The sequence below is a fragment of the Oncorhynchus keta genome, chromosome 19, assembly GCF_023373465.1.
Source record: "Oncorhynchus keta strain PuntledgeMale-10-30-2019 chromosome 19, Oket_V2, whole genome shotgun sequence".
Taxonomy (NCBI): domain Eukaryota; kingdom Metazoa; phylum Chordata; class Actinopteri; order Salmoniformes; family Salmonidae; genus Oncorhynchus; species Oncorhynchus keta.
This window is the reverse complement of record NC_068439.1, coordinates 51,900,992-52,007,064: the sequence shown is the minus strand read 5'-3', so window position 1 is coordinate 52,007,064 and position 106,073 is coordinate 51,900,992. Positions and strand designations below refer to the sequence as shown.

Below are 106,073 nucleotides of genomic sequence, written 5' to 3'. Positions count from 1 at the left end.
GCTGACTCGGTTGAAAGAAATGAAATACGGGTCATGCTATACCATATATTGTGGATGTGTAGGCCTATAGTAAAAAAAGAAACACACAGTTGTGACTGACAATAAATCTGACATGTGCTTTTTTAATCATTTATTTAAAAACAGTTTCAGAAAATATTTATTTTCTAAAGAACAAAAATCATTGTGCTCATTTAGAAATCTGTTTAGGCAATAAAAAAATAGTGATAAATAAAAAATAAAAAATACATCTCTATGCTGACTTCTTTCACAATGGACAGCAAAGAAAAACGTACATTATTAGATTATGCTAAAAAACAAGAAGACTCGTGTATCAATACATCTTCCAGCACCCTATGGGCTATTATCAACATTGTAAAACATTTATAATCCTCTCTTACTCAAACAGTAAAGCTACAGACAATTCAATGTCTTGGTCCAGCTCAGGGAGAATGAGTGAGGAACAAGGGATCATTCCTGAGGACCTGCAGCTCAATAGCAGAGGATTCTTCTGTACAGAGAACAAAACAACACACGCATCAGACATGTCAGACCACTCATTCTACAGCAGACTGTGAAGATGTAATAGTTCATATGGGTTTAGAAGGACAACATGGTTGTCAAAGGACTCTTTCTGACTTCATTCCATTTCAATTTACAGATCTGAAGAATAGAATATGTGAGAGCAGATAGTTGTATGCTCCAACTGGCCTATGGATTGTGGAACTGTCTGTAATGTTTCGGTCCATTCAGTCCTTTGGGATCTGTGAACACTGAATGTGTGGATCCTGGGGGAGCTTGGAACCTAAATTGAACTGGGGTGCATTCAGTTCGATGAAATGTTTGCTACGTTGTGTGACGGTTTGTACTGAATGACAGGTTTCCCCGAATCTTTCTTGAACAGATCTTAAGTTACGTAGTCTCCATTTGATGCATGTGGCAGCGGCAATTTTGACAGCGTACCCTAACCTACAACCCAACCCCTCCCGTTTCTGTTTAATAGCACAAAGCACACCGTTTTTTTTCGCACTGAATACAGCCCTCGGCCAATGCCTGTGACACACCTCCTAGTGGTCGTCAAGCATTGGGTTGGTGGTTCCTCCAGGTTGTGTAAACAGTGACCATGGCAACCATGATTGTCAGTGCCACATGGAGCATGATGTGTCTAATGGGCAAGCCAGAGAAGTGCTACACCTGATGGAGAGAGAAATAGTTGCTTTATTCGGATATTTGTGATAACGACCTAAAAGAGGTGCAGAAGCACACCAGCACCCCATTTAATGTGTATTCCATGGCCAACCATCTCTCTAACTACCCCTTATTCCACACTGTAGCACTCACTTCGGTAATCATGAAGTGCTTTGAGAGGCTGGTTATGGCACACATTAACTCCACCATCCCAGCCACTCTAGACCCACTCCAATTTGCATACCGCCCCGACAGATCCATAGACGACGCAATCTCAATTGCTCTCCCTCGCCCACCTAGTTAAGAGGAATACCTATGTGAGAATGCTGTTCATTGACCACAGCTCAGCATTCAAGACCATTGTCCCCGCCAAGCTCGTCATCAAGCTTAGTACTCTGGGTCTGAATGCCTCCCTCTGCAACTGGATCCTGGACTCCCTGACATCACCTCCACCACGCTGACACAGGGGTGTGTGCTTAGTCCCCTCCTGTACTCACTGTTCACCCACGACTGCATGGCCATGCACGACCGAAGCACCATCAAGTTCGCTGACAACTCAACGGTGGAAGGCCTGACCAGGCCTAAAGGGGGGAGGTCTGTGACCTGGCAGTGTGGTGATGGAGCAACAATCTCTCCCTCAATGTCAGCAAGATCAAGGAGTTGATCGTGGACTACAGGAAACAGTGGGGGTGAGCACGCCCCCGTCCACATCGACGGGCGGCAGTGGAGCAGGTAGCTAATGCTACTCTCTGTTTATCATATACAGTGGGGCAAAAAAGTATTTAGTCAGCCACCAATTGTGCAAGTTCTCCCACTTAAAACGATAATAGAGGCCTGTAATTTTCATCATAGGTACACTTCAACTATGACAGACAAAATGAGAAAAAAAATCCAGAAAGTCACATTGTAGGATTATTAATGAATTTATTTGCAAATTATTGTGGAAAATAAGTATTTGGTCACCTACAAACAAGCAAGATTTCTGGCTCTCACAGACCTTCTTTAAGAGGCTCCTCTGTCCTCCACTCGTTACCTGTATTAATTGCACCTGTTTGAACTTGTTATCGGTATAAAAAACACCTGTCCACAACCTCAAACAGTCACACACCAAACTCCACTATGGCCAAGACCAAAGAACTGTCAAAGGACACCAGAAACAAAATTGTAGACCTGCACCAGGCTGGGAAGACTGAATCTGCAATAGGTAAGCAGCTTGGTTTGAAGAAATCAACTGTGGGAGCAATTATTAGGAAATGGAAGACATACAAGACCACTGATAATCTCCCTCGATCTGGGGCTCCACGCAAGATCTCACCCCGTGGGGTCAAAATGATCACAAGAACGGTGAGCAAAAATCCCAGAAACACACGGGGGGACCTAGTGAATGACCTGCAGAGAGCTGAGACCAAAGTAACAAAGCCTACCATCAGTAACACACTACGCCGCCAGGGACTCAAATCCTGCAGTGCCAGACGTGTCCCCCTGCTTAAGCCAGTACATGTCCATGCCCGTCTGAAGTTTGCTAGAGAGGATTTGGATTATCCAGAAGAAGATTGGGAGAATGTCATATGGTCAGATGAAACCAAAATATAACTTTTTGGTAAAAACTCAACTCGTCGTGTTTGGAGGACAATGAATGCTGAGTTGCATCCAAAGAACACCATACCTACTGTGAAGCATGGGGGTGGAAACATCATGCTTTGGGGCTGTTTTTCTGCAAAGGGACCAGGACGACTGATCCGTGTAAAGGAAAGAATGAATGAAAACCTACTTCCATCAGTAAGGGCATTGAACATGAAATGTGGCTGGGTCTTTCAGCATGACAATGATCCCAAACACACCGCCCGGGAAACAAAGGAGTGGCTTCGTAAGAAGCATTTCAAGGTCCTGGAGTGGCCTAGCCAGTCTCCAGATCTCAAACCCATAGAAAATCTTTGGAGGGATTTGAAAGTCCATGTTGCCCAGCAACAGCCCCAAAACATCACTGCTCTAGAGGAGATCTGCATGGAGGAATGGGCCAAAATAAATACCAGCAACAGTGTGTGAAAACCTTGTGAAGACTTACAGAAAACGTTTGACCTCTGTCATTGCCAACAAAGTTTTGAGATACACTTTTGTTATTGACCAAATACTTATTTTCCACCATAATCTGCAAATAAATTCATTTAAAATCCTACAATGTGATTTTCTGGAGAGAAAAAAAATCTCATTTTGTCTGTCATAGTTGAAGTGTACCTAATTATGAAAATTACAGGCCTCTCTCATCTTTTTAAGTGGGAGAACTTGCACAATTGGTGGCTGACTAAATACTTTTTTGCCCCACTGTATACATAGTCACTTTAGCCATATCTACATGTACATGCTACCTCAATCAGCCTGACTAACTGGTATGTATGTATCCTCGCTACTTTTCTAGCCTCGCTACTGTATATAGCCCCGCTACTGTATATAGCCCCGCTACTGTATATAGCCCCGCTACTGTTATTTTTCATTGTTTTTTACTGTTGTTTTTATTTCTTTACTTACCTATTGTTCACCTAACACCTTTTTGTTTGAAATTGCACTGTTGGTTGGAGCCTGTAAGTAAGCATTTCACTGTAATTTCTACACCTGTTGTATTCGGCGCACATGACAAATAAACTTTGATTTGATTTGAGATAGCTTCAAGTTCCTCTGCCTCCAAATCACTAAAGACTTAAAATGGTCCACACGCAACAGTCATGAAGAAAGCTCCCCCTTAGGAGGCTGAAAAGTTTTGGCATGGGCCCTCATATCCTCAAAAGGTTCTACAGCTGTACCATTGAGAGCATATTGAATGGCTGCATCAGTGCTTGGTATGGCAATAGCACCGCCCTTAATCGCATGGGGCTACAGAGCGGGAATGGCGCTACAGTGCAGACAGCCCAGTACATCACTGGGGCCGAGCTCTGCCATCCAGGACCTATATATCAGGCGCTGTGAAAAGAAGGCCCGGAAAATCGTTAAAGACCTTAACCACCCAAGCCATAGACGATTTTGTCTGCTGCCGCATGGCAAGAAGTACCGGTGCATCAAGTCTGACACCAACAGGCTCTAGAACAGCTTATTTCCCCAATCAATACGACTGATACAGTAAATAGCTACACAGACTATCTGAGTTAACCTTGTATGTTTATAGACCTTTTATTTCAGTTTTTGCACTGTCTCTATGCACACTCACAGGGCCCTACACACTCACACACACTGTGAATCAAGTGATCTGGATACCCTAATTGTGAAGAAGGTGGATTTTGTGGAATTTATAGCCACAGTGATTAATTGTACAGCACAAGTGTCTAAGAAGCTGAAGTCCAAGAAGCTGGATATCATTATATCTGCAGCCAAAAAGTTTTTGGGGCTCCAAGACTTCATGGTAGAAACACAAAAAGGACTATTGTCGCTGGGAAATGTTCTGCCCTCACAGGAGGCTTCTGAGCCTGATTAGAAGTAGATTTATTTTTTTACAGAAAATAAGGTTAATTTTGTTTTGTTAATACATTTTTTGGTAGTTTGTATCATATTTGATTTATTTTTACCCAAATGTTTTCCTTTTTGGGATCCTTATTATTCACCAGCACAGTAGGTGGCGGAATGCACATGTAATTGTTGCGAACGCCATTATACCATAGAAGAAGAAGAAGCAAAATTGTCTGGAAACGGAAATACGTAAATAAGCTGCGTCTGTCCGTGTTGTGTCGACGACCAAAGCTGTACGCATTTTTTGTTCTTAGAACATTTTGTACGGAAAATATACAACTATGGCTATGCAAGCAGCTAAACGAGCTAATGTAAGTTCACATTTGTCATGTTTTTTTGTGTTCAAATGATAGCTACAATCAACTGAGTCAGGTTTTCTGTCTAGAAATACAGAACTAGCGTGGTAGCTGGATTGGCTGACGACGCGTACTGTCAGCTAGCTCGCTAACGACGTTAGCAAGCCACGTTAACGTTAAGAAACTAAATACAGGCGGGTGGCTTCATCGATTAATTGGAATTTTATTAAGACATTAACTATAAAACACAACTAAATGTATTTTTTGAAGGTAAATAATAGCTTGCCTTTTTTACTGAATTCTCGAGCTAGAAAGCTAACTATGCGAGTGAGCTAGTAGTAGCTTGCTTTCAACTGCGTAACTAACGTTAGTAACGTTGACATTACTGTTTATAACTTGGCACAGTTGTTGCAATTTATTTTACTTGATTTTTTTATATTTTCTTTAAAGCCCCGTTTGCACCGGCACTTAAAATTAGGGCCAAATTAGAGTTGTCTCGAATGTAATTCGAGCTGGGTCGAGGGGAACTCAGGCCTGCGCAACTGGTGCCAGCTCAATTAGAATTCGGGCTGGTGCCGTCTTTATTATGCTACCATCAAGCTGATCACTGCTGGATGCGCCACAGCAGTCTAAGGCACTGCATCTCCGTGCTAGAATGGGTCACTACAGACCCTGGTTCGATTCCAGACAGTATCACAACTGGCCGTGATTGGGAGTCCCATAGGGCAGCGCACAATTGGCCCAGCATCGTCCGGGGTAGGCCGTCATTGTAAATTGTAGTTTGTTCTTAAGTAACTTAAGTAACCTAGTTAAATACATAAAAACTAGTTGTGCATGACACTGACCCTTGTGATTGGAGTCATAGGAGTCAACTCTGGCTCTACTCCCTAAGAGCGCTGAAACAATGTACACACAATACACCATCTCATTATGGAGTCCTACTAGGAAGACTCCATTTGCTTTCTAGTGGAATGACATGAGCATGATTTTGCCCATAAAGGGCCTATTTTTGTTTGAATATAGAAGGTGATGTGTGAACTAGAATATTAGTGATATTTCTGCTTTGTGAAGCCTTGATGGATCCCTTTGGATGATGTGTGCACTCTATGCTGATAAGCCTATTCTTTTCCATGTTATAGCCTTGTTCAGGCAGGCATTACCAGGGATGTTGGTTCTGTAATTATTATCCAAGCATGTGTGTTATTCCAGAGGATGATTCACGCAGGATTTGTTTTTCCAAAATGCCCCTTGTAAAGATTTTTCTTCAAATTGAATTGACCGACAGAAGCCTGGAGGTTATTGTCGGCGTGAAGATATTTCAAAGTCATGTCTAGATGATAATAGGCTACACTGATAGCTCGTGCTTGGCCTGCTAATGTATAGTTCTCCCATACTATTTACATTGATGAAGTGTGCTCATAATCATTTAGCAATCCATCCATGGTAGATGTCCTTCCTGATAACAATGCCCCCACATCCTGCTGATTTGAGCTGCTGAATCGCATTTGCGCTTGACTATGTTTATGGACGAGAAAGTGAACTTGCCATTTCCAACTAGTTTAGCGGGGATGCTGCTTTGTGATATATTGCCTAGGGCATTGCTCTCCAACCCTGTTTGTGGAGAGCTTCCATCCTGTAGGTTTTCACTCCAACTCTAATCTAGCGCATCTGATTCAACAATTAGCTGGTTGATAAACTGAATCAGGTTAGTTACAACTTGGGTTGGAGTGAACTTAAAGTAAGGTAACTCTCCAGGAACAGGATTGGTGAGCCCTGACCTAGGACATCAACAGCCATCCAGTCTTTCATTAAATAAGCTATAGGCACTACTTTTTATTGCACATTTAGGCCTAATTAAACTGATGCATGTGGCAATGTTCAACTTCAATTCACTGGCACTATGAAGAATAGCTTAGCCATTCTCATTGATAGCCTAATATATACTTTTGGTGAATTTCCGAAGCGTTGCTAAATACAGATGACCAAGATATTGTTTATGTGCACGGTTCTGACTTCCTGGCCTGATCCTCTCGCCCTCGCCTGCTCCGCTTTCTCTTTACTATGATGAACGCTAGTGTGTGTTTGATCTTAGGTCTTTTGCGTGTAGAATAGCTCAGCCTACTCATTGATAGCCCCTACTTTAGTGAACTTGCGCAAGGCATTGCAAGCCAAGAAATACAGCATTGCGATAGCCTACATCTTTTGATTACAGATCGACAGTTCTGTCTCTGGTGGCCGACAAGCCTGACTGTGTCCCTCCAATCTCTTTCCCTCGCTAGCCCGCTCTTTCGTTCTTTGCTGTCCTGGTGAGGGTGAATTAAATTCTCCAATATCTTGCTAGCTAGCAATATTAGGGAAGCCAATATGTGACTGCAGCTGGCTTGCAGCTGGCTATCTATCAACATAACATATTTTATTTCTGGAGGCAGTGGAAATGCAATTTGAGCCAGCCCAACCTGGGGTGATTTCTAAGTGCCAATGGAAACATGGCTTAAATGGAGCTTATCAGTTACGAATTCTGTTTTCTTTGCAGATTCGATTACCACCTGAAGTCAACAGAATACTCTACATTAGAAATCTACCATACAAGATCACAGCTGAGGAAATGTACGACATCTTTGGGAAATATGGACCAATACGACAGATTCGAACGTAAGTTGAAGATCGGCTCTGGGTGGGATCAGTCCAATTCTAGGTATAATCTTCTCGTGTGTAGTCTGCAGAACTGTGGCAGGTGTTCAACCACAAAGTCTCATCCTTGTCTTCTATGTCTGTCTTGTTGTGCCCTGTTTTCAGTGGAAACACACCGGAATCAAGAGGGACAGCTTACGTGGTCTACGAGGACATCTTTGATGCCAAGAACGCCTGCGATCACCTGTCTGGATTCAACGTCTGTAACAGATATCTTGTAGTTTTATACTACAATGCAAACAGGGTACGTAGATCTATGTATGATCTATTCTATCAAGGACTTGGCAAAGTCTCTTTCCATTGTTGATAAATAATCTCAAGGGGTATCTGGTAGGGATTAATACATTTCATCACTTTGTAGATAGAGAAATTATGCTGAACAAACAGTGTAGTCAATGCTGGTACATTACATTTGACCCTGTAGGTGTCTGGCAGAAGAGTCCAGCTCTGATAATTTTATTTAAACTGAGACAAAGCAATTTGATGTGCCACGAGCAACAGGATGAACCACAGATATCGCAGACAAGCGACGCAAGATGATGCACTCAGAGAGGATCTGCACTTCACTCTGCTGCAATGTGAAGCTGCGGTACCAATACATCGAAGTTTAGCCTCTCTCTTCGCACTTGTTATGACCAAAGTTACAGCGTACCATCTCCGTAACGTGAGCCGCAGTTTTAACAACTCGCGCCTATCTATGAGACATGATATACCGCACGCAAAAGTCAGCATGTCTGCGAACCAAAGCTAGTTTGAAGTAGTTTTGCCCTTTTAGTCTCTTTTCTTTTTTTCTTGGCAGCCAGAGCATTGCGAGATGTAGATTCACAGAAACACAATAGCAAATATAAATTCACAAATCTCTAATAGTACAACTAAATAGGAAAATGGCCGTTGGAAAATACCTTTTAGGGCGGAGCCTTGCCAGCGTCTCGTGGAGAGTGGGGTTGAGCGTGGTGTAATTGTATCTAATGTCCAATGAAATTGGGAGTATAGCAAGTGAAGTGATCAATAGAGCTAGCTAGATCATCCAATGTAGAATGCACTTTGTCTTGTTTTAAATACACGCCTAAAATGTTGAAAGGTTCAGTGTGCAGGCCAGGGTGAGTTGCCATTTTCCTACTAATACATATATTTTTAAACCAGGTTACTTACCTGTAAAAGTTTTGCTTTGAGAAAAGTTTAATGTTGACTGTCAACCAGAGAAAATCGCATCTATTGCGTCACTGACGTTTGTGGCCACATCTCGTCACGCTCCCAGCGCAGCACCCTGAAAACCACGTTGACGGGGGTATGACGGTACGCTCTCCTCACGCTGTTGTAGTTTCACTGCTCGTTGTTGTGGAATTTGGCCCGATATTGCGGTTTACTATGTACATCACTGACTCTACCATTAAGGCGCTAGGTAAATGTTTGCCGAACAAGTCTGCCTGTCTGATTTGTGGAAGAAAAAAAACAATGTATAGTTTTGCTCTTGAGCGTGTATAATTCATGGTTTCCATGTCACACTTTCTCTCTCAGGCGTTCCAGAAGATGGATACCAAGAAGAAAGAGGAGCAGCTGAAGCTTCTGAAGGAGAAATACGGCATCAACACAGATCCCCCAAAATAGACTCTCCTTTTTCCCCCTCTCCCCCAATTGTCCTTCCCTGGTACAGAATGTGCATTTCGACAAATGTGAGGTTGTTTGTCTCAAAATTTAGCACGCAGGTGTTTTCTACTTTTGTTATATTTCATTGCGTTTGGCAGGCCTGTTTATTTTTTTTACATGTATTTTTAACTTTGTTTCTGTGGTGCATATTGAACACATACATCTTTGAAAAATCTTCCACAAAATGTATGCATCAAATCTATTCATACAAATTCACTTTTAGATTTCAGATTCTGTCAAATAAATGTATCTTGGTAAAATTGTCCTTTTTTATTAAAGCTGCTGGCCATGCGTCTTGCGTGAATGCACATCTGTTATAGCACTCTTGGTGAAAAGGTAACGAGTTCCAGGTCAAAGTAGAGGTCACAATTGTTGCATACAGGCACACACGACTGCCTGCAGTTCTTTTGTATATTATATACACACACAGTCTTTCACACTATCCTGAACCGGGGATCTTTGCAGTCAGTATTTCACAGTATAACAGCCTGTTTTTATTTTGTCTCGGCTAACACCATATTTGTCATGGGGATAGTTCAGCTTGTATTTAGAGAACAGATGTTCTGGGAGTTGGTAAATCTATATCCAAGACATCAACAAGAGGACAATCTCTACCATTGGTTTGCCTGCGTATTCTGATATCGCTTAACACAAGCGACATCTGGTGGCTATATGCAGTACACATTCAGAAAACAGACCATAGTTATTTTATTAGTTTAAATCACAACACGAGTAGTGCAGCCATGTTATCAGGTACACAATACATGCTACATGTACAAAATAATCCTTCAATTGACACTGCCTTTGCTTACATTTGGTATCGGATTAATAATAGTTTTTAAGTACAAGCATTTCTGGGCGAAGATGTTCATGTGAAGTTTCAGATTTCCAGACGGTCAGCCTAATTTATTGAGGAATGATGGTGGACTTGGTCTTCCTATCGCAGTCAATTTGAAAATAAATTAATCAAATAACTCCTCCCAAATGTGCGGATGACATGTGAAACAAAATGGGTAGTTAGTTACAAATTGCAACTGGTGATTTATATAAGCAATGTCTGCAATCTTTCAACAAGGCAACAGTAAACATGTCCTCCCCCACCAATGATACAGCGCCCTCCCTTGGGCCGATTGGGGTCGTGTGACAAACACATTTCTGTTTATTACTATAGCGCCTGCCTTGGGCCAATCGCTGTAATTTAGTAAACGCTGGATCACAATGGCAAGACGCATTATTCACCCAAGTTTCGTCCAAATCGGGCCAGAGCTGCGTGTGACCATCGTACGGAGACAGATCCACAGTACCGGGACAACGACGGTGTACAGGTGAATTACTTAATATTTCCAGTAAAACTGGGGTCTAATAGGCTGCTGCCGAATCTGTTTGTGCTGTCTTGTCAACTCCTATGTCGCGCCGTGACAAAATGGCACAAACCGATCTGGGACCAGGCCAGGGGGTCTCGGGCTATTTCTAAGCAGTTGTCTTTATGGGAGGACAGGATACACTGCACCTGAAAAGGAGCTACTATACAGTGTGTATGCTTCAGTGAGGGGAATAAAAAAGTACAAAAAGTTGATCAATAAAGAGGAGCGTGTCGTTGGGTACACATTGGGCAAACTGTATAGCCTACCAAAACATGAAGTGTTTTTGTCCTCTTGGCTTGGTTCATAAAGAAATGGCATTCACTTTGATCTTTCAATGCATTGCTCCTTTTTTACACTCCTTTTTTAAACTGAAAGAGACAAACAATATGAGATAATATCAATCAATGTGTAACACAATTGTGCTCTGGCCTTAGATCATTTCCTCTTTATATCTATGAGTGGTATTAATAAACTCATGACAGGAACTTCATTGAATTCAGTACATTGATATGCAACCTGTATCTTCATTGAAGAGATGGTGTGATGACATAGACCAAAACTAAGTGGAACAATAATATGTAGGATGAAATGCACTTAAAACCCCTACATTGTTATTGGGCTGAGCTCATTTTCAGATAGATGTTACATTGCCTCTCATTAGTTATGCCTCATAAGCTATACTTCCTCCAACAATACTGATGAGGTGGTTTTATTTCAATGTATTTCATTTCTTTCGGTCCAATTCAGGCAAATATTTTTCTTGTATTCATACAGACTTTTGGTGTTGTCGTTAAATATGCCACATTCAATATCTCCTCATTCAAAATGGTTCTCATGAGATGGTAGATTTTAAATAGGGGTATGTTTACTATTATTATTATGAACTATTATTATCTACAAGGAACATGCTCCCACAAAAAATAATGTCTTGACAAATCACAAACAATACATCCCATTCATCAATACTTGTGACCTATACTGTCATATGCTTTTCAGATTTCAAATATTGGATGTTTAACTGTCGAACGGCATTTCGTTGACAAGCTTTTGTCTTTGTTATTCTTATAGGATGCAAAATAAGGAGATTTTAATTTTAAGGCAAAACCTAAAGGCATGCAAATGAACTCCATTTATATTCACCGACAGTACAAGCACATTTGGAAGGAAAACGTTTGTGATAAATAGGCTACTAATCCATCTCTTTATCTATCCAAATCGAATCTTTTAGAAGAATCGATACTTGGTTTGTCAGAAACAGTTACGTTACCATAGGAATTTGACTTGGTTGACATTGCTCAATATATGAAACACGTAGCTAGCGTCAGTAAACTCAGAATAATACATTGTAGCATAATTCAACATAAGCACATCACTGATGCTCAAGCTCCAGTGGAATGAGTGTATGGAAAATACTTTGCACACTTCACATTTTGGCAGTTGATTTTAAATCATTGAAATATAATATTTATATATCTGTATATTTGTGAGTATTGTGAATATGTAGTGAGTGTACAGTTTGTTTGTATCTTGTGGGGGGTGTGTAGCTCGTTATGTGTGTGTATATGTACGTATAAATTGTTTCTAGCAAATAACATTCTCATGCACACAAGTGTTTCAAACATCAAGAAGCGGATCCATTGAAAGGTAGTCCAAGCATATTTTTTTCCCAGTGGAAATAGCTGCAAACTGAATGGAACATGAATCTTCTGTGCAGTCTGTGGCGGTTCTCAAGCTCTCCTTCTCCTCTATTTCTGCAGGTCACACTGCAGGAGTAATACAATGGAAGGGTCGCTCTTTGCTGCCTCTTTGAACTCGTCCAGTGATATCTGGTCGTCGTTGTTCTTGTCCATCTTGCTGAAGATCTTGTCCACTCGCTGCTCGGGCGTCAGGCCGTCCTCGTTCATCTTCATCATGATCACAGTCCCCACCATCTTGTAGATGGCCTTCACAGAGGGGGAGAAATTGTAGTTCAATCATCAAGTAGAGGCATTTATAGGTCAAACACGTTCTCCGAAAAACCCAACCTGATTTGTATTCAAGGCACCTACTGTACAAGGGCATAAAGGGCAAAAGGAGGAAATGTAAAAATTCTGATTGTGAAGAGTCAAATCTAAAGTGCAGAACAAAAGGATTTTTTTGAGAAAGAACCCGTAACCATGACTAATATTTCAACACCTTAAACTCATATGACATGAATAGCTGAACCATAGAGATTTGGTTGCATCCTAAACGGTACCATATTCCCTATAGAGTGAACTACTTTTGACCAGAGCCCTATGAGCCCTGATTAAAAGTGGTGTACTACGTAGTGAATAAGATGCCATTTGGGACACAGATTATGATTCAAGCTTAATCTGTACGGGCTGAACTCTACCTCAATGATCTCCAGCATCTCCACTCGTGTGATCTTGCCATCTCCATCCAGGTCGTACATGTTGAAGGCCCAGTTGAGTTTCTGTTCGAAGCTGCCTCGAGACGTGATAGACAGGGCACAGATGAACTCTCTGAAATCGATGGTGCCGTCCCCGTTCTTATCAAAGGTCCTGAATGCATGCTGGGCAAACTTTGAAGCATCTCCGTAGGGGAAAAACTGAAAGCGAGAGAAAAAGAACGGAAGAGATCCCATTTGTATTAGTTAGAAGGGGAACCCCAGCCTCACAAGCAGGTTCATCAATCATTCAAGACGATACCACATGTAGCTGTCTATACCTTTGATATTAGTTCATGGCACATATAGTACTTTACAGTACATGATGTGCCTGATCGCCATCCTACTAAGCAGTGTGTGTGTGTGTGTGTGTGTGTGTGTGTGTGTGTGTGTGTGTGTGTGTGTGTGTGTGTGTGTGTGTGTGTGTGTGTGTGTGTGTGTGTGTGTGTGTGTGTGTGTGTGTGTGTGTGTGTGTGTGTGTGTGTGTGTGTGTGTGTGTGTGTGTGTGTGTATGCATGCATGGGACTCTGTGTAAGTGTATGTCTGACACTCAGCGTGTATGACACCACAGAACCCGCAGTAGGATGCAATGCGGACCTAAGCTTTATAGTCAGTCTGGGAGAGGAGAGATGCATAGAAAAAAGGAGGAAAGGAGCGAGAGAAGTGGATAGTGAACAGAGGGAGAGGAGAGAGCAGAACGCTCCCTCTGTTCACGAGATAGAAACATTGTGGCGCTTCGACATGATTAAGCTCTCAGAGTGCAGACTTGTCCAGCCACTGACTTTAACAGTGCCTGCCTGCCTACTTTAGAAGCTATGTTGTCTGCAGCTCAAATGGCTCCCCACTAGGTCTGGTCAAAAGTAGTGCACTTTTCATTGCACCCTGTTCCCCGTTAGGGTGGACCCTTCAGTGTTCCTCCGCCCAAACTCACAGCTGCAACAAATGCACCCAGTGATTAACAATACACTGTTGAGTGCAAACCCGAAAAGCTTGATAATATCATTTAGAATTCTACCTTAATCTTCCACTGCTACTTCCACTATAGTCCAATTACATTCATAATCACATCACAAGGACAGCATTAACAAATCATAAATATTTGTCATGTTTTTAAGGAGGATGATGTCCTTAAAAGCTAAAAAAAAATGAATCATTCTACACAGCTCATTTTCACTGAAGCTGTTTTTATTGAGTGTTAAATAAACACATATTAGGATTTTTTTCAGATATCCTGGTTGAAAGATTCTGGATTTCCTGCTTATCCCACACTGATTCTGGGAATATTCAAACTGGGATTCCTGTAACACATTTTTTTTAATTGGGAGAATTTTTGACACATCCATTTTCCTATTCCTGGACCTACTGTGGTTCAGACAGTGCCTCCGTGGACAATACACAGACGGACAGGGTAGAGGCTAATGGGCTGTAAAGAAACACCATGTAAGATATGATGAGTTTCTGTAGCTGTATTCTAGTTGGGAGGCTGTGGTTCAGTTGGGTTCTCCAGGGGGAAAAGGCAAATTCATTAGAGCAGACCTTCCACTTGCCCTCTCTGATAGCAGGAGTAGAGGTGTTGGAGAATATGAGCTCTGCTCCGCTCTCAAAACACATGCCTTACAATGAGATGTGCCACTGCCAAAGAAATCCCTACAGATCTAAATAGTTTTCAAAGTGTTGCCCTGGTATGTCCTGTAGCTGTTTCTCACACTAAAAACAACAAAAACACACTCCTTTGAATATAATGAATGTATGAAATGCATGAAGTTCTTATGAAGGTACCCTTCAAATGAAAGTTATCTAACACTCGCTGCCTGTCTTTGCATAATGACACTTCCAGAACCCACACCCTGTTTAAAATCTGGACACAGAGCCCAGAGCACAGGGCAGAGCCCTGAGCCCAGAGCACAGAGCCCAGGGCCCAGAGCCCAGAGCACAGAGCCCAGAGCACAGGGCCCAGAGCCCAGAGCACAGAGCACAGAGCACAGAGCCCAGAGCACAGGGCCCAGAGCACAGAGCCCAGAGCCCAGAGCACAGAGCACAGAGCACAGAGCACAGAGCACAGGGCCCAGAGCCCAGAGCACAGAGCCCAGAGCCCAGAGCACAGAGCACAGAGCCCAGAGCACAGAGCACAGATCACAGAGCACAGAGCCCAGAGCACAGGGCCCAGAGCCCAGAGCACAGGGCCCAGAGCACAGGGCAAGGCTATGAATTCTAATGGCAGCTAGCAGAAGGCAATAGTCCTGGGGAGTGAATTCTGCAAACTGTCCATCTGCAGAAATGTCCTCCCATAAAAAAAATCTGCCGCAGTGGCAAACTGATCAGACTGCAGTTGAAAGTTAAAGGAAAGAGAGAGGGAAGCGGAAGATGGAGGGAGAGGGAGAGAGAGGAAGATAGAGGGGTAGAGAGAGGGAGATGGCGAGAAGGGGGACGGAGAGATTGAGGGAGAAAGAGAGATGGAGGGATAGAGAGAAAGAGAGAAAATGACACAGAGTGAGTACAGTTACATGCACACAATAATACTATTATTGTAAATAGTCAGATTAATATAATTGTTTGATTTAACTTTTACATGCTTTGCAAGAATAACTATTTCCCTTATAATCCTGTTTAAATTGATACACCCGAAGTCAGGCTACCTGATGGGACTTTAGTAAATACAGAAAATCGTAATTCAAAATAAACGTTCTATATCACAGCGACCATGTTATTTTTGGGAAGCCTATTTGATTCTGGGTTTAGACATACTGAAAGTCTGTAAAGTCTGTATGTGACAACTATTTCTAAGATACATACTTATGCATACTTCAGTTATGACCTTATGCTGATGAAGATAACCCGAATAAAGTTGATGACTAATGTCATAATCGGCCTAGAGCCATAATCGGTTTAATATCGAATTATTACCGTGAATGCAGTCGTACTCAGTGAGAAACAGAGAGATAGCGAGAGAATGAACGTGAGAGAAGAGGGAGAGACAGAGATAGACAGAGTGAGCGAGCCGTGAGCAGTTGTGGGGTCAGCCTTTCAGTTCCCAGAGAGCCTGGGTGTTCTCTGGGTGTTGTGGGTGTACCAGAGCCTTGGGCCAGGCCTGTGTAACCCTGCCAGGATGTAAGGCACACTGTGATACAGCATGCACAAATGCAAATTGACTCCCTCACAGGGCTGGCCCTGCTGATCCATATGGCTTGGCACTGTCTGGCTGTTCCTGCTCAGTCAGGAGGGACTGGAGAGACAGGAAGGAAGAAACAAACCAAAGTAAAAGTCCTGCAGAAGAGGAGAGGGGTGGGAAGAGTGAGAGGGGGGTGGGGAGAGTGAGAGAGGGGGGGTGGGGAGAGTGAGAGGAGGGGGGTGGGGAGAGTGAGAGAGGGGGGGGAGAGAGAGGGGGTGGGAAGAGGAGGGGGGTGGGGAGAGTGAGAGAGGGGTGGGGAGAGTGAGAGGGGGTGGGGAGAGTGGGGAGAGTGAGAGAGGGGTGGGGAGAGTGAGAGAGGGGTGGGGAGAGTGAGAGAGGGGGGTGGGGAGAGTGGGGGGGTGGGGAGAGTGAGAGAGGGGTGGGGAGAGTGAGAGGGGGTGGGGAGAGTGAGAGAGGGGTGGGGAGAGAGGGGGGGTGGGGAGAGTGAGAGTGGGGGAGAGTGAGAGGGGTGGGGAGAGAGTGAGAGAGAGGGGGTGGGGAGAGTGGGGAGGAGAGAGGGGGGGGTGGGGGAGTGAGAGAGGGGTGGGGAGAGGGGGGTGGGGAGAGTGAGAGGGGGTGGGGAGAGTGAGAGGGGTGGGGCGGGGAGAGAGAGAGAGAGGGGTGGGGAGAAGAGAGAGAGTGGGGAGAGGGGAGGTGGGAGAGTGAGAGAGGGGTGGGGAGAAGAGAGAGGTGGGGGAGAGAGGGGGTGGGGAGTGAGAGAGAGAGAGAGAGGGGTGAGAAGAGAGAGAGTGGGGGAGAGGGGTGGGAGAGTGAGAGAGGGGTGAGAAGAGAGAGAGGGGGGGGAGAGGTGGAAGAGAGAGAGTCTGCTGCTGTTCTTCCTCTGTGAGAATCTGTTAGGTTATGAAACACTTAGTTATGTAAAAGCTCTGAAGAGGATGATAGGAGGCCAGGACGATAGGACTGACTGTGAAACTCTTTGAGCTTGATGTATCAGTTCCTTGATACATCAGAGTGATATTATACAGTTGAAGTCAAACATTTACATACATCTTAGCCAAATACATTTAAACTCAGTTTTTCACAATTCCTGACATTTAATCCTAGTAAACATTCCCTGTCTTAGGTCAGTTAGGATCACCACTTTATTTTAAGAATGTGAAAATGTCACAATAATAGTAGAGAGAAGGATTTCTTTCAGATTTGATTTCTTTCATCACATTCCCAGTGGGACAAGAAGTTCACATACACTCAATTAGTATTTGGTAACATTGCCTTTAAATTGTTTAACTTGGGTCAAACATTTCGGGTAGCCTTCCACAAGCTTCCCACAATAAGTAGGGCGAATTTAGGCCCATTCCGCCTGACAGAGTTGGTGTAACTGAGTCAGGTTTGTAGGCCTCCTTGCGAACATTCGCTTTTTCAGTCTTGTCCACAAATTTTCTATGGGATTGCAGTCAGGGCTTTGTGATGGCCACTCCAATTTGTTGTCCTTAAGCCATTTTGCCACAACTTTGGAAGTATGCCTGGGGTCATTGTCCATTTGGAAGACCCATTTGCAACCAAGCTTTAACTGATGTCTTGAGATGTTGCTTCAATATATCCACATAATTGTCCCTCCTCATAATGCCATCTATTTTATGAAGTGCACCAGTCCCTCCTACAGCAAAGCACCCCCACAACATGATGCTGCCACCCCCGTGCTTCACGGTTGGGATGGTGTTCTTCGGCTTGCAAGCGTCCCCTATTTTCCTCCAAACATAACGATGGTCATTATGGCCAAACAGTTCTATTTTTGTTTCATCAGACCAGAGGATATTTCTCCAAAAAGTACAATCTTTGCCCCCATATGTAGTTGCAAACCGTAATCTGGCTTTTTTTCTGGCGGTTTTTGAGCGGTGGCTTCTTCCTTGCTGAGCGACCTTTCTACTTCCTCTTCATATTCACAAGGTCCTTTGCTGTTGTTCTGGGATTGATTTACACTTTTCGCACCCAAGTACTTTCATCTCTAGGAGACAGAACGTGTCTCCTTCCTGAGTGGTATGACGGCTGTGTGGTCCCATGGTGTTTATACTTGCGTACTATTGTTGGTACAGATGAACGTGGTACCTTCAGACATTTGGAAATTGCTCCCAAGGATGAACCAGACTTGTGGAGGTCTACACAATGTTGGCTGATTTCTTTTGATTTTCCCATGATGTCAAGCAAAGAGGCGCTGAGTTTGAAGGTAGGCGTTGAAATACATCCATTACATCCACAGGTACACCTCCAATTGACTCAAATGTTGTCAATTAGCCAATCAGAAGCTTCTAAAGCCATGACATTTTCTGGAATTGTCCATGCTGTTTAAAGGCACAGTCAACTTGGTGCATGTAAACTTCTGACCCACAGAAATTGTGATACAGTGAATTATAAGTGAAATAATCTGTCTGTAAACAATTGTTGCAGAAATTACTTGTGTCATGCACAAAGTAGATGTCCTAACCGACTTGCCAAAACTATAGTTTGTTCACAAGAAATTTGTGGAGTGGTTGAAAAACGAGTTTTAATGTCTCCAACCTAAGTGTATGTAAACGTCCGACTTCAACTGTATTTGTGTGCTCATGAACGAGTGCTACAGCAACACTGGAACGCGCCCTCCACTCACCTTTTATGGTAACAAAAATGCCCTCATTTGGTGTATGATTTGAAAATGTTGGAACTAGACCATGTCCATTTCTAAACAAATGTGTAACAGCAAATTTGATCACATTTCTGTAGAGGTGTGGGCAGAATTTTAAAATCTTTTGTAATGACTTTTTCAAACACAAAATGCATACTGCCTTAGGGCCCAATTTAGTTGACTGGTCGATTGTTTGGTCGTGAGGCTGTTGTTCCACTGACATTGTTTTAGTCGAGCAGTAACAAATAAATATTTGCACCCATCTCTGTCAAGTAATCCATTCTGGAGGCCTGGACTAAAAGTATATTTATGCTTGATCCAAAATTGTGGTCGGAGGCTCCATGTGCAGGGTGTGATACAATTGCGGATCCTCCAGAGGCCAAAACGAACTCCGCACCGCATCGCCATGCACCTCCCAATTTTTTAACAATTCTGAGGGCTCTGTTTCGCTCCGCATTGACATGATTGGTTGACGGTAGGTGGGGCGGTACATCCTGTAGAAAACACAAACTCACCACCTTGATAACAGCTCGGCACTTGCTCCATGATGTGCAATAATTATGAAAACCCTGACGTCTGCTAAATCTGTATCACAATGCTGCATGGCCAATGCAGAAGTCGGATTGGTGATGCACCCAGATGCCCAATGCACTTCTCTCTCCAGAATGCGCTCTCTCCTGCCAATTTGAGCACATTCATTGTTTCATAACTTCATTGTGTGAATTGTTTGCGTTTGATTGTTAGTGTTCAACAATTCCCAATTACATACAGTGGGGCAAAAAATAATTTAGTCAGCCACCAATTGTGCATGTTCTCCCACTTAAAAAGATGAGAGAGGCCTGTAATTTTCATCATAGGTACACTTCAACTATGACAGACAAAATAAGAAGAAAAAAATCCAGAAAATCACATTGTAGGATTTTTAATGAATTTATTTGCAAATTATGGTGGAAAATAAGTATTTGGTCAATAACAAAAGTTTATCTCAATACGTTGTTATATACCCTTTGTTGGCAATGACAGAGGTCAAATGTTTTCTGTAAGTCTTCACAAGGTTTTCACACACTGTTGTTGGTATTTTGGCCCATTCCTCCATGCAGATCTCCTTTAGAGCAGTGATGTTTTGGGGCTGTTGCTGGGCAACACAGACTTTCAACTCCCTCCAAAGATTTTCTATGGGGTTGAGATCTGGAGACTGGCTAGGCCACTCCAGGACCTTGAAATGCTTCTTACGAAGCCACTCCTTCGTTGCCCCGGGCGGTGTGTTTGGGATCATTGTCATGCTGAAAGACCCAGCCACGTTTCATCTTCAATGCCCTTGCAGATGGAAGGAGGTTTTCACTCAAAATCTCACGATACATGGCCCAATTCATTGGGGGGGGACCATATTTAGGTAGCTTGTTTTGTGTTGGGTTTTGTGGGTGGTTGTCTTCTGTCTTTGTGTCTATGCACCAGATAGGACTGTTTCGTTTTTTTCACATTTGTTGTTTTGTATTTTGTAGTGTTCACGTTTATTGTCCTTATTAAACATGTTGAATACTAACCACGCTGCATTTTGGTCCTCCTCTCCTTCAACGGAAGAAAACTGTTACAACATATAAATGTGCCCATCTGGAGATCTGATAGTATTTCTGATTGGCTTAACGCACCACCACTAATGAATGACCTGTGGAGCTTCTCAAAGTCAGAAAATGATGTACTTTACTCCGTTCATTTTCACTGACACCCAACAGTACTCGTTACATGTTGAGTGCTTAGCAGGACAGGAACATGGTCCAATTCACACACTTGGTCATCCCTGGTTATCCCTATTGCCTCTGATCTGGGGGACTTACAAACACATGCTTCGCTTGCAAATTATGTCTGAGTTGGAGCTTGCCCCTGGCTGTCTGTAAATAAATAAAAAACAAGAAAATGTGACCATCTGCTTTGCTTAAGGAATTTGAAATGATTTATACTTGAAATGTGATGTTTCCTTCCATGAAGACCTGCAAAATTAACTGCTTTTCGTGTATGCATCAAAGCTCATAGCCAACAGCTGTTTTTCAATCTTTTTTATTTTTATACTCTTGATACTTAAGTACATTTTAGCATTTACATTTACTTTTGATACTTAAGTACATTTAAAACCAAATATTTTTAGACTTTTACTCAAGTAATATTTTACTGGGTGACTTTCACTTTTACTTGAGTCATTTTCTATTAAGATATCTTTACTTTATCAAGTATGGAAATTGGGTCCTTTTTCCATCACTGGTGTAGCCAATGTGATTTATAGGATTTGTTTTATTTTTAATTTGGATATTTTCTACCTGTAGGCTGCAATATTTTTACATAGTTGGCAATGACAATAGAAGTTAGGAAACTTTTTAGGTTAGTATCATTTTCATTTAGATTTGGATGGAATTTTGATTAACCACATGACAATGATTTTGAGATATGAAGACGTTATTATAAATGAAATGAAAATGTTTCACAAGAGTGTGCATATGAAAACCATAACTGGCACGCAGATCAGTAGAGATGGTAAGATAAATTGGCATTCCACATGGGAAATGGTTGCCGACTCCTTCACTCCTAATGTGGCATATTTACCGTCAACTTCAGGAGAATAATGGCAGAATCTGCGAAAGCCAGCAGGGGCGTGAGGAGAATAGTTGGGTCTGGTTATGTTTTTTTTTTCTTCTTTTGGTTATTTCGATCTCTGTCGCCATCTTCAGGCATTTGTCTTACTTCACCGAACAGAAAACTTTAAGCGTCAGACAAGCTCAATGCACATAGTTGCTTTTATTGAAACACATTGGGCGTGTCTATATATGGACAAATGCAGGTAAAAAAAAAATGGAACAATCAATTGGTTGAAAGAACAGACAACTTTCGGTCGACCAAGTTTTTTTTATTAGTCGGGGACAAGCCCTATGCTGCTTATAGCGCGTGCCAAACACTGGTTGCGCATTGTGCATAATTAATTGTCTATTAAAACCATTTAAATGTAAATGCTACAGCCAGCCCACATTATGCAAAAGACAAACTTTTGTCAATAGATGATTGTGTTTCTATCTCCTGTCTTGGAAGAGGCTCAGAGATTAGACAGGCTATAATGAGGCGCTCTTATCTGACAGCAATACTGCAGCTTCCCCATAATGTCTTGGCAACCGGTCTATTACTTTTGAGTTGGCTTGGCTGTTGAATGAGCAATGGACATGCTAACCTCTCACCATTACAATAACAGGGGAGGTTAGCATTTTTGGGGTATTTGTGCATCTGTAACTTTCTCACTCATCATTATCTGTAGTCATGGTAGCGTCCAACTTATTCTATACTTATTTACAATAAAAGTGACTCCAAAATGACACAATACATTATTTACCAGCCATTTCTGGATGAAAATACCCTCAAATAATTCAAGCTGACAGTCTGCACTTCCACCTCATAGTCATTGTATCATTTCAAATCCAAATAGCTGAAGTACAGAGCCAAAACAACAAAAACACGTTCAGTGCCCCAAAACTTGGGGCTCACTGTAATTCCGTTTATGAGGTCCAGAAGCTGCCCCACCAGGCAGCAGCCGCATCCTAGCAGGGAGGCTTTAGTGTGTGTGTGTGTGTGTGTGTGTGTGTGTGTGTGTGTGTGTGTGTGTGTGTGTGTGTGTGTGTGTGTGTGTGTGTGTGTGTGTGTGTGTGTGTGTGTGTGTGTGTGTCTGTGTGTGTCTGTGTGTGTCTGTGTGTGTGTGTGTGTTTGTGTGCGTGCGTGCGTACTTGGATGCGTGCATGCGTATGTGTGTGTGCATTCGTGTGCGTGCGTGCGCGTGTGTGTGTAGGCCCAGGCAGCCACAGCTGGCCTAATAAACGTTGATGTCTGTCGGGTAGAGAGAGGAATAGAGCAGTGATGACCAATGCTCCAAGCTTAGCCAAGAGCCCTCCAGACACAACCCAAATCACACAGCACTAAGTGGAACATAAAAGCCTTCATAATCAGAGTACAAGCTGTCACCTCCACTCTTTTCTGCTCTGTCCTCGCCCTATCTGAAAGAGAGTGGGAGAGAGAGAGGGATGGGGAAAGAGGGAGGGAGGTAGGGAGGGAGGGAGAGGAGTTGGATATAAGAGAGGGAGGGTGTTAGAGGAAGCGGTAAAAAGAGAGAGAAGTGGCGAGAGAGATGCAGGGACCTTGCTCGCCGTGGCCACATTAGCTATGCAGTCACACTCCCAACGGAGGCCATTTCACATTATCATAACAGCAGTGGCCATGATCAGGCTCTGGATGCAACAAGGCTTATGCAAGCAGAATGACAACAGCCCTGCCTGAGGCATATCACCCTACTCTCTGACACACACACTGTCTCATAACCACGATAAGAAGAGAACATTCTCAGAGTAAAAGCTTTTGCAAATGCTATTTTAATATATGCCATTTAGCCATTTATATGCCATTTATTTTAGTGGCATATTAAGTGGAAGAGGATCATACTGCCACAACCATTACTATATATATACTGTAACAACAACAATAACAACAAAACAACAAACTAACATTTATGGAGACTTCTTACTTGCTTCTGTACAGGCTCCTATGATGACTCAACTCTGGCTGGCACCCTGTCCCACATTCGTCTGTGTATTTTGACAACCGACAGGACAGGGCTTGACTGCGTATAAGCCCTGATCGAAAGTAATGCACTATATAGGGTACAATTTGGGACGCACACCTCGGTTGGGCTGCCCAAATGGATGACCTGCCCTCTTTCCAGTCTCTGCCCTAATGGCAAATAATGCCTGGGCTGGATGGGTACCATGGGTACCATGGCGACTCTGTCTCTGTCATACACAACATTTTCCATTGACAGTGTGTCACATGGAGACATGGAGAGGCAGAGCCTTCTAACGCTGCATGAATGGGTCAGTGATATACAGTGCTTTCGGAAAGTATTCAGATCCCTTGACTTTCTCCACATTTTGTTACGTTACAGCCTTACTCTCAAATTGATTAAATTATTTTTTTCCCTCATCAATCTACAGACAATACCTCATAATACCTCATAACGACAAAGTGAAAACAGGTTTTTAGAAAATGTTGCGAATTTGTTAACATTAAAAAACAGAAATACCTTATTGACATAAGTATTCAGACCCTTTGCTATGAGACTCTAAGTTGAGCTCAGGTGCATCCTGTTTCCATTGATCATGGAAATCCGTGGAGCTCCGAGACAGGATTGTGTCCAGACACAAATATGGGGAAGGGTACCAAAACATTCTGCAGCATTGAAGGTCCTCAAGAACAAAGTGGCCTCCAACAAACTTAAATGGAAGAAATGTGGAACCACTAAGACTCCACTAAGAAGGGCCCTGGTCCAGGAGCTGACAAAGAACCCGATGGTCACTCTGACAGAGCTAAAGAGTTCCTCTGTGGAGATGGGAGAACCTTCCAGAAGGACAACCAATCAGGCCTTTATGGTGGATTGGCCAGATGGAAGCCACTCCTCAGCAAAAGACACATGACAACCCGCTTAGAGTTTGCCAAAAGGCACCTAAAGGACTCAAATCATGAGAAACAAGAGCCTCTGGTCTGCATGCCAAGAGTCATGTCTGGAGGAAACCTGGCACCATCCCTACGGTGAAGCATGGTGCTGGCAGCATCATGCTTTGGGGATGTTTTTCAGAAACGGGCTGGGAGACTAGTCAGGATCGAGGGAAAAGATGAGCGGAGCAAAACACCGAGAGATCTTTGATGAAAACCTGCTCCAGAGCACTCAGGACCTCAGACTGGGGTGAAGGTTCACCTTCCAACAGTACAACGACCCTAAGCACACAGCCAAGACAACACAGGAGTCGCTTTGGGACAAGTCTCTGAATATCCTTGAGTGGCGCAGCCAGAGCCCGGACTTGAACCCGATCGAACATCTCAGGAGAGACCTGAAAATAGTTTTGCAGCAACACTCCCCATCCAACCTGACAGAGCTTAAGAGGATCTGCAGAGAAGAATGGGAGAAACTCCCCAAATACCGGTGTGCCAAGCTTGTAGCGTCATACCCAATAAGACCCGAGGCTGTAATCGCTGCCAATGGTCAGTGCTTCAACAAAGTACTGAGTAAAGGGTCTGAATACTTATGTGCATGTAATATTTCAATGTCTAAAAACCTGTTTTGCTTTGTCATTATTATTATTTTTTTCACCTTTATTTAACCAGGTAGTCTAGTTGAAAACAAGTTCTCATTTACAACTGCAACTTGGCCAAGATAAAGCATAGCAGTGTGAACAGACAACACAGAGTTACACATGGAGTAAACAATTAACAAGTCAATAACACAGTAGAAAAAAAGAGAGTCTATATACATTGTGTGCAAAAGGCATGAGGAGGTAGGGCGAATAATTACAGGTAGAGATACTGGTGTGCAAAAGAGCAGAAAAGTAAATAAATATAAACAGTATGGGGATGAGGTAGGTAAAATTGGGTGGGCTATTTACCGATAGACTATGTACAGCTGCAGCAATCGGTTAGCTGCTCAGATAGCAGATGTTTGAAGTTGGTGAGGGAGATAAAAGTCTCCAACTTCAGCGATTTTTGCAATTCGTTCCAGTCACAGGCAGCAGAGAACTGGAACGAAAGGCGGCCAAATGAGGTGTTGGCTTTAGGGATGATCAGTGAGATGCACGTGCTACGGGTGGGTGTTGCCATCATGACCAGTGAACTGAGATAAGGCGGAGCTTTACCTAGCATGGACTCTTAGATGACCTGGAGCCAGTGGGTCTGGCGACGAATATGTAGCGAGGGCCAGCCGACTAGAGCATACAGGTCGCAGTGGTGGGTGGTATAAGATGCTTTAGTAACAAAACGGATCGCACTGTGATAAACTGCATCCAGTTGGCTGAGTAGAGTATTGGAAGCTATTTTGTAGATGACATCGCCGAAGTCGAGGATCGGTAGGATAGTCAGTTTTACTAGGGTAAGTTTGGCGGCGTGAGTGAAGGAGGCTTTGTTGCGGAATAGAAAGCCGACTCTAGATTTGATTTTAGATTGGAGATGTTTGATATGAGTCTGGAAGGAGAGTTTAGAGTCTAGCCAGACACCTAGGTACTTATAGATGTCCACATATTCTAGGTCGGAACCATCCAGGGTGGTGATGCTAGTCGGGCGTTGCGGGTGCAGGCAGCGAACGGTTGAAAAGCATGCATTTGGTTTTACTAGCGTTTAAGAGCAGTTGGAGGCCACGGAAGGAGTGTTGTATGGCATTGAAGCTTGTTTGGAGGTTAGATAGCATAGTGTCCAAGGACGGGCCGGAAGTATACAGAATGGTGTCGTCTGCGTAGAGGTGGATCAGGGAATCGCCCGCAGCAGGAGCAACATCATTGATATATACAGAGAAAAGAGTCTGCCCGAGAATTGAACCCTGTGGCAGAGAATTGAACCCATAGAGACTGCCAGAGGACCGAACAGCATGCCCTCCGATTTGAGACACTGAACTCTGTCTGCAAAGTAGTTGGTGAACCAGGCAAGGCAGTCATTAGAAAAACCGAGGTTACTGAGTCTGCCGATAAGAATATGGTGATTGACAGAGTCGAAAACCTTGGCCAGGTCGATGAAGACGGCTGCACAGTACTGTCTTTTATCGATGGCGTTATGATATCGTTTAGTACCTTGAGCGTGGCTGAGATGCACCCGTGGACCGGCTCGGAAACCAGATTGCACAGCGGAGAAGGTACGGTGGGAATCGAGATGGTCAGTGACCTGTTTGTTGACTTGGCTTTCGAAGACCTTAGGCAGGGCAGGATGGATATAGGTCTGTAACAGTTTGGGTCCAGGGTGTCTCCCCCTTTGAAGAGGGGGATGACTGCAGCAGCTTTCCAATCCTTGGGGATCTCTGACGATATGAAAGATAGGTTGAACAGGCTGGTAATAGGGGTTGCGACAATGGCGGCAGATAGTTGCAGAAATAGAAGGTCCAGATTGTCAAGCCCAGCTGATTTGTACGGGTCCAGGTTTTGCAGCTCTTTCAGAACATCTGCTATTATGGGATATTGATGTGTAGATTGAGGAAAAACGATTTAATCAATTTTAGAATGAGTCTGTAACGTAACAAAATGTGGAAAAAGTCAAGGGTTCTGAATACTTTCCGAATAACATCAATCATACAGTATATAATTATCAAATAGTAAAATCGTAAACTAGCAAAACACTTAATATAATACATGTTAAAATATGCAATATATACAAGCCAACAATACCACAGCAAGGTTTGGGTGTCTGCTTTAGAAACTCCGTCTTTAGAGTTCTTAGGAAGGCCTTTCTAAGTCCCCTGGGCTATATGGTGTGTGCATTGATCAGTTTAGTGAAGTATGTAATAGGGTAGTTATGATAGCAGCCTGTGTGTGTCATGGGAGTTTTCAGTTTGTGGCTGTTCTGGGTTGCCCGTCCAGTAATCTGCTGTCTTCAGGGGAAGCCAGTCTGCAAACTGGGAATTCTGCAGGGATTTATTGATAATTTATTGATCAGTAACTGTCAAATAAAATCCTCACATTGAGACTACAGGGAAGAGTACGCAAGTCGAGATTGTCATGAAACAAAGCCTTGTGTTCAGAATAGATGAATACACAATATGTAAAAACCAGCTCCTCTCTCGCCAGGGACTGATCATCTCGAAAACTAAAGCAGATACAATGCTTCGGGCCTATCACCTAATCAAATCAAAATCACATTTTATTTGTCACAATACAACAGATGTAGCCCTTACAATGAAATGCTTACTTACAAGCCCTTAACCAACAATGCAATTATAAGAAAAATAGCTACAAAAATGAAAATAACAAATAGTTCAAGAGCAGCAGTAAAATAGCAGTAGTGAGGCTATATACATGGGGTACCGGTACAGAGTCAATGTGCGGGGGCACCGGTTAGTCGAGGTAATTGGGGTAATCTGTACATGTAGATAAGAGTAAAAAGAAAAATAGGCAAGCCAGTTAAGAACACATTTTTATTTACAATGCAAATAGTCTGAGTAGCCATTTGATTAGCTCATTTGATTAGTTCAGCAGTCTTATGGCTTGGGGGTAGAAGCTGTTAAGAAGCCTTTAGGACCTAGACTTGGTACTACGGTACCACTTGCCGTGCGGTAGAAGAGGGGGGAGTCTAGAACTAGGGTGGCTGGAGTCTTTGACAATTTTTTGGTCCTTCCTCTGACACCGCCTAGTATAGACGTCCTGAATGGCAGGAAGTTTGTACTCTGTAGTGTCTTGCGGTCGGAGGCCGAACAGTTGCCATACCAGGCAGTGATGCAACCAATCGGGATGCTTTCCAATGGTGCAGCTGTAGAACATTTTGAGGATATGAGGACCCATATATATATATATGAGAGAGAGAGAGAGAGAGAGAGAGAGAGAGAGAGAGAGAGAGAGAGAGAGAGAGAGAGAGAGAGAGAGAAGCCACCATGACTGTATCATGAGAAAAAAAAACAAGCTAATTATGACAGATTATACAAAAGGCTGTACACTACAGATATCCTCCAAAACAGCAGGGAGGATGGCAAGGAGAGGTTGGATTTGAAACCACATTATTGTGTCAACAAATTGACTAATGCTGAATCCCAAATGGCACGCTATTTCCTATACAGTTCCCTACTTTTCGCAGGTGCTCTGGCTCGGATTGGGGAACAAGATAGCTGATCATAGATCTCTACCTCGGGGAAACTTCACCCCGGAGCATCATCTTGCCACTATACTGTCAGTCTGTTTATCAACCAGCAGAGGGAGTCAGTGAGAGAGTACGCGGAGGGAGCAGGGCCAGCCTCCCTCTGACTCAGCTTTTAGTTGCTGCCAGGTAAGCCCGGGGACAGCCCTAGTCTCCCTTATCTGTTCAGGAGTGTTGATCTAGAATCAGGTCACCCCTGTCCATATCATCTTATTCAATATGATCTAAAAGGCTAAACTGATCCTAGATCAGCACTCCTATTCTGAAATGATTTATTCATGCGGGCCCTGGGGTTGCCCCTAGTCTACTAGCCTAGACTAAATGTGCTCAGGTCACCATTGCTCCTCCATATGCTGTGACCCTGTTCGCGCTGCACTACTCACCACAGTCCAGTCCTCCTCCTACAGTATACCAGAGCATGGACTCAAAATAACAGCGATGGGGATGTCTGTGCATGACTGTGCGTGTCTAAAGGCTACACTGCTCGCTTAGTGAGTACTGCTTCCCCCTGACTGAGCTTATACTGAGGCCCGGACTCAGGACCCTTGCCTCGCAAACACACCTGACCGACCTCCTGAAAATGCTTCTTCAATTGCACAAGGGGTGACACTTCAGGCTGAGTGAGTTTCACAGTTCCCCATCTGGTAGATGTATCTTTCAGTCATAATATAGACTTGACCTATAAGCCACAAATTATTCTGCTTGCCCCTGACAGAATAATGTAGAATAGTGTTGCTGGTTTGGTGCCCCCCCCATTGGGTTGTGCCGTGGCAGAGATCTTTGTGGGCTATACTCAGCCTTGTCTCAGGATGGTAAGTTGGTGGATATCCCTCTAGTGGTGTGGGGGCTGTGCTTTGGAAAAGTGGGTGGGGTTATATCCTGCCTGTTTGGCCCTGTCCGGGGGTATCATCGGACGGGGCCACAGTGTCTCCCGACCCCTCCTGTCTCAGCTGCCAGTATTTATGCTGCAGAAGTTTGTGTCTGTTATATCTGGACTATTTCCCCTGTCTTATCCGGTGTCCTGTGTGAATTTAAGTATGCTCTCTCTAATTCTTTCTCTCCCTCTCTCTCTCTCTCTCTCTCTCTCTCTCTCTCTCTCTCTCTCTCTCTCTCTCTCTCTCTCTCTCTCTCTCTCTCTCTCTCTCTCTCTCGGAGGACCTGAGCCCTAGGACCATGCCTCAGGACTACCTGGCATGGTGACTCCTTCTTGTACCCAGTCTACCTGGCCATGCTGCTGCTCCAGTTTCAACTGTTCTGCCTGTGGCTATGGAACCCTGACCTGTTCACTGTTATTACTATTATTGGATCATTTATGAACATTTGAACATCTTGGCCATGTTCTGTTATAATCTCCACCCGGCACAGTCAGAAGAGGACTGGCCACCCCTCATAGCCTGGTCCCTCTCTAGGTTTCTTCCTAGGTTTTGGCCTTTCTAGGGAGTTTCTCTTTGCCACCGTGCTTCTACACCTGCATTGCTTGCTGTTTGTGGTTTTAGGCTGGGTTTCTGTACAGCACTTTGATATATCAGACGATATAAGAAGAGCAATATAAATACATTTGATTGGATTTTTTTCTTCTTTCTTCTACTTTTCCATACGAGAACATGAAAAACGATACTAGATAAAAAAAATCAAAATAAACTTTCGGTACTTCTGTCAAACGTCTTTCACATCATATACGGATTGAGAGGATCGAGTCTGTCTAATACTTTGTCCGAATCTCCTCGAAGGGGCAGTAGTAAGCTAGCCAATCCGCTTGTGCTTGAGCATGCAGCTGAAACAGTGAAAGCAACTTTTGCGAAGCAAGCAAAGAGAGAGAGAGAGAAAATGCTGGGACAGCATGGCTTCTTCTTACGAAGGCATAATACTTCCATGCCCGCAGCTTGTTGGCAAAACTGTCTCCAGAAGGGAAATGTGGGAAAAGTTGCTTACAGAGCAGATGAGGGCCACGCCCACTGAAACAGCTATGCAAAAGAGCTTACAAAGCAGTGCAGTGCAGACATAGAAAACAATTTCACACATGGCATTTGCGTGGTAATAATATTCGACGAGCAACTCAATTCAAATTGTTTCTGAGTGACAATCACGTGAACATATATTCAGCATGACATTCATGGGAAGCATTACAATATGATCACAACGCAAAATGTCACGTGAAATGCACTCCTAACTTAGCCATGGCAGCAATATACTTAGATTATTTCGCATTTGTCTGGGCTTGCTTAGCAGTAGTCACTAGCCAGCCAGCAGCCCTGGGTGCGGAGTATTGCACCCTGGGAGTTGAAATGCACTCTGGGAATCGTATTATGCTGTGTAAAATCCATCATAACGGTGTGTAGACTATTGCAATATACACGCAGGGTCCAGTTTATTAGGTGCACCATCCGTTCACAATAATGGATCACTCCTCCAGACGGTGAGCCACATGGGCGTGGCTTGCTATATAAAGCAGGCAGACAGGCATCAAGGCATTCAGTTACTATTCGATTGAACCTTCGAATGGGCAAAACGAGTGACCTAAACGACTTTGAGCTTGGTATGATCATCGGTGCCAGGCACGTTGATTCCACTATCTTAGAAACAGCCGGGCCTCCTGGGCTTTTCACACGCAGCTGTGTCTAAAGTTTACGGAGAATGGTGCGACAAACAAAACACATCGAGTCTGTGGGCAGAAACAGCTCGTTGATGAGAAGTGGAAGGAGAATGGCAAGAATTGTGCAAGCTAACAAGCGGGCCAGTACAACAGTGGTGCGCAGAATTGCACGCGAAACGCACAACTCGAACAGGTCCTTGTCACAGATGGGCTATTGCAGCAGACGACCACACTGGGTTCGACTCCTATCAGCTAAATACACGAATAAGCAGCTCGAGTGGGGATGCAATCACCAAAACCGGAAAATTGAGGAGTGGAAAAACATTGCCTGGTCTGACGAATCCCAGTTCCTGTTGTGTCATGCTGATGGCAGAGGATTTGGCGTAAGCAGCATGAGTCGATGGTCCCATCCTGGGGCGATCCTGGTGTCTATGGTACATGCTGGTGGTGGTGGTGTAACGGTGTGGGGAATGTTTTCCTGGCCACGTTAGATCCTTTGACCTTGTTTATTTTAACCAAATGAGCAACCATGCCCCAAAGAATTCAGGCTTTTCTGGAGGCAAAAGAGGTCTAGATGGGTGTACCTAATAAACTGGCCACCGAGTGTAGAATCTTCAGAAATTAGCTTCAACGTGTTGGTTATGTCGTTTTGGAACTAAACTATTAGTTGTGATTAATAATTAATCATAGGTCTAGGGAATGTCATTTGACCCAATATTATGGCCATAGATGAACAAATGAACCCTGACATGTATCAAATTACATTTTTAAACAGTTATAGATGTAATTGTAATATGATTTTGTTTGCTGAGAGTCTCAGATAGGGTTTTGCATAAGGATAATTTAAGATATTCTTCTGTTATTTAATATATTGTTTTATTTTAGAAAGAAATTGAATATAGAATACATATTATTTGTTAATTTGGTTGTTCTACCAGTTATTTGTACATATTGTTCAATGTAAAAATAAAAATAAAAGTTATTCTGTGATTTTAGCTAATACGCGTAATTATTTTGTCGTCTTATCATTTTGGTATCGAGTATCGTTTTGGTGTCAAGTATTGTGATACTAAACCTGGTATCGGTATCAAAGCCAAAATTCTAGTATCTTGACAACACTAATGTAGTATAACACAGAATTTTTGTCTCCTTACATAACACTGTACCATGTCTCCTTACATCTCCTACCATTGCTAAAAACAGACCATAGGGAGCACTAATTAAGAGAACATTCACTTTGTTATGTAGTGAATTAAAAAGAAAGAGTTCAGTTCACACCATCATCCTATTTAGTGTAGCATCTCTCTCTCTATCTCTCACACATTCTCACTTTCCCATCCTCCCAACCTCCCTCCCTCCCTCCCCTCTCTCTCTCTCTCTCTCTCTCTCTCTCTCTCTCTCTCTTTTTTTCTCTCTCTCTCTCTCTCTTTTTTCTCTCTCTCCCCCACCCCCTTCTCTCCTTCTCTGCAGCCAGAGTCATTGGAGAAGTGGACGGGCATGTTGCCCTTTTTCTAGTGATTGAATTAGATGGGCAGTTGGCCTGGGGGATAACAGGGCTTGGCTGGCACAACACAACCCCCCTCTACTCTGCTGCTCTGCTACAGTCCCAGTCCAGCACACACACACTAGAGCTGGGACGATAAGATGAAAATGATCGACACAGACAATACCGATCACTTATCGGAGGCATTTGGCTGATATCATTCATTGCGATAAGTAGCCTATACTAGAGAAATTAGACGTTTGAAATGAAATAAGTTTGCTAATATGGGTGATTGTTAATGGGACAATTGATGGCTACAATCAAATAGTAGTTTAAAGAAGAATAAAAAATAAAAAAAACTGTGGTGCACATCAAAGTTATAAAGGAATCCTTCTATTTATCTTTATCGCATCAAGTTAGGCAAATTATCGCAATATGGATTTTTGTTTATATCGCCAAGCCCGAACATGCAAGCGCGCACACGCACACGCACACATACACACACAGTCCCAGACACGGTTAGACCTACAGTATATAAAAGCTTTTTAACACCTCTAAAGTGGCCGTAGCTGAACAAACTTTGGCAGGCAAAAGAAATGAATACTTTAATGATTTTCTAAAAATGTTATGGTCGGAAAATTCATTGATGATTCCTAGATCGTTAAAGCATATCGTTTTTAGATTCATTTCATTGATTTAAATGAAGTGCCAATGTTTGATCATGAACTCTCTGGCTTGATTTTTACTTGATTGTTACTCTCTATAACTGGGAGGGATGTATTATATATTGGGTCAATGAATGCAGCTAGTCACAATGCAGTCAGTCTAATAATAACACATTTCCTGCATTGGGGGATGAGTTTATGATTAACAACATGAACATAACCACAAGTTATTTTGCACAATTCAACAATGATAAGTTAATGCATTTTCTTAACGGCTCAAATCTAATAACGAGAATTATAAAGCCAAGTGAACCATGCAGTGAAGCAGTTGTATTGCTGCTATTCTGTGAGAAAATGACATCGCTTAGAAATCTAGGGTGGGGCTCTATCCCTATGTAGTCTCTGGTAAATGTGATGTTTCTCACAACGCAGGCTCTCAGCCCCAGCTTAGCTCCAGCCCTGTCCCTAGCTCCAGCTCCAGCCTCAGCCTTAGCTCCAGCCAGTTCCCCAGCCCCTAGCTCCAGCCCCTGACCCCAGGCCCTAGGTCCAGCCCCAGCCTTAGCTCCAGCCCTGTCCCTAGCTCCAGCTCCAGCCTCAGCTACAGCCCTGACCCCAGCCCCAAGCTCCAGCCCCAGCCTTAGCTCCAGCCATGTCCCTAGCTCCATCTCTAGCCCCAGCCTTAGCTCCAGCCAGTTCCCCAGCCCCTAGCTCCAGCCCCAGCCTTAGCTCCAGCCAGTTCCCAGCCCCTATCTCCAGCCCCAGCCTTAGCTCCAGCCAGTTCCCCAGCCCCTGGCTCTAGCCCCAGCCTTAGCTCCAGCCAGTTCCCCAGCCGCTGGCTCCAGCCCCAGCCTTAGCTCCAGCCAGTTCCCCAGCCCCTGGCTCCAGCCCCAGCCTTAGCTCCAGCCAGTTCCCCAGCCCCTGGCTCCAGCCCCAACTCCACTCTCATCCTCCATGTCCATTCCTGAGCCCCATCCCTAGACCCAGCACTCTCTCCCAACACCATCCTCCATCCCCAGCAGCAATAGATCACAGCCACTAGTGTTGGGATGGGGTGGACTGACAGGGCTGGTGGGAGACATGAGGGTGACAGTAAGAGTAGACCAGGGGAGGATGTGCCAACCGTAGTTTAAGTGGTGTAAGGTAAGCCTAAACTGGACTTCATCCCAAAATTGCCAACTGTAATTTAGAGAGGGAATCTGAGATTGGTACATCTATATTTCAACTTTTGACTTAATGACATGTAGCCATTGATTCTTGAAGACTATAAGACTATAAGATGAGATGAGGTCGAGCAATACGCTCGACCTCATCTTTACTAGATGCTGTTCTTCCACTAACCTCATTGCAACTCCCCTCCAAGTCTCCGACCACTACCTTGTATCCTTTTCCCTCTCGCTCTCATCCAACACTTCCCACACTGCCCCTACTCGGATGGTATTGCGCCGTCCCAACCTTCGCTCTCTCTCCCCCGCTACTCTCTCCTCTTCCATCCTATCATCTCTTCCCTCTGCTCAAAACTTCTCCAACCTATCTCCTGATTCTGCCTCCTCAACCCTCCTCTCCTCCCTTTCTGCATCCTTTGACTCTCTATGTCCCCTATCCTCCAGGCCGGCTCGGTCCTCCCCTCCCGCTCCGTGGCTCGACGACTCATTGTGAGCTCACAGAACAGGGCTCCGGGCAGCCGAGCGGAAATGGAGGAAAACTCGCCTCCCTGCGGACCTGGCATTCTTTCACTCCCTCCTCTCTACATTTTCCTCCTCTGTCTCTGCTGCTAAAGCCACTTTCTACCACTCTAAATTCCAAGCATCTGCCTCTAACCCTAGGAAGCTCTTTGCCACCTTCTCCTCCCTCCTGAATCCTCCTCCCCCCCTCCTCCCTCTCTGCAGATGACTTCGTCAACCATTTTGAAAAGAAGGTCGACGACATCCGATCCTCGTTTGCTAAGTCAAACGACACCGCTGGTTCTGCTCACACTGCCCTACCCTGTGCTCTGACCTCTTTCTCCCCTCTCTCTCCAGATGAAATCTTGCGTCTTGTGACGGCCGGCCGCCCAACAACCTGCCCGCTTGACCCTATCCCCTCCTCTCTTCTCCAGACCATTTCCGGAGACCTTCTCCCTTACCTCACCTCGCTCATCAACTCATCCCTGACCGCTGGCTACGTCCCTTCCGTCTTCAAGAGAGCGAGAGTTGCACCCCTTCTGAAAAAACCTACACTCGATCCCTCCGATGTCAACAACTACCGACCAGTATCCCTTCTTTCTTTTCTCTCCAAAACTCTTGAACGTGCCGTCCTTGGCCAGCTCTCCCGCTATCTCTCTCAGAATGACCTTCTTGATCCAAATCAGTCAGGTTTCAAGACTAGTCATTCAACTGAGACTGCTCTTCTCTGTATCACGGAGGCGCTCCGCACTGCTAAAGCTAACTCTCTCTCCTCTGCTCTCATCCTTCTAGACCTATCGGCTGCCTTCGATACTGTGAACCATCAGATCCTCCTCTCCACCCTCTCCGAGTTGGGCATCTCCGGCGCGGCCCACGCTTGGATTGCGTCCTACCTGACAGGTCGCTCCTACCAGGTGGCGTGGCGAGAATCTGTCTCCTCACCACACGCTCTCACCACTGGTGTCCCCCAGGGCTCTGTTCTAGGCCCTCTCCTATTCTCGCTATACACCAAGTCACTTGGCTCTGTCATAACCTCACATGGTCTCTCCTATCATTGCTATGCAGACGACACACAATTAATCTTCTCCTTTCCCCCTTCTGATGACCAGGTGGCGAATCGCATCTCTGCATGTCTGGCAGACATATCAGTGTGGATGACGGATCGCCACCTCAAGCTGAACCTCGGCAAGACGGAGCTGCTCTTCCTCCCGGGGAAGGACTGCCCGTTCCATGATCTCGCCATCACGGTTGACAACTCCATTGTGTCCTCCTCCCAGAGCGCTAAGAACCTTGGCGTGATCCTGGACAACACCCTGTCGTTCTCAACTAACATCAAGGCGGTGGCCCGTTCCTGTAGGTTCATGCTCTACAACATCCGCAGAGTACGACCCTGCCTCACACAGGAAGCGGCGCAGGTCCTAATCCAGGCACTTGTCATCTCCCGTCTGGATTACTGCAACTCGCTGTTGGCTGGGCTCCCTGCCTTTGCCATTAAACCCCTACAACTCATCCAGAATGCCGCAGCCCGTCTGGTGTTCAACCTTCCCAAGTTCTCTCACGTCACCCCGCTCCTCCGCTCTCTCCACTGGCTTCCAGTTGAAGCTCGCATCTGCTACAAGACCATGGTGCTTGCCTACGGAGCTGTGAGGGGAACGGCACCTCAGTACCTCCAGGCTCTGATCAGGCCCTACACCCAAACAAGGGCACTGCGTTCATCCACCTCTGGCCTGCTCGCCTCCCTACCACTGAGGAAGTACAGTTCCCGCTCAGCCCAGTCAAAACTGTTCGCTGCTCTGGCCCCCAATGGTGGAACAAACTCCCTCACGACGCCAGGACAGCGGAGTCAATCACCACCTTCCGGAGACACCTGAAACCCCACCTCTTTAAGGAATACCTAGGACAGGATAAAGTAATCCTTCTCACCCCCCTTAAAAGATTTAGATGCACTATTGTAAAGTGGCTGTTCCACTGGATGTCATAAGGTGAATGCACCAATTTGTAAGTCGCTCTGGATAAGAGCGTCTGCTAAATGACTTAAATGTAATGTAAATGTATAACTCTCCATGTCTTCATTCCAGCAAATGGGTTTCCTATTGATTAGGGAAGCAAGGCCAATTTATGTCTTTTAGAAAAAATTATAAAACCTTGTGTTGCTTTGACTTTCTGTCTTTACTCTGCAACGCATGCTGCAACAGCTATCATTTAACCAATAGATAGTTCAATTCAGTTAGGGAGCTCAGCTAAGCCACAGAGGTCAGGGAGGAAGTTCCCTTGCCAATAGGTTTAAATTAGGAATGATATACAGTATGTATCTAATCTGCTTTGCATTAGCTAATTAGGCATTAAAAGTCTAAACATGGATGCACCAATCCCATATTCCCCCTTTAAATTAAAGTTGGCCATTTTCTGTGGTCTACCCCTTCACCAAGACGCTTCCACTAGCTTCCATGGAAGCTTGTGTCCCACACTGATAAGCCAATATCAAGATACACTTCAATCTCATCTAATCATAACTGAAAGAAATATGTAACCTACCGATGTTACCTCTGCTGATGCTGCCTCTATATTTATGCAGCATCTCACGCAAACATTTCCACTGCTGTACGAAATACTGAGAAATGACTCCAGTTCAGACCAAACGAAGTGAACAATATACTACTGTTTTCAATTCTCCCTCTGTTGTGACAGTGATGAAGCATGGCGTGTGAGCGCTCCGAATGACAGCCGCTATTTTTAGACCACCATCACTACAGACATACTGAGGCAGAGAGACAGGGAGAGAGACAGAGGGAGAGAGAGAGAGACAGAGAGAGAGACAGAGAGAGAGAGAGAGAGAGAGAGAGAGAGAGAGAGAGAGAGAGAGAGAGAGAGAGAGAGAGGGACTCCAGGTTTGTTGTGGGGACAAGTATGAAGAATGTATGCACTCACTACTGTATGTCGCTCTGGATAAGGGTGTCTGCTAAATGAGACAATATATACAGCTCTTTTGGAAAGTATTCAGACCCCTTAACTTTTTCCACATTTTGTTACATTACAGCCTTATTCTAAAATTGATTTAATTGTTTTTTTGTCCCTCATCAATACCCCATAACCAAGCAAAAACAGGTCTTGCAAAAATGATTACAAATAGAAAACTGAAATATCACATTTACATAAGTATTCAGACCCTTTAATCAGTACTTTGCTGAAGCACCTTTGGTAGTGATTAAAGCTTTGAATCTTCTTCGGTATGATGCTACATGCTTGGCACACCTGTATTTGGGGAGTTTCTACCATTCTTCTCCACAGATCCTCTCAGGCTCTGTCAGGTTGGATAGGGAGCGTCGCTGCACAGCTATTTTCAGGTCTCGCCAGAGGTGTTAGATTGGGTTCAAGTCAGGCTCTGGCTGGGCCACTCAAGGACATTCAGACATTTGTCCCGAAGTAACTCCTGCCGTTGTTTTGGCTGTGTGCTTAGGTTTTTGTCCTGTTGGAAGGTGAACCTTTGCCCCAGTATGAAGTCCTGAGCGCTCTGGAGCAGGTTTTCATCAAGGATCTTTCTGTACTTTGCTCCGTTCAAATCCTCACAGCATGATGCTACCACCACCATGCTTCACTGTAGGGATGGTACCAGGTTTCCTCCAGATGTGACGCTTGGCATTCAGGCCAAAGAGTTCAATCTTGGTTTCATCAGACCAGAGAATCTCTCATGGTCTAAGCGTCTTTAGGTGCCTTTTGGCAAACTACAAGCGGGCTGTCGTGTGCCCTTTACTGAATAGTGGCTTCTGTCTGCCCACTCTACCATAAAGGCCTGATTGGTGGAGTGTTGAGAGATGGTTGTCCTTCTGGAAGGTTCTCCCATCTCCACAGAGGAACTCCGCAGCTCGGTCAGAGTGACCATCGGGTTCTTGGGCACCTCCTTGACTAAGGCCCTTCTCCCCCGATTGCTCAGTTTGGCCGGGCGGGCCAGCACTAGGTAGAGTCTTGGTGGTTCCAAATTTCTTCCATTTAAGAAAGATGGAGGCCACTGTGTTCTTGGGGACCTTCAATGCTGCAGACAGTTTTTGGTACCCTTCCCCAGATCTTTGCCTGGACACAATGCTGTCTCTGAGCTCTACAGACAATTCCTTCAGCCCCATTGCTTGGTTTTGGCTCTGACATGCATTGTTAACTGCGGGACCTTATATAAACATGTGTGTGCCTTTACAAATCATGTTCAATCAATTGTATTTACCACAGATGGACTCCAATCACGTTGTAGACATCTCAAGGATGATCAATGGAAACAGGATGCACCTGAGCTCAATTACGAGTCTCATGGCAAAGGGTCTGATTACTTATGTAAATAAGGTATTTCAGTTTTTTAATTTGGGTAAATTAGCATGCATTTCTAAAAACCTGTTTTCACTTTGTCATTATGGGGTATTGTGTGTAGATTGATGAGGAAATAAAACTATTGAATCAATGTTAGAGTAAGGCTATAACATAATAAAATGTGGAATAAGGGAAGGGGCTTGAATACTTTCTGAATGCACTGTATATTCTGGGGTAAGACAGTTATATTATACTAAGCACATTAGGTACTATGTTATATTCTTCAAGAATCAATGGGTATACATCATTAATTGAATATCAATAAATATTTCAGATTGCACTTCAAAGTGTCTACGCTCCATTTTCTTCTTCATTTTCTTCATTTATCAGACACTCGTATCCAGATCGACTTACAATTAGGTCATTCGTTTGAGCCCTTTGTATGTTTTTTATTTTTTGAACAGGTATTTTGATTAATTTCATCCAGAGCCACTTGTTATGAAAGTTGTCATTCATTCAAAGTGTTCTGTTTCTGTGGTACTCAGAGGCTGAGAGATGGATCATTGAGCTAATCTGATATACCGGTAGGACCTACTGTAAGATGGCCACCGATATGGGCGTAATAGGCGATATGGGCTCCGGTGCCATCAGGCGTTTGTTTATCTCTAACTTTGTATCTGAAAGGTGAGACTCTAAACTTGGTATGAAGACATTGACTGGAATGTATTTATATTTTTCAGTTATCTTTTGGTTATAGTGTCTGACACGCCCCCCATGGGCCAAATCTGGGGTGGGTCCATATCTCTATATTTTCAGTGTACATACAACTACCTTTGTGCTTTTATCACAATGTTTACTATTATGTCCACATTTTTCAATTTATTCGTAAACCACTAGTACACAAAAGAGAGATTATTTTATTTTCTCCATATTAACACAGAACCCTTGGGGTCAAAATTGACCCCTGTTGGGGCTTTTATGGTTAAGATATCTTGGTGAGAACCACATATCACAGTCTTAGTAAGTACATTTTCCCTCAGTGCTAGTAGGAAAAGACAAGTGCAGGTCATTTTTTGGGGACCGGGGGCTCCGTGTTTTTTTAAAGATACTGTACTCTTTGAAGAGGTATGGTTTCAGAAGATTTTTTGGAAGATGGGAAGGGACTCCTCTGTCCTGACGTTAGGGGGAAGCTTTTTCCGCCATTGAGTTGCCGGGACAGAGAAGAGCTTTGATTGGGCTGAGTGAGAGCTGCTTGTCATATTATTGATTGCTGCTGCCATCGTCTCTCTCTGTCACTGATCATATGACTCTTTCCATTTGTGGAAATAAAAGCACCGACAACGTCATTCATTCTAAACTTGTGACAGTAATACTCCGACTGTCTGGGAGGTGGGAGGTGGGGGGGGGTCACACACACACGCCCTCTGCATCAAACACCCTACAGCAATGGAAGTGAGAAGCGCCAAACCAGAACCTATCTATCCATCCCATCAATCCAGGTCAGCTTACTGTTCTGTCTCCTGGTGTGGTGCAGTGTGTGTGTGTGTGTGTGTGTGTGTGTGTGTGTGTGTGTGTGTGTGTGTGTGTGTGTGTGTGTGTGTGTGTGTGTGTGTGTGTGTGTGTGTGTGTGTGTGTGTGTGTGTGTGTGCGTGTGCATGTATGTTAGACTGAGTTGGATTGGGTTTTCATCAGCGTGTATGTGTGTGTGTGTGTGTGTGTGTGTTAGGCTGAGTTGGATTGGGTTTCGATCAGCGTGATCCCCTGCTGTGTAGAGAGACCAAGGTCCCGCAGACTACTGCATTGTGCTCTGTGGGGTGGCAGATGATGTCACTGCGAGCCTTTCATTAGAAACGAAGGCCGGTTGCCAATGCACATTGCCATTTATATCTTTTCAGTTACAGCATTGTGTATTGTATGCTAGTGATGGACCGAGTTTCAGATGTACTCATGTGTAAACTTTTTACACCGAAAAGATTGACAGTGTTGACCAAATCCTCATCTTCCTCTTCCTTCGTCCTCCACCCCCCTCCACCTACTACTCATCTTCCTCCTCCCCAGCAGCATACCACCATGCACCCCACTGCTGGCTTGCCTCTGAAGCTAAGCAGGGTTGGTTCTGGTTGGTCCTTGGATAGGAGACCAGATGCTGCTGGAAGTGGTGTTGGAGTGTCAGTAAGGAGGCACTCTTTCCTCTGGTCTGAAAAAAATATAACATCCCAGTGCCCCAGGGCAATGATTGGGGATATTGCCCTGTGTAGGATTCTGTCTTTCGGATGGGACGTTAAACAGGTGTCCTTACTCTCTGTGGTCACTAAAGATCCCATGGCACTTATTATAAGAGTAGCGGTGCTAACCCTGGTGTCCTGGCTAACTTCCCAATCTGGCCCTCGTACCATCATGGCCACTTAATTCTCCCTATGTTCAAATTGGCTCATTCATCTCCCTGTAACTATTCCCCAGGTTGTTGCTGTAAATGAGAATATGTTCTCAGTCAGCTTACCTGGTAAAATAAGGGTAAAATAAAAAATCCTCATCATTAGAATACAGCACATTTGCTCCCCCCTTCTCCCCCAGTGCATATGTTCCCCTTAGGCTAATTACAGTGTGAATGCTGTATTCAGCAGGAACCATACATTAACTTCATTACTCTGCTGTTCATCACTGATGACTCGGCAACATCTACATCATCACAACAAGACCAAACACACACTGGCAACCCAGTCACTTACCTGACACCACTGCCATTACCCCGGGACCTAGATAGAGTACCGCAGTATGAGTCAAAATACCCATAAAACCTAGTGGTCAAACAAGGAAATGGTTCCAATCGTATTTTTAGAAACACTTAAAATAAGGTCTGTGTTTCATGTAGGCTTACCCTGGTGTGACGTTTTGATAACCGTGTAAATCTCTCTTGGACAAGGTGACTTTTATCTATTTATTTAGCTAAAATGCTAAAATTGTGCACAACATGACTTGAACATATCTAGCTACAACCAGGCCTGCCCTGAGAATCGTCATGGTTTCCACTAATGCAATTCTTCATGCAGAGTGGGGGACAGAGAGACTAGCAACTAATGGAGGAAGTTATTTCTGATTTCTGCACGTAAAAATTAGCACGGGAAAGGAGTGGTTTTTATCAGGATCGGACAGAATAAATCCGGGGTTTGTAAAACTGAGGCGTTAGTCGGAAAATACGGATACGGAAAAAAATTTGACAGGACAAGACGGGACAGGAATGAATTATTACTCCTTGGTCAACCTCGGGTCAACAACGTGGTCAGAAAATGCATGACATATTCTGCTATTCTTTCAGGCGTGCAATGAAATGATGTCAGAGGGGGGAAAAACGGTGTTTGTTGTTTGCAGTAACTTTTTAGCTTTTGTAATATTGCAAACAAATGCAAGCTTCACGAATAAGGATTCCATCCTTAACATGTGATGACAATGCAACATAACAGAATAACAGGAATGACATTTACGGTCTTGTGTGGCCAGAAACAACTGTCTGAAAGCCACGCTCGGACTAAACCAGTAGATGGTATAGAGTACAGTATATACATATGAGATGAGTAATGTAGGGTATGTAAACATTATATTAAGTGACATTGTTTAAAGTGCATTACATCAATTTTTCCATTATTAAAGTGGCTGGAGTTGAGTCAGTGTGTTGGCAGCAGCCACTCAATGTTAGTGGTGACTGTTTAACAGTCTGATGGCCTTGAGATAGAAGCTGTTTTTCAGTCTCTCGGTCCCAGCTTTGATGCACCTGTACTGACCTCACCTTCTGGATGATAGTGGGGTGAACAGGCAGTGGCTCAGGTGGTTGTTGTCCTTGATGATCTAAGAAAACAACCCAACTAAGTGACCCAATGCCTGCAACCCAGCAGTTGGGTCATCCAAACAACCCAGCATTTTCGAGAGTGTAGGCTAGGTTGAAGCTACTGTAGTTGGCTAGCGATCTAAGCCAACAACTACTAATTATCATCATAAACAAATGTCATTAACATTACAAAAACTTTTCAGAATTAAAACAGGAGGCTACAGTAATATAATATTCTGTAGTTGGCTTGACAGCCAATATTGTATTATTCAACATTGCTATTAAAATACTGTGCATTCAGAAAGTATTCAGACTCCTTCTCTTTTTCCACATTTTGTTACGTTACAGCCTATTTCTAAAATGGATTAAATAAATAAAAATCCTCATCAATGTACACACAATACCTTATAATGACAAAGTATAAAAATGTTTTTTAGACATTTTTGCAAATGTATAAAGAAATAAAATAAAAAAAGAAATACCTTATTTACATAAGTATTCAGACCCTTTGCTATAAGGCTTGGAATTGAGCTCAGGTGCATTCTGTTTCCATTGATCATTCTTGAAATGTTTCTACATTTAGAAAGGCACACACCTGTCTATATAAGGTCCTACAGTTGACAGTGCATGTCAGAACAAAAACCAAGCCATGGGTGCGGAGGAATTATCTTGTGTCGACTCACAGATCTGGGGAAGGGTACCAAAAAATGTAGTTACCATTGAACATTCTCAAGACAGTGGCCTCCATCATTCTTCTTTTTACCACATTTTCTCCCCTATTTCATGGTATCCAATTGTTAGTAGTTACTATCTTGTCTCATCGCTACAACTCCCGTACGGGCTTGGGAGAGACGAAGGTCGAAAGCCATGCGTCCTCCGAAACACAACCCAACCAAGCCGCACTGCTTCTTAACACAGCGCACATCCAACCCGGAAGCCAGCCGCACCGATGTGTCGGAGGAAACACCTGGCGACCTGGTTAGCGTGCACTGCGCCCGGCCCGCCACAGGAGTTGCTAGTGCGCGATGAGACAAGGATATCCCTACCGGCCAAGCCCTCCCTAACCCGGACGACACTAGGCCAATTGTGCGTCACCCCACGGACCTCCCGGCCGCGGCCGGCTGCGACAGAGCGCGAACCCAGAGTCTCTGGTTGCTAGCTAGGGCTGCGATGCAATGCCCGAGACCACTGCGCCACCCGGGAGGCCCCTCTCCATCATTCTTAAATAGAAAAGTTTGGAACAACAAAGACTTTTCCTAGAGCTGGCCGCCCGGCCAAACTGAGCAATCGGGGAAGAAGGGCCTTGGTCAGGGAGGTGACAGAACCCAATGTTCCATCTGACAGAGCTCCAGAGTTCCTCGGGATAATCTTCCAGAAGGACAATCATCTCTGCAGTACTCCACCAATAAGGCCTTTATGGTAGAGTGGCCAGACGGAACCCGCTCCTCAGTAATGGGCACATGACAGCCCGCTTGGAGTTTGCCAAAAGGCACCTAAAGACTCTCAGACCATGAGAAACAAGATGCTCGGGTCTGATGAAACAAAGATGAACTCTTTGGCCTGAATGCCAAGCATCACGTCTGGAGGAAACCTGGCACCATCCCTACGGTGAAGCATGGTGGTGGCAGCATCATGCTGTGGTGAAGTATTTCAGCGGCAGGGATTGGGAGACTTGAAGGATTGAGGGAAAGATGAACAAAGGAAAGTACAGAGAGATCCTTGAAGGTTCACCTTCCAACAGGACACCTCCAAGACAACACAGAAATGGCTTCGGGACAAGTCTTTTGAATGTCCTTGAGTGGGCCAGCCAGAGCCCGGACTTGAATCTTATCGAATATCTCAGGAGAGACCTGAAAATAGCTGTGCAGCGACGCTCCACATCAACCTGACAGAGCTTGAAAGGATCTGCAGAGAAGAATAGGAGAAACTCCTCAAATACAAGTGTGCCGAGCTTGTAGCATCATACTCAAGAAGATTTGAGGCTGTACTCGCTGCCAAAGGTGCTTCAACAAAGTACTGAGTAAAGGGTCTGAATACTTATGTAAATGTGATATATGTTAAAAAAAAATAAAAAAATAAAAATAGGAAAAAGGAATAATTGCTAAAAAAAATCTAAAAACCTGTTTTTGTTTTGTCATTATGGGGTATTGTGTGTAGATTGATGAGGGAAAAAACAATTACATCCATTTTAGAATAAGGATGTAACGTAACAAAATGTGGAAAAAGCCACTAGCTTAAGTTGAAAACAAACATGCTAGCAGTTCAATGGTTTGGCTCCCCCCCCTTGGGTTGTGCCGTGGCGGAGAACTTTGTGGGCTATACTCGGCCTTGTCTCAGGATGGTAAGTTGGTGGTTGAAGATATCCCTCTAGTGGTGTGGGGGCTGTGCTTTGGCAAAGTGGGTGGGGTTATATCCTTCCTGTTTGGCCCCGGGGGTGTCCTCGGATGGAGCCACAGTGTCTCCTGACCCCTCCTGTCTCAGCCTCCAGTATTTATGCCGCAGTAGTTTATGTGACGGGGGGCTAGGGTCAGTTTGTTATATCTGGAGTACTTCTCCTGTCCTATCCTTTGTCCTGTGTGAATTTAAGTATGCTCTCTCTAATTCTCTCTTTCTCTATTTCTTTCTCTCTCTCGGAGGACCTGAGCCCTAGTACCATGCCTCAGGACTACCTGACATGATGACTCATTGCTGTCACCAGTCCACCTGGACGTGCTGCTGCTCCAGTTTCAACTGTTCTGCCTGTGATTATTATTATTTGACCATGCTGGTCATTTATGAACATTTGAACATCTTGGCCATGTTCTGTTACAATCTCCACCCGGCACAGCCAGAAGAGGACTGGCCACCCCACATAGCCTGGTTCCTCTCAAGGTTTCTTCCTAGGTTTTGGCCTTTCTAGGGAGTTTTTCCTAGCCACCGTGCTTCTACACCTGCATTGCTTACTGTTTGGGGTTTTAGGCTAGGTTTCTGTATAGCACTTTGAGATATCAGCAATGTACGAAGGGCTATATAAATACATTTGATTTGATTTGATTCATTGTGCTCACAATGACGCATCTCAATCTTTACAGCCGATCGATTTCTGAGTTCGGTCTGGAAAACTATTACTGGAAATCATTGGTACGCAGCTGCGCATGCAAACAGGGACAACAGAGAGGATCAAAATAGAATCTACCACCACAGAGGCAAAAAAAACAAACACCAAAGCTATGCCTTCAGCATGCACTGATATTTTGATTCTGATATTTTGCTCACCCCAAAAAAATGTTTACTTGATTCCTACAAAAGGATTGCCACTACAAATACAGTTGAAATTAAAAAGGAGTGATTTGAAAAGAAAGATTGAATGTAGTTTTAACTTAGCCTATTTGACACTGCGACTCCAGAGAGACACCTACACTGCGACTCCAGAGAGTTGACAATAGAAGTAGAGATACTTCAGTATTTAGCAGACAGAAATGGCATCTGGACAGTTGTCTCAGGTGGATGGTTTGTGAACCATTCAAAATCATTATGTCATGGCCGACTGCCCCTATCCCCCGTTCTCTCACCCCTCCTCTCCCCCTTCTCACGATCACTGAACATACACTCCCCTACATATTTAGTTGAACGGTGATGCTGAAATGTGTACATTTGGCTCTATACTTCAGCATTTCATGAGGCGACAGAAGAGAATGTCACCTTTTATTTTAGGTTATTTTCATACCTATAGTGTGGTCCAAAATTATTGGATCCCTTGATGAAGATGAGCAAAAAAGACTGTATGAAATAAATAACACAAATACTGTGGTATATTGTCTGCTCAAAATGTTTATTTTTTTACAATTATATTATTTTATACTATTACAATTGCTCAGAGAAAGAGTTGTCGTTTAACAAGTTATTTTTTATTTATTTATTGGATCCCCTGTTATCAATACACCAGCACCCTCCCCTTGTGAGGATAACGACATTGAGCCTTTTTCTAAAATGTTTTATGAGATCATATAACACATGGGAGGGATCTTATATCGTTCCCACTGGGCACAGACAGAATTCAACGTCTATTCCACATTGGTTCAACGTTGATTCAACCAGTCTGTGCCCAGTGAGCTATCGCATATAAAATATTTCCTGATCCTTGATATCCTTTGTCTGCGCTTATGGATGGCCCTCTTCAATGGGGTTCACGTCTGGAGACTGAGATGGCCATTGCAATATGTTGATTTTGAGGTCAATTAACCATTTCTTTGAGGATTTTGATGTGTGATTGGGGCTATTGTCTTGCTGGAAGATTCACTTGCAGCCAAGTTTGAGACCCCTGGCAGAGGCAAGCAGATTTTTGACTAAAATGGCCTTATGCTGTTCATGAAGCTGTTGACCTTAACAAGGGCTTCAGGACCAAAGGAAGAAAAATTGCCAAATAACATCAAAGAACCAGCACCATATTTTACAGTAGGGATGAGATATTTTCTGCATATGCATTGTTCCTTTGAAGGCCAAACCCACCGCTGTTGTGAGTGGCCAAAGGCCGCTATTTTCGTATCATATGATAATAATTATGCATAATCATGAAGAAATCGTGAATAATGAGGAGTGATAAAGTTACAGACGAACAAAGATCGTACCCTCCAAAAAATGCTAACCTCCCTTGTTATTGGTAATGGTGAAAGGTTAGAATGTTTTGGGGGCATGATCTTTGTGCATATGTAACATTAATGTGGAAGTGTTCAAAAAACATATTATATTATTAATTATTTTAATTTAATTTTACCTTTATTTAACTAGGCAAGTCAGTTAAGAAAAAATTATTATTTTCAATGACGGCCTAGGAACAGTGGGTTAACTGCCTGTTCAGGGGCAGAACGACAGATTTGTACCTTGTCAGCTCGGGGGTTTGAACTTGCAACCTTCCGGTTACTAGTCCAACGCTCTAACCGCTAGGCTAACCGCTCGGCTACCCACCCCTAAAAGTGACTCCAAAATGACACAATACATTATTTACCATTCATTTTTATTGGGCACAACATAATCAAAACACAACCAAAACTAAAAACAAATGCATCCAACAAGTTTGTTGCGTCACAAGCTAGATGTAGTCATTGTGTGCTAGGAATATGGGACCAAATAGATTCTTCCTACCTAGAGCTGGTCAGCCAGCCAAACTGTGCAATCGGGAGAGAAAGGCCTTGGTCAGAGAGGTGACCAAGAACCCTATGGTCACTCTGACAGAGCTCCAGAGTTACTCTGTGGAGATGGGAGAACCTTCCAGAAGGACAACCATCCCTGCAGCACTCCATCAATCAGGCCTTTAAGGTATAGTGGACAGACGGAAGCCACTCCTCAGTAAAAGGCACATGACAGCCTGCTATGAGTTTGCCAAAAGGCACCTAAAGACTCTCAGACCATGGGAACAAGATTTGCTGGTCGAATGACATCATGATTGAACTATTTGGCCTGAATTCCAAGCGTCACATCTCGAGGAAACCTGGCACCATCCCTACGGTGAAGCATGGTGGTGGCAACATCATGCTGTTGGGATGTTTTTCAGAAGCAGGGACTGGGAGACTAGTCAGGATCAAGGAAAAAATGAACGGAGCAAAGTACAAAGAGATCCTTGATGCAAACCTGCTCCAGAGCACTCAGGACCTCAGACTGGGGCGACCCTAAGCACACAGCCAAGAAAAGACAGGAGTGGCTTCGAGACAAGTCTCTGAATGTCCTTGTGGGGCCCAGCCCGGACTTGAACCCAATCAAACATCTCTGGAGAAACCTGAAAATAGCTGTGCAGCAACGCTCCCCATCCAACCTGACAGAGCCTGAGAGGATCTGCAGAAAAGAATGGGAGAAACTCCCCAAATACAGATGTGTAAAACTTGTAGCGTCATACCCAAGAGGACTCGAGACTGTAATCGCTGCCAAAGGTAATTCAACAAAGTACTGAGTAAAGGGTCTGAATACTTGTGTAAATGTTTTATTTCAGTTTTTAATTTTTTTCTAAATTAGCAAACATTTGTAGAAAACAGTTTTTGCTTTGTCATTATGGGGTATTGTGTGTACATTGATGAAGGGAAAAACAATGTAATTAATTTTAGAAAAAGGCTGTCACCAAACAAAATATGGAGAAAGTCAAGGGGTCTGTGTCACGGCTCCCGTCGTAATGAGGACCGGACCAAAGCGCAGCGTGGTACGTGTTCATGATTTTATTTCATCACAAAACACTCAATACGTAAGGGGAGGGTATGTAAGTCACATGGAACACACACACACACACACACACACACACACACACACACACACACACACACACACACACACACACACACACACACACACACACACACACACACACACACACACACACACACACACACACACACACACACACACACACACACACACGAGCGCTCCCACGCTTTTGCACAAACACACCGTTCACAGGAACAGTCTGTCCAGCTAACGTGACATCATCCATTTAATCACTATCTGAGCTTTTGGATTGAAATAAAACCTTAGCATTGATATCCTGTTGCCTGGGAACAAAATAGAATGCCACAATAAAAGGTTAACATGTCAACAGCCATCAGCCTTTAGAACCTCTGTGGAACGCCACTCTGTAGAATGTATGGTACATAATGTTCACCCACAGTGCACCCAATGTATTGATTGTGTATTACAGTAAAATGTTCTCCAAAGTGTCGGAGTACAAAACCCTCTCAGCCAGGCACACAGAACCCCAATTGGGGCTAAGAGGGTGTATATGTCGGCCGCCTGCATATACAGTCGAAGTCGGAAGTTTATATCCACTTAGGTTGGAGTCACTAAAACTCATTTTTCAACCACTCCACAAATTTCTTGTTAACAAACTATAGTTTTGTCAAGTCGGTTAGGACATCTACTTTATGCATGACACAAGTCATTTTTTCCAACAATTGTTTACAGACAGATTATTTCACATATAATTCACTGTATCACAATTCCAGTGGGTCAGAAGTTTACATACACTAAGTTGACTGTGCCTTTAAACAGCATGGAAAATTCCAGAAAATTTTGTCATGGCTTTAGAAGCTTCTGATAGGCTAATTGACATCATTTGAGTCAAATGTAGGTGTACCTGTGGATGTATTTCAAGGCCTACCTTCAAACTCAGTGCCTCTGCTTGACATCATGGGAAAATCAAAAGACATCAGCCAAGACCTCAGAAAAAAACGTGTTCTGTCTCCTAGAGATTAACGTAATTTGGTGTGAAAAGTGCAATTCAATCCCAAAACAACAGCAAAAGACATTGTGAAGATGCTGGAGGAAACAGGTATAAAAGTATCTATATTCACAGTAATACGAGTCCTATATCGTCATAACCTGAAAGGTCGCTCAGCAAGGAAGAAGCCACTGCTCAAAAACCGCCATAAAAAAGCCAGACCTCGGTTTGCAACTGCACATGGGGACCAAGATTGTACTTTTTGGAGAAATATCCTCTGTTCTGATGAAACAAAAATATAACTTTTTGGCCATAATGACCATTGTTATGTTTGGTGTAAAAATGGGGAGGCTTGCAAGCCGAAGAACACCATCCCAACCGTGAAGCACGGGGGTGGCAGCATCATGTTGTGGGGGTGCTTTGCTGCAGGAGGGACTGGTGCACTTCCCAAAACAGATGGCATCACGAGGAAGGACAATTATGTGGATATATTGAAGCAACATCTCAAGACATCAGTCAGGAAGTTACAGCTTGGTTGGAAATGGGTCTTCCAAATGGACAATGACCCCAATCACACTTCCAAAGTTGTGGCAAAATGGCTTAAGGACAACAAAGTCAAGGTATTGGAGTGGCCATCACAAAGCCCTGACCTCAATCCTATAGAAAATTTGTGGGCAGAACTGAAAAAGTGTGTGCGAGCAAGGAGGCCTACAAACCCGACTCAGTTACACCAGCTCTGTCAGGAGGAATGGGCCAAAATTCACCCAACTTATTGTGGGAAGCTTGTGGAAGGCTATCCGAAACGTTAAACAATTTAAAGGCAATGCTACGAAATACTAATTGAGTGTATGTAAACTTCTGACCCACTGGGAATGTGATGAAATAAATAAAAGCTGAAATAAATTATTCTCTCTATTATTATTCTGAAATGTCACATTCTTAAAATAAAGTGGTGATCCTAACTGACCTAAGACAGAGAATTTGTTCTAGGATTAAATGTCAGGAATTGTGAAAAACTGAGTTTAAATGTATTTGGCTAAGGTGTATGTAAACTTCCGACTTCAACTGTATATTTTAATGTGTGTTTATGCATATTAGCGTGTTCTAAAGCCTCAGGTAAGGCAGACTAGGCGTGCATCCCTATTCCCTTTATAGTGCACTACTTTAGACCTGGACCCATAGTGCTCTGGTTAAAAGTAGTGCACTATCTAGGGAATTGGGTGCCATTTCGGAAACAATCTAGAGCAGAGTTGGTATTTTGAGCCATGCCATTAGAACTCTGTAACATGGCTAATGTAATGGTCTTTCATTACGGGGCATTTCCTGAGAGGACTGACCAGGGTAATGATGTAAGTGACTATATATCCACTAATCAGAAATCTACCCTCATATGACACTGTACACATGGTCAATATTCATACAGCATAGGATACAAAGTGGTCTAAGGGAATAAGACCTTAATGTTCTTATTTCGATTCATTAAATAGAAGATTATAAAGATTGAACGTAGTTTTAATGAAATGTTAGCTATCTAATGTACTAAGAATTAAAACATTTATAATTCATGGGTTCTAATTGAATTGATTTCCTTTTTTGAAGACTTTTCCCCAGAGTAATAATATTTAAGGAGATTTTGATCAGTGCTCAGTTTCCTGCCCAGATACAAGAGGGAACGAATAACATAACAGATACAGCTGAGGGAACGAATAGGAGAGGAGTATGATATGGCGTACTGTAATGTTCTCGTTACTCATGACAGTGCTTTCAGTGAGCTTGCCATAGTATCATGTTGGTTCGATTGCTCTGCCACTGCGATGACATACACTTCTGTTATCCTCACAAACCACCAAAACCTTTGCATTTCTGCTAGTTCTCAAAATGTCTGTAGAGTATTGAGTTATATGGTTTTAGAAAATGTCTACTTGTGGGGAAATTGAAACCATGTAGCACTGTGCCTCTCTTCTCCACTCCTCTACTCAACTATATAGAGACATTGCTGATAAAAAAAAATGTTTGTGTCTATGCAGATGTTGGAAAAGTGACAGTGAGAGCCTGCATCCCAAATGGCACCCTTGTTCCCTATATAGTGCACTACCTTTGACCAGAGCCTGATGGGATCTTGTGAAAAGTTGTGCACTTTATAGGTAATAGGGTGCAGTCCGATGAGGGCAGTGACAGTGTTCTGTAGCTACCTTCACATAGAGTTGTTGGAACTCGTCTAGATTGAGCCGTCCACTGGGGCAGTCTTTCAGGAAGCCTTTGTACCACTGTTTCAGCTCGTGCTCGTTAAATTCCGTGCTCTTCACCAGATCCTCCATCACCTCCGGGGTCAGCTTGCTGTTTTTCGCTCCCATTTTGCCTGGGAAAAAATGTCAGAACAATTATTTTCGAATGTCAGCGGGGAAACAGTATGGGACGGTCACAGTGTTCTTTACGAATGTCTGGATGGAAAGAATGACGCTGAACTATTTTTTGCAAGGTCTGCAAAGAATGAATTCCAAATATTTTTCTTTACATTGCTTTTCTACCAGACCAGGTTAAATACCTGGGACAGTCTGGACAAACAATGACAGAAATCAGCAGAGTCATCAATCAGGCCTGCTTTGAACGAGGGAGAATACATTTTATTTTACACACCTACTCCACCTCTGTGGCTAGAAATGGCTGTAATGTGTCCACGACACCTGCAAAACTCAAATATCACCCTAATACATTATGTGATATTCAGCGTTGAACACTATGTGTGGATTTATATACCGTGTCTATATTTAGCTGCACCAGGGACAATAAAACACAGATGATCAATGGACCAAAGCATATTCTTGGATAGCTTCAATGATTGTCTTATTTTTAACCCAACAGGTTTGATACATTGGTAGAGTTTAGGCCTGCATACACTAGGGAGTAGCCTACCTACTAGTAGCTGGCTACTACATCAAAGCATACTGTATAATGCAAACAACAATGCAATCCATCACTTCTGCTCTGCCTAAGTACCTAAAAATCACTCAACAACACACACACACCAGGTCAGACCACTGGAGATTGGAGCAAATTAGTCTGTATCCAACAGGGATTATTAGGCTGAGTGGACCCGAGTCGCTCGTTTTAATGTGATGCCATAACTGTGACTTGATTCATATTTTTGTTGTGCCTAATTTCCCCATCGGCCCACGATGCTTAGCCTTAGCCCTATCTCCACAGCCTGCAGCTGTTTTCACCAAAGTCCCTGTATCAGCCCAGCTCACACTGCTTCACACACACACGCACACACACACACACACACATACACACACACACACACACACACGCGCACACACACGCACACAGCGCATCACACTGATTCTAATTCAGCCAGATGAGTTAATTAAGCACCATGTACTTATTTATGTACTTAGCATAATTAGCAAATACATTTGAAAGTAAAACATCCGTGTCTCAGCATCAGGGTTGGGCTCAATTTGAATTGAAGGCAATCACTTCAGGAAGTAATTTGAATGAAACATTCTGAAATCTTTAACTTTTGAAATAAATAGCTTTTCAGTTTATAGAGAAGTCATTGAAAATAAATGTCATTTTTTTCGATTATTGAAGTATAATCTTAGTTTACTTCCTGAATTGACTGCCTTCAATTTGAACATCAGCCCAACCCTGCTCGGCATCACTCTGTTAGCTTGGAAGTGCCCAGATGTAATGGTTGTGTAATTCTTAGCGAGCTAGATTAATGTTAAATGGGGAAAGTACTCAATGTCGGAATTGCATAAAACAATGAGAAATAATAGGATACCATCGGAAAGGCCATATCAGTTAATTAATTTCCTCCTGTAGCAAACAAAGAGCAGCGCTTTAAAGGATAAATTCTATTATTTCTGATTGAATTATCACAGATATGACAAAGAGTATTCTCTAGAAGATAACAAATAGGCAAATTCTGATTTAATTACATGCAGTATTTTAACATTGCCTCTGCTAAGGGGTAAACAACCATGTAAAAAGTGATTATTCATCCAACACCAACCAAATACTAATAACACAAGGAATTCAGAACAAAAAAAAAATATTATTTCATTTCATGGCTTAGAGGTGAAACCGAATGCATGACAAGCAGGACTCACAAACAAATTGCCATGTCAACAAACAATTAATAGGGATTGTGAGCTAGCCATAGAACAGAACTGAATAACAATGGCAAGACATCACCAAAAGAATACCTAACCTAGTGCAAGGTAAGGCCTCAGATTGCCTGATAAATGAACTGGATGTCAGCCTCTCTGATCTATGGGGTGAAGTGGATAGATGCTCTCTGTCCTTAGTGATTACCACAGAATGGCCTATTCCCCTGAGACATAGAGAGTACTATACACTCCCTATCATCTACGCCTTAGCTCACACTGCAGGCTAGGGCAAAACGACCCTGATGCCAAGTCAAGTCTCAAATCCTTTCATTGTACTGAGTGAGGTAGCTGTGGTACAAATACTAATGTCCCCATACTCTTTCATTGGACTGAGGTAGCAGCATGAGCCAACAAAGACTCCTTCTTGACTCAGAATGAGACAAAATGAGACAGCTGTTGATATACAGGGCCTTCGGAATGTACTCAGACCCCCGGAATGTACTCAGACCCCTTGACATTTTTTAATGACAAAGCAAAAGCATGTTTGTAGAAATTTGTGCTAAATTATGCAAAATAAAACAAATATTATTGAGTATTCAGACCCTTTACTCAGTACTTTGTTGAAACACCTTTGGCAACGATTACAGCATCTTCTTGGGTATGACGCTACAAGCTTGGCACACCTGTATTTGGGGAGTTTCTCCCATTCTTCTCTGCAGATCCCCTCACGCTCTGTCAGGCTGGATGGGGAACGTTGCTGCACAGCTATTTTCAGGTCTCTCCAGAGATGTTCAATGGGGTTCAAGTCCAGGCTCTGGCTGGGCTACTCAAGGACATTCAAAATACTTGTCCCGAAGCCATTTCTGTGTTGTCTTTGCTGTGTGCTTAGGGTCGTTGTCCTGTTGGAAGGTGAACCTTCACCCAAGTCGGAAGTCCTGAGAGCTCTGGAGCAGGTTTGCATCAAAGGTCTCTCTATACTTTGCTCCGTTCATCGTTGTCCCGATCCTGACCAATCTCCTAGTACCTGGTGCTGAAAAACATCCCCAAAGCATGATGCTGCCACCACCATGATTCCCCGTAGGGATAGTGCCAGGTTTCCTCCAGATGTGACGCTTGGCATTCAGAGCAGAGGATCTTCATCAGACCAGAGAATCTCGTTTCTCATGGTCTAAGAGTCCTTTAGCTGCCTTTTGGCAAACTCCGAACAGGCTGTCATGTGCCTTTTAATGAGGAATGGCTTCAGTCTGGCCACCCTACCATAAAGACCTGATTGGTGAAGGGCTGCAAAGATGGTTGTCCTTCTGGAAGTTTGGCCCGGTGGCCATCTCTAGGAACAGTCTTGGTGGTTCCTAACTTCTTCCATTTAAGAATGATGGAGGCCACTGTGTTCTTGGGGACCTTCAATACTGCAGACATTTTTTGGTACCCTTCCCCAGATCTGTGCCTCAACACAATCCTGGCTCAGACAATTCCTTCGACCTCATGGCTTGGTTTTTGCTCTGACATGCACCGTCATCTGTGGGACCTTATATAGACAGGTGTGTGCCTTTCCAAATCATGTTCAATCAATTGAATTTACCACAGGTGGAGTCCAATCAAATTGTAGAAATGTGTCAAGGATGATCAATGGAAACAGGATGCACCTGAGCTCAATTTTGAGTCTCATAGCAAAGGGGTCTGAATACTTATGTAAATAAGGTATTTCAGTTGTTGTTTTTTTAAGACATTTGCAAACAATTCTAAAAAACTGTTTTTGCTTTCTGAGGACGTTTTTTATATTCATTCCATTTTAGAATAAGGCTGTAACGAAAGCGTCAAGGGGTCTGAATACTTTGTGAAGTCACTGTAAAGTGAATGAATTATAAATATATTACATCTAACGCTGACCCAGGTGACTCTTAGTCTCAACAGAGAGGGCTTGAGTGAAGGCGACTGTTAGGCTACATCCAAGGAACATCAACAGGCCCCTTGCCACATTAATGTTACGGACACATTAGCAGTTCTGACAAGCACATGCTAATTGCCTTCCTCACAAAACAACTCTCATGTTATTCTTGGGGATCTTAGAACAACTGAAGATCACACTCCACTTAAACTATTTCCGGAACTTTCATGTCATGGCATGAAATGGAATTAGATTGTGCTCTAATTACAAATCATCAAAGGGAACATATTACTAAAGTGTTGGAGGTAGTTTGGAGAACATTGCTTACGTGACGAGTAGCCGTGGCTATGCTTTAGCTCAGTGGGCTATCAATCTGGCCATGGCACAGGCCTAGTAAAGACCATGATACTGTAACTATCTCCATACCTCTGATATTATTGTTGTTGGCTCCTTCTTAACTAAAGCGCAAGAGGACTGAACACAACCCACAAAAGGACCCTGCTATGAACCCCAAAAAAAGGGTAGTAGCCTGGCAGTGTATGAAACCAACATCAGACTATGGATCTCCTGACCCAGCAACGCAGCAACCAGTTTGGTAGCAAACTCCAGAAGAAGCTGTGTTGTTGTGAGCATACCCATATGACAAACATCAGGCGATGGATGGATGGGGCTGTATTGTCGACGCAAGCAGTACGTTCTGACACAAATTTAAGGGAGACTCCAATGAAGTAGACCCCAAAACAGCAGCAGCAGCAGACGACCGACCTGTCCAATTAGAGCAATGATGAGCATACATCGTCCACTACCGGGCTACTACCCATCCACTCTGAGAGGTGTGACACTTTAAAAGCTCCCCCATTCACACCCTGCGAGCACAGCAAGTCTGATAATGGGTACTTTCTTTGCAAAGCTCTCAAACACAGCACCGTTGCCAAGAGCCGTAGTCGGGAAACTAGGCTATCCGCTGATGACAAAACTGTACATATTTCCGAAAGTACAAGTTCAGTGCAGAGCATCAGCATCAGCTATCCACAGTGAGTGACTAGATGTGACATGCAGGGATGTGGTGCTGCCGTAGCACGGGGGAGTGGCGCTCCCTCACCCTTTTCAATTTGAGAATACATGGCAGTGGCGGTCGGTGAAGTTTAAGATGAGGGAGGACGATTATTTTTTTGATGAGCACTGCCAGGGCTGTGGCAGTCATGGCATTTTGTCAGCCGGTGATTGTCACGCAAATAACTGCCGGTCTCAAGGTAATTGACCGTTAATTAGCATGAACACGTTTAGCATCTCCTGGCTTCCACACATAGCCTACAAGCCACCGATACAGATCTTTTGCAGCATCTACATTTTAAAAAGTCTAATAAATCCATTTAATATAGACTACACCATCACAATAAATCCATTATTTTATTTTAGACAGGTCTAAAGAAGCATGATATGAAGAAAATGTTGTCTACTTCAGAAGAACAGAATAGCATACGCTGAGTTGTCCGTATGTTAGGCCCTGATCTGGCTATATATACCATAACATATGAATGTTGGCTACACTAGATCATTTAGCAGACAATATCTGCTTAGAATTCCGTGGAATTATTTTATATTCTTTTATAGTATGAAGAATGCAATAGCTGAATGAAATAGAAAGGATATTTTCTCCAAGTGATTTGAGGGAGTGTTCTGTGTTGAACGGTTAACAAAGAAACAAGTACTCCAAAACTCTTAATTTAGACTTATTTATGTAACTTCAGTTGTGATACAAACGTTGGGCTTCATGTTTTGATTTTTAATACATTCGAAGGGCTGAGTGATGCGACTCTAATGAGCTCTAAAGTCGCATGAAAGGCATGAGCTCTGCTTATTATTTTTTTTTGCGCAGGCTGTACACACTTCATCAGTCTTTCATTCACAATTTGACAAGCGCTTGATAATGCCTCTCATTTCCCGGCGGCATCCCCTTTGTGTGGCCCTACAAAAAAAAAAACAAGCCTTTTGCAGCTTTGTGGCCGTTGTGCCCTTGGGCTGAATATAATCATCATAATTCCCTTCTCTCAGCTGCATGCTCCAAGGCACTTCCCACTCACATGGCACTTGGTCGCCTGATCCAGTCGTTCTCACAGGCTACAGGTGAAGACAGACACATCGGCTTGTCCTTATCCAATTCTGAGGTGCATATTGAAGATATTGGAATAACTATCCACATTTACTTTTCGTCAGCCAACAAGATGAGTAGGCCTAACGAACAGCAAAAGCACTAGCCTATGTCAATGTACTATCCACCAGAGTACAAATGTTGACCTATTCTATTCTGTGCGAGAAATAAATATTCCAAACATAGTCTGGGACAGTTGTGGGATGCGATAGATCCCAAATTAATACAACCACTGGCATAAAAAAAAAGTTTTTTAAGTAATGAGGCTTACACAACAGATTAGAACATTTAGCTTAAAATGTTGATAAACGAACAGGCTATTTCTTCGCGTTATAAGCACAGCAATGCGCACACGGCTGTAGGCTACAAGCACAAATGTTCAATTAGCAGGAAAACACCAATCTCAAACATGACTGCAAATGCGATTATGCATGTATTGCTTTTATTAGAAAGGTGCATTTTTATGTTGAAAATTATATTCCACAAATTTAAAACTCAAGTGCTGTATGTGTTTGCCAGTTAGGCTCTACACCGTTTGTAATGTGGATTAATGTGCTTCATTTTAAGTTATTAATTTAAGTTATTTGGCCACTTTAGTCGTGATACAGACCTTATCAAACCATATAGGCCTATGGGCTAGGCTACATTAGGTGTGCGGCTATAATTTGAAAAAGTCGCAAAAAAAGCATACTCTGTTTCTTTCCTTAAGCTGGGCATCATTCAGAAGTGATAATGTATCATTCACAAGCGATGCACAAGTGATCAGACACACACATCAGACTATTCCTGATTTAATCTTGTCTTTACGTACACTAAATATTACATGTTTGTATTTAGAATGGACCATTATCATGCACCTGTCTCAAAACAGGGGCAGGGGAAAAAAGGGTGAATTGAGGATGCTATTCCCGCAATGTGCTTAAACTTAGGAAAGATGAGAAATTAATATAGTTGGCCTCGCCTATAGAAAGGTGATGAGAACCTCCTCCTTCTAATAGAGGCCATCACTTTGTTTTCTCACACAATTGCATAGCCTATAGAAATGTTGCTCAACATGAGCTCATGGGCTCTCGTGAAGTGTTTGATTTGATTTTTGATTGCATTTACATTGATGGCAGAGTGATTAGAGGGATAATAGAGCCCTGAGTACCAGGCAGTTATCAAGTTTGGTAGGCTACTAATGGCCATCAGCAGCATCAGAACTTGGACAAACCTAATTACCGTGACTAAACGGTCATGTGGAATTTGACTGCCGTTTCTAATACAAAATATTGAATGACAGTCATTCATATTTCATTCATGCAGCTCAATGTAACATTGATAGTCTTAGGCTACTACATGATACTCACATTTTCACGGTACCTATCATGAGGTTGCTACAACCTAGTCTATGAATTAAATTTTACAACGTAGATGCACAGGTCGAGAGAAATTTGAGTATTCAAGGTGGCAGACGGTGACACATTCAATAACGCCTTTTACAATCTTGCCTGCATCTAGCTGATCTAGGGTGTAACCATTAGTACAACAGTTGCAAACTAGTGTTTCTATTGGACATATTCAGTTATGTTTATCCCCGTTTTGCTCCATTTGCTTCGTTTTAAGATTTTACAAACACAGTTCACCTTCATAGCAGCCACATACAACCAGTGTGATCCCTTTGATCGTTAGATAATTTCTTCTCTCATCCACGCTCTCTCGTCCTTTCATCTTTTCCCTTCGCTTGTGGACTTCAGTGCACAACACATCAGCTGTCTGTGGCCAGTCGAAAAAACCTTCCAAAGCCAAACCTTTACATCATAACCGCTACACATAGCCTACATCGTTGTCACATATTCGCTAACGTCAAGTTAACATAGCTACAATAACTAATTTGCTAGTGAACCCGCTACAATCATACAGTACAGTGTATAGTTAAAAAGCAGTTTAGCAGTGGCACTACATTAATAAAACCAAAAGCTTACCTTGACTTGGAAGAATTCCATCATTGGATAGCCATAGCCAGATAGGTAACAAAGATCCCTCTCTGTTTGAGCTGGGTGTTTGAGTAGGCTAAACTAGCTAGCGGCATTGGCTAGCTAAGTAAGTGAAAATATTTGTATTTGTATATAGCTAGCTCTCTCTCTCTCTCTCTCTCTCTCTCTCTCTCTCGCTTCTCCTTCATTTTTTAAGAACATTTATTTTTTCATAACTGTTCAACAATTGTCTTTCTCTCTCTTTGAATCAACTACTCACCACATGTTATGCACTGCAGTGCTAGCTAGCTGTACCTTATGCTTTCAGTATCTAGATTAATTAGTTGTTCCTTTGAACAACATGTCAGTTCATGCTGCAAGCGCTTTGATAGGTTGGAGGACGTCCTCCGGAAGTTGTCATAATTACAGTGTAAGTCTATGGAAGGGGGTGAGAACCTAGGTTTGTATTGAAGTCAATGTATCCAGAGGACAGAAACCATCTGACCTCCAGCTACACCATGGTGTCACCCTACAGAGTGCTGTTGAGGCTACCTTAGACCTTTATTGCATAACAGTGTGTTTTAATCAATTATTTGGTGAAATGTGAATATATTTAGTAAAGTTTTATCTAAATAGTTTTCACTATTTTTATTTCTATGAAATTCTCTGAGGAGGATGCTCCTACCCTTCCTCCACCGAGGAGCCTCCGCTGATACACCTAGTCACTACAAAGATACAGATATCCTTCCTAACTCAGTTGCCGGAGAGGAAATAAACTGCTCAGGGATTTCATCATGAGGCCAAGGTAATACTGAAAAAAATATGGCAAAGAAATTAACCTTAAGTTCTGAATAAAAATAATTATCTTTGGGGCAAACACAACACATCACTGAGTACCATTCGACATATTTTTAAGCATGGTGGTGGCTGTATCATGTTATTGGTATGCTTGTCATTGGCAAGGACTATGAAGTTTTTTAGGATAAGAAGAAACGGAATAGAGCTAAGCACAGGCAAAATCCTAAAGGAAAAACTGGTTCAGTCTGCTTTCCAAAAGACACTGGGAGACAAATTCACCTTTCAGCAGAACAATAACCTGAAACACAAGGCCACATACACACTTGAGTTGCTTACCAAGACGACATTGAAAGTTCATGAGAGGCCTAATTACAGTTTTGACTTAAATTGGCTTGAAGATCTATGGCAAGACATGAAAAATGGCTGCCTAGCAATGATCAGCAACAAACTTGACAGAGCATGAAGGATAAAAAATATAATAATGTGCAAATATTGTACAATCCAGGTGTGCAGCCAAAGACAGAAAACTATACCAGGGGTTGCTAAAACGGCTTTCCTCAAAACATTTTGTGATGGACTTGGGGCTCATGTACGACGCACTTGAACTCGCTCTCCTGCCCGGGTACTTATTGCGATTTCAGACAAACTGATCCACCGCATGAACCTCATCGTCACTCCAACGAGGTCTAGGATCCAAATTCACAGCGTGTCTGCCTTAAATCACTTGGTTAGAGTGCTGTCCTTTCAGCACCACGATTCGAAGTGCGCTCAAATTGCTTAGAATAACCCTCATTAAGATCTGCTGCCAAACACCTAATAGTCATACTCATCACTTATTATTATCATTATTACAAATACAAGATTAGCACTTCTCACAGTGGTGCTTGTTTAGTAAAGTTAGATCAAAGCTGAATCAATGTCTTGCACGATCACATAATGATTCATTAGCATTTTACATAGCAGAACCAAATAATAGCATATACTGTAGCACAGTAGGCCTAAAAACACCAAAAACACCTCCTCAGCAGGGCCGATCTATGCTGTTCTGCCGCCCTAGTTGGTTCTGAATGAAAGTTGAAAATAAGTAATTTATAAACCTGTTTGGACCAAATCAAGGCTGGTCCAGACCGGACAAAATCTGAACCAAACATAGAAGTCTATGATTGGTTTAAATTTGGTCCGGACCGGACAAAAAAATCAATGTCCGTGGACGTTGAAATCAAGGCCTGTCTGGACCGCACCAAATCTGAACCAAACATGACATACAAAGGTTTGGACACACCTACTTATTCAAGGGGTTTTTCTTTATTTGTACTGTTTTCTACATTGTAGAATAATGTAGAAGTCATCAACACTATGGAATAACACATAAAGGCAAAGGGTGGCTACTTTGAAGAATCTAAATCTAAAATATATTTTGATTTGTTCAACACTTTTTGTTGGTTCCTACATTATTCCATATACTGTATGTTATTTCATAGTTTTGATGTCTTCACTATTATTCTACAATGTAGGAAATAGCAACAAGAAAAAAATAAAGAAAAACCCTTGAATGAGTAGGTGTGTCCAAACATTTGACTGGTACTGTATATGATTGGTTCAGAGATGGTCCGAACCAGACCAAATACCAATGTCCGTGGATGTGGAAACCAAGGTTCAGTCTGTACTGCACCAAAAAGTCCAAAAGGCGTCGCCGCCAGTCCGTGCTTACAGAGGTGTAGCCTACGGTGTTGCCTGAAATTGAACCTGACCTCGCTCAGGGCCACCAAAAGATTCGAGGTGGCACTGGAGGGAGGAGGAGAGACGTTTCAAACTGAACTTTCCAAACTGGAAGGCAGCTAACAAACATATTAGCCAATGCTTTAACTTCATCGTGACTTGTTCCAGTTTATCAAATCATTCCCTGAAATCATTTTCTGAATCTACTGCTGTAGCATTAGTCATGTTATTACAAAAGACCCAGATAGTGCAACTCTGCCACATGAGGTCTGTCTGCAGGTCATTGCAGAGAGAGAGAAGCATGTTGACTTATTAAAACCTATTGTCAGTACACTGAGGCAGTACCGAATTGCATACAGTGTGTTTCTAAGGATCTGGGGCCTATTCGTAAAAGAATAGTCACTGGTTGATTCTCTTACAGTATATGAACTAGCAGACCTCTCTGTACATTGGCCAGGCGCATTATGTAACAGCATGTCCCTATTCCATCATTTTCCAATAGGGAATGACCTTGAGTTAAAACCCAGGACAATACCAATAGCCATGTATACATGAATAAATGCTTAGTAGTTGTACTATAGGTCTACATAAAATCACTATCTATGACATGTGTCATATGCACTGCAGGTCTTGCAATCATGACCTCTTAGCACCACCACAAACAAGAGCATGGCTTCAAGAAAATATATCCGTTTCAGATAATAATATGATTTAAACACATTGTACAAAAAAAAACTGTCTTCATTGGCTGGATTGTTTCTATCGTTATTTCACCACACATGCTTTGTTTCTAAACTATTATCATCGGCCAAATAGTTCCCTGCGTGCAGCCCAGCAAGCGCATACCGACCTGCCAGTCGCAGGGCAGCATCTCCTAAACACATCAGAACCACAGTGGAGGAAAGCTGAGAGGAAAATGTCATATTACAGCTACATTTAAAAAATGTCATATATTGCATTTGACTTAAATGAATGAAAACGACAACGCGCACACCTCAAACTGGATACTATTGACATGTAGCCTTTTTCTTGTTGGACTCCTGATACTTTTGTTTTTGAAATATCCACCAGTGGACTAAGCTAACCCACTCCCTCCCCATACAGTATCAGGCTATTTGTTTGGGTCACTAGGTGCCCTAACTGACGTAACTGTTTTCTATAGCCTAAATGACAAAATTATGATTTGTAGTCGCACTGATGATCCATTATGATTTTGCATTTTCAGAAGATGGGGCATGCTTCCCCAATGTTAATGCTGCAAACGTCTTTATTTATTTCCAACTTTTAAAAAAAAGACAACTAACCTAATTGTTAAATACATTATACTACATACTATGCAGTTGAGTCTAGCAATGAATGGCGTATCTGAATTCCGTATACAAATCTTAATGGAATAGAGGGAGGGTTTCCCTAATGCATTTGACTATTATCCATAATAAAGAAAACATATTTACCTTGAAAGAGTGCGAAGTCAATGGGGCTTTGCGCTCTTCTTCAGAGGGGGTTATGTGCTGAGGTTTTCTTGGGAAGAAATGAGCCTAGTCGAAATTCACTGATGCAGTTCCGAGGATGCTACAAGCAAGCAGGACTGTCTACACACACTAATACACATTAATACACTCGCTGAGGATACAATGAAGCGCAGCGTCAAACCGTGTGCATCACGACTCTCTCTTTCCCTCTTTGTTTCTATCTCTCTTTGTTTCTCTCTCTCTCTCTCTCTCTCTCTCTCTCTCTCTCTCTCTCTCTGTCTGTCTCCCTCACACAGAGTGGTTGATAATTGCAGAAGACTACTGTTTTGGTGGGGTGCTTTTTGAGTTTGCGCAAGATGAGGAAAGAAACAAGCCTTCTGCTGCACCTATGTTATGCAGAACTATGAAGTAGAATGAGCAGGTGGATTTTGATGTGGATGTAAATGTACAGTCTTACAAGGGTCATTGTCAACAGATATAGGCTATGCTGTGAATATAAAATGCCTACGGCATGCAATCAATCTGCTAACATATAGTGATTATATATCTGCCAGCAATTGCTATCCAACCAGTCCTACTTTCTACAGAAACAACAGCAATTGATTGGAAAGGGAAAGGGGGATACCTAGTCAGTTGTACAACTGAATGCCTTCAACTGAAATGTGTCTTCTGCATTTAACCCAACCCCTCTGAATCTGAGAGGTGCGGGGAGCTGCCTCAATCGCCGTCCACGTCTTCGGCGCCACGGGAACAGTGGGTTGACTGTCTTGCCCAGGGGCAGAACGACAGATTTTTACCTTGGAACAAGTGATAATGTAACTAAGCATTTCTTTATGCTTTTCCTTTTTAAAGGCTACCAAAATTTGGGCTGCTTATCTATCCTGTTATCATGGCATATACGGTGTAACCAAGGACCTAGTTTCACTCTCCCATGCTTGTTTTGCGCCAAACAGCTGGTGGCAGCAGCATCATCAGCACCACACAGAGAGTGTTCAGTAACTATTTGTAGGCCAATTTGACGGAGCTAGCTGAAGTTAGCTTGCTAGGCTAGCTAGTACTTTCTCAAAGTTGTCTGAGAAGCCAAGTGACCTTGCTAAAGAATCTGTCTAAAACGGCTCATGAATTTGGCACCATCCCAGTGAACAACAAACATTCCCACAATGTTTGAGAACACCTCCCTTAAGAGGTTTAATAGGAATGTTCCCGTGATGTGCAATGCATTTTTCCCAGCGGCCATTTCCTCAATGTCAAAGAGAACGTACCCAAAACTCAGAACTAACGGTCTTATTGTCCTAGACACAGACACGTTTCATGGGAACGTTGCAAGAACATTAATGTGTCCAGTTTTCTGTGGCTTAGGAGAATGTTCCAGCAACGTCCCACCAAACACACAAAGAACAATTGATGTAACTATCAATGTTCCTGAACAGATTTCACTCGGTTTCCCAAACTAAACACTGGGTAGCTGCAGGAAAAATGGTTGGAGAGCCCATGGCATACAGAGTTTGGGTGGAACATCACCTGTTGGACAGCGAGAGCATGCTCCGTAAACAGTGTTTTATGGGTGGAGTGAAATAAATGTTGTTATATTTATTTCTCAGCTGTTCATAAACCCGATGTAACCTACAATTGAAGTTCAATGTCTTACCTGTGTTGAAATGTTTTCCAAATACATAGCCATGTCTAGCCTACTTGGGCACAGCGTCCCAACATTTCCCACTCTCCCACAACAAATAGCCTGAAGCCACAGGGCTGTTCCCTATGTGGGAGCATTGCAAACCATAAATCAGGATTTATTTTAACCTGGCTACATGTACATTGAATAACACAGCAGCTTTTTGGAATGTTTTGTTATTTTGGTAAAACAAAACTCTACAGCGAAGTTGCCTCTTTTACAATGGGGGTCCATAGGAAAGTATGTTGGTTTTCCACAATTTGCGGGCGTGGTCGAGGGGAATTTATTGTTGTTACGTGAATATTGAACTGGGACTATGTTCGGAGTAGGTTCTGTCTGGCATCAAGGGAATGGTCTCTTGGAAGCAGTCTTTGCACAGCACTGGAACATTCCTATGAAAACACTAGGTAATGACATAAAGAGACTCTAAAGAGAACGTTCTCTAAATGTGTGTGAACGTTTGTTGTTAGCTGGGTATATCTTTGGTTCTATACTATTAGCTATCTCCTAGCAACCCTGAACAAAAATATATATTCTATATTCTATATATTCTATATATTCTACATGCAACAATTTCAAAGAGTTACAGTTCAGATAAAGAAATTAGTCGATTGAAATTAATTCATGAGTCCCTATTCGATGGATTTCACATGACTGAGGATACAGACATGTAGCTGTTGTCTATTCAACTTTTGGCATACTAACTATGTATATCCATACTATGAACAATAAGCATACTATATAGTCAATTTACATCACAAATAGTATGGTTAGTGCGGTTAGTATGACTATTCGAACGCAGCCTATATGTATATCATCAACCATATTGAAATAAGAAGCTACAAAATATTATAAAATAATATCCCTTTGCTTTTAAATCATTAGCTCATTAGTCAGTCTATTGGTGTTTGATTCTCATGTGAAAATGCATCTTTGATATGCCAAACACTCTTTGTAGACAACATGGCTTATCCAATCTGTCTTCACTTTAGGTTTAGCGGATGATAAAGGAATGGATAAACACACACAAGATAGCTGTTTTCCGTTTGAGGAAGATGATGCTCCTTTGTCTCCTAAACAACCACGGACAGATTGCACAATAACAAACAAACACAGTGGCAAATCCAAATTTCGACATCCCACAACTGTTGAGTTTCCAGAACATTGCCGGTTTCACGTCACTTCAGTGGAGACCTATTCTTCGGGACGATACAACACATGGAGTCGAATATGTCAAACACACAGGTGTGTCAAACACACAGATGGGTCAAACACACAGATGGGTCAAACACACAGATGGGTCAAACACACAGATGTGTCAAACACACAGATGGGTCAAACACACAGATGGGTCAAACACACAGATGGGTCAAACACACAGATGGGTCAAACACACAGATGGGTCAAACACACAGATGGGTCAAACACACAGATGGGTCAAACACACAGATGGGTCAAACACACAGATGGGTCAAACACACAGATGGGTCAAACACACAGATGGGTCAAACACACAGATGGGTCAAACACACAGATGGGTCAAACACACAGATGGGTCAAACACACAGATGGGTCAAACACACAGATGTGTCAAACACACAGATGGGTCAAACACACAGATGGGTCAAACACACAGATGGGTCAAACACACATGGGCAGGATTTCATTGTGAAGAAATGGGAACAGAGAAGAGTCAAGCTCTCAGAGATAATCAGGCAAGTGCAGGGTTGTGTGTAGTCAGTCCTCACGTTACAGACGTGGACGCTCAAGGCCTACGTCAAAGGGGAAGATGAGAGCAGCATCCATTTAGTCAAACAGGCACGTCTTCTTACAGCGTTCACCCTAGAGATGAAGCAGGGTGTGCGTCAGAATGGTCTCACGCTTCTGATGACACATCAACTGGTACATCCTCGAGTCATGGTTTCAATCAGTCTGGGAAATCACTTGAATGCACTCGCACCGCTACCAGTCCCTCAGTAGATAAAGCAGCAGTGACAGAACAAAATGGTGACAGCCACGACCCAGTAACCGACCACAGCTCAAAGTGTGAGTGACGGCTCTGAAGGACCCGATTACACCTGTGAAAGCCTGCCTCTGAATTCAGCCGTTTACAGCATGGCTTCAGTATAGTCTCTGCTGAAGGTGAAAACAATCAACAGATTCAGAATGAGGAAGAACATGGATTTAATCAAAATATCAGCAATGAGAAAGATGCCGGGTATTACTCATTACCCAGTGATTAGAGAGACGTCTTTACGTCTCTTTAATCTGTAGCCAGATTGGAGAAGTGAAAGAGAATGTTTGTGATAGAGAAGGAAACGCCCAAGTTAACAAGGAGGAATTAATGCATAATGACAGCTCTGCCACAGCTGAGACAGTAGTAGAATATGTAGATGGCTCGGTCACTTGTTATGCGGTATTAGACAGTACTATTCTGAGTGATGGGGCGATCAATATGGTTCTTAAGCACAATGATCTCTGTGGAGCGATGTGGGGGCACACTGTTGGCACGGTGACAGCTGAAACTTTGTGTGAACTGGGGGATTATTACAACACAGAAACTGCCAGTGTCAACTGTCCTCAGTCAAGAGCCAGCTGATGATGATCGCAATGAGTTTATGAGTTTTATTTCACCTTTATTTAACCAGGTAGGCTAGTTGAGAACAAGTTCTCATTTGCAACTGCGACCTGGCCAAGATAAAGCATAGCAGTGTGAACAGACAACACAGAGTTACACATGGAGTAAACAATTAGCAAGTCAATAACACAGTAGAAAAAATGGGCAGTCTATATACAATGTGTGCAAAAGGCATGAGGTAGGCGAATAATACAATTTTGCAGATTAACACTGGAGTGATAAATGATCAGATGGTCATGTACAGGTAGAGATATTGGTGTGCAAAAGAGCAGGAAAGTAAATAAATAAAAACAGTATAAAAACAGTATGGGAAAGAGGTAGGTGAAAATGGGTGAGCTATTTACCTATAGACTATGTACAGCTGCAGCGATCGGTTAGCTGCTCGGATAGCTGATGTTTGAAGTTGGTGAGGGAGATAAAAGTCTCCAACTTCAGCGATTTTTGCAATTCGTTCCAGTCACAGGCAGCAGAGTACTGGAACGAAAGGCGGCCAAATGAGGTGTTGGCTTTAGGGATGATCAGTGAGATACACCTGCTGGAGCGCGTGCTACGGATGGGTGTTGCTATCGTGACCAGTGAACTGAGATAAGGCGGAGCTTTACCTAGCATGGACTTGTAGATGACCTGGAGCCAGTGGGTCTGGCGACGGATATGAAGTGAGGGCCAGCCTACTAGAGCATACAGGTCGCAGTGGTGGGTGGTATAAGGTGCTTTAGTGACAAAACGGATGGCACTGTGATAGACTGCATCCAGTTTGCTGAGTAGAGTGTTGGAAGCCATTTTGTAGATGACATCGCCGAAGTCGAGGATCGGTAGGATAGTCAGTTTTACTAGGGTAAGCTTGGCAGCGTGAGTGAAGGAGGCTTTGTTGCGGAATAGAAAGCCGACTCTTGATTTGATTTTTGATTTTTGATTGGAGATGTTTGATGTGAGTGACAAATAGTGACAATGTTACAGAAACTGACCTGCATGTTGATTCGGTGAACCAGGAATGATACCTAGAAGTGACATGGTTAAACACAGGTATCAATAGGAGCATTGACTGGTGAGTGGATCAACAACTGGGCTGAAAGAGAACTCTGCAAAATTGACAACCTACCAACACTCCACCTTCCTGTGGAAGCTACACCTGGAACTGTTCTCTTGCAGGCCGCCAAGCAGGGTCCTGCATTTGGTCACAATGACAGAACAGAAGCACTTCTCAAGATTGAAAACCATCATGCTGTCCCTTTCACCTCAGTACCCAACAATGCTGTCGTCCCAGGATCAGATTCAAACCCATAGGATGACACAGTACGGGACTGAGAGGAGGACCGATCAGCCTCAGTCATGCCATCTGTGGCACATATCCTGTCTGACTGTGTGCCCGTTGGGTTTGAAACGTTAGAAAATATCCAGCTCTCTCCCCTTGACACCAATAACCTGGAGCACAGCCCTCTCCTCAGCAGTTTGCCCAGTGAAGCGTTTCAAACTGAGTTCCAACTTCACAGTGCTGGTGGCACTATGCCATCAGGAGAGCGTTAACAAGGTCACATCAGAGGAAGTAGAGGACCAACGCCAAGAGGAAGCTGAGGGGGGCTTTTTCAACTGTGGAAAAACCAGGTTAAATGAAGTCCCAGTCCCTGACTTTATCCCACCCCAAATCTCCACTCCATCATCGAGTCCAGAAAATCCTGGCCAGACTTCTACTCTTCTCTATGGAACTTCCAAGTTTGATTCTCCCCCTCATGCAAAACCCCCCACTTTCACCTCTAACAACAACATCCATCAAGTCTCTGAAACCCATGACTTCCTTGAGTTTGAAATGAAGGAGAGGTTCGACGTGGTCATGGAATAGCTCTGCTTGTCTTTTGAGATCAGTGACGGGCCAAGTGAGAATTCATCCGGAAGAAGCAACATCTGCACTGTGGAGCTTTAGGGGTCCTGGAGCTGAGGACAACGCTGCTTTAAAATGACCTGAGTGTTTCTATGGAATTTATTACAGCTGCAGTATGGCAAACTCATTTCCCCCTGGGGATTAATAAAGTATTATCTCATCTCTCATCTTCTAGACAGAGCAGGAGTGACCGTCCAAGCAGCCAGGATGCAGGCACATCACTGGGAGATGACGACCGCAGACGGAAAATACATCAAGCGGAACCAGAAACCACATGTACCGCTGGGGGCCTTGACTGTGAGCAGGAGGTGTCTCTTGAATGCAGCCATCACTGCACAGAGGGAGAGAAGTTCATGTACTCTTCAGTCAAGCACAAAGGTTGGTGTGATTTGTAATTGAGCAAAAGGCCCTGGTCTGATACTTCACTCATTAGTCAACTGTCTTGCATAAAGACGACTCAGAGAACAAGCTAAATGATGTAACCCTAACAAGAACGATCACTGAGTAGTTAGGATCGTAATTGTAATTTTTTTTTGCATCAATCAGACGCCAATATATATTTTTATTTCTCACATCTTGTGTCAATTTTTAGACGATCAATACATGTTCCAAAATGACTTACAGCTATGGCATTACAACACTATTATAGAAATATTTTTTTGTGGGGACAGTGATGGTCTATCTCAGGAATTAGCAACTGGCGCCATGCGGCCCCCTTTTGAAGGCCCTCAGATCAATACCCCCTCCCAATTAGTATTAGTGATTTGGTGATGTTGAATTAGAAATGGTGTTGAAATAGTGGAGGCAGGACCTGTTATCTTTTGGACTTGCAGTAACTCTCCGTGGTTCTAAATCAATGGTTGTTTAATTGTCAAAAAATGTCATTAACTTGCTTGACCATGCTGTATGCAGGTCATGTAACTGTTGCTCTCTGGTTTTGTGATGAAACAAAGGAGTGGTTGAATTTATTCTGTCGCTGTGTCTTCTTATTGTCTCGGCCATTAGGCCTATAAATCACATTGGCAAGGCAGATGAACTGGCAGGTTATAGAGCAAACACCACAATTATCACAACACATGGGTTGTAAAAATGCCTTTTTTTAATTGGTTGGCTTCCCCCAGTGATTATACCCACACACCGCTAATGTTAGTCAGTCTCACTTAGATATTTTATTAAAACCTACAAACATTTCTCTACACCCTATGGGAAGATTTGTGGAATTGCAGGAAGTTAGCTGTAAAACAGCACATTTTCTTCTCCGCCCCATGGCAAAATAAGTAGAATTGCATGAAATGAATTGTGAAATTGCTAGATCTTCTCTCCACCCCATGGCAACATGTATAGAATTGCGGCAAAGCTGCTTTAAAGCTGCAAAATGTAACTTTGTTGGCATCCCGACCAAATTCCCATAGAAATTTCTATGGCTCCCTTTCCTAAGTTTTGTTTTTGCGTTTTTTACTTTCGTTTTTGTACACAAGCTTCAAACAGCTGAAAATACAATATTTTTTCTTATGGAATATATATTTCACAGCGGTTTAGATAGTACAACGATTCTCTACATTATACTATACATGGTGGTTTTGTCACCTAAACTGAAATCATGCGAACTATTCGAATTTTAGCAACCAGGAAATTGCGGAGCGATTTCTGCGTAGTGCTTCATTTGGGTACGCAGAGCAACTGCGGCCCCTCATGATAAATTCAAATTGTTTTTGTGGCCCCCACCCTAGCAAAGTTACCCATCCCTGGTCTATCTTATCTTAACATGAATGCCTTGTTATTGGATTGGCAATGTTTGTGTCTACCCCAGGGAGCAGGCAAGAGATGCAATATGTGGTCTCCTGCCTTCATGTTCCTCCCATGCCTGGACCAGTTAAACCGAAGTAGGTAACACACGCACACACACACACACACACACACACACTATGGAAATGAGAGTTAATAGCAAGCCACTCTCAGGGAGTCTTTTGTAAAAATATATATATATATATATATATATATATATATACAGAATATATTTGTTGAAGGAGTTTCAGTCATTGTTACTGAGGACTTTTACTCCCCTTGGAACATCAGGCTATCAACAGCAGCTCTCTAACATATCTTAGTCCAGGAATTGGAGTTTGACCTAGATATTGTACACGGCAGGGGGTAGCCTGTTCATACAAGTACATATAAGTACAGTTCAGTATACAATTTGTATCCTTATCTTGCCTTCAGAAATTTGCATACAGAAATTTGCATCCTATAGCTCTAACTCCCAAAAGTTTTGGGACACTGTAAAGTCCATGGAGAACAAGAGCACCTCCTCAACAAGAGCACCTCCTCCCAGCTGCCCACTTCATTGAGACTAGGCAACACGGTCACCACCGATAAATTCATGATAATCGAAAATTTCAATAAACATTTCTCTACGGCTGGCCATGCTTTCCTTCTGACTACCCCAACCCACCATTGTTGCAACACCTATTACCAGTCTGTTCAACTTCTCTTTCGTATTGTCCGAGATCACTAAAGATTGGAAAGCTGCCACAGTCATCCCCCTCTTCAAGGGGGTGACACTCTAGACCCAAACTGTTATAGACCCATATCTATCCTACCCTGCCTTTCTAATGTCTTTGAAAGCCAAGTTAATAAACAGATCACTGACCATTTCAAATCCCACTGTACCTTCTCTGCTGTGCAATCTAGTTTCTGAGCTGATCATGGGTGCACCTCAACCACGCTCAAGGTACTAAACAATATTATAACCGCTATCGATAAAAGACAGTACTGTGCAGCCGTCTTTATCGACCTGGCCAAGGCTTTCGACTCTGTCAATCACCGTATTCTTATCGGCAGACTCAATAGTCTTGGTTTCTCAAATGACTGCCTCGCCTGGTTCACAAACTACTTCGCAGACAGAGTTCAGTGTGTCAAATCAGAGGGCCTGTTGTCTGGACCTCTGGCAGTCTCTATGGGGGTACCACAGGGTTCAATTCTCGGGCCGACTCTTTTCTCTGTAAATGTCAACGATGTCGCTCTTGCTGTGGGTGATTCCCTGATCCACCTCTACGCAGACGACACCATTCTGTATACATCTGGCCCTTCTTTGGACACTGAGTTAACTAACCTCCAAACGAGCTTCAATGCCATACAACACTCCTTCCGTGGCCTCCAACTACTCTTAAACGCTAGCAAAACCAAATGCATGCTTTTCAACCATTCGCTGCCTGCACCCGCCCGCCCGACTAGTATCACTACTCTTGAAAGTTCTGACCTAGAATACGTGGACAACTACAAATACCTAGGTGTCTGTCTAGACTGTAAACTCTCCGTCCAGACTCATATCAAACATCTCCAATCCAAAATCAAATCTAGAATCGGCTTTCTATTTCTCCTTCACTCACGCCGCCAAACTTACTCTAGTAAAACTGACTATACTACTGATCCTCAACTTTGGCGATGTCATCTACAAAATAGCTTCAAACACTCTACTCAGAAAATGGATGTAGTCTATCACAGTGCCATCCGTTTTGTTACCTGTATGCTCTAGTCGGCTGGCCCTCGCTACATATTTGTCGCCAGACCCACTGGCTTCAGGTCATCTATAAGTCTATGCTAGGTAAAGCCCCGTCTTATCTCAGCTCACTGGTCACGATAACAACACCCACCCGTAGCACGCACTCCAGCAGGTATATCTCACTGATCATCCCCAAAGCCAACACCTCCTTTGGCCGCCTTTCCTTCCAGTTATCTGCTGCCAGTGACTGGAACCAATTGCAAAAATAGCTGAAGCTGGAGACTTACATTTCCCTCACTAACTTTAAACATCAGCTATCTGAGCAGCTAACCAATCGCTACAGCTGTACATAGACCATCTGTAAATAGCCCACCCAGTCTACCTACCTCATCCCCATATTGTTTTTATTTACTTTGCTGCTCTTTTGCACATCAGTATCACTACTTACACACCATCATCTGCTCATCATCATCTGCTCATCTATAACTCCAGTGTTAATCTGCTAAATTGTAATTACTTTGCTATTATGGCCTAACTCTGTGTTGTTGTTTCTGTCGCACTGCTTTGCTTTATCTTGGCCAGGTCGCAGTTGCAAATCAGAACTTGTTCTCAACTAGCCTACCTGGTTAAATAAAGGTGAAATAAAAATTGAAAAATAATAATAATAATTAAGGACAACCATGAGCAGCAGCAGGAGCCTCTAAAAATGGACACACATCTCATCAGGGTTGGGCTCTCCTCGAAGTCTAAGACTAAACCACTTCACCACTGCTCCAAGTGAGCACTTGATGACATGTATTTATGGTGGATATGATGCCTCATTAAATTGTATTTAATCTTCAGTTATACGGGAAAGTTCACATTGAGACCCGGGTCTCTTTTACAAGTGAGCCCTCAACACATGAAATACCATCAGGTTTATGGTATAGTATTTCTGGGTTGAACTACAACGCCATGCTATTTATTGAAAGTATAAGATATTATTTATTGCTTTATTTCAAATGAGCACTTCATATAATGTATTGATGTAGTATTTTATGAATAGTGTGTTACCGTTTGCTATTTATTTCAATTCTCAGAGTATTAATTGATGGAAGTTTTATGTATTTTAAAATTCATTTCACATTTGAATTTTAGAAGACGCTCTTAAAATGTACATACATTTTCATACTGGCCCCCATGGGAATCAAACCCACAACCCAGGTGTTGCAAACACCATGCTTTCCCAACTGAGCCACACAGGTGATTGAATGATTGTGCTACATTATTGTATGAGGCTTGGAGTTAAGTTATGAAAATACATGTTCACCAGAGGATATTTATGTACATTTCAAATAGAGAACATACTTAAATACCCATGCAATTCAGGTACTTGATATATCCCTAGGTTAAGCTCTTCTCTCTTACATATGTATGGTTATCACATACTGACAAAATGTCTCATTCCGTTCACACTACCAGAGAACACGCAAATAATTTTTAAACAAGCCAATCTCGAATCAATGTTTTAATTTGTCTGTTTTCGGATAATGCGCCACAGACTCCACTGTAATCAAGATTTTGTGGATTTTCCAATGTTAGTCTGGGATAGGCCACACGGGTGATGAGGCTGGCAATGAAAGATGTCTGTGGGGAAATGTAATGGTGGTAACAATAATGGTCGAGTACGCCTCAGGGGCTGGCAGTCGTTCCTTCCAGGCGCCACCGTCTGCCCGCCGCTCCTGAACAACCGAGACAGACTGTGCATGACGTTGCAAAATGAGGTTGGTATGGATTTAGCAACAAAAGTTCAAATATTTCATAATGTTCACAATCGGGAACATACCAAACCGTCAGGGAACAGAAGACCCTATGGTCATTTTAAGTCAAATTACTTCCCGATGTGTATCTATTGGTGTAGCTTTAAATTACATGGGCATGGGTGAGATGTTGTAGGTTGATTACTTTGTAGGTACTGTAGCTGGAGAGATATCTGGTTGCGTAATTTGTTCAGCATCCGTGTAAAATAATCTCCTTGGTGATATAAGTATACTCTTTCACCAGACTCTCTTTCTCTTAACTCTCTCTGAAACATCTAATGACAGCTTGTAGTAGCTAAAGTAGGATTCATCTGACAAGCTATCCCACTTCCATACAGAGACTCTGTGGGTTATGTAAAAATCTGTCATTCCTCTCCTGAACAAGGCAGTTAACCCACTTTTTCCCCGGTAGGCTGTCATTGTAAGTAAGAATTTGTTCTTAACTGACTTACCTAGTTATATAAAGGTTACATACAGGCCTAAAACTGTCTGTTTCTGGTCAGTACTCTGCCAGGTTTTCAGTTTTCTGGTTACATGAATGGTCAGGTTTGTGCTTAGTTAAAGCTGCTGAGTCTGGTGCCTCTGACTGTGACATGAAAGAGATATTACGACTCTGGGTGGGAGTGAGAAACACGTCAGAGCCAGAATGTATCTCTGTCTTTTGAAGTTCTTCGAAAATTACTCCTCTGAATCCTGAGAAGATGCCCCCCCCATGTAATTAATTTACTGCAATGATGAGCTCCAATAGATATGTAACCCAGGATCCAGGATCTTAATGCTGACAATGGAACTTGGCAGGCGGTATTATGTTCTTTCAAGGCCAAAAATGTAAGGATTAGACACACTTAGATTTGTTTGTTTGAATTCAAATGGATATGGGGCATTCAAGGCACCAGTAGACTCGAAACTGCAACATGCAGATAGAGACTTTGCATGTGCCGTATAACAGTCGAGAAGTTCTTTCCTCCAATGTTTTTTTCTCTTAATTGATAATGTAGTGGTAATCGCCGACAAGTCGTTAAAAACGAAGACGTCGTTTAAAGCGAAGACGTCATCTCACCTGTTCCCTATTTTCATGGTTGTGAATTTCAAGGGAAAGCAGCCTTTACATAGATTTCATTTTACACTTGAAAAGGATCTATTTAACCTTCATATCCGGCCCCCTTGCAGATAGATGTCAACTGTATCATAAAAATGGGACCGCGTGTCTTTAACGAGTATAGAAAGGCCCAGAGAAGACGGATAGATCACAGATTGTTTCTTCAATGGAAGAAGGACGAGTGCATCATCCGCTTTATCTCTTCTTTCAACCAGCAAAACAAACTACAGCATCTAATGCGCACAAATCTAAACCATCGGGTATCTGTCATCATTAAATGGCCGTTGGCATGGTTGACAGAGTTTGCAATAGTTTGCAATAGTTGATGCATCTCAGAGTTGATGCATCTCAGAGAGTAACCTAGGTATGGAACAGTAATAACCCCCATCATATTACTGTATGATATTATGATATTCAGCATGATGTGCCCTTTAAAAAGCATCTGGTTGGTAAGAGGACTTGAACAGAGCATTATACAGTATGATTGTATTATATTGCATTCAGAGTTGGCTTTGATTCCAAAAGCCCTGATTAGTATGTGGGAAGGGAATTAGTCATACAAAAAAACTACAAAATCAGCACTATCCATAAGCACTCATATTAGCATATACAATTAAATAGGTTATTGTGTTCAGGGCAGATTCTGACCTCAATTCTACATTCTAAATCTGAATGGAGTGTACAATGTGTCCAATAAAGCCCCAGCTGCCAGCCAAATAGCTGACTACTAACCCTTATGTGACCGGCAACTTAATTGACTTCAACAAATTGGGGTGCATCAAGATGCCACCAAATTCGATTTTGTATAGGGCAAAACATATCCGGGGCGGGGGCATTCCCCCAAGTGCCCCTACACCCCACGAGCTGGTAACTTTTTTCATTACACTGGCTACTTCCAATTTGCGGGAACAAACTGATTGTAATTTCAGTGAGGCAAGAGGCCAGACGAGGTGCATTCAGTCTGAATTAGGTTACCGATGAACCGTTACTGGTTAGCCGCTGGAAATACATTTGACCGGTGATGCTTATCGGTCTATAGGTTCATTTGCATAATGCTGTGAATTCAATTGGCGCTGGTGTGTTTTTTCATTAGTCGTCATGCATCTTATTTATCAATACTTGCACAGCATACAGAGCCTCGTTTCCAGCGGAAATATCACCTGTCAGACAACAATACAGCTGGATGCTGCTGGAATGAAACATGTGTAAGAGTCATTGCAGCAACAATTCTAAAAGAAATTGCGTGTTAAAAACCTGGTTTTGATGGCCACGGTTAAAAAGAGAGGACGATCCCAGCTTTCTATTGCCTACGCAGTCGCCCTTCCAGTGCATAGGCAAGGTAGGCAGGCTATCAACGCCTCCCCACCACTTTTCAATAGGAGCTGGAGGCTATGGGCCTATGTATTTTGAAAAAGAAACATACTTCATTGTTTGAAACCTGAAGGTGTAACTTCATATTATGAGGCATGTCTTACCTTGTAGCCGAGCCAAAATCCCACCATAGAAACGCGGAGGCAATTATTTAATCGTTTTATAATTGAAACCACTTTCCAGTTCCATTGGTTTTCATATCAACTTTCTTTCATTGTTGAGAATAAAAGGAATCACTGGAATCAGGTGCGCTGTTTAGAGCAGTGTTTTCCTATGGATTGCATTTTGGCAAATGTTTGAAAATGACCTTTTACATCGGCTGCTTGCTTTACATTTACAATGTTCAATAATATAGCCGTTTAGCTGTGAGATGATAGGCTTGCTATTGTTGCAAGTTTCCATTAAACTCTTGAAGAAAAATGTAATTTCCTTGTATGGAAGTATGTATAGTATATTCTGTTTGATCATGTAATTTAACTGTTAGGAACTGTTTGTTCACCGGTTAATGAGGGTCAGTTAGTCAGCAGGTAAATTGACCGAAATGTGCATCCCTAGTCTGAATCAAAGGAAGGAGCGTGGGTTTGATAATTTAGCACTGGCCTAGGCGATAGGTGCGAAATCACCTATTAAGCCACTGTAATTGTTTAGTACAGACGGTTGTATTATTTTGTATGCCACCCACCCACACATTGTGCATCATTATAATTTATACACTTTTGTATTCACGCTGTGCTGAATGATTCATATCTGGAATGGAAGATGGATTTCAGATCAACATGCTAAGTATCTTATATACTGTCAGCGTTACCTGTTAAAATCATTCAAAGATGTGACCTCATGTAGCTAAGACGTCCATGTTACATCCAGAAAACAATGATGTTTTCATGTGTAGGACCAGTTAGTATTTAGGATGGGATACATAACTCTCAACGCAAGTAAACAGTCACATGTTATCATTGATGATACATCATGGCCGACCGCTACAAACTTGATTTAGTCATACAATTCTGCCTGGAGTTTTTTTATTTTTAAGAACTTGAAACGCAGGAATGGAGCACTAATCTGTAAACGACTAGTGGTAGAGGGAAATTACATTAGGAATCCCTGCTCTTTCCGTGACAGATTGACCAAGTGAATCCAGGTGAAAGCTACAGCTATCCCTCACCTGTTGAATCCACTTCAATCAGTGTAGATGAAGGGGAGGAGACGGGTTAAAGAAGGATGTTTATGCCTTGAGACAAATTGAGACATGGATTGTGTACGTGTGCCATTCAGAGAGTGAATGGGCAAGACAAAAGATTGAAGCACCTTTGAACGGGGTATGTTAGTAGGTTGCCAGGTGCACCGGTTTGAGTGTGTCAAGAACTGCAATGCTGCTCGGTTTTTCACACTCAACACTTTCCTGTGTGTATCAAGAATGACCCAAAGGACATCCAGCCAACTTGACACAACTGTGTGAAGCATTAGAGTCAACATGCGCCAGCATCCCTGTGGAACACTTTCGGCACGTTGAGTCCATGCCCCGAATAATTGAGTATGTTCTGAGGGCAATGGGGGGTGCAACGCAATATTAGGAAGGTGTTCCTAATGTTTTGTCCACTGAGTGTAGCTGGATTAGTTCCATTTGTAATCTATTTCAATAGCAAATGACAGAGAGAGAGAGAGCAAACTATATTAATGAGCTGGCTACACTGTGTCACCACAGGGGATTATGTCTGTATTCACGCTGGGCCAAGACTGCAGGGCTGTAGGCTACTGCTAGCTACAGTATCAGCTAGAATAACATAGTCAAGACGGTTAGTTGGGTAACAATGTGTCCAGCCAGAAGCACTATGCCATTTGGGGATATCATAAGGTGACCAGATTTCTGAAATTAAAACCTGGGACATTTCCAGTTCAGCGGTCAATATATAATTAAAATATCCAATGTTATTATCTATGGGGAAAAAAAGGGGGACATTTCCGGTTTCATGTATTTAGTCTAACAGGCACACAGTGACAGAGGAAACAACTATACTACAGAAACACTACAGACAAGACAGAACTGTCCGATCTAAACAGCCACTCAGTGGTCCTGACAATAGTCTATGTGAAATACTTAACATCTATAAAGAAATAAGATGCTGATGAGATTGGTAACTACATAATATACGTATACGAACCTAATCTGTATATTTCTCAGAAGAATGTATTTTCTTCAGGATTGCTCTGCCTTTAGCCAGCTTCTCCATTAACTCCTGGCAGGGGAGGTTGAAGTTATTGTCTTCACAATAAGCATGGCCTTGATGGTAGGAACAGTGAACCTATTTCCTGCTGCTGTCCATATATCATTCATTTGGGAGAACACTCTCGACTGGTGCATTACTTTCAGGTAAACACATGACAACAGACGCTAATCTAGCTAGGTTAAGGTGTGGGATATCATTCTCTTTGAAGTGGGTAGCCACCGTGCTCCATCTCTGACTAAGCGGTGTCTCAGACATTTTCCATTCTTCAAGTGATCCCCCCTTTGGGAACTCTCGCAGGCCAGTAACCTCATCACACAATGCATCCTCATTGATGGTCACATTGGGGCATTTTTCCTGCAGTGTGCCTGCTGCCTTCTGGATCTCGACACTGTTGTGTCGTCAGCAAACTTAATGATGGTGTTGGAGTTGTGCCTGGCCATGCATTTGTGGGTGAACAGGGAGTACAGGAGGTGACTGAGCACGCACCCCTGGGGAGCTCCAGTGTTGAGGATCAGCGTGGCAGATGTGTTGCTACCTACCCTCACCACCTGGGGCGGCCTGTCAGGAAGTCCAGGATCCAGTTGCAGAGTGAGGTGTTTAGTTCCAGGGTCCTTAGCTTGGTGATGAGCTTTGAGGGCACTATGGTGTTGAACGCTGAGCTGTAGTCAATGAACAGCATTCCAACATAGGTGTTCCTTTTGTCCAGGTGGGAAAGGGCAGTGTGGAGTACAATAGAGATTGCATCATCTGTGGATCTGTTTGGGCGGTATGCAAATTGAAGTGGGTCTATGGTTTCTGGGATAACGGTGTTGATGTGAGCCATTACCAGCCTTTCAAACAACAGTTTACATGGTGTGGCTGTTTGTTTATACCCAAAACAAAAGGACGTTACCATTTATAACCCTTCAAATGGTGTCTATTTGTTTACTTTCGAGACAATACAATGCAGTCTATCTAACAGGCTAAAACAAAATTATGAAATCCCCAATGAGCAGCACCAATGAGCAGCATCACCCCAACAGCAGGCTGAGTGGCACCCTGAAGATGAATGGGGTTTCAGGGGATTGTGTGGAATGTGAATTAGTATCTAGAGTCTTAGATCAATATACTATACACAAACTCACTGACAGCAACCTTCCTCTGGCCTATTAAGCAGCACTGAAATGAATATAGCTAATAAAGTCTAGTTTGTTTCATCCTAGCCATTATATCTGCTCAGAGATCCCTATCAAACATACAGTATGAAATAGAGATTATATGATTTGCAAATCAACTGATCATATTGATTTGGCTCAATAATCAAAAACTGACATTTACACTATGACATTTACTTGATTTCTACCATAGAACAGCCATGAACTCAGAGATGAGTTCTCCTAATGCAATCAAAATGCCCAGAATGTCAGATAACTGTCACCCCTAAAACAGCCTGAATGCCCTGAAAATGCTTGCAGATTGAAAAATGTCTTGACTTGTATCTTGTGAAATCTCAAGGTGTATCTCTCTCATTTGCCAAATAACAATGGAGAAAATGTAGCTATGCACGAGCCACTGTATTCCTGGTTAAGAAACAGAGTGAGGAAGCACCAAAGAGAAGGAAATAATATAAGACAATATTAAAGGGATACTACAAGATTCTGGCAACTGTGACTGGAAGTCTACAGGTATGCTAGCGTATGCTACTGTACCTGTGGACTTCCAGTCATTGCAATAACGCAAGTTAGCATTGGCTCACAAAACTATCTCAAAATTTCTTCATACTGGTTCCAGAGTCATAAAAATGCTATCTACGAGTTCATCTCTCTGGGTAAGTAGAATCTCACAGTAACCCTTTAACCTAAAAATGATCCATTCAGAGTTGAATTAAGGTATTTTATTTTGAAGGACTTCATGGGATTTTGTCCAATATTATTCAGTGTGTTCCGTAACTGTAATCTGCCAGCCATATAGCTAACTACTAGGGCCTAACCCTAATGTGGCCGGCTACTTAATTGAGTTTATCAAATTGGGGTGCATCGATTTTGTAGGGAAAACATTTTCCAGGGGGCGTTGCCCCCACACTGGGTGGCAACTTTTTTCATTATGCGGGCTACTTTGCATGATATCCTAGGGTGACCAGATGTCCCCGTTTTTTCGGGGACAGTACCCATTTTTGGTGGCCTGTCCCCGGCTGGAGCTGTCCCCAGAAATGTCCTGTGTTAAAAACAGACTGCAAAGTGAAATATTTTATTGGCAAGAAAGACCGGGTAGCAGAGCCTACCGGTTGACGTCTCAATCGCATTGTGCTTGTTTTATCCAGCAGAGGGGGCTGCTCGCTATAGCAGCTTCATTCACTCTTCTTCTTCTACTAACTATTTGCTCAAGATAGTTTTAGAGAAAACTGCTGTGGAAAACTCTGCCAGAAGCTAGAAAGTGTCAAGTGAATCCACAACACCACCACAAACGTCTTTTCAAGCCAGGTAAGTTACACTCGTTTGAGATACTAGCTAGTGATGTTATAATGTCACCATTTATTATATAGATAGATGCTCTGCTCTATAAGGTTTTAAACAGGTTATGCTAGCTAACTTGAGCTATGTAGACTAAGTTAGCTAGCTAGGTTAGCTATGTAAACATAGACATACATGTAAACATGCAGTGGACGGGCTATTTTGAAAATATGATTATATTAAATTAATTACTAGAATATTTTTGTAGATGACAATTTTAATGGTTTGGCATTATAATAAGTAGTGTGAAAATATATTTAGAAATGTTCATGGATAACATTAGCAGTGGAGAGGAAGTAGAGGAGGAAGACTGGATAGGAAGAAGAGTGACGGAGACAGGAGGAAAGGTAAAGATATAGTTACAGAGCCTGCCAATTTATTATCCCAAACAATGTTTTTAAGATAAAATACAAAAATGAGGCAAGCAATGGGAATCTGTTAACCAAAATATTTGATCTAATAGTATGCTATTTATTAATACATATTGGAGAGGAAGGAGAAGGAACAATTAAGGGAGTAAAAAGAGTGAAACAAGGAGAGTGTAGAAGAGTGAGGTGGAAAGGTGACGAGAAGGAAGACGAGTGAAGTAAAGAGGAGGAGAAAGATTGGAGGAGAAGAAAAAGTTGAGAGTAAGAAGAGTGACACAAGGAGAGTGAAGAAGAGCAGACAGAGGAGATACAATGACTCTTTCCAAGAAACGGAAATGCACTTACGAAAAACATGATGAGAGAATTTCCATTTATACGCTCAGGTCAAGACGCTAGAATGGTTCACTGCACCCTTTGTAATTCCTCTCTTTCAATTGGCAGCCGGAGAAGAACGGCAGTGGTAGAACATCAGCAGACGAAAAAGCATAAAGCCTCTCTGATTGGCCGTGTTGGTATGTCCTCTGTCACCACATTCTTCAAGAAGGTAGCGCCTTCCCAAGAAGAATATGGTTTAGCTGTGCAGGAGGGTGTCTTTGCATACCACACTATGCGACACAGTCATAGTTACAGATCTATGGACTGCACAGCACAACTGACACGGAAGCTTTATGAGTCTAAGTTTAAGTTCTAGGACAATATGTGAAGCCATAGTGTTAGCACCATGAGCAACTACTTTGGTAACACAGGACCTAGACCAGGTTGAATTTATGTCCCTGTCCATTGATGCGTCCAATCATTGACATGTAAATCTGTGGAAACAAAACGGCTTGATTTTGTTGAATTGAACAGAGAAACAGCAGAGGAAATTGCAGCTAAGGTCCTAGTGGTCATCCAAAAATGTAACCTGGAAAACAGTCTCTGCCGACAACAAATACCAACTTTGGAGGACTGAATAGGCTGGGGAGGGTCAATGTCCATACCAAAGTTAAAAATGCTCTACAGTGGGAGGTGATTGACTTAGGTTGTCCTGCCCACATCATTCATAACACGGCCAGAACAGCTTTGGATGTGATGTTGAGTACCTGCTCACAAAGATATTTGGATATGTTCATATTTTCACCATCAGAGTAGAAAGACTGAAAGGTTTTTGTGAATTTGTTGGCCTGGAGTACCATTTTAGGACACAGCAATGTTCGCCTGGCTGTCCATTTTCCCTGCTCTAGCCTTTTGTGACTAGGGGGCAGTATTTTCATTTTTGGAAAAATAACGTTATTTTGTCAGGACAAGATGCTAGACTATGCATATAATTGCCAACTTAGGATAGAAAACACTCTAAAGTTTCCAAAACTGTAAAGATATTGCCTGTGAGTATAACAGAACTGATATTGCAGGCGAAAGCCTGAGAAAAGTCCAATCCGGAAGTGCCTCATGTTTTGAAAGCGCTGCATTCCAATGTGTCCCTATTGAGCAGTGAATGGGCTATCAACCAGATTACTTTTTCTCCGTATTCCCCAAGGTGTCTACAGCATTGTGACATAGTTTTACGCCACACCTCTGGTCACCTGATGTCTCCCAGAGTGATTCTCGCGTAAAATACAGAGGTAGCCATTATTCCAATCGGTCCTACTGAAAAACCAATTGTCCCGGTGGATATATTATCGAATAGATATTCGAAAAACACCTTGAGGATTGATTATAAACAACGTTTGCCATGTTTCTGTCGATATTATGGAGCTAATTTGGAATATATTTCGGCGTTTTCGTGACTGCAATTTCCGGGCGATTTCTCAGCCAAACGTGAAGAACAAACGGAGCTATTTCACCTACAAAAATAATATTTTTGGAAAAAAGGAACATTGGCTATCTAACTGGGAGTCTTGTGAGTGAAAACATCCGAAGCTCATCAAAGGTAAACAATTGAATTTGATTGCTTTTCTGATTTCCTTGACCAAGTTACCTGCTGCTAGCTGGACAAAATGCTATGCTAGGCTATCGATAAACTTACACAAATACTTGACTAGCTTTGGCTGTAAAGCATATTTTGAAAATCTGAGACGACAGGGTGATTAACAAAAGGCTAAGCTGTGTCTCAATATATTTCACTTGTGATTTTCATGAATAGGAATATTTTCTAGGAATATTTATGTCCGTTGCGTTATGCTAATTAGTGTCAGTCGATGATTACGCTCCCTCATGCGGGATGGGGAGTCATTAGAGGCTAGAAAGAGTGCTAAAAAAGGTATGTGTCATTGAAATCCTTTTTTCTTTCTGAAGACAAATGCCCTGTTGTCCTGCGAACAACCACTGACTGAACTTTGGCTGGCCTTTGTCCTTTGTCCATATAAACCTGACCTTATTCAGTGACACGATCAAGATGCTTGAAGGCCGGACCGCTGTGCGGTGGAATCAGCTACAATTCTGAGAAACGTTGAGGCAAAATTGACTGCAAGACGCGATGACAGCTTCGTTCCAGTTTTGGTCAGAGGACTTCTGAGAGAGCGAGAGGAAAATGAAGCAATGTCTAAAGAGAGCATTCTCAAAACATCCCAATCATTCTTCACTATGGCGGTGAACTACTTGCAAGCATGGGGAAAGCACACAGATAATCTAAAAGATTTACATTGTCTCCTTTTAAAAAGGCAACCTCTGTGTGAAGAGATCCAGAAGGCATAAGCCTGATCACAGAGAACGACGAGACAGCCTATAGGGAGGAGGTCAGAGACCCGGCCGGGTGGTGCCAGAATAACAACGTTTCCCTCGACATAACCAAGACTAAGGAGATGATTGTGGACTACAGGAAAAGGAGCACCGAGCACGTCCCCATTCTCATCGACGGGGCTTTAGTGGAGAGGGTTGAGAGCTTCAAATTCCTTGGTGTCCACATCAACAACACACTAGATTGGTCCATACACACCAAGACAGACGTGAAGAGGGCACGACAAAGCCTATTCCCCCTCAGGAAACTAAAAAGATTTGGCATGGGTCCTGAGATCCTCAAAAGGTTCTACAGCTGCAACACCGGTTGCATCACTGCCTGGTATGGCAATTGCTCGGCCTCCGATCGCAAGGCACTTCAGAGGGTAATGCGTACGGCCCAGTACATCATTGGGGCAAAGCTGCTTGCCATCCAGGACCTCTACACCAGGCGGTGTCAGAGGAAGGCCCTAAAAATTGTCAAAGACCCCAGCCACCCCAGTCATAGACTGTTCTCTCTACTATCGCATGGCAAGCGGTACCTGAGTGCCAAGTCTAGGACAAAAAGGCTTCTCAACAGTTTTTACCCCGAAACCATAAGACTCCTGAACAGGTAACCAAATGGTTACCCGGACTATTTGCACTGCTGCTACTCTCTGTTTATCTTATATGCATAGTCACTTTAACTATACATTCATGTACATACTACCTATATTGGCCCGACCAACCAATGCTCCCGTACATTGGCTAACCGGGCTATCTGCATTGTGTCCCACCACCCGCCAAGGTTAGAGCCTGTAAGTAAGCATTTCACTGTAAGGTGAACCTGTTGTATTCGGCGCACGTGACAAATAAACTTTGATTTGATTTATTAGTGTTTGTTTGTATCACTTAATCACACTTGGTTTTTGATGGGATTGTAATAAACAATGCTAGGAGCCATCAAGTCATCCATCCCCTTAATTCTTAGTTCGTGACAGAATTGTACAGCCGCTTAAGCGATGGTGGGACCAGGTTTAAAACGTTCAAAACGCACCCTCCCTATTCCCTATATAGTGCACTACTTTTGACCAGAGCCCTGGTCAAAAGTAATGCACTACTTAGGGAATAGGGTGTAATTTGGGACATGGACTCAGTCTTATATTATCTATATCAGTGTTTCTCTGCTTTAATTGCCTCAGATAAATCTCTGTCTCTCTGTCTGCTTTTGATTTATATTGAATGCTGCTGTACGTGGTGCAAATGGACCCTCTTTGCAACATTCATTTACTCCACTTTGATTAAAGTGGATTTTCTATAGACCTTCCTTGCATATTCAGAAATTCAGTGAAATCAAATATGGTCATTATTATGTATTTGGCTACAGTATTATTCTTTTTTAACCATTGAATATTTTAAAGGTGTGTTCCACGACGTACTAGCAGAGTGGAAATAACCTTCCACCGAGTTGCATTATTTATTTTCCAGAGAACACAGAGCTCCAAGTTGATTATTATCCCTTTTTATACCATGGCTATCATTTAGAAATGTGTTCATTTGCAGGTTGAAATGTGTTCAACATCCACTGAAGTAGCTAGCAAGTTTACTAGAATATCTACAGTAGTTGCCTTGGTAACCAAACAAACATACTCGCTAATTTAGCTAACCAAACCATCCGTCAAAGCTTGCTACTATGAACATGGAATTCAACCGTGCCAATAATGTTTTCAATAGACTTTTCTTTCTAAAGCAGCTAAAAAAATAGAATAAAAAGATGAACGACAGCCATTGAATTCTAACGTGCTGATATACCATGCGTTAAAGAGAAATAATGCATGCTCTAGAATGCTGTTGTGGAAATTCCTACCCATGTCGTGGAAATTACCACCAGGGACACTCGAAGTTAATCTTAAATGAATCATCCTTTATTATCAGAGTGCTGGAGAGGTTCCAACCAACTGCATGATTTAACATAATTCATTCATTCATTTAATTCATGTGACCGACCAATACTGGTTCATAACATGTGACCGACCAATACTTGTTCATAACATGTGACTGACCAATACTGGTTCATAACATGTGACCGACCAATACTGGTTCATAACATGTGACCGACCAATACTGGTTCATAACATGTGACCGACCAATACTGGTTCATAACATGTGACCGACCAATACTGGTTCATAACATGTGACCGACCAATACTGGTTCATAACATGTGACTGACCAATACTGGTTCATAACATGTGACCGACCAATACTGGTTCATAACATGTGACCGACCAATACTGGTTCATAACATGTGACCGACCAATACTGGTTCATAACATGTGACCGACCAATACTGGTTCATAACATGTGACAGACCAATACTGGTTCATAACATGTGACAGACCAATACTGGTTCATAACATGTGACCGACCAATACTGGTTCATAACATGTGACAGACCAATACTGGTTCATAACATGTGACAGACCAATACTGGTTCATAACATGTGACCGACCAATACTGGTTCATAACATGTGACAGACCAATACTGGTTCATAACATGTGACCGACCAATACTGGTTCATAACATGTGACCGACCAATACTGGTTCATAACATGTGACCGACCAATACTGGTTCATAACATGTGACAGACCAATACTGGTTCATAACATGTGACAGACCAATACTGGTTCATAACATGTGACCGACCAATACTGGTTCATAACATGTGACAGACCAATACTGGTTCATAACATGTGACTGACCAATACTGGTTCATAACATGTGACCGACCAATACTGGTTCATAACATGTGACAGACCAATACTGGTTCATAACATGTGACAGACCAATAGCTCACGAGGTTTCTTCTCTCTAAACTGAGACATTGAAACTGAGACAATGGTCTGGGCGTACTTCCAAATTGCAGCTACTGATGAGTGAGGAATCATTCAGTCAGTCACTTGCATGAACACATGAATAGAAAAGCACATGAATAGAACACAGAAATGAGTTATTTGAAAAGCACAAACATTTTAAAAAATCCAGCACAACGCCCTTCAAGCCAATCAGAAACAAGTATTCAACAATGCCATGGTATAACCACAGATAGAACAATTAGACGGATATTTCACTAGATGTATAAATCTGAAGCATCCGGTTGGCATTTCCATTCACAACCAAATATGGCAGTGAGAGAAAGTCCACAGGTGGGCAGTGGGGGAAGATGGAACGAGATGGATTTTGGCCAACATTCTGCAAATTTTCTCATCGATTAAACATTTGATTTCAATGCAGTTCTCTGTTCCCAAATCTAAAATATGTTATGAACAGAGTGGACTAAGTTTTGTCGACTTAACCCTTTTGTAAAAGTTTTTTATTTTAAATTGCACTGTTTAGAAGGAGTGCAAAGGCAAATTTAGTTATTGCACAAATACACGCACTTCACATAGTAGGCGTTCCCTAGCGGAAATATGCAGATGCATACAATAGGATATCGCTAGCGCGTGCTTGGCTCTGCCCACCTCCTTGCTTGTTCTGCCCACTATGACTCATCTGTACCCATTGTAAACGACAAGCTGTGGTCTATCTTGGTTTAGTTATACAAATCTTTGGTATTACTTTCATTTTAAACTGGGCGGTTTGAGCCCTGAATGCTGATTGACTGACAGCCGTGGCATATCAGACCGTATACCATGGGTAAGACAAAATATACATTTTTACTGCTCTAATTACGTTGGTATCCAGTTTATAATAGCAATAAGGAACCTCTGGGCCTGGACATATATGTGTCCAGGCCCACTACGTTGCATCCTGCATAAGAACAGCCCTTAGCTGTGGTATATTGGCCATATACCACACCCCCTTGGGCCTTATTGCTTAATTATAAACTGGGTGGGTCGAGCCCTGAATTCTGAATGGCTGACAGCTGTGGTATATCAGACTGTATGCCACGGGTATGACAAAACACTTATTTTTACTGCTCCTATTACATTAGTAACATAATAAACGACTCCCTATCCACCGGATGCGTACCAAACTCACTAAAAGGGACAGTAATAAAGCCTCTCTTGAAAAAGCCAAACCTAGACCCAGAAAATATTTTAAAAACTATCGGCCTATATCGAATCTCCCATTCTTCTCAAAAGAAAAATGAAATTCACTGCTTCCTGAAGAGAAACAATGTATACGAAACGCTTCAGTCTGGGAGCGTTTGACCTGGCCGGGGTATCCTGGAATGACATTGACCTCATCCCGTCAGTAAGATGATGCCTGGCTATTCTTTAAAAGTGCCATCCTCACCATCTTAAAACCTGTTAGGGATGATGCGAATTTTCGCAGCTTTTCGCAGCTTTTTGTTAAAAATCGTGCAACATTTCAAAGTCCTGCTACTCATGCCAGGAATATAGTATATGCATATGATAAGTATGTGTGTATAGAAAACACTCTGAAGTCTCTAAAACTGGTTAAATCGTGTCTGTGGCAATAACAAAACGTGTTGAGGTGTAAAAATCCCAGGGAAAACTGTTCACCAAAAACACAAAAATAATATTCATCCGCCAGTCAATGTATTGTCTAAGGCGAGAGAAAATAAACGAGGTTCCCATTTCAACGCCTACAGCTTCCACACGATGTCGCCAGTACTGGCATTTCATGGCTGCTTTATCCTTGGTTAGATGACATATAGGCACTTCCTGTCTTGGGGTGCACCACAGGATGTTATGAAAGTGAAAACATGGACGATGATTTCAAGAGTTGCTGCTATCGAATACAGATCGCCACGTGATCAATTTGATAGATTATTAACGTTTATTAACACCTAAAGTTGGTTTAGAAAAGTAGTTTGAAGTGATTTGTAAAAGTTTATAGGCAACTTTTGGAATTTTAAAAAGTGACGTTGCGTCTTGTAAAGGGGAATTTTCCTGGATCAGACCGCCCTTCATAAAATGACATTTTGGGTATCCAATGGCGGATTTAATTGGGAAAAAGACCCAATTGTGATGTTTATGGGACATATAGGAGTGCCAACAAAGAAGCTCGTCAAAGGTAATGAATGTTTTATATTTTATTTCTGCGTTTTGTGTAGCGCCAGCAAAATCTGTTGTTTAGGTGACGTTCAGGTTTTTTGGGGGGTGCATGCTATCAGATAATAGCTTCTCATGCTTTCGCCGAAAAGCATTTTACAAATCTGACTTGGTGGCTAGATTCACAACGAGTGTAGCTTTAATTCAGTACCTTGCATGTGTGTTTTAATGAAAGTTTGAGTTTTATCAAAAACTATAGGTGGCGCTCTAAAATTTCTGCTGATTTGGTTCCTGCACAGGGACACCCATCCATAAGAAGTTTTAATTAAATAAGCATGCCCCTCTCAAAAAATTCAGAACTAGGAATAGATATAGTCCTTGGTTCACTCCAGACCTGTCAGTCCTTGACCAGCACAAAAACATCCTGTGGCGTTCTGCATTAGCATCGAATAGCCCCCGTGATATGCAACTTTTCAGGGAAGTTAGGAACAAATATACACAGGCAGTTAGAAAAGCTAAGGCAAGCTTTTTCAAACAGAAATTTGCATCCTGTAGTACTAACTCAAAAAAGTTCTGGGACACTGTAAAGTCCATGGAGAATTAGAGCACCTCCTCCCAGCTGCCCACTGCTCTGAGGCTAGGAAACACTGTCACCACCGATAAATCCACTATATTTGAGATTTTCAATAAGCATTTCTCTATGGCTGGCCATGCTTTCCACTTGGCTATCCCTACCCCGGTCAACTGCCCGGTACCCTCCACAGCAACCTGCCAAAGCCCCCACCATTTCTCCTTTACCCAAATCCAAATATCTGATGTTCTGAAAGAGCTGCAAAATCTGGACACCTACAAATCAGCCGGGCTAGACAATCTGGACCCTCTCTTTCTAAAATTATTTGCCAAAATTGTTGCAACCCCTATTACTAGCCTGTTCAACCTCTCCTACCCTGTCTTTCTAAGGTCTTTGAAAGTTAACAAACAGATTACTGTCCATTTCGAATCCCACCATACCTCTCTACGCTATGCAATCTTGTTTCAGAGCTGGTCATGGGTGCACCTCAGCCACGCTCAAGGTTCTAAACGACATCATAACCGCCATCAATAAGAGACATTACTGTGCAGCCGTATTCATCGACCTGGCCAAGGCTTTCGACTCTGTCAATCATTAACAACATTCTTATTGGCAGACTTGACAGCGTTGGTTTCTCAAATGATTGCCTCGCCTGGTTTACCAACTACTTCTCTGATAGAGTTCTTTGTGTCAAATCGGAGGGACTGTTGTCTGGACCTCTGACAGTCTCTATGGGTGTGCCACAGGGTTAAATTCTCGGGCCGACTCTCTTTTCTGTGTACATCAATAATGTTGCTCTTACTGCTGGTGATTCTCTGATCCACCTCTACGCAGAAGACACCATTCTGTATACTTCTGGCCCCTCCTTGGACACTGTGTTAACTAACCTCCAGACGAGCTTCAATGCCATACAACTCTCCTTCCGTGGCCTCCAACTGCTCTTAAACGCAAGTTAAACTAGTTTTACACAAGTAAAACTTAGAATACGTGGACAACTACAAATACCTGGGTGTCTGGTTAGACTGTAAACTCTCCTTCCAGACTCACATTAAGCATCTCCAATCCAAATATCTCACTGGTCACCCCCAAAACCAATTCCTCATTTGGTCATCTTTCCTTCCAGTTCTCTGCTGCCCATGACTGGAACGAATTGCAAAAATCTCTGAAGCTGGAGACTCACATCTCCCTCACTAGCTTTAAGCACCATCTGTCAGAGCAGCTTACAGATCACTGCAACTGTACATAGCCCATCTGTAAACAGCCCATCTATCTACCTACCTCATCCCCATACTGGTATTTATTAATTTATTTTGCTACTTTGCACCCCAGTATCTCTACCTGCACATTCATCTTCTGCCGATCTACCATTCCAGTGTTTAATTGCTATATTGTAATTACTTCGCCACCATGGCCTATTTATTTCCATAACTTACCTCATTTGCACTCACTGTATATAGACTTTTTGTTTTCTTTTGTTCTACTGTATTATTGACTATTTTTTGGTTATTCCATGTGTAACTCTGTGTTGTTGTATGTGTCGAATTGCTTCGCTTTATCTTGGCCAGGTCGCAGTTGCAAATGAGAACTTGTTCTCAACTAGCCTATCTGGTTAAATAAAGTCATTAATTAAAAATCATTAATGAATTAATAAATAAACCTTATATTTCGGTGTTCATCAAGGCTCCTTTTAAGGACCACTATTGTTTTCACAATATATTTTACCTCTTGGTGATTTCATCCGGAAACATAATGTTAACTTGCACTGTATTGATGATGACACACAGCAGTACATTATGATGAAACATGGTGAAGCCCCAAAATTACCCTCCCTGGAAGCCTGTGTTTCAGACATAAGGAAGTGGATGGCGGCAAATGTTCTACTTTTAAAATCAAACAAAACAGAGATGCTCGTTCTAGGTCCCAAAAAACAAAGAGATCTTCTGTTGAATCTGACAATTAATCTTGATGGTTGTACAGTTGTCTCAAATAAAACTGTGAAGGACCTCGACATTACTCTGGACCCTGAAACCTCTTTGACGAACATATCTGTTAATGGGATTTATCTGTTAATTGAATGATTAGAATATTCCACCCTGAAACAATTTAATTGTATGGAATTGATTAGAATGTATAAAATTATAATCAATAAATGTGCAGTTCTAGTCAGAATTAGGGTAAAGCAATATAGCTAATGTTTATGTCTTTATAGTGTCTTAAAAACAGACTGTCTGAGCAGAATTCGGCGCCAACCTGGCTAGGGGCCTCTGAGAGATTGTTGGAAAGGATGGGACATACTTCCCACGGTCTCCCTATCTTGAGGGAGGACGGGGATTGATTCCCACGACCACCCCTAATCTATGTCGGCTGGGTAGTAAGGACAGCTAATGGTTGTGTGTGGAAGTGTGTGCTTAAGATCCCTAATGTTAGTGTGTGAAGGTATGTGCGTAAGAAGCCAGTATAAAATGAATGGTTTTGTACAACTAACCGGCTCTCTCGTGAATAAACCTTATTGACTATTTTAGCTGGGCCTCCGTCTGTTTCATTTCAGTCAGTATCTTACAAATCCTGATTAATTGAATTGGTTTATGAACATTTGAGAACGTAATTCTCAGAACAATATCAAGACTGTTTCAAGGACAGCTTTTTACATCTACATAACATTGCAAAAATCAGAAACTTTCAGTCCAAAAATGATGCAGAAAAAAATGTTTCCATGCTTTTGTCACTTCTAGATTAGGCTACTGCAATGCTCTACTTTCCGGCTATCTGGATGAAGCACTAAATAAACTTCAGCTAGTGTTAAACAAGGCTGCTAGCATCTTGACTAGAACCCAAAAAATCATTGATTATATTACTCCAGTGCTAGTCTCTATACACTGGCTTCCTGTTAAGGCTAGGGCTGATTTCAAGGTTTTACTGCTAACCTACAAAGCATTACACGGGCTTGCTCCTACCTATCTTTCTGATTTGGTCCTGCCGTACATACCTACACGTACGCTACGGTCACAAGACGCAGGCCACCTTACTGTCCCTAGAATTTCTAAGCAAACAGCTGGAGGCAGGGCTTTCTCCTATAGAGCAACATTTTTATGGAATGGTCTGCCTATCCATGTGAGAGATGCAGACTCGGTCTTGCCCTTTAAGTCTTTACTAAAGACTTATCTCTTCAGTAGGTCGTATGATTGAGCGTAGTCTGGCCCAGGAGTGTGAAGGTGAACGGAAAGGTGCTGGAGCAACGAATCACGGTTGCTTTTCTCTGACTGGTCTGTTCCCCTCTCTCCACTGGGATTCTCTGCCTCAAACACTATTACGGGGGCTGAGTCACTGGCTTACTGGTGCTCTTCCATGCCATCCCGAGGAGGGGTGCGTCACTTGAGTGGGTTGAGTTACTGACGTGATCTTCCTGTCCGGGTTGGCGCCCCGCTTCTGATTCGTGCCGTGGGGAGATCTTCGTGGGCTATACTCGGCCTTGTCTCAGGATAGTAAGTTGGTGGTTGACGATATCTCTCTAGTGGTGTGGGAGCTGTGCTTTGGCAAAGTGGGTGGGGTTATATCCTGCCTGTTTGGCCCTGTCCGGGGGTATCGTCGGACGGGGCCACATTGTCTCCCAACCCCTCCTATCTCAGCCTCCAGTGTTTATGCTGCAATAGCTTGTGTCAAGGGGCTAGAGTCAGTCTGTTATATCTGGAGTATTTATCCTGTCTCATCGTGTGTGAATTTAAGTATGCTCTCTGTAATTCTCTCTCTTTTTCTCTCTTTTTCTCCCTTTTTCTCTCTTTCTCTCTCTTTTTCTCTCTCTCTCTCTCTCTCTCTCTCTCTCTCTCTCTCTCTCTCTCTCTCTCTCTCTCTCTCTCGCTCTCTCTTCTTCTCTGAGAACCTGAGCCCTAGGACCATGCCTTAGGACAACCTGGCCTGATGACTCCTTGCTATCCCCAGTCCACCTGGCCGTGCTGCTGCTCCAGTTTCAACTGTTCTGCCTGCGGCTATGGAACCCTGACCTGTTCGCTGGGCATGCTACCTTGTCCCAGACCTGCTGTTTTTAACTCTCTAGAGACGGCAGGTGCGGTAGAGATACTCTGAATGATCGGCTATGAAAAGCCAATTGACATTTACTCCTGCGGTGCTGACCTGTTGCACCGTCTACAACCACTGTGATTATTATTATGTTACCCTGCTGGTCATCTAGGAACATTTGAACATCTTGGCAATGTTCTGCTATAATTTCCACCCGGCACAGTCAGAAGAGGACTGGCCACCCCTCATAGCCTGGAATCTCTCTCGGTTTCTTGCTAGGTTCCTGCCTTTCAAGGGAGTTTTTCCTAGCCACTGTGCTTCTACACCTGCATTGCTTGCTGTTTTAGGCTGGGTTTCTGTACAGCACTTTGTGACATCAGCTGATGTAAGAAGGGCTTTATAAATACATTTGATTGATAATAGCAATAAGGCATCTCCGGGGTTTGTGATATATCACATCAAATCAAATTTTATTTGTCACATACACATGGTTAGCAGATGTTAATGCGAGTGTAGCGAAATGCTTGTGCTTCTAGTTCCAACAATGCAGTAATATCTAACAAGTAATCTAACAAATTCACAACATCTACCTTATACACACAAATGTAAAGGGATGAATGAGAATATGTACATGAACTCAGCAAAAAAAAGGAAACGTCCTCACTGTCAACTGTGTTTATTTTCAGCAAACTTAACATGTGTAAATATTTGTATGAACATACCAAGATTCAACAACTGAGACATAAACTGAACAAGTTCCACAGACATGTGACTAACAGAAATGGAATAATGTGTCCCTGAACAAAGGGGGGTCAAATCAAAAGTAACAGTCAGTATCTGGTGTGGCCACCAGCTGCATTAAGTACTGCAGTGCATCTCCTCCTCATGGACTGCACCAGATTTGCCAGTTCTTGCTGTGAGATGTCACCCCACTCTTCCACCACGGCACATGCAAGTTCCAGGACATTTCTGGGGGGCCCTAGCCCTAGCCCTAGCCCTAGCCCTAGCCCTAGCCCTCACTAGGTCCCAGACCTGCTCAATGAGACTGAGATCTGGGCTCTTCGCTGACCAAATTCACCAACTTATTGTGGGAAGCAGAGACAAGCACGCGTTAGCAATATCCTATTGTATACATCTGCATATTTCCGTTAGGGAACACCTACTATGTGAAGTGTGTGAATTTGGGAAGCTTGTGGAAGACTCCCTGTAACTTTTGACCCAAGTTAAACAATTTAAAGGCAATGCTACCAAATACTAATTGAGTGTATTTAAACTTCTGACCCACTGGGAATGTTTTGAAAGAAATCAAATCTGAAAGAAATCATTCTCTCTACTGTTATTCTGACATTTCACATTCTTAAAATAAAGTGGTGATCCTAACTGACCTAAAACAAGGAATTTTTACTGGGATTAAATATCAGGAATTGTGAAAAACTGAGTTTAAATGTATTTGGCTAAGGTGTAAACTTCCGACTTGAACGTACAGTTCTTCCCGGCTGTACGTAATAACACTTGAGATTTTCTGGGCTAAATATGTAAAACATTTTTAAAAAACAAATAACTGCATAGTTTCCTAAGGATCTGAAGCGAGGCGACCATCTCTATTGGCGCCATCTTGTAGGCCAATATGGCCAATATACCATTCCGCGTTGCTTTGTGCTTAAGAACAGCCTTTAGCCATGGTATATTCTCCATATACCACACCACCTCAGGCCTTATTGCTTTAATACTCAGCTTGTGAGGATAATGACAAAGAGCTCATTTTAGAAAAATGCTCCATTTTCATGTCATCTGGCCATAACACCAGTTCCAACTCAAGTGTCAATACCAATGCCAATGCTATTTGCATTTTAGAAATAAGGCTCAGTGCCAATATTCTCTCAAGGTGAAGTATTGAAAGGTATTGAAAACGGGTGACAACAATTTTGACCCCTAACTTTTTTGCGGGTGGGGGGGGGGGATCCTCTGGGAGGGATTATCACTCCTCTGACCCTGGCCAGGCCACACTTCCCTGGTCAACTATCTCCCACCAGGGCTATTGACATGGTTTGGACCCTCCCATTTAGTGCACTACTTTTGACCACAGCCTTATGGGTACTAGCAAAAAGCAGTGCACTACAGGGAATATAGGTGCCATTTTGGGGGGCGAAACCTTTGACTAATTGCTGCGGAGATAAAAAAAAAAAGAAGGGTGGAGATCAGATGGGATGAGCTTCGAGTTAATATTGATGTCTCTCTAACCGTCTGTTCACATTCATCTTCTTCAGATGGGGGATCATCCCTCCTGATCGTTTCAGTGAGGGGAAATATTGGAGGAGAAATGTCATCAGCGTTATTAATGAGTGGATGGTTATAGCGCCGGTATTCTGGACTAGAGAGTTAATGGAACCAGGGAGGAATTGTCTCTCCTGCGCTTCCTACAAGACTTTATACATGATGAGGATGTTGCAAAATGATTGCCAGTCATTAGATGGAGAGGTGTGTGTGTGTGTGTGTGTTTCTGGTTTGTCTGTGTTGGACAGTCATTTATTATTCCTCCCCACTCCCGTCGAGGGAGAGGGTTTGGTGGGAACGAATACTGCAATGCAGCAAAATAAATAGAGAGTATCAGTTAAGTGGCCCTGATTGCAACGAGAGCCCTTGGTATGTTTCCAGTCTGACTAGCTCTGCATGTGGTCAACCTGAACGTTAATGAACGGCATGAGATGAAAGGAATCAATCATTACTCATTTTGTATTTATATTCAGGAAAATAACGTATATTTGATTCATGGGTTTAAAACTACCCAATGATGTTTTGCGTGTATTTTGCAATGCGTTCCGGGATTTTCTGTTAGTTGCCTATTTAGTCGCCTGTCTGAGAAGTATGTGGAAAACTGCCTCAACTCTGAAAATAATGCAGCCTTTATCCAGAAACCATGAAAAACAGGAACTCCATCAATAACAGAAAACATGTTCAAAACAATTTTATCACATGTCAGATGTTTCGCCAGCTCTTCATGTGTTGGTCGGTACAATAACCAATATTAATCTGAGACGTTCCCTTATACGGAGAGAAATGATACAAACACTCACAGACAGGATGAAAAATGACCAATCTGACAGAAACAAAATGACAATGCGATTAGCATCACAGTTTACACCCAGAATAAACTGCTCATCGTGGTTGCTAATGATTTGACACAAAGAACACTCCTTAGAAGAGCATGATATTTCAGAGGAGAATTAAGGCCGAGTGTGAAATCAATGGCTCTTTCCTTGATCTCAGTGGGCTGAGGTCGCTGCGTGCCTATATGTGCCATGCTGAGGTAGTCGATATTCCACTTGCTTAAACACTCTCGGATGCCCTGAAGCTATCTGGAGAAGAATGAAATAATACTGTACAGTAACAATCACAAACTAAACATTATGACTGAATTTGTGCTGGTAGGGATGGTGAGATACCTGTATAGAAGCACATCTAAATGTTTTCACCTTCTCGCTAACCAATTATCATTCAGGTATGGAAAATACAACATTGTGAGTGTTGCCGTTACGGTGACATGATGCTGAACACAAAATAAGGGATTAGCTATACATGAAATAGTCTTCATTCAACATAAAGGTCGATTCATGTTGTACGCAGTACAAGTTAGATCTGACTCGTACAACAAAGACGTTTGATATTGTAGCAGACGTCAGTGTGAGCTTTCTGCACGCTCATAATAATCACTATACATCGAGCTATAGCACTAAGCCTATATCGTAAATCACAAATCCCGAATCTTGTCAACTATCATTCACAACATCTTGTGTAACTATGGCAATGGCCATCCTGTCATCGTCATACTATAAAGTGTTGAGTGGATTGACAGTGGAGACCTATCGCTAGGCTAACATGCCATGCAGCACACCACCTCCCTCCCTCCAGGTGAAGATTCCAAGCAGTGAGTTTTGCACTGCAAGCCAAGGCTTTGTTGTGGAGGCTTCATACAGCTGAGTCACTCTTCCTTTGGTTACAGAGTCAACCAGATACTTGATCCTCTTATTGCAGCAAAAGCTCAAAGAGAGATATCTATTGGACAAACAGAGAGTTCAGACGGTATTTATTGGACAGTTCCCTACGCCTTTGCTTGCTCAGCTTCAACTTTTCACTAGAGACCGGTGCCATTTCTTTCGAAGGGTACCTCGGAGAATATTCCTGTGAAGTGAGTGCGGTTCGGTTGCCCGACTTTGGCTGACGATCAGAATAGAGGACGAGTTTCAAGGCGATTATATTTCTTTAGGTTGTCTTGAGTTGCGAGCTGAGTAGGAATATTTTACTGTAGAAGAGCCTCAGGGCGAGAGTGACAGAAAGAGAGAGAAAGAGGTGGAAGGCAGGAAGGCAGAGATCGATAGCTGGTAGCTGCAATGAGAACAAATCCTGACCTTTGAGGACACAAAGCTGAGCGGTTGGTTGAGGAATAAAATGGCTGCTCAATCTGCAGAGGCAGACGGCGACCCGGCACTTGGTGTATCCAAAATGGCCGCCTATTCTGTGTACAGTGCAGTGCACTACTTTGAAAGGGCCGTACTATACAGGGAATAGGGTGCAAAATCTAGTCAAAAGTAGAGGATGAGGTATAAGTAACCCCAGCTCAGTACCGCTAGCTGTTTCAGTTCTGTAAAGGGACAAGAAAGATTCATAATGATACATGTTGTGAGAGAGGTTCATTTATCAGAGATGGGGTGGCTCTAGCTTTAACCCTATGGACACAGACAACTTTGTCATTAAAACACCAGACCAGACCTGGGTCGAATACATGTTTGAAATATTCAGAACACCTTTGAGGTGTTCGGAATAGGTATTCAAACCTGGTCTGATATATGACACTATACAGGTAAGTCACAACCCTCTACCACACTAAGACTTAGAGCTGTACTGCAGTTGGGTAACATAAGCTGAAATAAGCCGGAGGTTAACCGTACAATGCCCTCTCCTCACCCCTACTCCACACTAATGTAAATTATTTATCAAAAAAACTGGCAGAGTCTTTCATCTTATCAGGAAGGGAACAAATCAGACATGGCACCTTTGGTCAACGGCTCTGCTACCTGGAAACTAAGCATCATTACGGCCTGGTCTGTTGCGTGGCTAGGGTACTGTATGTGTGGGTTTTTCTCTCGCTTTCAGTTGAGTGATTGTTGAAAAATGTACCCCCCGGGCCCACTCCAACCAATCCCCTTCTCTCTGTCTCTCTGGCCCTGGAGAATTCACATTACCATGCTGCAGTGTAACTTCATTAAACTTTCATCACCATCTTGGCACACTGACTGGTCTCAAATGGGTCTCTCTCTAACCATTTCTCTCTACTCTCTTTTTCTCTCCCCATATCTCTCCCTGTCTCTCTCTCCCTGTCTCTATTCCTTCCCTTCTCTCCCTGTCTCTCTCTCCCTGTCTCTCTCCGTCTCTCTGTTCATTCCCTTCTCTCCCTGTCTCTCTCTCTCCCTGTCTCTCTGTTCCTTCCCTTCTCTCCCTGTCTCTCTCTCCCTGTCTCTCTGTTCCTTCCCTTCTCTCCCTGTCTCTCTCTCCCTGTCTCTCTGTTCCTTCCCTTCTCTCCCTGTCTCTCTCTCACTGTCTCTCCCTGTCTCTCTGTTCCTTCCCTTCTCTCCCTGTCTCTCTGTTCCTTCCCTTCTCTCCCTGTCTCTCTCTCCCTGTCTCTCTGTTCCTTCCCTTCTCTCCCTGTCTCTCTCTCCCTGTCTCTCTGTTCCTTCCCTTCTCTCCCTGTCTCTCTCTCCCTGTCTCTCTGTTCCTTCCCTTCTCTCCCTGTCTCTCTCTCTCTCCCTGTCTCTCTGTTCCTTCCCTTCTCTCCCTGTCTCTCTGTTTCTTCCCTTCTCTCCCTGTCTCTCTCTCCCTGTCTCTCTCTCCCTGTCTCTCTCTCCCTGTCTCTCTGTTCCTTCCCTTCTCTCCCTGTCTCTCTCTCCCTGTCTCTCTCTCTCCCTGTCTCACCTCTGCTCCTCCTCTCTCTCTCTCGCTCTCCCTGTCTCTCTCCCTGTCCTTATACCCCTTTCTCTCTGTTCTCTCTCTCTCCATGCATGATGCTGGCCTCCAAACGATCAGAAAAAAAGGGTTCCAGAAGGGTTATTCGGCAATCCCATGCAGAACCCTTTTGGGTTCCATTTAGAAACCTATGTGGAAAGGGCTCTAAACTTTGACACAAAGTCTCGAACACCGGTCCACGCTGTTGGCTGTTAAATAACAAGCATCCCCCTGAGCCTGTCTAACTTATTAGAGGGCTGGAGCTGGCAGGTTGAGGCTGAGGACTTACTTACTTACTTACAGACTTACTCACTCACTTATAGCCTCCTGTCCTCTGGTATTTGCAGTGCCGTCTGGACTCTGAGGAGAACATAGAGGGAAGCGCCAAGGCAATTGCCTCCGTGTGGGTGGGATAAAGGGATGAAAAGAGACAGTAGAGTGGGTGTGAGAAGAGAAGGAGAGCGCAGCCGTAGCGGCAGCACCTCCTTTACCTTGGCTCTGACACATTCCCACAAAACCTGCCTCGATTATTCAAAGTGTGGCTGTTTCTTTGAGGCTTCCACAGCTGCTCAGAGAGAAGAAGGAAGAGTGAGGGAGGGAGAGCGAGCGTGCGAGCGAGAGAGGGAGAAAGAGAGGTGGAGGTAGAAAATCTGACAATGTGTCTTGCTTGCAGTCATCAAGTCTTATTGCCTGACTGTATGTGATTCCTAGAAGTTAGTAGGCTACTTAGGAAAAGGGTACTATCTAGAACATAAAAGGGTTCTTTGGCTGTTCCCATAGGATAACCCTTTGAAGAACCCCTTTTGTTTCCAGGTAGAATCCATTTGAGTTCCATGTAAAAATCCAAAAGGTACCCAAAATAGTTCTACCTCGAACCAAAAAGGGTTCTCCTATGGTGACAGAGTGTATTCTGCACAGCAAAGCACTGGGAGATGTTTCGGTCGACTTGAAAATAGCCTTTGTAAATGTTATCTGAAATCAATGAACTCAGCTTGTGGCTGGATTTGTACTTTAGACTCATTTATACTTGTTGGTTTCCTCTTTTTACTGTAAATTGTGTGCAATGTTATCCTCTTGTTAGCCTCTCCTATATTCTAGATACAGACAATATTCAAATGAATTCTATGATGTCACCCACTCCTTTCCTTAAATGATAGTGTACTAAGGATCCGTTCCTGAAATAGAAGAGAAATGTGTTGATTCATTTCACTTTCAATTATCTGGTCATTTAACACAAACAAGATGAACGGGGATGTCTCCAGACTCTCCGCACAGTTGCCACCGTATCCACGGCAACTAAATACTCAATGCTCTGCACTGTGGACACAAATGTCTCCTCCTCAACGAGCTTGTCAGTCGAGCTCTCACAGGCTGAAGGCCGGTCGGATTGTAGCTGGTGGCAGGGTCCATTTCAAGGGCTGTTCTGTCTGTCAGATGCACCCCCTGGACTATAGCGGGTGTCTATTCCCCAGACTCACTCCGCCTCTCTCTGTATCACCGGGGGGGGCCGATTCGAACATGCAGTCCGTGAGAGGTTAAACCGCTCATTAAAAGGCAGAGATGACATTGGCAATTCGTACTTCACCTTTAAACATCCCTATCTTAATAATATGAAGTGATGACTAAAGGTTAAAGGTTACACCTACGCAGCTACTTTCTACTCGAGACACTCCTCCCAAGGGACCTACCTAATTCTGAATGATATATCTCCTTTAGCTTTTGAACGCTGCTTAATCATATACACAGTATACGTAATACAGTTATTTCTTTTATTTTACCTTTATTTAACTAGGCAAGTCAGTTAAGAACAAATTCTTATTTTAAATGACGGCTTAGGAACAGTGGTTTAACTGCCTGTTCAAGGGCAGAACGACAGATTTGTACCTTGTCAGCTCGGGGATTTGAACTTGCAACCTTTACGGTTACTAGTCCAACTCTCTAACCACTAGGCTACCCAGTGGTAGCCTGGGGAGGCTAGTGCTATGGAGTGACTACCCAGTCGTCTCGGGCACTTACTTGACGACATGGCGAGTTGTGTAAATAAACTCTGACGTGTCGTTACCCAACCATTTCACTTCTCCTAGAGTGCTTTTTGAAGTCAGCGAGGGAAGCCACAGTGATGACGCGGTCGGAGATTGCACTAAGTAGATTTGTCCACCGCCATGGTTTGGGAAGGTAGCTCTAGTCAAACATGGTCCTTAGGGCCTCTCTTACGCAAAGATGAAGATGAAAGGTAGGTTTTGACACGTGGAAATAGGCTGAGGACGGCGCCGCTTTTGTCCCTGCTCGTAAAAGTTCCAAGAGACACGTCGAGACAAGCAGCGAAACTTCAAAAAGACACTGGAGTTAGTCGACGTTTTTTTTTTGTGTGTGTGTTTTTTTTTTTTCCCCCACAGAGAAAGACGAGGCACGTTTTGATCAAAACGTCAACATCAAGGTGTCAAAGGTCAGAGCAGAGTTACGGACAATGTTAGCGTGCCATAATACACATGGCTGTTGAATCGCATATCCCATTTATTTCTAATCACAATACTGTCATGTCAGCCCCACCATTTACCCAAGTGCAAGATTCATATGTTGCAAGGAGTTGCTTTTTTCCCAAGCAAAATGGGAGCCGGCGGAGAGGTGTGCGCCGTTTAGGGATCAGCCAATAACATGGTTCCAGCAGCAGTCATTAGAATAAGGTGGGAGGTTGACGCCATGGCACCGTGAACCTAATGGGACAGACTATCATTCATCCTGGATGGTTGACACTTCATTTATTCCCAGCTATCGGGAAGAGAAATAGGAGCGCAGAATGAAGATACAACTTCGGGGCCCATTGTGGTATCTCACTCGGGTCTCTCTCTACCACATGTTGTGAACAAGATCATTTAGCACGAAAGCATGTGTGCTTGAGTGAGCAACGTCGGATACCTCAGTGACCTGGAAAAACATTTTAGGTGAAGACACTCAATGTGGCCAGTCTACCCATCGCATAGTAATGGAAAAAAATGCGGGGCCTCCCGAGTGGCGCAGCGGTCTGAGGCGTCACTACAGTTCGATCCCGGGCTGTATCATAACCGGCCGGGATCGGGGGTCCCATAAGGCGGCGCACAATTGGCCCAGGGTCATCCGCGTTAGGGGAGTGTTTGGCCGGGGGAGTTTTACTTGGCTCACCGCGCTCTAGCGCCTCCTTGTGGCGGGCCGGGTGCCTGGAGGCTGACCTCGGTCGTCAGTTGAACGGTGTTTCCTCCTTACACATTTGTGCGGCTGGCTTCCGGGTTCAGCGGGCGGGTGTTATTATTATTATTATATTTATTTCTTTTTCTCACCAATTTCAATCTTGTCTCGTCGCTGCAACTCCCCAACAGGCTCAGGAGGCAAAGGACGAGTCATGCATCCTGCGAAACATGACTCATGTCAAACGTGGTTCAGAAAATGGAGGGCCCAAAAATCAGGTAATGACTGCGGCTCACAGAGATTGTGAATATGAAAAAAACGAGAGAAAAAACGTCTGTCTTCTGTTCCTTTGAAAATAAAGGAACTCAGTTCTTCTTCTTCTTCCTTACTCAGTTTTTGGGGGTTTGTCAGGGGGAGTGTGTCAGTGATTCTACTGACTGACTGTAAGCCTACCAGTGAATATGAATGTACCGGAAGGTTGTCACATTGTAAGGGTCAGAAATCACACTTATTGTATTACATGTTGAGGCTCATTTTACTTGGCCCCAAGTCAGGGAAGAGCACAGGAGGGAGAAAGAGAGAGAGAGACATAGAGCGTGTGTGTGTGTGTGTGTGTGTGTGTGTGTGTGTGTGTGTGTGTGTGTGTGTGTGTGTGTGTGTGTGTGTGTGTGTGTGTGTGTGTGTGTGTGTGTGTGTGTGTGTGTGTGTGTGTGTGTGTGTGTGTGTGCGCGCGCGCTGGAGCGGGCAAGAGAGTTCATCAGGAGATTGGATGAGTAAAGTGAAATGAATATGACATGACTTGAGGAAGAACGCGTTGAGGATTGGGACATGACGATGGGAGGGTTCCAACGCACCAAAACATAAAACTCATCACTCAATGACAAATATGAACAGTGCCGGACAACAGAGTTCACTTTCATTACGACCACATTTGGTTTCCAGCGGCTTAGGGCAAGGTAACCACTCGGGAAGAACCAAAATGTATCAATGACTGTGGATGTGCATCACATTCAAATATGCACCGCCTCCACACCCACCCCCTCGCCAGATGATCAATAAGCACAATCGTCACGTGTGAGAAATCAATCGTTGATCAGTGACTGTTAACAGCACCAGATGCGTTCTCCGCCAACAGCTAATCTATACATTGCAGCCACACTGAGACTGGCTGTATGGATAAATCATTACACACAAACACACACACAAATTTGTCATGGACAGTCAT

At 43.0% G+C, this 106,073-nt stretch overlaps 2 protein-coding genes across 2 annotated transcripts; one reads left to right on the top strand and one right to left on the bottom strand.

Annotated features, from left to right (window-relative positions):
* Positions 1 to 4,825: 4,825 nt before the first annotated feature.
* On the top strand, positions 4,826 to 9,605 carry sf3b6 (splicing factor 3b, subunit 6). Its single transcript, XM_035764665.2, has 4 exons — positions 4,826 to 4,991; positions 7,510 to 7,628; positions 7,773 to 7,911; positions 9,186 to 9,605. Exons 1-4 carry the CDS (start codon positions 4,962 to 4,964, stop codon positions 9,273 to 9,275), a joined length of 378 nt encoding a protein of 125 aa, XP_035620558.1. The 5' UTR covers positions 4,826 to 4,961; the 3' UTR covers positions 9,276 to 9,605.
* Positions 9,606 to 10,005: 400 nt separating this feature from the next.
* On the bottom strand, positions 10,006 to 64,647 carry LOC118377717 (visinin-like protein 1). The gene is made up of 4 exons (XM_035764664.2): positions 64,347 to 64,647; positions 52,461 to 52,627; positions 13,053 to 13,268; positions 10,006 to 12,621 (listed from the first exon to the last, which is right to left on the bottom strand). The coding sequence occupies exons 2-4, from the start codon at positions 52,620 to 52,622 to the stop codon at positions 12,424 to 12,426; spliced, it is 576 nt and encodes a 191-aa protein (XP_035620557.1). The 5' UTR covers positions 52,623 to 52,627; positions 64,347 to 64,647; the 3' UTR covers positions 10,006 to 12,423.
* Positions 64,648 to 106,073: the final 41,426 nt, after the last annotated feature.

What these genes read in the sequence shown, in the direction of transcription:
- sf3b6 (XM_035764665.2), top strand. Translation starts at nt 4,962, where the DNA reads ATGGCTATGCAAGCAGCTAAACGAGCTAAT. An exon ending in AAGCAGCTAAACGAGCTAAT is followed by an intron (nt 4,992 to 7,509) that starts GTAAGTTCACAT and finishes TTTTCTTTGCAG; the next exon opens with ATTCGATTACCACCTGAAGT. An exon ending in TATACTACAATGCAAACAGG is followed by an intron (nt 7,912 to 9,185) that starts GTACGTAGATCT and finishes TTTCTCTCTCAG; the next exon opens with GCGTTCCAGAAGATGGATAC.
- LOC118377717 (XM_035764664.2), bottom strand. Translation starts at nt 52,622, where the DNA reads ATGGGAGCGAAAAACAGCAAGCTGACCCCGGAGGTGATGGAGGATCTG. An exon ending in TCCAACAACTCTATGTGAAG is followed by an intron (nt 13,269 to 52,460) that starts GTAGCTACAGAA and finishes TCTCGCTTTCAG; the next exon opens with TTTTTCCCCTACGGAGATGC. An exon ending in AGATGCTGGAGATCATTGAG is followed by an intron (nt 12,622 to 13,052) that starts GTAGAGTTCAGC and finishes CCCTCTGTGAAG; the next exon opens with GCCATCTACAAGATGGTGGG.